The 131460-nt window shown below is 68.3% G+C and overlaps 11 protein-coding genes across 15 annotated transcripts; 6 read left to right on the plus strand and 5 right to left on the minus strand.

Annotated features, from left to right (window-relative positions):
* The first annotated feature begins 470 nt into the window (after positions 1–470).
* Positions 471–18832, plus strand: PPP1R13L (protein phosphatase 1 regulatory subunit 13 like). Its single transcript, XM_080608452.1, is given in 17 exon segments — positions 471–569; positions 2366–2421; positions 2532–2650; positions 2791–2940; positions 2942–3139; positions 3141–3189; positions 4950–5048; positions 7296–7363; positions 8041–8422; positions 10133–10207; positions 10210–10475; positions 10478–10597; positions 11686–11823; positions 13724–13857; positions 14611–14777; positions 17321–17520; positions 18669–18832. Coding segments are annotated over 16 exon segments (2259 nt in total). The 5' UTR covers positions 471–569; position 2366; the 3' UTR covers positions 18708–18832.
* Positions 18833–19068: 236 nt separating this feature from the next.
* ERCC2 (ERCC excision repair 2, TFIIH core complex helicase subunit) lies at positions 19069–33543 on the plus strand. The gene is given in 32 exon segments (XM_080608453.1): positions 19069–19145; positions 19355–19454; positions 19532–19609; positions 19700–19762; positions 19856–19951; positions 19953–19970; positions 21360–21461; positions 21464–21478; positions 22435–22536; positions 22538–22552; positions 22660–22764; positions 22767–22785; positions 22883–22926; positions 22928–22963; positions 22965–22981; positions 23073–23187; positions 23189–23207; positions 24414–24582; positions 25953–26071; positions 26333–26402; positions 26941–27010; positions 28593–28694; positions 28799–28862; positions 30437–30558; positions 30661–30753; positions 30856–30928; positions 31026–31096; positions 32365–32461; positions 32464–32507; positions 32613–32756; positions 32845–33325; positions 33452–33543. Coding segments are annotated over 31 exon segments (2280 nt in total). The 5' UTR covers positions 19069–19140; the 3' UTR covers positions 32938–33325; positions 33452–33543.
* A 2958-nt stretch (positions 33544–36501) lies between these two features.
* On the plus strand, positions 36502–43852 carry CKM (creatine kinase, M-type). Its single transcript, XM_080608445.1, has 8 exons — positions 36502–36575; positions 38206–38407; positions 39736–39890; positions 40143–40275; positions 40915–41086; positions 41305–41428; positions 42275–42464; positions 43568–43852. Exons 2-8 carry the CDS (start codon positions 38215–38217, stop codon positions 43744–43746), a joined length of 1146 nt encoding a protein of 381 aa, XP_080464571.1. The 5' UTR covers positions 36502–36575; positions 38206–38214; the 3' UTR covers positions 43747–43852.
* A 464-nt stretch (positions 43853–44316) lies between these two features.
* On the minus strand, positions 44317–66674 carry MARK4 (microtubule affinity regulating kinase 4). Its single transcript, XM_080608446.1, has 17 exons — positions 66400–66674; positions 63625–63813; positions 62379–62432; positions 62194–62242; positions 61999–62064; positions 61664–61734; positions 59926–59982; positions 58796–59032; positions 57316–57435; positions 55633–55732; positions 55423–55532; positions 55188–55341; positions 53471–53685; positions 52144–52247; positions 51779–52042; positions 46746–46790; positions 44317–45098 (listed from the first exon to the last, which is right to left on the minus strand). Exons 1-17 carry the CDS (start codon positions 66448–66450, stop codon positions 44765–44767), a joined length of 2220 nt encoding a protein of 739 aa, XP_080464572.1. The 5' UTR covers positions 66451–66674; the 3' UTR covers positions 44317–44764.
* A 4006-nt stretch (positions 66675–70680) lies between these two features.
* Positions 70681–79455, plus strand: EXOC3L2 (exocyst complex component 3 like 2). Its single transcript, XM_080608443.1, has 12 exons — positions 70681–70791; positions 72007–72463; positions 72963–73590; positions 74051–74165; positions 74786–74896; positions 75146–75246; positions 75659–75766; positions 76425–76560; positions 77373–77495; positions 77563–77718; positions 77805–77926; positions 78962–79455. Exons 2-12 carry the CDS (start codon positions 72010–72012, stop codon positions 79218–79220), a joined length of 2313 nt encoding a protein of 770 aa, XP_080464569.1. The 5' UTR covers positions 70681–70791; positions 72007–72009; the 3' UTR covers positions 79221–79455.
* A 6293-nt stretch (positions 79456–85748) lies between these two features.
* Positions 85749–92977, minus strand: FOSB (FosB proto-oncogene, AP-1 transcription factor subunit). 2 transcript variants are annotated; one of them, XM_080608455.1, is made up of 5 exons: positions 91907–92971; positions 88922–89206; positions 88688–88795; positions 86476–86634; positions 85749–86318 (listed from the first exon to the last, which is right to left on the minus strand). In XM_080608455.1, the coding sequence occupies exons 1-5, from the start codon at positions 92030–92032 to the stop codon at positions 86253–86255; spliced, it is 744 nt and encodes a 247-aa protein (XP_080464581.1). In that variant the 5' UTR covers positions 92033–92971; the 3' UTR covers positions 85749–86252. The 2 variants fall into 2 exon arrangements, with proteins under 2 accessions (XP_080464581.1, XP_080464580.1); XM_080608454.1 differs by having other exon boundaries at positions 85749–86634; positions 91907–92977.
* A 254-nt stretch (positions 92978–93231) lies between these two features.
* On the plus strand, positions 93232–95270 carry LOC308186305 (uncharacterized protein). Its single transcript, XM_080608457.1, has 2 exons — positions 93232–94978; positions 95081–95270. The coding sequence occupies exon 1, from the start codon at positions 93668–93670 to the stop codon at positions 94793–94795; it is 1128 nt and encodes a 375-aa protein (XP_080464583.1). The 5' UTR covers positions 93232–93667; the 3' UTR covers positions 94796–94978; positions 95081–95270.
* Positions 95271–95886: 616 nt separating this feature from the next.
* On the minus strand, positions 95887–104326 carry RTN2 (reticulon 2). 4 transcript variants are annotated; one of them, XM_080608448.1, is made up of 10 exons: positions 104157–104326; positions 102938–102982; positions 102449–102814; positions 101995–102156; positions 100183–100390; positions 98667–98823; positions 97314–97383; positions 96527–96573; positions 96209–96267; positions 95887–96073 (listed from the first exon to the last, which is right to left on the minus strand). In XM_080608448.1, the coding sequence occupies exons 1-10, from the start codon at positions 104185–104187 to the stop codon at positions 96031–96033; spliced, it is 1188 nt and encodes a 395-aa protein (XP_080464574.1). In that variant the 5' UTR covers positions 104188–104326; the 3' UTR covers positions 95887–96030. The 4 variants fall into 4 exon arrangements, with proteins under 4 accessions (XP_080464574.1, XP_080464575.1, XP_080464573.1 ...); XM_080608449.1 differs by having other exon boundaries at positions 98667–98802; positions 101995–102159; XM_080608447.1 differs by having other exon boundaries at positions 101995–102159.
* Positions 104327–116067: 11741 nt separating this feature from the next.
* On the minus strand, positions 116068–122373 carry LOC308186304 (maestro heat-like repeat-containing protein family member 7; the record flags this gene model as incomplete). Its single annotated transcript, XM_080608456.1, has 13 exons — positions 121692–122373; positions 121501–121605; positions 121102–121279; positions 120264–120370; positions 119774–119923; positions 119358–119512; positions 118540–118996; positions 118018–118194; positions 117462–117617; positions 117091–117192; positions 116779–116881; positions 116499–116558; positions 116068–116195 (listed from the first exon to the last, which is right to left on the minus strand). Exons 1-13 carry the CDS (start codon positions 121776–121778, stop codon positions 116068–116070), a joined length of 1965 nt encoding a protein of 654 aa, XP_080464582.1. The 5' UTR covers positions 121779–122373.
* LOC308186295 (uncharacterized protein) lies at positions 121801–125796 on the minus strand (the record flags this gene model as incomplete). Its single annotated transcript, XM_080608444.1, has 6 exons — positions 123446–125796; positions 122918–122988; positions 122595–122723; positions 122374–122453; positions 122072–122195; positions 121801–121914 (listed from the first exon to the last, which is right to left on the minus strand). Exons 1-6 carry the CDS (start codon positions 123753–123755, stop codon positions 121801–121803), a joined length of 828 nt encoding a protein of 275 aa, XP_080464570.1. The 5' UTR covers positions 123756–125796.
* Positions 125797–126168: 372 nt separating this feature from the next.
* On the plus strand, positions 126169–131460 carry LOC308186299 (vasodilator-stimulated phosphoprotein-like). The gene is made up of 9 exons (XM_080608451.1): positions 126169–126274; positions 128394–128565; positions 129524–129692; positions 129802–129853; positions 130484–130524; positions 130639–130864; positions 130960–131061; positions 131181–131241; positions 131338–131460. Exons 1-9 carry the CDS (start codon positions 126270–126272, stop codon positions 131452–131454), a joined length of 945 nt encoding a protein of 314 aa, XP_080464577.1. The 5' UTR covers positions 126169–126269; the 3' UTR covers positions 131455–131460.

The following is a 131460-nucleotide window of genomic DNA, read 5'->3' on the forward strand; positions in this document are numbered from 1 at the left end:
TGGCCCCGCCCCCATCTGCAGGCCCCGCCCCTCGCCCCGCCCCCTCCCCTCACCACAACCAATGGCCGCGCCCGCCCCCCTCCTGCCCCGCCCACTGGGCGTGCCCTCACCCCCGCCCCTCCCCAAAAGGGGGCGTGGCCTCGCTCTTAAAGGCGCAGCACACACATTCCCACACACCCCCCCCCCTCCCTCCCGGAACCCGCGGGGCCCGGAACCCTCGGCCCCCTCCCACTGTCCCCCCCCGGACCCTCCCCCCCCAACGGGTCCCGCGGTCCGTCCCCCTTTGGGGCCCCCCCGGCAACGCCACAGGTGGGGGGGGGGGGGCACAGGTGAGGGGGGGGCGGCACCGGGAGGGGGGGGCGGAACCGGGGGGGGGGGGGCGGAACCGGGGGGGGGGGGGGGGGTCACCGGGAGGGGGGGGGAGGGCCCCCACCCGGCCCCTCCCCGCGGTGCAGGTCCCGGCGGGGCCCAGGGCGGGGCCGCCCCCCCCCCCCCCCCCCCCCCCCCACGCGTGACCCAGCGCTGTGGAATTGGGCGTGGGGGCGGCACCGGCGGCGGACACCGGGCAGGTACCGGGGGGGCCCCGGGGAACCGGGGGTACGGGGTCGTGAGGTGGGGGGGGGCACCCGTGGGTGCGAGGCGGGGGGGGGGGTTGGGTGCCGCGGGGGGGCGCCCGTGGGGTCCCGGGGGTGGGTTTGGGGGGGCCTGGGGGGGGGTCGGGGGCTCCCCGGGGGTGTTTGGGGGCTGTTTTTTTGGGGGGGGGCACCTATGGGTGCCCTGCTGCCATATGGGGGTGCTGGGAGAAAGTTGGGGGGCACCCACGGGTGCTCGGGGGCCTGGTTTGGGTGCGGGGTGGGGCACATGGGGGGTCCCAGGGGTGGGTTTGGGGGTGCTGGGGGGAGTCTGGGGGCTCCCCGGGGGGGTTTGGGGGCTGGGTTTTAGGGGGGGGCACCCACGTTGACGTTGGGGTGCTGGGAAAAAGTTGGGGGGCACCCATGGGTGCTCGGGGGCCAGGTTTGGGTGCGGGGGGGGGGCACATGGGGGGTCCCAGGAGTGGGTTTGGGGGTGCTGGGGGGAGTTTGGGGTCTGTTTTTTTTGGGGGGGCGCACCCACGTTGACGTTGGGGTGCTGGGAGAAAGTTGGGGGGCACCCATGGGTGCTTGGGGTCTGGTTTGAAGTGTGTGTGGGGGGCATCCAGGGGTTCCCGGGGGGGGTTGGGGGTGCAGGGGGGACTCTGGGGGCTCCCTGGGGGTGTTTGGGGGCTGGGTTTTGGGGGGGGGGCACCCATGGGTGCCCTGCTTCAACATGGGGGTGCTGGGAGAAAGTTGGGGGGAACCCATGGGTGCTCGGGGTCTGGTTTTGGGTGCTTGGGGGGGACTCCTATGGGATCCCAGGGGTGGGTTTGGGGGTGCTGGGGGGAGTTTGGGGGCTCCCCCGGGGGTGTTTGGAGGCTGTTTTTTTGGGGGGGGCACCCACGTTGACGTGGGGGTGCTGGGAGAAAGTTGGGGGGGCACCCATGGGTGCTCAGGGGCCAGGTTTGGGTGCGTGAGGGGGCACCTGGGGGCTTCCAGGGGTGGTTTTGGGGTTGCTGGGGGAAGTTTGGGGGCTCCCTGGGGATGTTTGGGGTCTTTTTTTGAGGGGGGGGGGACCCATGTTGACATTGGGGTGCTGGGAGAAAGTTGGGGGCACCCATGGGTGCTCGGGGTTGGGTTTGGGGTGCGGGGGGGGGGCACCTGTTGGGTCCCAGGGGTGTTTTTAGGGATGTTGGGGTGCACCCCGGGGTTGTTTGGGGTCTGGATTTTTGGGGGGGGGCACCCACTTCGACGTTGGGGTGCTGGGAGAAAGTTGGGGGGCACCCATGGGTGCTCGGGCTCCGTTTTTTTTTGGGGGGGGGGACCTGTGGGGCCCCAGCTTTGGTTTGGGGTCACTGGGGGAAAGCTGGGGGGCACCCATGGGTGCTCCGTGGCCAATTCGGGGGGGGGGGGGGACACGGCCACCCGCGGGCCCCCACCTTTATTTTCGGGGGTGCTGGGAGAAAGCGGGGGGCACCCTTGGGTGCTGGGGGGGGGCTGTTTTTTTTTGGGGGGGGGGGGGGCAGCCCCCCAGGCGGCTCCCAGGTCCCAGCCCCACGCCGGGGGGGGGGGGGGGGCGGGCGGTGCCGCGTTAATTACCGGTAATTATTATTGTGCTCCCCCACGGCCGGCCCCGACACGTCCCGGGCGGCGCGGGGGCGGCGGGGCACGGCCCGCCCCGGCCCGGGGGGGGGGATTGGGATGGGGGGGGGGCACAAAACACACCCTACAGCCCCCCCCCCCCCCCTTTTTTTTTTTTCTAACCCCCCCCCCCCGCCCCAAAATCCTTCCAGGATGGCGAGCGAGCGGCTGAGCAGCGCGCAGGACCTGCTGGATCTCACCTTCCAATGTGAGCTGGGGGGGGGGGGGGTTGAAAAGAGGGGGGGGGCGTTTTAGGAAGGGGGGGGACACTGTGAGCCCCCCCCCCAATTTTTTTTTGGGGTGCCCCCCCCCCCACAGCGCTGGCCATGCAGCACATGGACCTGAAGCAAGTGGAGCTGGACACGGCGGTGGCCAAGGTGGACGAGCTCTCCCGGCAGCTCGAGTCCCTCTGGACCGACGGCCCCGGCCCCCCCAAAGTAAGCCTGGAGGGGGGGGCACAAAATATTGGGGGGGGGCGTTGGGGACCCCCCCCCTTTCCGTTAATAACGGGGGGGGGGGGGCGTTGGGACCCCCCCCCCCAACCCCCCTTGCCCACCGCGCTCTTCTTCCCCTGCAGGAGCCGCTGGGCGGCCGCCCCCCCCGCAGCAGCTTTTCGCTGGGGGGGGGCCCCGAGCTGTGGGGGGGGGACCCCCTGGGGCGCCCCGCGTCCCCCCGGCCCCCCCCGGGCCGTGCCCCCCCCGCCGAGGAGCGAGCCCCCTCGCCCCGGCCCAAGGGTGCTGGCGTTACCCAGCCCCGGGGGGGGCCGGGCCCCCTCCCCGAGGCCTTTATGGACCGGGGGGGGCACCGAGCGCCCCTACGACTTTTTGGGGCTGGGGGGCTCCCCCCGGCAAGCCGAGGGGGGGGCGGCGGCGGGGGGGGGCCAGGTCTTCTTCCCCGAGCGGGCGCCCTCGCCCCGGCCCCCCGCCCCCCCCGCCCTACGAGCTGCACGGGCTGTACCCCTCCTACCGGGCGCAGGGTAAGGGGGGGGGCCCTATATATAATGGGGGTGGCCCTATATACGGGGGGGTGGCCCTATATACGGGGGGGGGGGCCTATATACAGGGGAGGGGTCCTATATGTGGGGGGGCAGCCCTATATGTTGGGGGGGGCTATATATGGGGGGGCGGCCCTATATATGGGGGGGGCCTTATATATAATGGGGGCGGCTCTATATATGGGGGGGGGGGCCTATATACAGAGGAGGGGTCCTATATGTGGGGGGGCAGCCCTATATGTTGGGGGGGGCTATATATGGGGGGGCGGCCCTATATATGGGGGGGGCCCTATATATAATGGGGGGGCCCTATATATGGGGGGGCGGCCCTATATACGGGGGGGGTATATACACAGGGGAGGGGTCCTATATGTGTGGGGGCAGCCCTATATGTTGGGGGGGGCTATATATGGGGGGGCGGCCCTATATATAATGAGGGGGCCCTATATACGGGGGGGGGGCTATATACGGGGGAGGGGTCCTATATGTGGGGGGGCAGCCCTATATGTTGGGGGGGGCGGCCCTATATATAATGGGGGCGGCTCTATATATGGGGGGGGTGGCCCTATATACGGGGGGGGGGGTATATATACGGGGGAGGGGTCCTATATGTGGGGGGGCAGCCCTATATGTTGGGGGGGGCTATATATGGGGGGGCGGCCCTATATATGGGGGGGCCCTATATATGGGGGGGCGGCCCTATTTAGGGGGGGGGCCCTATATACAGGGGGAGGGCCCTATATGTGGGGAGGCGGCCCTATATATGATGGGGGGGGCCTATATACGTCGGGGGGCCCTATATGGGGGGGGGCGCCTTATATATTGGGGGGGCCTATACATGGGGGGGGCGGCCCTATATATGTGGGGGGGGGGCCTATATATGGGGGGGGTGGCCCTATATATGGGGGGGCGGCGTATATATGGGAGTGGTGGCCCTATATGTGGGGGGGGGGGCTTATATATAATGCGGGGGGCCCTATATATGGGGGGGTTCCCATATCGGGGGGGGCCCTCATATCATGGGGAGGGGTCCCCATATTTTGGGGGGGGGTTTCCCACATCGGGGGGGGGGGGGGGTCCCATATTGTGGGGGAGGTCCCTATATCGGGGGGGGGGGGTCTTCATATTGGGGGGGGAGGTTCCCATACCGGGGGGGTCCCAATATCATCAGGAAGGGGTTCCCATATTTTGGGGGGGGGTCCCATATGGTGGGGAGGGGTCCCTATATTGGGGGGGGTTCCCATATTATTGGGGGGGTCTCCATATTGGGGGGGGCGGTCCCATATCATGGGGAGGGGTCTCCATTTTGGGGGGGGGGGGGTCCCCATATCATTGGGGGGGGGTCCCATATTTTGGGGAAGGGGGATTCCCATATTATGGGAAGGGGTCCCCATACCGGGGGGGTTCCCATATGGTGGGGAGGACCCCCATATTGGGGGGGGTCCCCATATTGGGGGGGGGTCCCCATATTGGGGGGGGGTCCCCAAATTGGGAGGGGGTCCCCAAATTGGAGGGGGGGGCCCCTCAATGCCTCCCAGGGTGCCCCTGTCCCATTTGGGGGGGGGTCCCGATTCCTTTTGGGGTGTCTCCCCGCCAGGGCGCTGCCTCCCCCTTACGGCCCCCAATTCCTGGGACCCCCGCCCCAATTCTCACTGCACCCCAATATGAGGGGGGGGGGGCGCGGCTGTGCCGGGGGGGCCACTCTGTCCCTGTGTCCCCCCCCCGTCCCCCCCCCCCCCCAGATGACCTCGTGATCAAGCGGCGGCCCCAAAAGAGCTGGAACGAGTCCGACCTCGACGTGGCCTACGAGAAGAAAGCGCCCGGCTCGGGGGGCTACGAACGTGAGGGGGGGGCGCCGGGGGGGGCGGGGGGGGATTTGGGGGGGGGGGCTGGGGGCTGTAGGGGGCGTTTGGGGTTATATCGGGGGGATTTGGGTATGTTTGGGGGGGGTTTAGGGGGCGTTTGGGGTTATTTAGGGTTTTTTTGGGGTGGATTTGGGGGGGGTTGGGGGGCTGGGGGCATTTGGGGTTATTTGGGGGGGGTTGGGGGTGTTTGGGGGGCGCTTGGGGTTATATCAGGGGGATTTGGGTATGTTTGGGGGGGGTTAGGGGGCGTTTGGGGTTATTTAGGGTTTTTTTTTTTGGGGTGGGTTTGGGGGGGGTTGGGGGGGTTGGGGGCGTTTGGGGTTATTTGGGGGGGGCTGGGGGCGTTTGGGGTTATTTAGGGGGGATTTGGGGGGGCTGGGGGTGTTTGGGGGGTGCTTGGGATTATATAGGGGGGATTTGGGTATGTTTGGGGGATTTAGGGGGTGTTTGAGGTTATTTAGGGTTTTTTTGGGTGTGTTGGGGGGGGGTTGGGGGCGTTTGGGGTTATTTAGAGGGGATTTGGGTATGTTTGGGGGGGGTTAGGGGGCGTTTGGGGTTATTTAGGGGGGATTTGGGGGGGGCTGGGGGCTGCAGGGGGCGTTTGGGGTTATATCGGGGGGATTTGGGTATGTTTGGGGGGGTTTTAGGGGGTGTTTGAGGTTATTTAGGGTTTTTATGGGGGGTGTTTGGGGGGTTTTGGGGGGGCTGGGGGCGTTTGGGGTTATTGGGGGGGGTTGGGGGTGTTTGGGGGGCGCTTGGGGTTATATCGGGGGGATTTGGGTATGTTTAGGGGGGGGTTAGGGGGCGTTTGGGGTTATTTAGGGGTTTTTTTGGGGGTGGGTTTTGGGGGGGGTTGGGGGGGTTGGGGGCGTTTGGGGTTATTTGGGGGGGGCTGGGGGCGTTTGGGGTTATTTAGGGGGGATTTGGGGGGGCTGGGGGTGTTTGGGGGGTGCTTGGGATTATATAGGGGGGATTTGGGTATGTTTGGGGGATTTAGGGGGTGTTTGAGGTTATTTAGGTTTTTTTGGGGGTGTGTTTGGGGGGGTTGGGGGTGTTTGGGGTTGTTTAGAGGGGATTTGGGTATGTTTAGGGGGGTTAGGGGGCATTTGGGGTTATTTAGGGGGGATTCGGGGGGGCTGGGGTCTGTAGGGGGCGTTTGGGGTTATAGAGGGGGGATTTGGGTATTTTAAGGGTGGGTTAGGGGGCGTTTGGGGTTATTTAGGGTTTTTTTTTGGGTGGGTTTGGGGGAGGTTTAGGGGGGCTGGGGGTGTTTGGGGTTATTTGGGGGGGGGTTTAGGGGGGGTTGGGGTGTTTGGGGTTATTTAGGGGGGATTTGGGGGGGGGGCTGGGGGCTGTAGGGGGCGTTTGGGGTTATATAGAGGGGATTTGGGTATGTTTGGGGGGGATTTTAGAAAGATTGGGAGTATTTGGGGTTATACGGGGGGTATTTGGGGTTATACGGGGGGTATTTGGGGTTATACGGGGGGTATTTGGGGTTATATGTGGGGTATTTGGGGTTATATGTGGGGTATTCAGGTATGTTTAGGGCAGTTTTAGGGGGGTTGGCGGCATTTGGGTTATATAGGGAGGTTTTGGGTACGTTTAGAGGGGATTTGGGGTGGGTTGGGGAGGTTTAGGGGCAATTTAGGGATGTTTGGGAGTATTTAGGGGGTGGTTTTGGGGGGGTAGGGGGACCCTTATGGGGTGGTTTGGGGTGGTTCGGGGGGGCAGTTTGGGGATGTTTTGGGGGGTGGAGGGATGTTTGGGGGGGTTTGGGGGGGTTGGGGACCCTTAGGGGTGGTTTGGGGTCCTTTAGGGGGTGCTGGGAGACCTTTGGGGGGGGTTTGGGGGTGTTTGGGGGGGGTTGGACACGTTTAGGGGGTGTTTAGGTATATTGGGGGGGTTGGGGGCGCTTAGGGGGGGTGTCTTGGGGGGCGTTTGGGGACGTTTAGGGGCTCTTTGGGGGCACTTAGGGGGTGTTCAAGGGGAATTTGGGGAGGTTCCGGGGGGGGGGGGGGGCGCGTTTTGGGGGGAGCTTCCAGCACGAATGGGAATTGGGGGGGGGTGGGGGGGGCACACACCCAAGGGCTGCTATGGGGGCACCCCCTTGGGCTTTGGGGCTGCTGCTTTGGCTGCTGGGGGGGGGGGTTGGAGGTTTTGGGGGGGGGGGTTCTGAAGCCCTCCCCCCCCCCATTACTGAGCTCTGTTGTGCCCCCCCCGCAGGCAGCAGCGAGGGGCAGCGCCTGGGGCTGGTGCCCTGGCGCGAGTCCAGCTTGGACGGGGGGGGCAAGGTAAGCACGGGGTGGGGGGGGGGGACACACACAACACCACCCCCCCTCGTCCCCATCCCGGGGGGGCTCAGCTCCCCCCCCCCCAGTGGGGGGTTTTGGGGGGGTTTGGGGGGCTTTATTGTGGTGGATTTGGGGTTTTGGGGGGGTCTGGGGGAGCTTTAGTGTGGTGGGTGGGGGGCTTTGGGGGGGTCTGGGGGGGCTTCAGTGTGGTGGATGGGGGATTTTGGGGGGGGGCTGGGGGGGCTTCAGTGTGGTGGATTTGGGGTTTTGGGGGGGTCTGGGGGGGGGCTTCAATGTGGTGGGTCTCGGGTATTGGGGAGGGGTCTGTGGGGTCCCAGCGTGATATGGGGGATTTTGGGGGGGGGGGTGTCCCAGCATGATATGGGGGATTTTTGGGGGGTGTCCCTATGTGATATGGGGGATTTTGGGGGGGGGGGGTCCCAGCATGATATGGGGGATTTTTGGGGGGGTGTCCTTATGTGATATGGGGGATTTTGGGGGGGGTCCCTGCGCGATAAGGGGCCTTTTTGGGGGGGGGGGGGGTCTGCAGTGCTCCAAAGCATTAAAATTTAGGGCTTTTTTTTTTTTTGCGGGGGGGGGGTCTGTCCGCGAGGCTCCAGCGCGGTATGGGGGGGACCTCCAAACACCCTTTAATCCCCCCCTGCCCCCCCCAACAGGACGGACCCTTCGGGGGGCACAGCGCCACGCTGCCCCGCAACTACAAGGTGTCCCCCCTGGCGGGCGAGCGCCGGGGGGGGGGCGAGGGACCCTACAGGCGCTCGGGGGTCCTGCCCCGCTCCTGGCCCTTCTCCCAGCAGCCCGCGTCCCGCATCCCCGTGCCCCCCCCGGGCGGCCGCCCCCCCCGCCACAAGCCCCTGCCCCTCTCCATGATCTTCAAGCTGCAAAACGCTTTTTGGGAACAAGGCGGGGGGGGGGTTGGCGGCGGCGGCGGCCCCCGGGGGCTGCCCCTCGCCCCCCTCGCCTTCCCCCGTTCCCCCCAAAAGCAGCCCCCGCTGCCCCCGGCCCCCCCGACCCCCCCGGCGCTGGCGGGGGGTGAAGGTGAGCGACCCGCGGGGGGGCTGCGGGTTGGGGGTGGGGGGGGGGGTTGGGGGGGGCTGGGGGGCTTCAGTGTGTTGGATTTGGGGTTTTGGGGGGGGGGTTGGGGGGGCTGGGGGCTTTAGGGTGGTGGATTTGGGGTTTTGGGGGGGGTTGGGGGGCTTCAGTGTGGTGGATTTGGGGTTTTTGGGGGGCTGGGGGGGTTCAGTGTGGTGGATTTGGGGTTTGGGGGGCTTCAATGGGATGGATGGGGGGTTTTGGGGGGCTGGGGGGCTTCAGTGTGGTGGATTTGGGGTTTTGGGGGGGGTCCTGGGGGCTTTGGTGTGATGGATGGGGGGGGGTTTGGGGGGTTCAATGGGATGGGTGGGGGGGTTTTGGGGGGGCTGGGGGCTTTAGGGTGGTGGATTTGGGGTTTTGGGGGGGCTTCAATGGGATGGTTGGGGGGGTTTTGGGGGCGCTGGGGGCTTCAGTGTGGTGGATGGGGCGGTTTGGGGGGGCTGGGGGGGTTCAGTGTGGTGAATTTGGGGTTTGGGGGGGGCTGGGGGCTTTAGTGTGGTGGATGGGGGGGTTTTGGGGGCTTCAGTGTGGTGGATGGGGGGGTTTGGGGGGGCTGGGGGCTTTAGGGTGGTGGATTTGGGGTTTTGGGGGGGCTGGGGGGCTTCAATGTGGTGGATTTGGGGTTTGGGGGGGCTTCAATGGGATGGTTGGGGCGTTTGGGGGGGCTGGGGGCTTTAGGGTGGTGGATTTGGGGTTTTGGGGGAGATTGGGGGGCTTCAATGTGGTGGATTTGGGGTTTGGGGGGGCTTCAGTGGGATGGATGGGGGGGTTTTGGGGGGTCTGGGGGCTTCAGTGTGGTGGATTTGGGGTTTGGGGGGGCTGGGGGCTTTAGGGTGGTGAATTTGGGGTTTTGGGGGGGGGTCTGGGGGGCTTAAGTGTGGTGGATTTGGGGTTTTTGGGGGGGTCCTGGGGGCTTCAGTGTGGTGGATGGGGGGTTTTGGGGGGGCTGGGGGCTTTAGGGCGGTGGATTTGGGGTTTTGGGGGGGTCCTGGGGGCTTCAGTGTGGTGGATGGGGGGGTTTTGGGGGGCTTCAATGGGATGGATGGGGGGGTTTTGGGGGGCTGGGGGCTTCAGTGTGGTGGGTTTGGGGGGGCTGGGGGCTTTAGGGTGGTGGATGTGGGGTTTTGGGGGGATTGGAAGGCTTCAATGTGGCGGATTTGGGGTTTGGGGGGGCTTCAATGGGATGGTTGGGGGGGTTTTGGGGGGGCTGGGGGGCTTCAGTGTGGTGGATGGGGGGGGTTTGGGGGGGCTGGGGGCTTTAGGGCGGTGGATTTGGGGTTTTGGGGGGGCTGGGGGGGGGTCATTGTGATGGGTGTGGGGTATTGGGGAGGGGTCTATGGGGTCCCAGCGTGATATGGGGGATTTTGGGGGGGGGGATCCCAGTGTGATAAGGTGCCTTTTGTTTTGGGGGGGGGGGGCTGCAGTGCTCCAAAGCTTTGAAATTTAGGATTTTTTGGGGGGGGGGGCGGGGGGGTTCTGCGAGGCTCCACCACGGTTTAGGGTGGGACCCCCAAAAACCACGTTTGAGATTCCGGGATTTTGGGGCCGTTCTGCGGGCCTGCAGCATCCTGACCCTTATGGGGCCGGGGGGGGGTCCCCCTTTTTCCCCCCCCCTTTTTCCCCCCCCCTTTCCCCCCATTCCCCCCCCCCCAACAGCTCCCTGCCGCCCGTCTCCCCCCGATCCCGGGGCCGCCGATCCCGAGCAACCCGAAGCGGAGCTGGAGCAGCTGTTTGGGGGGGTTGGGGGGGTTGGGGCTGGGGGGGGGGGGCCCCTTCGGAAGCCGACCCCCCCTTGCGACCCCTCAGCCCCACCCGCCTGCAGCCCCTGCTGCCCCCCGAGGCGCGGGCGGACCCCGAATTCCAGGAGGTCGCCCGGGTCCTGGCCCAGATGCCGCGACCCCTCAAACGCCGCGGCTCCATGGAGCAGTGCCCGGGGGGGGCCCTGCCGCCCCCCACCCGCACCCGCCAGTACCAGCAGCTCATCACCCGCCTGCTGCAACCGGCCCCCCCCGCCGCGAAGAGAACCCCGGGGACCCCGAGCCCCCCCAGGTCCCGAACGACGAGGCCGAACCCCCCCGCAGCCCCCCGCCGGAGCCTCCCGCCAGCCCCCTGCCCGCCCCGGTGAGTGAGCCCCTTGGTGCCCCCCCCCCTTATTTAGGGTGTCCCCCCCCCCCCCCCCACTTTCCTGCGGTCCCTGGAGCCCCCCCGTTCCTTAGGGTGTCCCCCCCCCCCGTCCTGGGGTCCCTGGAGCCCCCCCCGTTCCTTAGGGTGCCCCCCCCCCTTTCCTGGGGTCCCTGGAGCCCCCCTGTTCCTTAGGGTGCCCCCCCCTCCCTTCCTTGGGGTCCCTGGGAGCCCCCCCCCTTCTTTAGGGTGTGTCCCCCCCCCTTTCCTGGGGTCCCTGGAGCCCCCCCCCCTTCTATGGGGTCCCTTGGAGCCCCCCCTCTTTAGGGTGTCCCCCCCCTTCTATGGGGTCCCTTAGAGCCCCCCCCAACGCCCCACCGGGGTCCCATCCCCCCCCCACCAGAGTCCTGTCCCCCACTGAGGTCCCTTGGAGCCCCCCCCCCTTAGGATGCCCCCCCCCCCTTTCCTGGGGTCCCCTGGAGCCCCCCCCCCTTATTTAGGGTGTCCCACCCCCTCCGGGATCCCTTGGAGCCCCCCCCCCTTCCTTAGGGTGTCCCCCCCCCCCCTTTCCTGGGGTCCCTGGGAGCTCCCCCCCTTCTTTAGGGTGTCCCCCCCCCCTTCCCTGGGGTCCCTGGGAGCCCCCCTCCCTTCCTTAGGGTGTCCCCCCCCCTTTCCTGGGGTCCCTGGAGCCCCCCCCCCCTTCTATGGGGTCCCTTGGAGCCCCCCCTCTTTAGGGTGTCCCCCCCCTTCTATGGGGTCCCTTAGAGCCCCCCCCAACGCCCCACTGGGGTCCCGTCCCCCCCTACCAGAGTCCTGTCCCCCACTGAGGTCCCTTGGAGCCCCCCCCCTTAGGGTGCCCCCCCCCCCCCTTTCCTGGGGTCCCTGGGAGCCCCCCCCCCTTATTTAGGGTGTCCCCCCCCCCCTCCCCAAGACCCCCTGGGTGCCAGGATGGGTGCCCCAGCTGCCCCCCCCCCAGGTCCCCTGGGTGCCACACGCTGCCGGCCGTCCCCAACCTCCTCGGGCAGCGCCCCCAGCCCCTGGGTGTGTCCCCCCCCCCCACCCATGGGTGCCCCCCCCCCCCCCCCCAGGAGCTGCGCTCGGCCCTGCGCTCGGCGTCCTCCCCCCGCAGGCGCCCCGGGGCCCGCGTGCGCCTCAACCCCCTGGTGCTGCTGCTGGACGCTGCGCTCACCGGGGAGCTGGACGTGGTGCAGCAGGCGGTGGCCGAGGTGACACGGGGACACGGGAGGGGGACACGGGGGACATGGGCTGCGGATATGGGATGGGGACATGGGGGATGTGGGATGGGGTCAGGGGACAGGGGATGGGGACACGGGACAGGGGTTGGGGACACAGGGGACGTGGGCTGGGGGACAGGGGACACGGGATGGGGGACAGGGGACATGGGCTAGGGGACGGGACATGGGGTGGGGACAGGGACACAGGATGGGGGACACGGGACATGGCATGGGGACACAGGGGACGGGATGGGGACACGGGGGACGTGGGCTGGGGGACAGGGGACAGGGGCTGGGGGACAGGGGACAGGGGACAGGGGCTGGGGGGACAGGGGACGTGGGGACATGGCATGGGGACACGGGACATGGGATGGGGACACGGGGGATGTGGGATGGGGACACAGGGGACATGGCATGGGGACATGGCATGGGGACACGGGATGGGGGACAGGGGACACGGGATGGGGGACAAGGGGGACACGGGATGGGGACACAGGGGACAGGGGCTGGGGGCACAGGGGACATGGGCTGGGGACACAGGGGACATGGGATGGGGGACAGGGGACGTGGAGAGCAGGGCACAAGGGGTCGGGGACGGAGGGGACAAGGGACAGGGGACGAAGGGGACGTGGAGAGGAGGGGACAAGGGATGGGGGACGGAGGGGACATGGGATGGGGACAAAGGGGACATGGAGAGAATGGGACATGGAGAAGAGGGGACAGGGAGAGGAGGGGACAGGACAGAGGACAAAGGGGACAAGGAGAGGAGGGGACATGAGACTGGGGACGGAGGGGACAAGGGATGGGGCACAGGGGACATGGAGGGGACAAAGGGGACGGGGGACAGGGACAAAGGGGACAAGGGATGGGGGACAGGGGACATGGAGAGGAGGGGGCAGGGGATGGGGGGACAAGGGATGGGGGACGAAGGGGACAAGAGAATGGGGACAAGGGGGGTCGAGGGCTTGGGGACAGAGGCGATGTGACAGGAGGGGACAAGAAGGGGGGGGGTGGCGAGGGCTGGGGGACAGAGGGGACAAAGGGGACGGGGGATGGGGGACGGAGGGGACGTGGAGAGGAGGGGACGAGGCGGGGAGTCCTGGGGCCAGGGAGGGGACACGGAGAAGGGGACAAGGGGCGGGGGGGGACATGGGGGGGGACATGAAGGGGCACAAGGGAGACACGAAGGGGACACGAGGGGGTACGGGTGGGACATGGGGGGGACACGAGGGGGCACGGGAGGGACACGAGGGGACATGAGGGGGTACGGGGGGGACAAGAGGGGGCACAGGGGGACATGGGAGGGACATGAAGGGGCACGGGGGGGACATGAGGGACACGAGGGGGCACGGGGGGACACGGGGGGTACACGAGGGGGTATGGGGGGGACACAAGGGGATGGGGGGGACATGGGGGGACACGAGGGGGTATGGGGGGGGACACAAGGGGATGGGGGGGACATGGGGGGACACAAGGGGGTACGGGGGGGACAAGAGGGGGCACAGGGGGACACGGGAGGGACATGAAGGGGCACACGGGAGACATGAGGGGGCACGGGAGGGACACGAGGGGGCACGGGGGGGACATGAGGGGACGGGGGGGACACGAGGGGACATGGCGGGGTACGGGAGGGACAGGAGGGGGCACGGGGGGGGACACGGGGGGGGACACGGGGGGGTATGGGGGAGACAAGAGGGGGCACGGAGGGGACACAAGGGGGACACGAGGGGGCACCGGGGGGTACGGGGGGGGGGGGCACGAGGGGGCATGGAGGGGACAAGGGGGGACACGAGGGGGGACACGGGGGGGACATGGGGGGGACACGAGGGGGTATGGGGGGACACGGGGGGGTACGGGGGGGACACGGGGGGGACCGCGTGCCTGTCCCCAGCTGAACGACCCCAGCCAGCCCAACGACGAGGGCATCACGGCGCTGCACAACGCCATCTGCGGCGCCAACTACGCCATCGTCGACTTCCTCATCGCCTGCGGCGCCGACGTCAACTCCCCCGACAGCCACGGCTGGTGGGGGCACGGGGGGGGGCACGGGGGGGGGACACGGGGATGGGGGGGCACGGGGGGCAAAGGGGGGACTCTGGAGGGGCAGGAGGTGGGATGGGGGGACGAAAGGGGGGACCCTGTAGGATGGGTGGTGGGGTATGGGGGGGGCATGGGGATGGGGGGGGAAGGGGGGGCCTATAGGGACAGAAGGTGGGATGGGGGGGGAACAAGGGGGGGCCCTATAGGATGGGTGGTGGGATATGGAGGGGGGAATGGGGATGGGGGGGAAAGGGGGGGCCTATAGGGACAGAAGGTGGGATGGGGGGGCCATGGGGGTGGGGGGGAGAAGGGGGGGCCCTATAGGGCAGCTGGTGGGATATGGGGGGGGCGTGGGGATGGGGGGGGAAAGGGGGGGGGCCTATAGGGACAGGAGGTGGGATGGGGGGGGAACAAGGGGGGACCCCATGGGGACAGCTGGTGGGGGGGGGGGGGGCATGGGGATGGGGGAGATAAAGGGGGCACCCTATAGGGACAACTGGTGGGATGGGGGGGCCATGGGGACAGAAGAGGGACAAGGGGGGGGGCCCTATGGGGACAGCTGGTGCGATGGGGGGGGGGGGGGTCACGGGGCCACGGAGAAGATGGGGACGGGGACCCCACGGGGCCAGGGTGTGGATACCCCCCCCCGCCCCAGAGGGTTCTGGGGACCCCCCCCGAGGGTACCGGGCCCCCCCCCCAGGGGATGGGGACCCCACGGTGTCCCCCCCCCGCGCCCAGGACCCCGCTGCACTGCGCGGCCTCGTGCAACGACACGGCCATCTGCGTGGCCCTGGTGCGCCACGGCGCCGCCGTCTACGCCACCACCAGCAGCGACGGCTGCCTGGCCGTGGACAAGTGCGACCCGTACCGCGAGGGCTACGCCGAGTGCCACAGCTACCTCACCGGTAGGGGGGGGACACGGGGGCATGGGGGGGCATGGGGACACGGGGGGGACACGGGGACACGGGGGGACACGGGGACATGGGGGGAAACGGGGACACGGGGGGACATGGGGACACGGGGGGGACACGGGGACACAGGGACATGGGGGGACACGGGGACACGGGGACATGGGGGGACACGGGGACACATGGGGACACAGGGGGGACACGGGGGGACATGGGGACACGGGGACACGGGGGGACACGGGGACATGGGGACATGAGGGGGACACGGGGACACGGGGGGACACAGGGACATGGGGAAATGGGTGGACAGGGGGACACGGGGGGGACATGGGGACACGGGGGGACACGGGGACACGGGGACATGGGGGGACACGGGGACACGGGGGGACACGGGGACATGGGGGGACACGGGGACACGGGGGGACACGGGGACATGGGGACATGGGGGGACACGGGGACACGGGGGGACATGGGGACACGGGGACACGGGGACACGGGGGGACACGGGGACATGGGGAAATGGGTGGACAGGGGGACACGGGGGGGACATGGGGACCGCGAGGGCTACACCGAGTGCCATAGCTACCTCACCGGTAGGGGGGGACACGGGGGGGGACACGGGGACACGGGGACATGGGGGGGACGTGGGGACGTGGGGGACACGGGGGGACAGGGGGACCAAGAGGGTTCACTGAGTGCCACAGCTACCTCACCGGTGGGGGGGGACAGGGGGACATGGGAGGGACACGGGGATGTGGGGGGGGCATGGGGGGGGACATGGGGACACGGGGGGGACATGGGGACGTGGGGACTGAGAGGGTTCGCTGAGTGCCACAGCTACCTCACCGGTGGGGGGGGGACAGGGGGACGTGGGGGGACACGGGGGGGACACGGGGACACGGGGGAATAGGGGAGACGTGGAGACAGCTGGGAATAGGGACGTGGGGGTACACACGTGGGGCATGGGGACAGGGGGACGCGTGTCCCCGTCCCCACCGGTGTCCCCACGCGTATCCCTGTCCCCACACGCATCCCCCGTCCCCACCAGTGTCCCCATGCGCGTCCCCCATCCCCACTGGTGTCCCCTGTCCCCACACGTGTCCCCACGTGTGTCCCCATCCCCACACGTGTCCCCATGCACGTCCCCGTCCCCACCAGTGTCCCCGCTGGTGTCCCCACGCGTGTCCCCATCCCCACCGGTGTCCCCATGCGCGTCCCCCATCCCCACACGTGTCCCCACGTGTGTCCCCTGTCCCCACACGTGTCCCCATGTGCGTCCCCCATCCCCACTGGTGTCCCCGTCCCCACCGGTGTCCCCATGCGTGTCCCCCGTCCCCACACGTGTCCCCACGCGCGTCCCCGTCCCCACATGTGTCCCCACGCGCGTCCCCATCCCCACACGTGTCCCCACGTGCGTCCCCCGTCCCCACATGTGTCCCCACGTGTGTCCCCCGTCCCCACACGTGTCCCCACGCGCGTCCCCGTCCCCACATGTGTCCCCACGTGTGTCCCCGTCCCCACACGTGTCCCCACGTGCGTCCCCCGTCCCCAACGGTGTCCCCACACGTGTCCCCCGTCCCCACACATGTCCCCACGCGCGTCCCCTGTCCCCACACGTGTCCCCACGCGTGTCCCCCGTCCCCACACGTGTCCCCCGTCCCCACGCGTGTCCCCACGCGCGTCCCCTCTCCCCACACGTGTCCCCACGCGTGTCCCCCATCCCCACACGTGTCCCCTATCCCCACACGTGTCCCCACGTGCGTCCCCCGTCCCCACCGGTGTCCCCACGCGTGTCCCCCATCCCCACACGTGACCCCACGTGCGTCCCCTGTCCCCACACGTGTCCCCATGCATGTCCCCCATCCCCACACATGTCCCCACACGTGTCCCCCATCCCCACATGTGTCCCCCATCCCCACACGTGTCCCCACGCGTGTCCCCCCTCCCCACACGTGTCCCCACGCGCGTCCCCGTCCCCACACGTCCCCACACGTGTCCCCCGTCCCCACACGTGTCCCCACGCGCGTCCCCTGTCCCCACACGTGTCCCCACACGTGTCCCCTATCCCCACACGTGTCCCCACGCGCGTCCCCCGTCCCCACACGTGTCCCCCGTCCCCACGCGTGTCCCCACGCATGTCCCCTATCCCCACACGTGTCCCCACGCGTGTCCCCCATCCCCACACGTGTCCCCTATCCCCACACGTGTCCCCACGTGCGTCCCCCGTCCCCACCAGTGTCCCCACGCGTGTCCCCCATCCCCACACGTGACCCCACGTGCGTCCCCTGTCCCCACACGTGTTCCCATGCGCGTCCCCCATCCCCACTGGTGTCCCCGTCCCCACACATGTCCCCACGCGTGTCCCCACGTGTGTCCCCGTCCCCACACGTGTCCCCACGCGTGTCCCCTATCCCCACACGTGTCCCCACACGTGTCCCCTGTCCGCACACGTGACCCCACACGTGTCCCCCGTCCCCACACGTGTCCCCACGCGCGTCCCCCGTCCCCACGCGTGTCCCCACGCGTGTCCCTGTCCCCAGAGGTGGAGCAGAGCCTGGGGCAGCGGCACGGCGGGGTGGTGTACGCGCTGTGGGACTACGCGGCGGCGCTGGGGGACGAGCTGGGCTTCCGCGAGGGCGACCCCGTCACCGTGCTGCGGCGGCAGCCCCCCGGCGAGCACGAGTGGTGGTGGGCGGCCCTGCGGGGCCAGGAGGGCTTCGTGCCCCGCTGCTACTTCGGGGTGAGCGGGGGGCACCCGTGGGAGTGGGGGGGGGGCACCCATAGGGGGTGGGGGGCACCCATGGGTTATAGGGGGGCACCCCTGGGAGTGGGGAGCACCCATGGGAGTGGGGGGCACCCTGGGTTATAGGGGGGCACCCCTGGGAGTGGGGAGCACCCATGGGAGTGGGGGGCACCCTGGGTTATAGGGGGGCACCCCTGGGGTGTAGGGGGCACCCATGGGAGTGGGGGGCACCCTGGGTTATAGGGGGGCACCCCTGGGGTGTGGGGGGCACCCATGGGAGTGGGGGGCACCCTGGGTTATAGGGGGGCACCCCTGGGGTGTAGGGGGCACCCATGGGAGTGGGGGGCACCCTGGGTTATAGGGGGGCACCCCTGGGAGTGGGGAGCACCTGTGGGACGGGGTGGGAGCACCCATAGGGTGGGGTGGGGGCACCCATAGGGTGTGGGGGGCAGCCAAGGGGTGGGGTGGGGGCACCCATGGGAGTGGGGGGCACCCATGGGAGTGGGGTGGGGGCACCCATAAGGTGTGGGGGGCACCCGTGGGAGTGGGGGGCACCCAGGGGGTGGGGTGGGGGCACCCAAGTGGGGTGGGGGGCACCCGTGGGTTATAGGGGGTCACCCCTGGGAGTGGGGGGCACCCAAGGGGTGGGGTGGGGGCACCCATGGGGGTGGGGGGCACCCCTGGGAGTGGGGAGCACCCACGGGTTATAGGGGGGCACCCATGGGGTGGGGTGGGTGCACCCACGGGTTATAGGGGAGCACCCCTGGGGTGTGGGGGGCACCCAGGGGGTGGGGTGGGGGCACCCATGGGGTGTGGGGGGCACCCAGGGGGTGGGGTGGGGGAGCACCCATGGGAGCGGGGGGCAATCCTGGGTTATAGGGGGGCACCCGTGGGGTGTGGGGGGCACCCCTGGGGTGTGGGGAGCACCCGTGGGGTGGGGTGAGGGCACCCATGGGGTGTGGGGGAGCACCCGTGGGAGTGGGGGGCACCTGTAGGATGGGGTGAGGGGGTCTACAGGGACTGGGGAGCACCCGTGGGATGGGGGGGGGGCGACACCCACGGGGCACGGGGGAGCACCCATGGGCCGTGGGGGGGCCCCTGCGTGGTCCTGAGTGGGTCCCCGCCCCCCCCCCCCCCCCCCCCAGCTTTTCCCCAGGGTGCGGCCGCAGCGCAAGAAGGTGTGAGGGGACTGGGGGCCGCCCCCCCCCCCCGCACCCACGGTGCCCCCACGCGGGACCGGGACCACCCCCCCACGGGGGACAGCGGCGCCCCACGTGGGGCCGGGAATAAAGAGCTGATAAAGCTGGGACGCGCCGCGTGGCTGCTTCTGCGTCACGGGGGGGGGGGACGGGGGACGGGACGACGACACGCGTGGGGGTCGCGGACACGCGTGGGGGTGGGGGGGGGCCGCGCGGGCACTGCCCGGCGCTCGCTCGATTGCTCGGCGCTCGATTGCTCTCCCCTGCCGCCCTCCCCTCCCCTCCGTGACGGGCGGGCCGCGCGGCCAATGGGGAGGCGCGGCGGGGGGGGCGGGGCCCGGCGGGCCGCGCGGCCAATGGGGAGGCGGCGCGGACCGCAGAGAGGACTGGCGGGGGCCGCGCGGGGCCGGCGGCGGCCATGAAGTGAGCGGGGGGCGGGAGGGATCCCGGGGGGGATCCCCGCGGTGGATCCCGAGGCGCGGGGGCCCCCTTCAGGCACCCCCCCCCCTCCCCCCAGCCCCTTTTTAGGCCCCTTTCGGAGCCGGGAGGGAGGGGGGGTGGTGGTGGGGGGCCGGGATCGGGCGGGATCCCCCCCCGGTGGATCCCTGCGACCCCCCGCTGGATCCCTCCAGGCTCAACATCGACGGGCTCCTGGTGCCCTTCCCCTACGACTACATCTACCCCGAGCAGTTCTCCTACATGCTGGAGCTCAAGCGGACCTTGGACGCCAAAGTGAGCCGGGGATCCACCCCCCCCCCCGGGGCCGGGATCCACCCGCTCCGTGGTGATCCACCCCCGGCTCCCCGCAGGGTCACGGCGTGCTGGAGATGCCCTCCGGGACCGGGAAGACGGTGTCGCTGCTGGCGCTCATCGTGGCCTACCAGCGGGTGAGCGCTCCATCCCAGTGGATCCCAGTGGATCCCCGTCCGGCGGAGCTCAGCATCACCTCTCTCTTTCTCTCTCTCTCCCCCCCCCAGGCCCGGCCGCTGGACGTGACCAAGCTGATCTACTGCTCCCGCACGGTGCCCGAGATCGAGAAGGTTGGGGGCGGGGAGCGGATCCCCGGGGGGGGCGGTGGATCCCCAGGGGGATCCGGCTGAGCCTCGCCCCCCCCCCACCCCCCCGCCCCCCAGGTGATCGAGGAGCTGCGGAAGCTGCTGGATTACTACGAGAAGGAGCTCGGGGAGAAGGTGCCCTTCCTGGGGCTGGCGCTGAGCTCCAGGAAGAACCCTGTGCATCCACCCCGAGGTGCGGGGGGGGCACTGGGAGCACTGGGAGCACTGGGGACAGCCCCGGTGGCGCTGGGGACAGTGGGGGGGGGCACTGGGGACAGCCCCTGGGGGCACTGGGGACAGTGGGGGGAGCACTGAGAACAACCCCTGGGGGCACTGGGGACAGTGGGGGGGGCACTGGGGACAGCCCCTGGGGGCACTGGGGACAGCCCCCGGGGGCACTGGGGACAGCCCTTGGTGGCACTAGGGGCACTGGGGACAGTGGGGGGGGACACTGGGGACAGCCCCTGGGGGGCAATGGAGGCAGTGGGGGGGACACTGGGGACAGCCCCGGTGGCGCTGGGGACAGTGGGGGGGGCACTGGGGACAGCCGCTGGGGGCACTGGGGATGGGGGGGGGGGCAGTGGGGACAGCCCCTGGTGGCACTGGGAGCACTGGGGACAGCCCCTGGTGGCACTGGGGGCACTGGGGACGGGGGGGGGGGCAGTGGGGACAGCCCCTGGTGGCACTGGAGGCACTGGGGACAGCCCCTGGTGGCACTGGGGGCACTGGGGACAGTCCCCTGGGGGCACTGGGGACAGTGGGGGGGGACACTGGGGACAACCCTTGGGGGCATTGGGGGCACTGGGGACAGTCCCTGGGGGCACTGGGGGACAGTGGGGGGGGACACTGGGGACAGCCTCTGGGGGCACTGGGAGCACTGGGGACAACCCCTGGTGGCACTGGGGTCAATAGGTGGGGGCACTGGGGACACTGGGGACGATGGTGGGGCTCTGGGGACACTGGAGATGGTGGCGGGGTCCGGGGACAGCCCTTGGTGGCACTGGGGGGGCTGGGGACAGCGGCAGGGGCCAGATCCTGGTGGCACTGGGGACACTGGGGACAATGGGGGGGCTCTGGGGCCAGATCCCGGTGGCACCGGGGGTGGTGGCGGGACTTCGGGGCCAGCCCCCGGTGTCCTTGGTGGCCCCGGGGGCAGCGGCAGGTCCCCGGGGACATGGGAGGGGGCCAGCCCGGGGTGACATGGGTGACACGGGTGACATGGGTGACACGGGTGACGGGTGACACGGTGATACGGGTGACGGGTGACACGGGTGACATGGGTGACACGGGTGACACGGGTTGACACGGGTGACATGGGGTGACACGGGGTGACACGGGTGACACGGGTGACATGGGGTGACACGGGGTGACACGGGTGACGGGTGACACGGGTGATACGGGTGACACGGGTGACGGGTGACATGGGTGATACGGGGTGACGGGTGACACGGGTGACACGGGTGACACGGGTGACACGGGGTGACACGGGGTGACACGGGTGACACGGGTGACGGGTGACACGGGTGACACGGGTGACACGGGTGATGGGTGACACGGGTGACACGGTGGCCGCGTCCCCCAGGTGTCGTCGCTGCGCTTCGGGGTGGAGGTGGACGGGCGCTGCCTCAGCCTGACGGCCTCCTACCTGCGGGCGCAGCAGCGCCGCGACGCCTCGCTGCCCCGCCTGCCCGCTTCTTCGAGGTGGGGGGGGGGCGCGCGGCACCGGGGGGGGGGCTCGTGTCGCTTGGGGGGGGGTCACACGTCACCTGGGGAGGGGCTCTTGTCACCTGGGGGGGGTCACAAGTCACCTGGGGAGGGGCTCTTGTCACTTGGGGGGGGGGCTCATGTCATCTTGGGGGGGGGGTCACACATCACCTGGGGGGGGCTCGTGTCACCTGGGGGGGGGTCACAAGTCACCTGGGGGGGGTCACAAGTCACCTGGGGAGGGGGTTTTGTCACTTGGGGGGGGGCTCTTGTCATCTGGGGGGGGGGGTCATACGTCACCTGGCGGGGGGCTCGTGTCACCCTGGGGGGGTCACACGTCACCTGGGGGGGGGGGGGTTGTGTCACCTGGGGGGGGTCACAAGTCACCTGGGGAGGGGGCTCGTGTCACTTGGGGGGGGGGCTCGTGTCACTTGGGGGGGGGCTCGTGTCACTTGGGGGGGGTCACACGTCACCTGGGGGGGGCTCATGTCACCCTGGGGGGGGTCACACGTCACCGGGGGGGGGGGGGCTATTGTCACTTTGGGGGGGGTCATACATCACCTGGCGGGGGCTTGTGTCACCCTGGGGGGGTCACACGTCACCGGGGGGGGGGGGTCACACGTCACCTGGGGGTCTTTGTGTTGCCCTGGGGGGGGTCACAAGTCACCTGGGGGGGGGGGGTTTGTGTCACCTGGGGGGGGTCACAACGTCACCCTGGGGGGGGTCACACGTCACTGGGGGGGGGCTCATGTCACCCTAGGGGGGGGGTCACACGCATCACCCTGGGGGGGGGCTTGTGTCACCCTGGGGGGGGGGCTTGTGTCATCTTGGGGGGGGGATCACACATCACCTGGGGGGGGGCGCGTGACACCCTGGGGGGGGGGCACCAGGTCCTTGTCACCCCCCCCCCGGCCCCTTGTCACCCCCCCCCCCGGGGGCCGTTGTCCCCGCAGGAGTTCGACACCCACGGGCGCGAGGTGCCCCTGCCCTACGGCGTCTACAACCTGGACGACCTCAAGGCGCACGGCCGCCAGCGGGGCTGGTGCCCCTATTTCCCTCGCCCGCTATTCGGTAAGTTTTTAGGGGGTGGGGGGGGGCCGTGGGGATGTCCCCCCCCCCCCCCGTGGGGACATTGTGGGGGGGGTGACGCGTCCCCCCCCCTTACTGTCCCCCCCAAGATCCTGCACGCCAACGTCGTCGTCTACAGCTACCACTACCTGCTGGACCCCAAAATCGCCGACCTGGTGTCCAAGGAGCTGGCCAAGAACTCCGTCGTGGTCTTCGAGACGAGGCGCACAACATCGGTGAGCGTCCCCCCCCCCCGCCCCCGTAATGTCACCGCGGTGCCACCCCCCGGCGTCACCGCGGCTTTTTGTGCGTCCCCCCCCCCCCCAAAAAAAGACAACGTCTGCATCGACTCCATGGGGGTGAACATCACGCGCCGCATCGCTCGATCGCTGCCAGGCCAACGTGGCCACGCTGCCAAGCCACCATCCAAAAGTGAGCGCCCGCCCCCCCCCCTCGTGTCCCCCCCCCCCCAATTTGTCCCCCGTGTCCCCTTATTTTGTCACCGTGCCCCCCCCCCCCAAAGGATCAAGGACACGGACGCGCAGCGGCTGCGGGACGAGTACCGGCGCCTGGTGGAGGGGCTGCGCGAGGCGGGGGCCGCCCGCGAGACCGACCTCTACCTCGCCAACCCCGTGCTCCCCCGACCAGATCCTGCACGGTGAGAGCCCCCGGGGGGGGGGTCGCCGAGCCGGGGGGGGGGGGTCACCGAACCGGGGGGGGGTCACCGAGCCGAGGGGGGGGTCAATATGGGGGGGGGGGGGGGCGCAGCGGTGGCCCCCCTCCACCCCCGCCCCCCTATCCACGCCGCTCACCCCCCGGGGTGGATTTTTTGGGGCCCTTACCCGGGCTGCGGTTTGAAAGGGGGGGGGCGGGGGGGGGGCTCAAGACCCTTTGGGGACCCCCCCCCTCTACACCGCGGGGAGGTTTTTGGGGTGCCCCCCCCCCCTTGTTTTTTTCACCCCCGGGGGGCTCCGAGTCTCTGCTGGTGCCCCCACAGCTCCCTTTGGGGTATGGGACCCCCCCCCCCCCCGCTGCCACTCTTGCGCAGATTGGGGGGGGGGGGGTCCCAAAATTCCTTTTCGGGTGCCCCCCCCGCCAGCTCCCGACCCACATTTGGGTGCCCCCCCCCCCAGTTTCTGCCCGGGGGGGTCCTCTTCTCTCCCCCCCCCCCCCCCCCAATTTCCATTGTGGGGGGATCCCTGGGGGCCCCCCCACCCCCTTTTAGATGTGCCCCCCCCCAGCCCGTGCTTAGGACGCTTCTGAGCACCCCCCCCCCCGGTGCCCCCCCCTTTCAATCCCCCCCCCGGCCATTTTCCAGGCTGCCCCCCCCAACCCCAGTCCCTTTTGGGGCGCCCCCAGCCCCTCACCACCCCCCACACCCATGACCTTCACCCTTCCCTCTGCGTTTCCGTGCCCCCCCCCCCAATATTTCTGTGCCCCCCCAGTGTTTCTGTCCCCCCCCCCCTTTTTCTGTCCCCCCCCCTTTTTTCTGCCCCCCCCCCCAACCCCCATCCCTTTAGGGCACCCCCCAGCCCCACACCCCCCTCCACATTTCCTACATCCTTCTCTCCACATTTCCGCGCCCCCCCCCCAATATTTCTGGTGCCCCCCCCCCAATATTTCTGTGCCCCCCCAGTGTTTTTCTGTCCCCCCCCCCTTTTTCTGTCCCCCCCCCCTTTTTCTCCCCCCCCCCCCCCCATCCCTTTAAGGCACCCCCCAGCCCCACACCCCCCCCACCATGACCTTCACCCTTCCCTCTGCGCTTCCGCGCCCCCCTCCCCGTATTTCTGCGCCCCCCCCGGCGTTTCTAACCCCCCCCTTTTTTTTTTTCTCGCCCCCCCCCCTCCGCCCCCCCCCCCCCCAGAGGCCGTCCCCGGCAGCATCCGCACGGCCGAGCACTTCGTGGGCTTCCTGAAGCGGCTGGTGGCCTACCTGCGGGCGCGCCTGCGGGGGCCGCGCGTGGTGCAGGAGAGCCCCCCCGCCTTCCTGCGCGACCTCCACGACAAGGTCTGCATCGAGCGCAAGCCCCTGCGGTGAGTCCGACCCCCCCCCCCCAAAAAAAAAAGCCCCCCCCCCCCCCCTCTCCGTGGGGCCTGTCACCCCTAAAAAGTGCTCCCCCCCCCGGGTGGCGGCCGGCTCCTGGGCGCCCTGTGCCCCCCTCCTCTCCTTGTCACCTCCTTGGTGGCGTTTTCACCCCCCCCCCCCAGGATAATGGCCCCCCCCTCATGCTCTGGGACACTGCGCCCCCCCCCCAGGTGGCATGTCCCCCCCCCAGGGTGACACGAACCCCCCCAGGGTGACATGAGCCCCCCCCACGTCACCGTGTCCCCCCCCCACGTCACCATGTCCCCAACACACCGCGTCCCCTCCACCTCGCACCCCCTCTTCCCCGGGGTATTCCCCCCCCCGTGGGTGACATCACGCCCCCCCCCCGGGTGACATCACACCCCCCCAGGTGACATCACACCCCCCATGAGTGACATCACGCCCCCCCCGGGTCACATGAGCCCCCCCGGGGTGACATGAGCCCCCCCCACGTCACCATGCCCCCCCCCCCACGTCACCACGTCCCCAACACACCGCGTCCCCTCCACCTCGCACCTCTCTTCCCCAGGGCATTCCCCCCCCTGTGGGTGACATCACGCCCCCCCCGGGTGACATCACGCCCCCATGAGTGACATCACACCCCCATGAGTGACATCACGCCCCCCCGGGTGACATGAGCCCCCCCAGGGTGACATGAGCCCCCCCACGTCACCGTGTCCCCCCCCACGTCACCACGTCCCCAACACACCGCGTCCCCTCCACCTCGCACCCCTCTTCCCCAGGGCATTTCCCCCCCCGTGGGTGACATCACGGCCCCCCCGGGTGACATCACACCCCCCCCGGTGACATCACACCCCCATGAGTGACATCACGCCCCCCAGGATGACATGAGCCCCCCCATGTCACTGTGCCCCCCCCCACATCACCGTGTCCCCCCCCACGTCACCACATCCCCAACACGCCCCGTCCCCTCCACCTCGCACCCCTCTTCCCCAGAGCATTCCCCCCCCCCCTGTGGGTGACATCACGGCCCCCCCGGGTGACATCACGCCCCCATGAGTGACATCACACCCCCATGAGTGACATCACGCCCCCCAGGATGACATGAGCCCCCCCATGTCACTGTGCCCCCCCCCCACGTCACCGTGTCCCCCCCCACGTCACCACGTCCCCAACACACCGCGTCCCCTCCACCTCGCACCCCCTCTTCCCCAGAGCATTCCCCCCCCCGTGGGTGACATCACGCCCCCCCCGGGTGACATCACGCCCACATGAGTGACATCACGCCCCCCCCCCGCGTGACGTCACCCCCCAGGGGACCCCCTGAGACCCCCCCTCTCCGTGTCCCCCCCCCCAGGTTCTGCGCCGAGCGGCTGCGCTCGCTGCTGCGCACGCTGGAGATCGCCGACGTGGCCGACTTCTCCGCCATCACCCTCATCTCCAACTTCGCCACCCTCGTCAGCACCTACTCCAAGGGTCCGTTTTTTTTTGGGGGGGGGGGCACGCAAAACCTCGGGGGGGGGGGCACAACCCCTGCGACCCCCCCCCCGGGCTTTTTATTTTGCCCCCCCTCCCCCTCTTTTATTGGCGTGGGATTGGGTAAGGGGAGGCGCTGGGGGGGGGGGGATGGGAAATGTTGGGGGGGGCTGCGTGGTGGGGGGGGGCTGCTGGGTGCCCCCCCCCCATTTATGTGTGCCCCCCCCCCTCAATTTATGTGCCCCCCCCCCCTGCTTCCAGGTTTCACCATCATCATCGAGCCCTTCGACGACAGGACGCCCACCATCGCCAACCCCATCCTGCACTTCAGGTGGGGCGCGGGGGGGGGAAAAAGGGGCTGGGGGGGGCACGGGGGGGGCTGGGGGGGGGCACAGGGTTTTTGGGGGGGGGGCCACAGGGTTTTTTTTGTGGGGGGGGGCACAAGGGGTTTGGGGGGGCAAAGGGTTTTTTGGGGGGTGGCACAGGGGGGTTGGGGGGGCACAGGGGGTTTGGAGGGGGCACAATTTTGCGGGGGGGGCACAGTTTTTTTGGGGGGGGGGACAGGTTTTTTTTGGGGGGAAAAGGAGCTGGGGGGGCACAAGGGGTTTGGGGGGGCACAGGGGTTTTTTTTGGGGGGGGGCACAGGGGGTTGGGGGGGGAAATGGGCTGGGGGGGGGTCATGGGAGGCTGCTGGTGGGGGGGGCCATGGGGGGCTATGGGGAGGTCCTGCCCCCCAATGCTGAGGGGAGGGGGGCAGAGGCGGGGGGGGGGCACAGAATTTTGGGGGGGGGGGCTCTGGATGGCCGCGGGGGGGTGGCGGGTGTCACCCGTGCGTGTGTGTGTCCCCCCCCCGCCCCCCCCCCCCGCAGCTGCATGGACGCCTCCATCGCCATCAAACCCGTCTTCGAGCGCTTCCAGTCCGTCATCATCACCTCGGGGGTGAGCCCCCGCCGCCCCCCCAGGGCCCCCCCGTGTCCCCCTGTGTCCCCCCCATGTCCCCCCATGTCCCCTCCATCCCCTTGTCCCCCCCCCCATCCCCCCCCCATGTCCCCCCCATGCCCCCCCCATGCCCCCCCATGTCCCCCCATGCCCCCCATGTCCCCCCATGCCCCCCATGTCCCCCCATGCCCCCCCCATGCCCCCCCATGTCCCCCCCATGCCCCCCCCCATGTCCCCATGCCCCCCCCATGTCCCCCCATGCCCCCCATGTCCCCCCACGTCCCCCCCATGTCCCCCCCATGCCCCCCCCCAAGTCCCCCCATGCCCCCCATGTCCCCGCATGTCCCCCCATGTCCCCCCTTGTCCCCATGTCCCCCCCATATCCCCCCCATATCCCCCCATGTCCCCCCCATGCCCCCCCACGTCCCGCCCCCCCATGCCCCCCCATGCCCCGCCATGCCCCCCCATGCCCCCCCATGCCCCCCCATGTCCCCCCCATGCCCCTCATGTCCCCCCCATGCCCCCCCATGCCCCCCCATGTCCCCCCCATGCCCCTCATGTCCCCCCCATGTCCCCCCATGTCCCCCCATGCCCCCCCCATGTCCCCCCCATGCCCCCCATGTCCCCCCCATGCCCCCCCATGTCCCCCCATGCCCCCCCATGTCCCCCATGTCCCCCCCATGCCCCCCCATGTCCCCCCCATGCCCCCCCATGTCCCCCCATGTCCCCCCCATGCCCCCCCCGTCCCCCCCATGCCCCCCCATGCCCCCCCGTCCCCCCCATGCCCCCCCATGCCCCCCCATGTCCCCCCATGCCCCCCCATGTCCCCCATGTCCCCCCCATGCCCCCCCCATATCCCCCCATGTCCCCCCCATGCCCCCCCCCATGCCCCCCCATGCCCCCCCATGCCCCCCCATGTCCCCCCATGCCCCCCCATGCCCCCCATGTCCCCCCATGCCCCCCCATGTCCCCCCCATGTCCCCCCATGTCCCCCCCCATGCCCCCCCGTGTCCCCATGTGCCCCCCATGCCCCCCCACGTCCCCCCCATGTCCCCCCACGCCCCCCCACGTCCCCCCATGCCCCCCACGTCCCCCCCATGCCCCCCCATGTCCCCCCCATGCCCCCCACGTCCCCCCCATGTCCCCCCACGCCCCCCCCATGTCCCCCCCATGTCCCCCCATGCCCCCCCCATGTCCCCCCCATGTCCCCCCATGCCCCCCCCCATGCCCCCCCGTGTCCCCCCCGTGTCCCCCCCGTGTCCCCCCCACGTCCCCCCCACGTCCCCCCCACATCCCCCCACATCCCCCCACGTCCCCCCATGTCCCCCCATGCCCCCCCATGTCCCCCTATGTCCCCATGCCCCCCCCATGCCCCCCCATGTCCCCCCCTGTCCCCGTGTCCCCCCATGACCCCTCCACGCCCCCCCCATGCCCCCCCCATGTCCCCATGCCCCCCCCATGCCCCCCCCATGCCCCCCCATGTCCCCCCACATCCGCCCCTCGTCCCCCCCACATTCCCTCTATTCCCCCCCCCCCACGGGACCCCCCAGATCTGACCCCCCCTCTCCCCCCCCCCCCCCAGACCCTGTCCCCCCTGGACATTTACCCCAAAATCCTGGATTTTCGCCCCGTCACCATGGCGACCTTCACCATGACGCTGGCGCGGACCTGCCTGTGCCCCATGGTGAGCGGGGACACGGCTGGGGGGGGGCACAGGGGACACGTGGCACTGCGCGGGGGGGGGGGGGTCGGGGACCCCCTTGTCACCTTGTGTGTCCCCCCCCCCAGATCGTGGGCCGCGGCAATGACCAGGTGGCCATCAGCTCCAAGTTCGAGACGCGAGAGGACATCGGTAGGGGACGGGGACACTGGGGGGGGGTCGGGGACACCGGGGGGGGGACGGGGACACTGGGGGGGGGACGGGGACACTGGGGGGGGGACAGGGACACTGGGGGGGGGAGAGGGACACCGGGGGGGGGGACAGGGACAGCAAGGGGGACAGGGATGGGGACGGGGACAAGGGGTCAGGGACACCTGGGGGGGTCAGGGACACCTGGGGGGGGACAGGGACACCGGGGGGGGGACAGGGACACCGGGGGGGGGGACAGGGACACCGGGGGGGGGGACAGGGACACCGGGGGGGGGGACAGGGATACCGGGGGGGTCAGGGACACCAGAGGGGACAGGGCTGGGGACAGGGACAAGGGGACAGGGACACCGGGGCTGGGTCAGGGACACCTGGGGGGGTCAGGGACACCTGGGGGGGTCAGGGACACCTGGGGGGGTCAGGGACACCTGGGGGGGGACAGGGACACTGGGGGGGGGACAGGGACACCGGGGGGGGGACAGGGACAGCAAGGGGGACAGGGATGGGGATGGTGACAAGGGGACAGGGACACCTGGGGGGGTCAGGGACACTGGGGGGGGGGGACAGGGACACCGGGGGGGTTGGGGACACGGGGGGGGGACAGGGACACCAAGGGGGACAGGGATGGGGACAGGGACAAGGGGACAGGGACACCTGGGGGGGTCAGGGACACCTGGGGGGGGACAGGGATGGGGATGGGGACAAGGGGGCAGGGACACCTGGGGGGGACAGGGACACCTGGGGGGGACGGGGACACCGGGGGGGGACAGGGACACCAAGGGGGACAGGGATGGGGACAGGGACAAGGGGACAAGGACACCTGGGGGGGGACAGGGACACCTGGGGGGGGTTGGGGACACCGGGGGGGGGACAGGGCTGGGGATGAGGGGACAGGGACACTGGGACAGGGACGTGGTTATAGGGCAGGGGGGGTGTAGGGGTTTGGTTATAGGGCACAGGGAGGGGACGGGGACACGGCTGTGGGGTACGGGGGGACACGGGGACACGGTTATGGGGTAGGGGGGACACGGGGACACGGTTATAGGGCACAGGGAGGGGATGGGGACACGGTTATGGGGTAGGGGGGACACGGGGACACGGTTATAGGGCACAGGGAGGGGACAGTGGCGTGCTTATAGGGACAGAGACACCGTTATAGGATGGGGAGGACACAGGGACGTGGTTATAGGGCACGGGGAAGGCACGGGGACATGTTTATGGGGTGGGGGAGGACGCAGGGACACGTTTATGGGATGGGGAAGACCCAGGGACACGTTTATGGGACGGGGAGGACACGGGGACACGTTTATGGGATGGGGAGGCACAGGGACACGTTTATGGGGTGGGGGAGGACATGGGGACACGTTTATGGGGTGGGGGAGGACACAGGGACACGTTTATGGGACGGGGAAGACCCAGCGCCCCAGGGCACAGGGGAGGGGACAGGGACGTGGTTGTAGGGCGCAGGGAGGGGGACGGCGACGGGGTTACGGGGCAGGGGGCGCCTCGGGGTCCGGGCTCCCCCCCCCCCCGCCGCCCCGAGTGACCCCGCGGCTCAGCCGTCATCCGCAACTACGGGAGCCTGCTGCTGGAGCTGTCGGCCGTGGTGCCCGACGGCATCGTCGCCTTCTTCACCAGCTACCAGTACATGGAGAACATCGTGGCCTCCTGGTACGAGCAGGTACGGCGTCCCCGTGGCGTCCCCGTGGCGTCCCCGTGGCGTCCCCAAAGCGTCCCCGAGGTGTCCCCACCGTGTCCCGTGTCCCCCCCCCCCTCTCCGCAGGGCATCCTGGAGAACATCCAGAGGAACAAGCTCATCTTCATCGAGACGCAGGACGGCGCCGAGACCAGCATGGCCCTGGAGAAGTACCAGGAGGTGGCTGTCCCCGTCCCCTGGGGTCCCCCGGGGGCTGTCCCCGTCCCCCGGTGGCCGTCCCCGTCCGTCCCCCGGCGGTGACGCGGCGCTGGCTTTCGGCAGGCCTGCGAGAACGGCCGGGGTGCCATCCTGCTCTCGGTGGCCCGGGGCAAGGTGTCGGAGGGCATCGACTTCGGTGAGGGACGGGGACAAGGACGGGGAGGGGACGCGCGGGGGGGGGACGTCGGCTCCCCCCGGTGTCCCCGTGTCACCGTGTCACCGTCCCCATGCAGTGCACCACTACGGCAGGGCCGTCATCATGTTCGGGGTGCCCTACGTCTACACTCAGAGCCGCATCCTGAAGGTGAGGGGCGTGGGGACAGCGTGGGGACAGCGTGGGGCGCCCCCAGGGACCGGCAGGGCACCCACGGGACGCGGCCGGGCACCCTGGGGAGCTGTAGGACGTGCTGGTGTTACGCGGGGGGGCACCCTTGGGACACCTTGGGGACCAGCGGGGCACCCATGGGACGCAGTGGGGCGCTTTGGGGACTAGCGGGACGTGCCGGTGCCACAGGGGGGCACCCATGGGACACCGTGGGGCAAACTGGGGAGCTGCAGGACGTGCTGGTGACACAGGGCGGCACCCATGGGACACCGTGGGGCACCCTGGGGACCTGCAGGACGTGCTGGTGACACAGGGGGGCACCCGTGGGACACAGCGGGACGGCCAAGGGACCTTCAAGGCACCCCATGGCCACAGTGGGACACCCACGGGACACAGTGGGGCACCCTGGGGACCACCAAGACCCCCCTGGGACCCTACTGGGCACTCAGGGGACACAGGGGGGGCACCCTGGGGACCACTGGGACCCCACTGGGCACCCATGGGACACAGTGGGACACCCTGGTGAGCAGCAAGGCACCCCATGGCCACAGTGGAGCACCCATGGGACACAATGGGGCACACTGGGGACCACCAGGACCCCCCTGGGACCCCGCCAGGCACCCATGGGACACAAGGGAGCACCCTGGGGACCACCAGCACCCCCCTGGGATCCCACCAGGCACCCAGGGGACACAGTGGGGGACCACCAGGACCCCCCTGGGATCCCACCGGGCACCCAGGGGGCACAAGGGAGCACCCTGGGGACCACCAGGACCCCCCTGGGATCCCACCAGGCACCCATGGGACACAGTGGGGGACCACCAGGACCCCCCCTGGGACCCCACCGGGCACCCATGGGACACAAGGGAGCACCCTGGGGACCACCAGAACCCCCCTGGGACCCTACTGGGCACTCAGGGAACACAGGGGGGCACCCTGGGGACCACCAGAACCCCACTGGGACCCCACCAAGCACCCAGGGGACACAGTGGGGGACCACCAGGACACCCCTGTGACCCCACCGGGCACCCAGGGGACACAAGGGAGCACCCTGGGGACCACCAGAACCCCCCTGGGACCCCACCAAGCACCCAGGGGACACAGCGGGGCACTGGGGAGCGCCCCATGGGCTGCAGCGGGACCCCCACGGGGGGGACGCAGCGGGACCCCAGAGGGGCACCCCCACAGGCGGAGCGGACCCCCCCACCCCCCACCCCAGCACCCTACAGAGCCTTCCCCCCCCCCAGGCGCGCCTGGAGTACCTGCGGGACCAATTCCAGATCCGGGAGAACGATTTCCTCACCTTCGACGCCATGCGCCACGCCGCCCAGTGCGTCGGCCGGGCCTGCGCGGCAAAACCGACTACGGCCTCATGGTCTTCGCCGATAAGGTGGGTGCCGGCTGCCGACGTGGGGGGGGGGGGAAAAGGTAAAGGGGCCCCCCCTAAATCTTGTTTTGTCCCCCCCCCCCCTTCCTCTCCCCGGCCCCGTCGCAGCGCTTCGCCCGGGCGGACAAGCGGGGCAAGCTGCCGCGGTGGATCCAGGAGCACATCACCGACGCCAACCTCAACCTGACGGTGGACGAGGCCGTGCAGGTGGCCAAGTTCTTCCTGCGGCAGATGGCCCAGCCCTTCCACAAGGTGAGGATCCTTTTTATTTTTGGGGGGGGGGGGCGCACGGAAAGGTTGGGGACCCCCTCCCCCTTTCACGCCGCGCCCCCGGGGGCAGGAGGACCAGCTGGGGCTGTCGCTGCTGACGCTGGAGCAGCTGCAGTCGGAGGAGGTTCTGCAGAGGATCGAGCAGATCGCCCAGCAGGCCTGAGGCTGGGGGGGGGCACCGACCCCCCCCCCCCCCCCCAGCACACACACACACACGCTCGGAGCGGGACTCGACCCCCCCGAACCACCACCATGTGCGTGGAAGGGGATCGGGAGAGCCCCCGGCAGCGGGGAGGGGGATGGAGATCTGCCCCCCCCCCCAGCGGGAGCGGGGCCCAGGTCCCCCCCCTGTGTGTTCGGGGTGGGGGCCGGAGCCCCCCCCGATCACACGGAGGGGGATCTGGGTCCCGCCCCCCCCCACACTTGGATTGGGATCTGGACACCCCCCCCCCCGACCACATGGACTGGGATCTGGAGCCCCCCCCCTGTATTTGGGGTGGGGTCTGGAGCCCCCCCGGTCACACGGAGCAGGACCTGGACCCCCCCCCCATGTATTTGGGGTGGGGTCTGGAGCCCCCCCGGTCACACAGAGCGGGACCTGGACCCCCCCCATGTATTTGGGGTGGGGTCTGGACCCCCCCCGGTCACACGGAGCAGGACCTGGACCCCCCCTGCAGCCCTGCTGGAGCTGCACATCGGGACCTGCCCCCCCCCCCCCCCGACATTCCCAAAATAAAGCAGCTGCAGGCGGGACCCCCGCCCCCCCCCCCGCGTCTCTGTCCCCCTGTGCTCCCCCCTCAACCTTTGGGGGGGGGCTGTGGTGCCCCCGCTGCCGGGGGGGGAATGGGTGGGAGCAGGCACGTGGCTCCCCCCAGCCCCAACAGTGCCCCCCCCCCCCCCCCCAGCACCCACAGCATGGGGCTGGGGAGGCGGCCTGGGTCCCATTGTCCCCATGTTGCTGGCACCCAGGGTCCCCATGTCCCCAAGGTCCCATTGTCCCCAGCGTCCCATTGTCCCCAAGGTCCCATTGTCCCCAAGGTCCCATTGTCCCCATGTTGCTGGCACCCAGGGTCCCCATGTCCCCAGGGTCCCCATGTCCCCAAGGTCCCATTGTCCCCAAGGTCCCATTGTCCCCATGTTGCTGGCACCCAGGGTCCCCATGTCCCCAGGGTCCCCATGTCCCCAAGGTCCCATTGTCCCCAAGGTCCCATTGTCCCCATGTCCCTGGCACCCCGTGTCCCCAGGGTCCCAATGTCCCCAAGGTCCCCATGTCCCTGACACCCCATGTCCCCAGGGCCCTATTGTCCCGGTGTCCCCATTGTCCCCCTGTCCCTGGCACCCCATGTCCCCAGGGTCCCCAGCACCCCATGTCCCCAGGGCCCTATTGTCCCGGTGTCCCCATTGTCCCCCTGTCCCTGACACCCCATGTCCCCATGTCCCTGACACCCCATGTCCCCAGGGTCCCCAGCACCCCATGTCCCCAGGGCCCCATTGTCCCAATGTCCCCATTGTCCCCCTGTCCCCGACACCCCGTGTCCCCAGGGTCCCCCCCATGGGCACCCCCTTGTGCCAGCAGCACCCTGTTAATGGGGCACCCATGGGTGGGGGGGGGGAGGCACCCTATGGGGCACCCCACAGGTGTGGGACCCCCCCTAGGGGGCCCTGCTCCGTGCCTCAGTTTCCCCGTGGGGGCACCCGGCATCATTTTGGGGTGCGGGGGGGGGGGGGTTCCCAATGCCATCCCCTTCCCCACCCATGGGTGCCCCCCCCCCGGTCCCCGACGCCCTTCCCGTGCCCCCCACCGGGGTCCCCAGCGCCGACACCGGATCCGGCGGCGAAACCCAACCCGGCCTAAAAATACCGGGCGCGAGGGGGGGGCTCGGAGCCGCCCCCCCCCACCCCCCCTGGCTTGAATTGCCCTGATCCAGCGGATCCTCGACGGGGTCAGGGCGCGGGGACCCGGCCCCCCCCCCCAACACCCCTGGGTGCCCCCCCCCCCCACCAGCACCCCTCTGTGGGGATCCCCCACGCGGGGCCGGGGGCTCGGGTGCGTCCCCCACGGGCACCCCCCCCCCCGCGTGGGGCCGGTGTCACCCGTGGGGGCGCTCCAATATGTGCCCCCCCCCCCAGTGTCCCTTTGTCCCCTGTAACCCTTTGTCCGTGCTGCCCGGGCTTGGGGTTTGCCCCCTCCCTGCTTGGCTCCCAGTGCTCCCAGCGCTCCCAGTACAGGCCCCGTGGGAGCATAACTGGAGCCGTGGTGGCTGTCACCCATCAAGGTCAGCCAAGGCCGGCGCCCGCAGCACCCACCCACGGCCGCCCGCTGCAGCATGTGGGGTGCTGGGTGCCCCCCCCCCGGAGGGTGCACGGTGCTGGTGTGCGACGTGCAACGTGCAACGTGCAACCGGCCCCGTGCAACGTGCCCCGTGCAACGTGCAACGTGCTCCGTGCAACGTGCCCCATGCAGCGTGCAACGTGCTCCATGCAACGTGCAACGTGCAATTTGCTCCGTGCGGCGTGCAGCGTGCAACCGGCCCCCGTGCAACGTGCGGCGTGCAACACAACGTGCAAGCATGCGGCGTGCCCGGTGTGAGCGTGCGCCGTGCAGCCATGCGGTGTGCAAGCGTGAACCGCGCACTGCGCAACCGTGTGGCGTGCAGCCGTGCGTCGTGCACCGTGCGACCGTATGCTGAGCAAGTGTGCGCCGTGCAACCACGTAGCGTGCGACCGTGTGGTGTGCAAACGTGCACGGTACGGCCGTACGGCCGTGCACAGCGTGGCTGTGTGGCGCGCGCCCCGTGCGACGTGCAAGGTGCGACTGCATGCTGAGCAGCTGTGCGCCGTGCAACCGTGTGGTGTGCAACCAGGTAGTGTGCAAACGTGCACCGTGCAACCACGCGGCGTGCGCCGTGCAACCGTGCACCGTGCAACTGTGTGACGTGCAAGTGTGCACCCATGCAACGCGCAATGGTGTGGTGTGCAACCATGCGGTGTGCGCCGTGCAACCACGCACCGTGCAACCGTGCAGCGTGCAACCACGCACCGTGCAACTGCGCGGTGCACAACCGTGCAACGCGCCCCGTGCAACCGTACGCGGAGCAGCTGCGCGCCGTGCGCCCGTTCGGTGTGCAACCGAGGGGTGTGCAACCGCGGGGCGTGCAACCGGGGGGTGTGCAACCGTGAGCTGTGCACCTTGCAGCTGCGCGCTGTGCACCCGTTCGGTGTGCACCCGGTCGGCGTGCAACCGGGGGGTGTGCAACCATGGGGTGTGCAACCGGGGGGTGTGCAACCGCGGGGCGTGCAACCGTGCGGCGTGCCCCGTGCAGCTGCGGTGTGCCCCGTGCCCCCCGCACGCCGTGCACCGGCGCCGGGGCCGGGCCGCGCATACCGGGGCCGGCAGGTGCCGGGCCCGGAGCCCAGCGACCACCCGACACCGGGGGCGGATCCTCGGGGGGGGGGGGGGGGGAGCTCTAGGGGGGGTCTCCCCGCTCCCGGCGGCCGCTCCGGCAGCGCCCGGCCCCCGCTCGGTTCCACCGGACCCAGCCCGGTCCCGGTACGGGTGTCGCCGCCCCCCCCCCCGCCCCATCCCCGGTCCCGGTCCCGGTCCCGGTGACCCCCCCTCCCCAGCCCCCCCGGCCCCCCCCCGGTCCCCCCCCCCCCCCCCCGCTGCCCTCGGGCCCCCGGCGCCGGGCGGGGCGGGGGCGGGACCGGGCGGCCCGGGGGCGATAAAGGCCGGGGGCGGCCCCGGTGCCCGCCGCCAGCCCCGCCGGTGCCGCTCCGCCCGTTCCGCTCCGCGCCGCCCAGGTAAGCCCCGAGCGGGACCCGAGCCCCCCCCCCCCCCCCCGCCCCGGGACCGGCAGCACCGGACCCGCCCCCCCCCCCCTCCCGGGACGAACCGAACCGAGCCGAACCACCCCCCCCTCGGTGGGACCCCCCCCGGTGCCGCCCGACCGGGAGCGGGGCGAGCCGGACCCCCCCGGGTTAACGGGAACCCGGGAACCGGGTGAGACCCCCCCCCCCCCCCCCCCCCCCCCCCCCCGGTGAGACCCCCCCCCTCCGTGGGAACCCCCCCCCCGAGATTCACCCCCCCCCGCGGTGAGACCCCCCCAGGGTGGGAACCCCCCGGGACCGACCCCGGGACCGGGACCGGTTCCCACCCCCCCCCCCCCCCCGGCGCCCCGTTGCTGCCCCCCCCCAGCCCCGGGCTATAAAAAGCCCCCGCGCAGCCCCGGCCAAATCTGGCCCGGCCACGCCCCCTCCCCCGTAGCCCCGCCCACAAGGGCCACGCCCACCGTGGCCCCGCCCCCTTTCGGACACGCCCCCGCCGTGGCCACGCCCCTCCACCCCCGGTGGCTTCGTGCTGCCCCCCCCGCCCCCCCGTGTCCCACCCCCACGTGCCCAGCCCCTGCGCCCGGGCTGCTTGGGTGGTCGCGACGTGCCCCCGTGTCGCGACGTGCCCCCGTGTCGCGACGTGCCCCCGTGTCGCGACGTGCCCCCGTGTCGCGACGTGCCCCCGTGTCGCGACGTCCCCCGTGTCGCGACGTGCCCCGTGTCACTCCACACCACATACCATGCTATACCCTGTCCCAGTGCCCAGGCTGCCCTGGTGGCCATGCCATACCCTGTTCTGTGCCCCGTGTCACGACATGCCCCGTGTCACGCTGTGCCCTGGTGGCCCTGCCAAGCCTTTCCCCATGCCCCGTGTCACGATGTGCCCGGTGTTGTGCCATGTCCCATGTCACACCGTGCCCCGTGTCACCCCGTGTCATGCCATGTCGCACCGTCCCGCATCACGCCGTGTCCCATGTCATGCCGCGTCGCCATGCCACACCATGCCCTGTGTCATGCTGTGTTGTCCCATGCCATGCCCTGTGTCACGCCATGCCCCATGTCATGCCACATCCTGTGTGGCACTGTGCCATGCCACATCCCATGTCACGCCGTGTCATGCCGTGCCCTCCTCACACCATGTCACGCCATGTCCTCTGTCACACTGTGTCACACCGTGTCTCCTGTCACAGTGTCACACCATGCCCCCTGTCACACTGTCACACTATGTCATGCCATGTCACACCCTGTCATGACACATCCCGTGTCACACCATGTCACGCCGTGTCCCCTATCACCCCCTGTCACGCCATGTCATGCCACATCCCATGTCATGCTGTGTCACCCCGTGTCACACTGTGCCCCTCTCACGCTGTGTCACGCCGTGTCACACCATGTCCTCTGTCACACTGTCACACTGTGTCATGCCATGTCACACCCTGTCACGACACGTCCCATGTCATGCTGTGTCACGCCGTGTCCCCATCACCCCATGTCACGCCGTGTCATGCCGTGTCACACCATGTCACGCCGTGTCACGCCGTGTCTGTCACGCCGTGTCACGCCCTGTCACCGCCTCTCACGCCGCGTCACGCCGTGCCCGCAGCCCGCCGCCATGCCGTTCAGCAGCACCCACAACAAGCACAAGCTGAAGTTCTCGGCGGAGGAGGAGTTCCCCGACCTCTCCAAGCACAACAACCACATGGCCAAGGTGCTGACCCCCGCCCTCTACCAGCGCCTGCGCGACAAGGAGACCCCCAGCGGCTTCACGCTCGACGACGTCATCCAGACCGGCGTCGACAACCCCGGTGCGTGTCCCCAGGGCACCCCCAGTCCGTTGTCCCCAAGCGCCATTGTCCCCAAGTGCCATTGTCCCCAAGTGCCGTTGTCCCCGGTGCCATTCTCCCCAGTGCACTGGGTCATCATCCCCCTGGTGCCCCCGTGCCATTGTCCCCAGTGCCATCCCCAGTTCCTCGGTGCCCCAGTCCGTTGTCCCCAGAGCCCCAGTCCATTGTCCCCAGTGCCATTGTCCCCGGTGCCATTCTCCCCGGTGCCCTGGGTCATCGTCCCCCTGGTGCCCCCGTGCCATTGTCCCCAGTGTCCTGGTTCATTGTCCCCAGTGCCATCCCCGTTCCTCGGCGCCCCAATCCGTTGTCCCCAGTGCCCCAGTCCATTGTCCCCAGTGCCATTGTCCCCGGTGCCCTGGGTCATCGTCCCCCTGGTGCCCCCGTGCCATTGTCCCCAGTGTCCTGGTCCATTGTCCTCAGTGCCATCCCCCGTTCCTCGGCGCCCCAGTCCGTTGTCCCCAGTGCCCCAGTCCATTGTCCCCAGTGCCATTGTCCCCGGTGCCCTGGGTCATCGTCCCCCTGGTGCCCCCGTGCCATTGTCCCCAGTGTCCTGGTCCATTGTCCTCAGTGCCATCCCCCGTTCCTCGGCGCCCCAGTCCGTTGTCCCCAGTACCCCAGTCCATTGTCCCCAGTGCCATTGTCCCCAGTGCCATTGTCCCCAGTGCCATTGTCCCCAGTGCCCTGATCCATTGTCCCCAGTGCCATCCCCAGTTCCTCAGTTCCCCATCCCGTTGTCCCCAGTGCCACTGTCCCCAGGTGCCATTGTCCCCAGTGCCATTGTTCCCGGTGCCCTGGTTCATTGTCCCCAGCCCAGTCCCCAGTGCCATTCCTGGTGCCCCAAGTGCCATTGTTCCTGAGTGCCCTTGTCCCCAGTGCCCTTGTCCCCAGTGCCATTGTCCCCAGTGCCCTGGTCCATTGTCCCCAGTGCCATCCCCAGTTCCTCGTTGCCCCAGTCCATTGTCCCCAGGTGCCATTGTCCCTAGTGCCATTGTCCCCAGGTGCCATTGTCCCCAGTGGCATTGTCCCTGGTGGCCTGGTCCTTTGTCCCCAGTGTCATCCCCAGTTCCTCAGTGCCCCAGTCCGTTGTCCCCAAGTGCCATTGTCCCCTTTGCCCTGATTCACTGTCCCCAGCCCGATTCCCAGTGCCATCATCCCTATTGCCATCCCTGGTGCCCCAGTGCCATTGTCCCCAGTGCTGTTGTCCCCATGCCTTCTCCGGTGTCCCAGTGCCATTGTCCCCGGTGCCATTGTCCCCATCGCTGCGTGCCGCTGACCCCCCCGCCCCGCAGGACACCCCTTCATCATGACGGTGGGCTGCGTGGCCGGGGACGAGGAGTCCTACGAGGTGTTCAAGGACCTCTTCGACCCCGTCATCCAGGACCGCCACGGCGGCTACAAACCCACCGACAAGCACCGCACCGACCTCAACCACGAGAACCTCAAGGTGCTGGGGGGGGGGCATATTTGGGGGTGGGGGCTGCACCCATGGGTGGGGCCACGTGGGGTGCTCGGGAGGTGGGGATCAATGGGATTTGGGTGCGGGGGGGTGACATGGAGTGGGGACATGGGGGGGATTTGGGGACATGGGGGGGATTTGGGGACGTGGGGGGGGATTTGGGGATGTGGGGGGGATTTGTGGACATGGGGGGGGGGTCACCCAGGTAAGCACCCCCCCCATGATGGGTGCTGTGTGCAGGGGGGCGAGGACCTGGACCCCAAGTACGTGCTGAGCAGCCGCGTGCGCACCGGGCGCAGCATCAAGGGCTACTCCCTGCCCCCCCACTGCAGCCGGGGGGAGCGGCGCGCCATCGAGAAGCTGTCCGTCACCGGTGAGGGGGGCGTGGCCTGCGGGAGGGGGGGCGTGGTCAGACGGGAGGGGCGTGGTCAGACGGGAGGGGGGCGTGGTCAGACGGAGGGGGCGTGGTCAGACGGGAGGGGGCGTGGTCAGACGGAGGGGGCGTGGTCAGACGGGAGGGGCGTGGTCAGACGGGAGGGCGTGGCTTAGCAGGAGGGCTGGAGGTGGGGGGGTCAGGGCACAGGCGTGGGCGTGGCCTCTGGGTGGGCGTGGCCTCTGGGTGTGGGCGTGGCTTTCACACGGGGGCGTGGTCTCTGCGTGTGGGCGTGGCTTGCAGGCGTGGGGGCGTGGCTATTGCGCTTGTGGGCGTGGCTTGCGGTCACGGGCGCGGCTCACGGGTGCGGTCACACCTGGGGTGTTTGGGGGCGTGGCCTGCGGGCAGGGGGCGTGGCCTTTGAGCTGGGGGCGTGGCCTCTGGCTGTGGGCGTGGCCTCTGGCTGGGGGCGTGGCCTCTGGGCGGTGGGGCTGGGCTTGTGGGCACAGGGCGAGGCTGTCGGGCGAGTGGGCGTGGCCGGGCGTGGCATGGGCGTGGCGTGGGCGTGGCGTGGGCGTGGCTGGGCGTGGCTGGGCGTGGCATGGGCGTGGCAGGGCGTGTCCTGACCCCTCCCCGCAGCCCTGAACAGCCTGGAGGGGGAGTTCAAGGGGCGCTACTACCCGCTGAAGGCCATGACGGAGCAGGAGCAGCAGCAGCTCATCGACGACCACTTCCTCTTCGACAAGCCCGTCTCGCCCCTGCTGCTCGCCTCCGGCATGGCCCGCGACTGGCCCGACGCCCGCGGCATCTGGTGGGCACCCGGGGGGGGGGGGCACCAGGCCTTGGGGGACACCCCCAAACCCACCCACCCCCCCCATCCCTGCTGGGGGGCTGAAATGGGACCCCAAGGTTTGGGGTCTCCCCCAAAAAAAGGGAGGAGGGGGGGTCTGGGTATATTTTGGGGGTGCAGGGGGCACCTGAAGGCACGGGGGGGTGCTAAGGGTGCCCCCCCCCCGCCCCGCCCCGCAGGCACAATGACAACAAGACCTTCCTGGTGTGGGTGAACGAGGAGGACCACCTCCGCGTCATCTCCATGGAGAAGGGGGGCAACATGAAGGAGGTCTTCAGGCGCTTCTGCGTCGGCCTCAAGAAGGTGGGGAAGGGCCCGGGGGGGGGTGGCGGGGGGGGTGGGGACGTGGGGGGGGGGGATTTGGGGGGGAAATGGGAGGTCTTGGGGCTGTGGGAGCAGTCCCATGGGGGTGACATACTGGGGGCATGGGGATATGGGGATATGGGGATTAGGGCATTGGGGGGGGTATGGGGGAAATGGGGGTTGGGACATGGGGATGTAAGGATTACGGTTTGGGAGGACATGGGGGACACAGGAATTAGGATATGGGGGACGTGGGGGTTAGGACAAGGATGACAGGGATTAGGGCATGGGGATGTGGGGATTAGGGCATGCGGGACACGGATTAGGGCATGGAGGGACGTGGGGGATACGGGGATTAGGGCATGGGGATCACGAGGTTTAGGGCACAGGGGACACAGGGATTAGAACACTGGGGGACACTGGGATTAGGGCATGGGGAGACACGGGGGGACACAGGGATTAGGACATGGGGGGCATGGAAACTAGGGCATAGGAGGACGAGGGAACATGAGGACTGGGGGGCACTGGGGAAATGAGGATTGGGATATGGGGGGCATGGAGATTGGGGCATTGGGGGGGGACATGTGGATGTGGGGGGCGTGGAGATTAGGACGTGGAGGATGTAGGCACATGGGGATTGGGGGCCATAGGGGTTGGGGCACATGGGGTATTTGGGGGATATGGGCACTGGGGGACATGGGGATTAGGGCTTTGTGGATTTTAGGGGACAGGTTTTGGGGCATTGGGGATTTAGGAATATGGGGGGGACGGGGGTGTGTGTCCGTGGGGTCAGTGACAGCCGCGCCGGGCGAGTGACCCCCGTGCCATGTCCCCCGTCCCCCGCAGATCGAGGAGATCTTCAAGAAGGCCGGGCACCCCTTCATGTGGACGGAGCACCTGGGCTACATCCTGACCTGCCCCTCCAACCTGGGCACGGGGCTGCGCGGCGGCGTCCACGTCCGCCTGCCCAAGCTCAGCCAGCACCCCAAGTTCGAGGAGGTGCTCAAGCGCCTGCGCCTCCAGAAGCGCGGCACAGGTGGGGACGGGGACCTGGGGGGGGGCACAGGGGAATATGGGTTGGGGACGTAGGATGGGGACGTGGGAATATGGGGAAGGGGACACGGGGTGCTTGGACGCATGGGTGTGGGGACCATGGGCACAGGGGCAAGAGGCACGGGGATGTCAGGGGCATGTGGGCACAAGGACATGAAGGTGTAAGGACATGGGGCACGGGGAGGTGGGGGTGTAGGGACACACGTGGGCATAGGGACATGGGCATGAGGGAACAGGGACGTGGAGATCTAAGGACACAGGGACATGGGGCACGTGGGCACAGGGACATAAAGGTGTAGGGACACGAGGCACATGTGGGTACAGGGACGTGGGGATGTAGGGACACGGGGATATGGGGCACATAGGCATAGGGACATGGGGATGTGGGGATATGGGGATGTAGGGACATGGGGACATGGGACACATGGGTACAGGGCCATGGGGATTTAGGGACATGATGCACATTTGGGTACAGGGACGTGGAGATTTAAGGACACTGGGACATGGGACACATGGGTACAGGGACACGGGGATTTAGGGACATGATGCACATTTGGGTACAGGGACGTGGAGATTTAAGGACACTGGGACATGGGGACATGGGGACATGGGTACAGGGCCATGGGGATTTAGGGACATGATGCACATTTGGGTACAGGGACGTGGAGATTTAAGGACACTGGGACATGGGACACATGGGTACAGGGACACGGGGATTTAGGGACATGAGGCACATGTGGGTACAGGGACGTGGAGATTTAAGGACACTGGGACATGGGGCACGCAAGGGCATAGGGACGCGGGACACACGGGTACAGGGCCATGGGGATGTAGGGACACACGGCCATGGGGCACATGGGCATAGGGATATGGGGACATGGGGACATGGAGCTCAAGGCCGTGGGACATCGGGCTATAGGGACACAGAGCCATGGGGACAAAGAACAGAGGGCACAGCCGGGCACAAAGCCATAGGGCACAGGCCCGTGGGGTCCAGGACCAGGTGGAACGGGGACAGGGGCACTGGGACACGAGGACGGGGGGGGGGGGCGTGGGTGCTGAGGCCCCCCCCTCGGTTCCCCGCAGGCGGCGTGGACACGGCGGCCGTGGGCGCCGTCTTCGACATCTCCAACGCCGACCGCCTGGGCTTCTCGGAGGTGGAGCAGGTGCAGATGGTGGTGGACGGCGTCAAGCTCATGGTGGAGATGGAGAAGAAGCTGGAGCAGAACCAGTCCATCGACGACATGATCCCGGCCCAGAAATAGGGCGCCCCCACCAACCCCCCCACCCCGACACTTACCACCACCCCCCCCCCACACGCTCCCACCGGCCCAGCCGCAATAAAAAACGCCGCTGGCCCCCAGTTCTGCACCCAGGTGTCCGGGGTGCTCCTTTGGGTGTCACCCAAAGCTGTGGGGACATCGCCCCCGCCACCATGGGGGCGACCCGAGGGGGGGAGGGGGGGGCACACGCGTGTGCTGGGTGCGATTGGTGCCAGGCAAGACAGCCACGGGTCTCCTATGTTTATTGGGGCCGGGGTACAAACTGGGGCAGGAATAACTTAAAAATGTGCCGGGGTTAGGGGGGGAAGGGGGGGGGGGGGCGGCGCTGGGACCCCAGACCTTATTTACAGGGCTGTACAGGGCTGGGAATGGGGGGGGGGAAGGGGGGGGGGGCATGGGGACACCCCCCCCAGGGGCAGCGGTGGCCCCAGGGATGCGGGCGCTGGTGGTGACCCCAGAGCCCCACGTCCCCAAAGCTGAGGGTGCTGGTGGCCCCCAAGGGGATGTTGGCAGTGACACAGCCCCCAGTTGTTGTTTTTTTTTTTTGGGGGGGGGGGGGGGTAAAGGGGGTGTCCTGGTGCCACGCCATCCCTTTGGGGGTCCCAGACCCTTTTTTTGGGGGGGGGGGGGGGCAGGGGGGTACCAGCTCCGCTGCAGCCCCAGGTGCTGCACCCAATGCCTCCTTGGGGAGGGACGAGGGGGGGACGGGGGGGTTGCGTGTGGGGAGGGGGCTCCAGCGCCGACGCAGCCCCTCGGGGCAGGGGGGGGTGTGTGTGTGTGTGGGGGGGTCCCAGCTCCACCGCACCTCCTGGTGCCCCCCCCGCCCCCCAACCCCCCCCCAAAAACTCCACCGCATCGCCAGGTCCCGGCTCCAACCGGGACGAGCTTGGGGTCGGGGTGGGGGGTGGGGGGTCCCCAGCTCCGCCGCGTCCCCCCTACCCCAAGGCGGCGGCGGCGGGGGGGCTTCGGGGAAATGGGTTGGGGGGGGGGGGGGTGTCCCCTAGAGCTGCAGCTGGCCGGCCACGCGGGCCAGGGTGGCGCGGAAGGCTCCGGCGGTGCCGGCCAGGCGTCGGAAGAGGACGCCGTGCATGCCGAGGCGCTGGAGCCGGCACACCTCGGCCTCGAAGTGGCAGAAGAGCTCGCTGGGCCCCCGGTCGTGGGTGCAGGAGAGGAGGAAGGGCTGGGGCTGGCGCGCGCGGCACCCGGCCGACAGGGTGGCCTGCCGCAGCGCCGCCATCACCGCCTCGGGGGGCCGGGCGCTCGTCACCCTCACATGCCAGGGACATCGGAGCAGCCGGGGTTCGGCTTCCTTTTGATCCCAAGGTAGATGGCAACTGCCGAGGGAAGGGGGGGGGGTTTTGGGGGGTGGGGGGCACCGGAGAGGGCTTGGGGCAGGGCGTGGGGGGTGTAAAGGGGGGGTTTGGGGGGGCTATGGGGCACTGGAGAGGGTTAGGGCTGGGTATGGGGGCTATAATGGGGGTAGTGGGGGGGGCTATGGGGCACTGGAGAGGGTTAGGGCTGGGTATGGGGGGCTGTAAAGGGGGGTTGTGGGGGGCTATGGGGCACTAGAGAGGGTTAGGGCTGGGTATGGGGGCTATAATGGGGGTACTGGGGGGCTATGGGGTACTAGAGAGGGCTGGGGGGGATATAGGGGTGGGTATGGGGGCCCTAAATGGGGGTACTGGGGGGCTATGGGGCACTGGAGAGGGTTAGGGCTGGGTATGGGGGCTACAATGGGGGTACTGGGGGGCTATGGGGTACTAGAGAGGGCTGGGGGGGATATAGGGGTGGGTATGGGGGCCCTAAATGGGGGTACTGGGGGGGCTACGGGGCACTGGAGAGGGTTAGGGCTGGGTATGGGGGCTACAATGGGGGTACTGGGGGGCTATGGGGTACTAGAGAGGGCTGGGGGGGATATAGGGGTGGGTATGGGGGCCCTAAATGGGGGTACTGGGGGGGCTACGGGGCACTGGAGAGGGTTAGGGCTGGGTATGGGGGCTGTAATGGGGATAGTGGGGGGCTATGGGGCACTAGAGAGGGCTGGGGGGGTGTGGGGGCTGTAAAGGGGGTTGCGGGGGGGCTATGGGGCACTGGAGAGGGTTAGGGCTGGGTATGGGGGCTGTAATGGGGGGTACTGGGGGGCTACGGGGCACTAGATAGGGCTTGGGGGATATAGGGGTGGGTATGGGGGCCCTAAATGGGGGTACTGGGGGGGCTATGGGGCACTAGAGAGGGCTTGGGAGGGTTAGGGCTGGGTATGGGGGCTATAATGGGGGTACTGGGGGGCTATGGGGCACTGGAGAGGGCTGGGGGGGATATAGGGGTGGGTATGGGGGCTGTAATGGGGGGTACTGGGGGGCTATGGGGCACTGGAGAGGGTTAGGGCTGGGTATGGGGGCTGTAATGGGGGTACTGGGGGGCTATGGGGCACTAGAGAGGGCTTGGGGGTGATATAGGGGTGGGTATGGGGGCTATAATGGGGGGTACTGGGGGGCTATGGGGCACTAGAGAGGGCTGGGGGGGATATAGGGGTGGGTATGGGGGCTGTAATGGGGGGTACTGGGGGGCTATGGGGCACTGGAGAGGGTTGGGGGGGATATAGGGGTGGGTATGGGGGCTATAATGGGGGGTACTGGGGGGCTATGGGGCACTAGAGAGGGCTTGGGGGGGGTGTGGGGGGCTGTAGGGTGGGAACCGGGGGCTCTGGGGCAGCAGGGGGGGCTACGGGGTGAGACGGGGGGGGCTGCGTACGGGGTTACAAAGCGGGTATGGGGGGGCTAGGGGCTGGGTACTGGGGGCTACTGGGCAGTTACTGGGGGGGGGGGGGGAATAAAAGGGGGTCCCAGGACATTTTGGGGTGGGACTAGGGCCGGGTCTGGGGACCCGTGGGGTGGCAGGGGGATGGGGGGGGGGGGGCTTGGAGCCTGGGGGGGGGGGGGGCTGGCTCCAAACCCCCCCGGGAGGGGGGGTGCAGCACCCACCTTGTGAGCGCAGATCCCCCGATTCTCTCAGGTTCGTCTGCGACCCTGGGTGGGGCACGGGGCGTCAGGGGGGGGTGGGCTGGGGGCCTGTGCCCCCCCCCCCCCAAACCCCCCCCTCAATTTTGGGGGGGGGTCACCGTGGGTGTTCGGGGGCCGTTCCCCAGCATGGCTGTGCCCTGCTTTAAGGGGGGGGGGGGGGGGGGCGATGCCTGCCACCCCCACCCACTTTGGGCAGCGTCGTCCCTGCTTTAGGGACGCTGCCCCCCCCCCCCCCCCACCCCCCCCATTTTGGGGCTCAACCTCCCCCAAATCTACACCCAGTTTTTTTTTTTGGGGGGGGGGGGGGGGCACACACACGCCACCACCCCCCAGCATCACGTCCCTTTGGGGGGGGGGGGCACCACTGCAAACTGGGGGGAGATCACCCCCCTCAGGGGGGGCCATGCCTATTTTTTTTTTGGGGGGGGGGGGGCACCATCCCCTAAGCAAGGCTCACCTCCCCCAGACCCATTTTGCCCCCCCCCCCCCCCCAAATTTGAAGGACATTCCCCCGCCCCCAAGAGCACGCCCAATGTGGGGGCACCCCCCCAGACCCACACCCCTTTTATGGGGCCCCACCCCCCCCCACTGGGCACCACACCAGGGCGCCCCCGTCCCTTGGGTGGGGGGCACCGCTGTGCCCCCCCCCCCCCCCCCCCCCCCTTCCCCGGCCCCCCAGCGACAGCAAAGGGCGAGAGGCAGAGAGAGAGAAGGGACAGGAGCGAAGCGAGAGGGTGCTGGTGGCACTGGGACCAGCGCTGGTGGCACTGGGACACTGGTGGCACTGGGGTGGGTGCTGATGGCACCAGTAGGGCACCACTGTAGGCACTGGTGGCACTGGGATGGGTGCTGATGGCACCAGTAGGGCACCACTGTAGGCACTGGTGGCACTGGGATGGGCACCTCAAGGGGCACTGGGACCAGTGCTGACAGCACTGGGACAGGCACTGGGACACTGGTGGCACCATGGCAAGCACTGGTGGCACTGGGACTGGTGCTGATGGCACCGAAATGGGCACTGGGATGGACACTGGGACAGGGGCTGGTGGCACTGGGATGGGCACATCGAGGGTCACTGGGACCAGTGCTGAAAGCACTGGGACACTGGTGGCACTGGGATGGGCACTGATGGCACCACTATAGGCACTGGGAGAGGGGTTGGTGGCACTGGGATGGGCACCTAGAGGAGCACTGGAACCAGTACTGGGACAGGCATCGCTGGCACCAAAATGGGCACCAGGATGGGCACTGGTGGCACTGGGATGGGCACTACTGGCACCCCAATGGGCACTGGGATGGGCACTGGTGGCACTGGGATGGGCATTACTGGCACCCCAATGGGCACAGGGTTAGTGGTGGCACTGGGAGGGCACTGGTGGCACTGGGACGGACATTAGTGGCACCAAAATGGGCACCGGGATGGGCACTGGTGGCATCAGGACAGGCAATGGTGGCACCCCAATGGGCACTGGGAGGGCACTGGTGGCACTGGGATGGGCATTGCTTGCACCAAAATGGGCACCGGGATGGGCACTGGTGGCACCGGGACAGGCATTACTGGCACCAAAATGGGCACCGGGATGGGCACTGGTGGCACTGGGATGGGCATTACTGGCACCCCAATGGGCACGGGGCTGTTGGTGGCACTGGGAGGGCACTGGTGTCACCGGGACAGACATCAGTGGCACCAAAATGGGCACCGGGATGGGCACTGGTGGCACTGGGATGGGCATTACTGGCACCCCAATGGGCACGGGGCTGTTGGTGTCACTGGGAGGGCACTGGTGGCACCGGGACAGACATCAGTGGCACCAAAATGGGCACCGGGATGGGCACTGGTGGCACCGGGACGGGCACTGGTGGCACCGGGACAGACACTACCGGTACCCAAACGGGCACCGTGGGATGCTGGTGGCACTGGGATGGGCACTGGTGGCACCGGGAGGGGCACGTGGGATGTTGGTGGCACTGGGAGGACACTGGTGGCACTGGGATGGGCATTACTGGCACCAAAATGGGCAGGGGGATGTTGGTGGCACTGGGAGGGCACTGGTGGCACTGGGACGGACATTAGTGGCACCAAAATGGGCACCGGGATGGGCACTGGTGGCACTGGGACAGACACTACCGGTACCCAAACGGGCACTGGGATGCTGGTGGCACCGGGACGGGCACTGGTGGCACTGGGAGGGGCACCGGGATACTGGTGGCACTGGGAGGACACTGGTGGCACTGGGACAGGCATTGCTGGCACCAAAATGGGCACCGGGATGGGCACTGGTGGCACCGGGACGGGCACTGGTGGCACCCCAATGGGCACTGGGATGGGCACTGGTGGCACTGGGATGGGCACTACTGGCACCCCAATGGGCACGGGGCTGTTGGTGTCACTGGGAGGGCACTGGTGGCACCGGGACGGGCACTGGTGGCACCGGGACAGACACTACCGGTACCCAAACGGGCACCGTGGGATGCTGGTGGCACTGGGAGGACACTGGTGGCACTGGGATGGGCACTACTGGCACCCCAATGGGCACGGGGCTGTTGGTGGCACTGGGAGGGCACTGGTGGCACTGGGACGGACATTAGTGGCACCAAAATGGGCACCAGGATGGGCACTGGTGGCACCGGGACAGACACTACCGGTACCCAAACGGGCACCGTGGGATGCTGGTGGCACTGGGATGGGCACTGGTGGCACCGGGAGGGGCACGTGGGATGTTGGTGGCACTGGGAGGACACTGGTGGCACTGGGACAGGCATTGCTGGCACCAAAATGGGCACCGGGACGGGCACTGGTGGCACCCCAATGGGCACTGGGATGGGCACTGGTGGCACTGGGATGGGCATTACTGGCACCCCAATGGGCAGGGGGATGTTGGTGGCACTGGGAGGGCACTGGTGTCACCGGGACAGACATTAGTGGCACCAAAATGGGCACCGGGATGGGCACTGGTGGCACCGGGACAGACACTACCGGTACCCAAACGGGCACCGTGGGATGCTGGTGGCACCGGGACAGGCACTGGTGGCACTGGGAGGGGCACCGGGATGCTGGTGGCACTGGGAGGACACTGGTGGCACTGGGACAGGCATTGCTGGCACCAAAATGGGCACCGGGACGGGCACTGGTGGCACCGGGATGGGCACTGGTGGCACCCCAATGGGCACTGGGATGGGCACTGGTGGCACCCCAATGGGCACGGGGATGTTGGTGGCACTGGGAGGGCACTGGTGGCACTGGGATGGGCATTGCTTGCACCAAAATGGGCACCGGGATGGGCACTGGTGGCAGCGGGACAGGCAATGGTGGCACCCCAATGGGCACTGGGATGGGCACTGGTGGCACTGGGATGGGCACTACTGGCACCCCAATGGGCACGGGGCTGTTGGTGGCACTGGGAGGGCACTGGTGGCACTGGGACAGACATCAGTGGCACCAAAATGGGCACCAGGATGGGCACTGGTGGCACCGGGATGGGCACTGGTGGCACCGGGACAGACACTACCAGTACCCAAACGGGCACTGTGGGATGCTGGTGGCACTGGGAGGGCACTGGTGGCACCGGGATGGGCACTGGTGGCACCGGGACAGACATCAGTAGCACCAAAATGGGCACCAGGATGGGCACTGGTGGCACCGGGACGGGCACTGGTGGCACCGGGACAGACACTACCGGTACCCAAACGGGCACCGTGGGATGCTGGTGGCACTGGGAGGACACTGGTGGCACTGGGACAGGCATTGCTGGCACCAAAATGGGCACCGGGATGGGCACTGGTGGCAACAGGACAGGCAATGGTGGCACCCCAATGGGCACTGGGATGGGCACTGGTGGCACTGGGATGGGCACTACTGGCACCCCAATGTGCACGGAGATGTTGGTGGCACTGGGAGGGCACTGGTGGCACTGGGATGGGCATTGCTTGCACCAAAATGGGCACCGGGATGGGCACTGGTGGCACTGGGATGGGCATTGCTTGCACCAAAATGGGCACCGGGATGGGCACTGGTGGCACTGGGATGGGCATTGCTTGCACCAAAATGGGCACCGGGATGGGCACTGGTGGCACTGGGATGGGCATTGCTTGCACCAAAATGGGCACCGGGATGGGCACTGGTGGCACTGGGATGGGCATTGCTTGCACCAAAATGGGCACCGGGATGGGCACTGGTGGCACTGGGATGGGCATTGCTTGCACCAAAATGGGCACCGGGATGGGCACTGGTGGCACTGGGATGGGCATTGCTTGCACCAAAATGGGCACCGGGATGGGCACTGGTGGCACTGGGATGGGCATTGCTTGCACCAAAATGGGCACCGGGATGGGCACTGGTGGCACTGGGATGGGCATTGCTTGCACCAAAATGGGCACCGGGATGGGCACTGGTGGCACTGGGATGGGCATTGCTTGCACCAAAATGGGCACCGGGATGGGCACTGGTGGCACTGGGACAGACACTACCGGTACCCAAACAGGCACCGTGGGATGCTGGTGGCACCGGGACGGGCACTGGTGGCACCGGGATGGACATTAGTGGCACAAAAATGGGCACTGGGACTGGCACTGGTGGCACTGGGATGGGCACTGGTGGCACCGGGACGGGCACTGGTGGCACCGGGACGGGCACCGGGATGCTGGTGGCACCGGGACGGGCACCGACGGCACCGGGCACGGCTGCCGGCACCGGTAGCCCCCGGGCCAGCCCCCGGTTGCCTTTGCGCGCCCCAGGACCGGCACCGGCAGCGCCGCGGGCACCGTGCCGGGCACCGGCGGCCCCCCCGGGGGGCACTTACTGATTTTGGCTCCTGGCGGCGTGGGGGTGCCCGACACGCACCTATTAGAGCTCTGCCGCTTAGAGGGGTCAAGAGTGACCCTAAAAGAGAGAGGAGGCGTGAGCAGCAGGCGGCGGCGCGGGGGCGAGGTGGGGGGGGGACGCCCGCGGTCGTTATTTTGGGGGGGGGGGGGGGGACACAGGGTGGGTCCCCTACCTGCGGCTCAGCTTGGAGGTCAGCTTGCTGAAGAGGTTGGAGGTGGCGCGCGAGCGGCTCTGCGGCAAGGGCGAGGCTTCGGGGGGCAACGTCGGGGAGGCGGGGGCCCCGTTGGGCCCCCCCCCGGCTCGCCGGTCCCGCACCTGGCCGCCGTGGAAGGTGCTGCGCACCGTGGTGCCCCGCGCCAGGCGGGCGCGCTCGGCCGAGCCGGCGGCGATGCTGTGGCTGGAGGGGGACGCGGGGGGCACGCGGCCGGTGACGGAGCTGCGGGTACAAGAACGAAGGGCGTTACGTTTGGGGGACCCCCCCCCCAACACACACACGCGCACCTTGCCCCCCCCCCCCCCCCCCAGCCCCCCCCGTACCTGTTCTCCTTGCCGTTTTGCAGCAGCGAGTGGCGCTCGGTGCCCGGGCGCTCGGTGCAGACGTAGGTGTTCCTGCGCGCCATCACGCTGGAGGGGATGGTGTTCTGCACGGCACCCCGCACGCTCAGCGCCCCCCCGCCCCCCCCCCACCCCGGGCTAGGGGTGCTGGGGGCCCCCCCCAGCCCGGTGTCTGAGCCCCGTGGGTGTCCCCCCCCTCCCCGATCCTGGGCTGTTGGCATCCATGGGTGCCCCCTATCCTCAGCACCAAGCCCCTGGGGTGCACCCCCCGCCCGATTTATTGGTCCTTGGGGTGCCCCCCCCGATTTATTGGTCCTGGGGGTGCCCCAAACCTGATCCTTGAGCCCCATGGGTGCCCCCCACCCTGGTCTAGGGGTGCTGGGGGCCCCCCTCAGCCCACTGTCGGAGCCCCCTGGGTGTCCCCCCCCTCCCCTATCCTGGGCTCTTGGCATCCATGGGTGCCCCCTATCCTCAGCACCAAGCCCTTGGGGTGCCTCCCCCCCATTTATTGGTCCTGGGGGTGCCCCCACCCTGGTCCCTGAGCCCCATGGGTGTCCCCCACCCTGGTCTAGGGGTGCTGGGGGCCCCCCTCAGCCCACTCCCGGAGCCCCATGAGTGCCCCCACCCTCACCACCAAGCCCTAGGGGTGCCCCCCACCCTGATTTATTGGTCCTGGGGGTGCCCCCCCCCCCGGTCCCTGAGCCTCATGGGTGCCCCCCCCACCACCTGGTGGTCCTTGGGGTGCCCCCACCCTGATCCTTGAGCCCCATGGGTGCCCCTAACCTGGTCCCTGAGCCCTATGGGTGCCCCCCCCCGACCTGGTGGTCTTTGGGGTGCCCCCACCCTTATCCCTGAGCCCCATGGGTGCCCCCCCCCCAACCTGGTGGTCCTTGGGGTGCCCCCACCCTGATCCTTGAGCCCCATGGGTGCCCCTAACCTGGTCCCTGAGCCCCATGGATGCCCCCCCCCCCCCGGACCTGTTGGCCTTTGGGGTGCCCCCACCCTTATCCCTGAGCCCCATGGGTGCCCCCCTCCGACCTGTTAGTCTTTGGGGTGCCCCCACCCTGCTCCTTGAGCCCCATGGGTGCCCCTAACCTGGTCCCTGAGCCCCATGGGTGCCCCCCCCGACCTGTTGCCCCTTGGGGTTCCCCCACCCTTACCCCTGAGCCCCATGGGTGCGCCCCCCACCCTCCCCTATTCCTCCCGGGGCTGCCCCCCCCCCCCCCCTCGAAAACCCCTCAACCCCACAAACTCCCCCGCTCCCCCCGTGCCCCCCCCCACCCCAATACCCCGTCGTCCCCGCGCCCACCGCGTTGACGGCGCCGTCCTTGTGCCGCTCGGGGATCTCGGCCTTGTTGGGGTTGTTGGCGCTGCTGACCATGGGGCTGGAGGGGGGCATCCCGCGGCCGCCCCCCCCCACGCTGCAGCTGGCCTTGCGGCCCGGCAGCCGCTCCTCCTTCAGCTCCGCTTCGCCCGCGCTGGTGGGGCTGCGCTTGGGGTGCGCGGGGACCGGCGAGGGGCCGCCTGCGGGTACCCCGCCTTGGGGTGAGTGGGGCCGGGGCGGGGGGGGGACACGGGACACCCCCTTACGGGGCTGCAGACCCTTAGAGGGTGCCCCCCACCCCAAAAGCATGATGGCACCCTTGCCCCGCACCCCGTGGGATAAGGGGCTGGGTGCCCACCCCATAAGCATGGAGCCCACCCGGCCCCGCACCCCAAAACCGTGATGCTCACCCTGCCCCGCACCCCATAGGAAAGGGGCTGGGTGCCCACCCCATAAACATGGAGCCCACCCTGCCCCGCACCCTAAAACCATGATGCTCACCCTGCCCTGCACCCCAAAACCATGATGCTCACCCTGCCCTGCACCCCATAGGAAAGGGGCTGGGTGCCCACCCCATAAATATGGAGCCCACCCTGCCCTGCACCCCAAAACCACGATGCTCACCCTCCCCTGCACCCCAAAACCACGATGCTCACCCTGCCCGGCACCCCATAGGGAAGGGGCTGGGTGCCCACCCCATAAGCATGGAGCCCACCCTCCCTGCACCCCAAAACCATGATGCCCACCCTGCCTGGCACCCCATAGAAAAGGGGCTGGGTGCCCACCCCATAAACATGGAGCCCACCCTGCCCTGCACCCCAAAACCATGATGCTCACCCTCCTCTACACCCCAAAACCATGATGCTCACCCTGCCCGGCACGCCATAGGAAAGGGGCTGGGTGCCCACCCCATAAATATGGAGCCCACCCTGCCCCGCACCCTAAAACCATGATGCTCACCCTCCTCTACACCCCAAAACCATGATGCTCACCCTGCCCTGCACCCCAAAACCATGATGCTCACCCTGCCCTGTACCCCAAAACCATGATGCTCACCCTGCCCAGCATCCCATGGGATAAGGGGCTGGGTGCCCACCCCATAAGCATGGAGCCCACCCTGCCCCGCACCCCAAAACCATGATGCTCACCCTGCCTGGCACCCCATAGGAAAGGGGCTGGGTGCCCACCCCATAAATATGGAGCCCACCCTGCCCCGCACCCCAAAACCGTGATGCTCACCCTGCCCTGTACCCCAAAACCATGATGCTCACCCTGCCCCGCACCCCAAAACCACGATGCTCACCCTCCTCTACACCCCAAAACCGTGATGCCCATACTGTCCCAAATCCCAAAACCTCACTGCCCACCCTTCCCTGCACCCCACGTGCATAGGGCTGGCTGCTCACCCCAAAACCACGCCGCCTCCCCTTCCCCACACCCCAAACCCACGCCACCCACCCCCTTCCCCGCACCCCACATGCATGGGGCTGGGTGCGCACCCCACGGACATGGAGCCCACCCTTCCCTCCACCCCAAAACCACGCCGCCCACCCTTCCCCACACCCCAAAACCCACACCACCCCCCTTCCCCGCACCCCAAACCCACGCCGCCTGCCCTTCCCCGCACCCCAAAACCCACTCTGCCCCCGCGCCCGCCCCCCCCTCGGGGATGCTGCCCCCCCCCCGGGGTTTGGGGGCTCACAGAAGTCGCTGTGCCGCCGCTGCCGGTGGTAGGTGGTGGCCCCGCGCTGGCTCTTGCCGTGCGCCGCCTTGCCGGAGCCGTTGGCCGCCTCGCTGGGTGCCCGCACCCGGGCCAGGGAGAGGCTGCTGCCCGTGCGCGACTCGCCCGCCTCCACCTACGGGTGCCACCCGGGTCACCCTCGGGGGACAAGGGGACAGCGGGGTGGTGCCCCCACCCCAAAGCCCGGCACCCTCACCTCGTTCTTCCTGCCCAGCAGGAGGTAGGTGGCCGTCACCTCGTTGTATTTCTGGTTGCTCAGGGATTCCTTGATCTCCTCCCGCGTGTAGCCCATGCCCACCATCACCTCTGCGGGACGAGGGGATGATGGGGGGGGGGGGGGGGGAGGTCCTGGTGGCCCCCCCCAGGGGGGTCCTGCCCCGCGGGGCGGGCGGCAGCGCGCCCTCACCGATGCGCTTGGTGTCCCCGAAGTCCTCCTCGGGTTCCTTGTAGGGCTTGAGCTCGTCGCCCTCGTAGCCGATGTTGATCCACTTGTCCTTCATGATTTGCTGGGGTGGGGGGGACATTTAATTGGGGGGGGAGGGTTAAAGTGACATCAGCTGCCTCCCCCCCCCCCCCGGTGATCTGTTGGTCCTTGGGGTGCCCGCACCCTCACCACCGAGCCCTAGGGGTGCCCCCCACCGTGGGCACGAAGCCCCGGGGGTGCCCCCCACCCTGATCTGTTTGTCCTTGGGGTGCCCCCACCCCAGTCCTTGAGCCCCAGGGGTGCCCCCACCCTCACCACCGAGCCATGGGGGTGCCCCCCACCACGGGCACGAAGCCCTGGGGGTGCCCCCACCCTGCTCCCTGAGCCCCAGGGGTGCCCCCCCCCCCCCCCCCCCCGATCTCCCAGATCCGTTTGCCCCACCCCCAGTTGGCTCCTCCAAGGCAGGCCCATAATTACCCCGCTCACCCCCCGGAGAGTTCATTAAGCTCATTAAGAGCCCCCAGGGAGGGGGGAGGCAGCCCACGGACCCCCAAAGGCCCCCAGTTGCCCCCAGGGCCCCCTATTTGCCCTCCCAGTTGCCCCTAGGACCCCTTACCTCAGCCCTAATTGCCCCCAGGGACCCCTATTTGCCCTCCCAGTTGCCCCCAGGACCCCTTACCTCAGCCCCAATTGCCCCCAGGGCCCCCCAGAGCCCCCTGTTTACCCTCCCAGTTGCCCCCAGGTCCCCTTACTTCAGCCCCAATTGCCCCCAGGCCCCCCAGTGCCCCCTATTTACCCTCCCAGTTGCCCCCAGGACCCCTTACCTCAGCCCCAATTGCCCCCAGGCCCCCCAGGGACCCCTATTTACCCTCCCAGTTGCCTCCAGGACCCCTTATCTCAGCCCCAATTGCCCCCAGGGACCCCTATTTGCCCTCCCAGTTGCCCCCAGGACCCCTTACCTCAGCCCCAATTGCCCCCAGGGCCCCCCAGCTCCCCCAGGACCCCCTATTTACCCTCCCAGTTGCTCCCAGGACCCCTTACCTCAGCCCTAATTGCCCCCAGGACCCCTATTTACCCTCCCAGTTGCCCCCAGGACCCCTTACCTCAGCCCTAATTGCCCCCAGGGACCCCTACTTGCCCTCCCAGTTGCCCCCAGGACCCCTTACCTCAGCCCCAATTGCCCCCAGGGCCCCCCAGCTCCCCCAGGACCCCCTATTTGCCCTCCCAGTTGCCCCCAGGACCCCTTACCTCAGCCCCAATTGCCCCCAGGGCCCCCCAGCTCCCCCAGGGCCCCCTATTTACCCTCCCAGTTGCTCCCAGGACCCCTTACCTGATCCCCAGTTGCCCCCAGGGCCCCCCAGAGCCCCCTGTTTACCCTCCCAGTTGCCCCCAGGACCCCTTATGTCAGCCCTAATTGCCCCCAGGACCCCTATTTGCCCTCCCAGTTGCCCCCAGGACCCCTTATCTCAGCCCTAATTGCCCCCAGGACCCCTATTTGCCCTCCCAGTTGCCCCCAGGACCCCTTATCTCAGCCCTAATTGCCCCCAGGACCCCTATTTATCCACCCAGTTGCCCCCAGGACCCCTTACCTCAGCCCCAATTGCCCCCGGGGCCCCCCAGCTCCCCCAGGGCTCCCTATTTGCCCCCCTCCGGCCCCCCGCTCACCTCGAGGGTGCAGCGCTTGGCCGGGTTCAGCACCAGGAAGCGGCGCAGGATGTTCTCGCAGTCGGTGGACATGTAGAAGGGCACCCGGTACTTGCCCCGCAGCACCCGCTCACGGAGCTCCTGGGGCGAGGCGTTTTGGGGGGGGGGGGGCACAGGTCGGGGGGGGGACACCGTCACCCCACCCCCGGAGGGGTTTGGGACGGGTGCTGTGCCCTACTGGGCACGGGGATGGGGACGAGCGGTGTCCCCAAACTGGGCACAGCATGGGCTTGGGGACTGTCCCCAACTAGGTGGGGGACAGGGACCACGAGGGACGGGGACACGGGGGACACGGGGGACACGGGGGACACAGGGGCTGTCCTCATGCATGGCACAGGGACACAGGAACGGGACACGGGACACAGGGACGGGAACAAGACCCAGGGATAGGGCACGGGGATGGGGACCGTCCCCATGGCACTGGGACACAAGGACAAGACATGGGATGGGGGACGGGACACGGGGACGGGACACGGGGACGGGTCCTGTCCCCATGGCACAGGGACACGGGGATGAGACACAGGATGGGGGACAGGACACGGGGATGGGACATGGGATGAGGGATGGGACACGGGGACGGGTCCTGTCCCCATGGCACAGGGACACGGGATGAGATATGGGATGGGGAATGGGACGCGGGGACGGGACACGGAGACAGGTCCTGTCCCCATAGCACAGGGACACGGGGATGAGACATAGGATAGGGGACAGGACACGGGGATGGGGACACGGGGACGGGGACACGGGGATGGGGGCTGTCCCCATGGCACAGGGACACGGGGACGAGACATAGGACGGGGAACGGGACACGGAGACAGGGACACAGGGATGGGGACATGGGGACGGGGACATGGGGACGGGGACACTGGGACGGGGGCTGTCCCCATGGCACAGGGACACGGGGATGGGACACGGGATGAGGGACGGGACACGGGGACGGGGACACGGGGACAGGACACGGGGATGGGGACACAGGGACGGATGCTGTCCCCATAGCACAGGGACACAGGGACAAGGCATAGGATGGGGGACAAGACATGGGGATGGGGACACAGGGACGGGGACACGGGGATGGGTCCTGTCCCCATGGCACAGGGACACGGGATGAGACATGGGATGGGGAACGGGACACGGGGACGGGGACACGGGGACGGGGGCTGTCCCCATGGCACAGGGACACGGGGAGGGGACACGGGATGGGGAACGGGACACGGGGACGGGGACACGGGGACGGGGGCTGTCCCCATGGCACAGGGACACGGGGAGGGGACACGGGATGAGGGACGGGACACGGGGACGGGGACACGGGGACGCAGGAACAGGCCGGGAGGCACGCGGGCACCGTCCCCAAGGCCCCGCAGAAGGACGCACCCCGCCGCTGGGGTCCACGGGGCCGGGTGGGGGGTCCCGGGGGAGGCGGGGGGGGGGGGGGGGCACCCACCTTGAGGTTGTGCCCGTCGAAGGGCAGGGAGCCGCTGACCAGGGTGTAGAGGATGACGCCCAGGCTCCAGATGTCGACCTCGGGGCCGTCGTACTTCTTGCCCTGGAAGAGCTCGGGGGCGGCGTAGGGGGGGGACCCGCAGAAGGTGTCGAGTTTGGAGCCCAGGCGGAACTCGTTGCTGAAGCCGAAGTCGGCGATCTTGATGTTGGCGTCGGCGTCCAGCAGCAGGTTCTCCGCCTGGGGACAGCGGGGACACTGGGGACACTGGGGACAGGGACGGCGGGAGGGGGCGTGGGGACAGCGGGGACACTGGGCACGGGGGGCACGGGGACCACGGGGACATTGGGGAGGGGGCATGGGGACGGTGAAGACAGCGGGGACATTGGGGACGGGGGCCGGGGACGGCGGGAGGGGGCGTGGGGACAGCGGGGACACTGGGGGCACTGGGCACAGAGGGCACGGGGACCACGGGGACATTGGGGAAGGGGCGTGGGGACGGCGAGGACAGTGGGGACACTGGGGATGGGGGCCAGGGACAGGGGGGACACTGGGGACACTGGGGACACTGGGGACTGGGGCTGGCAGGAGGGGGCATGGGGACAGCGGGGACACTGGGGACGGGGGTTGCGGGGACACTGGGGACATTGGGGAGGGGGCACAGGGATATTGGGGACACTGGGGACGGGGGACGGGGCGTGGGGACAGCGGGGCACAGGGGACACTGGGGACATTGGGGAAGGGGCATGGGGACGGCGAGGACAGTGGGGACACTGGGAACAGGGGATGGGGACAGCGGGAGGGGGCGTGGGGACACTGGGGACACTGGGGACGGGGGGACATTGGGGATGGGGGGCACGGGGACACTGGGGACAGGGAGCGCAGCGGCACCGGGGACATTGGGGAGGGGGTGCAGGGACATTGGGGACATGGGGAAGGGACGGGGGGCATGGGGAAGGGGAGCGGGGACAATGGGGACATTGGGGAGGGGGCATGGGGACATTGGGGCAGGGGGCACGGGGATGTGGGGTCAATGGGGACAATGGGGGGGGGCGCAGGGGGCATGGGGAGGGGGCGTGGGGACAGCGGGGACAGGGGGAGGGGGCGCGGGGACATGGGGAGGGGGCTCCCACCTTGAGGTCGCGGTGGACGATGTTCTTCTGGTGGCAGTAGTGCACGGCCGAGACGATCTGGGGACAAAACGGGGACAGAAGCGGTCACCGGGGGGTGGCACCGGGCCGTCCCCCCCCCCCCGCTGCCACCCACCCCTCGCTCCGTGTCCCCCCCCCCCAAATCGATGGCACCGGCGGGTGGCCCCGGCGGGGAGTCGGTGCTGGCTATGGGTGGCCACCACGTGCCACCCTCGTTGGTGTCCCCAAACCGGTGTCACCATGGTGCCACCTCCCCGGCAGTGTCCCCAGCCTGGTGCCACCTCCCCGGTAGTGTCCCCAGCCCCATGCCACCACAGTGCCACCTCCCCAGCGGTGTCCCCAGCCCGGTGCCACCCCCCCAGTGGTGTCCCCAACCCAGGGCCACCACAGTGCCACCTCCTCAGCAGTGTCCCCAGCCTGGTGCCACCTCCCCAGGCGTCCCCAGCTCGGTGCCACCACGGTGCCACCTCCTCAGCAGTGTCCCCAGCCCGGTGACACCTCCCCAGTGGTGTCCCCAACCCATTGCCACCATGGTACCATCTCCCCAGCAGTGTCCCCAGCCCAGTGCCACCTCCCCAGCAATGTCCCCAGCTTGGTGCCACCTCCCCAGCGGTGTCCCCAGCCCAGTGCCACCAAGGTGCCACCTCCCCAGCAATGTCCCCAGCCCCATACCACCACAGTGTCACCTCCCTAGCAGTGTCCCCAGCCCGGTGCCACCTCCCCAGCACTGTCCCCAGCCTGGCGCCACCTCCCCGGTAGTGTCCCCAGCCCCATGCCACCACAGTGCCACCTCCCCGGCGGTGTCCCCAACCCAGTGCCACCACAGTGCCACCTCCCTGGTGGTGTCCCTAGCCCGGTGCCACCTCCCCAGCAGTGTCCCCAACCCAGTGCCACCTCCCTGGTGGTGTCCCCAGCCTGGTGCCACCTCCCTAGCAATGTCCCCAGCCCAGTGCCACCACGGTGCCACCTCCTCAGCAGTGTCCCCAGCCCGGTGCCACCTCCCCAGCAATGTCCCCAGCCCGGTGCCACCTCCCCAGGCGTCCCCAGCTCGGTGCCACCACGGTGCCACCTCCTCAGCAGTGTCCCCAGCCCGGTGCCACCTCCCCAGCGGTGTCCCCAACCCGGTGCCACCACAGCGCCACCTCCCTGGTGGTGTCCCCAGCCCCGTGCCACCAAGGTGCCACCTCCCCAGCAATGTCCCCAGCCCCATACCACCACAGTGTCACCTCCCCAGCAGTGTCCCCAGCCCGGTGCCACCTCCCCAGCACTGTCCCCAGCCTGGCGCCACCTCCCCGGTAGTGTCCCCAGCCCCATGCCACCACAGTGCCACCTCCCCGGCGGTGTCCCCAACCCGGTGCCACCACAGTGCCACCTCCCCAGTGGTGTCCCCAGCCTGGTGCCACCTCCCCAGCAATGTCCCCAGCCCCATGCCACCACGGTGCCACCTCCCCGGCGGTGTCCCCAACCCGGTGCCACCACAGTGCCACCTCCCCAGTGGTGTCCCCAGCCTGGTGCCACCTCCCCAGCAATGTCCCCAGCCCCATGCCACCACGGTGCCACCTCCCCGGCGGTGTCCCCAGCCCGGTGCCACCTCCCCAGGCGTCCCCAGCCCGGTGCCACCTCCCCAGGCGTCCCCAACCCGGTGCCACCGCGGTGCCACCACCCCACGTGCGTGTGTCCCGTCCCACCCCCCCCCCCCCCCCCCAGGGTGCCACCCGACCTGTCTGAACTTGGCCCGCGCCTCCTTCTCCTTCATCCTCCCGTGGGACACGAGGTAGTCGAACACTTCGCCTGCGGGGGACACCCGTGGGTGCCAGCACCCGGCACCGTGCCCCCCCCCAAAAAAAAACAGCCCCCCCCCCTCAAAAACACAGCCCCCCCCCCTCAAAAAAACCACAGCCCCCCCCCAAAACCCAAGGGGACGCAGCCGTAACCCAGCCCCGCACCCCGAGGCTCGGCTGGGGCTGCGGGGGGGGGGCCCAGCACCCATATTTCCTTTTTTTTTGGGGGGGGGGGGGGGACACGGCAGAGCAGCACCCATGGGTGGGGGCTCACCCGCGCTGGCGTACTCCATCACCAGGTACAGCGTCTTCTCCGTCTCGATGACCTCAAACAGCTTCACTGCAGGGGACACGGGGTCGGCGGGGGGGGGGGGCACATTGGGGACCCCCCCCCCCCACAATTTAGGTGCCCCCCCCCCCCCCCACCAGCACCCTTGGGTGCCCCCCCCCCCGCCCCGCCGCTGCTCACCGATGTTGGGATGGTTCAGCCCCTTCATGATGCGAACTTCCCGGAAGAGCTGGGGGGGGGGGGGGCAGGATTCAGTGGGGTCTTGCCCCCCACCCCCAAAAAAACAGTACCCCCCCCCCAAAAAAAACGGTGCCCCCCCCCCCCCCCAAAAAACCAGTGCCCCCCCTCGGGTGCCCCCCCCCCACCTTCTGGAGGCTGGTGGGGTTCAGCTGCGTCTTGTCGATGATTTTTATGGCCACCTGCGAAGGGTTTTTTTGGGGGGGGGGGGTGAATTTTTTGGGGGGGGGGTGAATACCCGGCTCCCCCCCCCCCCCGATTTGCCCCTGTTTGGGCTCCGATTGCCCCCCAGGTGCCCCCAATTGCCCCCCCCCTGGATTCCACCTCCCCCTTATTGCCCCCAGGCCCCCCTCATTTGCCCCTGTGCGCTCTCCAGTTGCCCCCCCCCGCCCCCAATCCCCCCCCAGCCCCTCCCAGCCCCCCCAATTCCCCCCCCACCCCCCACAATGCCCCCCCAACCCCCCTTTTTGACCCCCCAGCCCCCCCAATCCCCCCCCAACCCCCCTTTTTGACCTCCCTGGTGCCCCCAATCCCCCCCCGACCCCCCCAACTCCCCTTTTTGACCCCCCCAACCCCTCCCAACCCCCTTTTTGACCTTCCCAGCCCCCCTATTTGACCCCCCCAACCCCCCTTTTTGACCCTCCCAGCCCCCCCAATGCCCCCCCAACCCCCCTTTTTGACCCCCCCAATCCCCCTTTTTGACCCCCCCCAGCACCCCCAATCCCCCTCAAGCCCCCTTTTTGACCCCCCCAGCTCCCCCAACCCCCCCCACCGCCCCTTTTTGACCCCCCCACCCCCCTTTTTGACCCCCCAACCCCCCGTTTTTGACACCCCCAGCCCCCCCAATCCCCCCCACCCCCCCTTTTTGACCCCCCCAATCCCCCCCCAGCCTCCCTTTTTGACCCCCCAGCCCCCCCAGTCCCCCTATTTGAGCCCCCCAGCCCCCCCAATCCCCCCCCAGTCCCCCTATTTGAGCCCCCCAGCCCCCCCAATCCCCCCCAACCCCCCTTTTTGACCCCCCAGCTCCCCCAATCCCTCCCTACTGCCCCTTTTTGACCCCCCCAACCCCCTCCCAACCCCCCTTTCTGACCCCCCCAGCCCCCCTTTTTGGCCCCCCCCACCCCCCTTTTTGACCCCGCCAGCACCCCTAATCCCACCCCCAGCCCCCCTTTTCGACCCCCCCAACCCCCCCAATCCCCTTTTTGACCCCCCAACCCCCCTTTTTGACCCCCCAGCTCCCCCAGCCCCTTTTTTTGACGTCCCTGGTGCCCCAATCCCCCCCCAGGCCCCCTTTTGACCCCCCCAACCTCCCTTTTTGACCCTCCCAGCCCCCCCAATCCCCCCTTTTTGACCCCTGGCCCCCCCCCGGGCCACCTCCTTGCCGGTGAGGACGTGGCGGGCCAGCTTGACCTTGGCGAAGTTGCCCTTGCCGATGGTGCGCAGCAGGCGGTAGTTGCCGACGTGGGGCTGCTCCTCGGGGCACGAGGCCACCGAGTTGCGGCAGCGGGCGCCCAGCGAGCGGCTCGACCACGCCGAGCCCTTCTCCGAGCGGCTGCCGCCCAGCTGGGGGGGGGCACCACAGGCTCAGGGACCCCCCCTTTGCACGCTCACGCCCCCCCTTTGCACGCTCACGCCCCCCCTTGCACGCTCACCCCCCCCTTATATGTCCCCCCCCCCTTTACATGCCCCCCCCCCCCTTACGTGCTCCCCATCCCTTTGCCCCTACGCCCCGGGGCGCCCTATAGCCCCCCCCCCCGCCCCGCCGCTTGCACACGCACGTGCAAAGCCACCCAGGCCTCCCTTGCACGCCCCTCCCTCGCGCACGCCCCCCCTCCCGCCACGTGCTCCTCGCACGCACGCTCGACGCAGGCCCCCACGCGGCCCCTCTGTAGGCACCCCTTGCACGCACGCCCCTTGCACACCCACCCCTTGCACGCACACCCCTTGCACGCCCGCCCCTTGCACGCTTGCCCTTCCTTGCACACTCGCCTTTTCCACGCCCCCACCGCACACCTTTCGTTTGCACACCCCCGATGCACCCCTCCCTTGCACACCCTTCCCTTGCACGCTCGCCCTTCCTTTGCACGCTCGCCCTTCCTTGCACGCTCGCCTTTTGCACGCCCCCACCGCACACCTTTCGTTTGCACACCCCCAATGCAACCCCTCCCTTGCACACCCTTCCCTTGCACGCTCGCCTTTTGCACGCCCCCACCGCACACCTTTCATTTGCACACCCCTGATGCACCCCTCCCTTGCACACCCTTCCCTTGCACGCTCGCCTTTTGCACGCCCCCACTGCACACCTTTCATTTGCACACCCCTGATGCACTCCTCCCTTGCACACCCCTCCCTTGCACACCCTTCCCTTGCACACTCACCCTTCCCCTGCACGCTCGCCTTCTGCACGCCCTCACCGCACACCTTACATTTTGCACACTCTTTGCACACCCGACGCACCCCTCCCTTGCACACCCTTCCTTTGCACACTCACCCTTCCTTTGCACGCTCGCCCTTCCCCTGCACGCTCGCCTTCTGCACGCCCCCCACTGCCCACCTTTCATTTGCACACTCGCTCTTTTTGCACACCCCGACGCACCCCCTCCCTCGCACGCTCCCCCTTTGCACACTCGCCCTTTGCATCCTCCTCACGCACACCCTTCCCTTGCACACTCGCCCTTTGCACGCCCCTCAGGGATGCTCAAACTCCGCATGCTCGCCACGCCCACCCCCACGCTCACCTTGCACCCCCCCCCGCGCACGCTCCTTCTTGCACATTCATCCTTGGCACCCCCCCTTTGCACACTCACCCTTTGCACACTCACCATCCCCTTGCAAGCTCCCCTTTTGCACGCCCCACGCACACCCCGCTTGCACACTCACCCTTTGAACACCCCCCCCCTCACACCCCCATGCAAGCCCCCCTCTCCCCACCCCACGCTCCCCCCCCTTGCACACTCCCCCTTTACACACTCCCCTTTCCCACCTCCCTCTTGCACGCTCACCCTCCCCACCCCGCTCTCGCACGCTCACCCTCCACACTCCCTGCGCTTCCCTGTTGCACGCTCGCCACTCGCATGCTCCCCCTTCACACCTCCCGGACTCCCCCCTCTTGCACACTCACCCCCTGCCCCCCCCCGTTGCACACTCACCCTTTAACCCCCCCTTGCCCCCCCCCACGCGTGCCCCCGCCCCTTGCACACCCCGGGGCCAGGCTGCCCGCACAGGGACGCGGACGGGGCCGGTCGGACGGGGCCGGATCCGGCCCAACCGGCTCAGGGCAACGCCGTGACCCCCCCCACACCCCCCACGGGTGACCCCCCCCCCCACGCGTGACCCCCCCCCCACCTCCACGCGTGTCCCGCCCCCCTTCCCTCACCCAAACCCTAATGGAGGGGGCGGCACCGGTGTCCCCCATGCGTGACCCCCCCCCCCAAATCCTTTTAAGGGGGGGGGGGGGGCGGCAGCAGAGCCCCCCCCCCCCGCAAAACCCTGCTGGGGGGGGGCACCCACGCGTGACCGTGGGGTCCACGCCCCCCCACAACTCCCCCTCCCCTCGCGTGACCGTGGGGTCCATGTGCCCCCCTCCCACCCCACAAACCCGCCCCACGCCAGACACCCTCTGCACCCCCCCCCACGCGTGACCGTGGGGCTCCCCACGCCCCCACCCCACGCGTGACCGTGGGCCCATGACCCCCAAACCCCCCCCCCCCCCAATGCATGCCCGTGGGGTCCCCGTGCCCCCCCCCCCCCACCCCAACAACACCCCCCGCCCTCCCCCACCTCCCCACGCGTGGCACCCCCGTGCCCCCCACCCCACGCGTGACAGCGGGCCCACGACCCCCCCCCCTTCCCCCACCTCCCCCCTCCCCACGCACAACCGCGGGCTCCGCGTGCCCCCACCCCACAAACACCCCACACACACGCCTCCCCCTTCCCCTCTCCCCCCACCCCACGCGTGACCGCGGGGTCCACGCGCCCCCACCCCACGCGTGACCGTGACCACGCGTGACCCCCCCCCACCCGCTGTGCCCCCCCCCCCATAAAGAAGAGCAGCCCCCCCCCCCCCCAATTCCCCTGTGTGTTGCCCCCACCCGCGGTCACGCGTGGACCCCCCCACGCTCCCCCCCCAAACCCCCCCCCCCCCCTCACCCCGTCCGCGTTCCGCTCGTTCCCCGCCGCCAGGGCGGAGCGCGAAGACATCGCGGGGCCGGGACCGGGACCGGGGCCGGGGCCGGGGCCGGGACCGGGACCGGGGCCGGGGCCGGGGCCGGGGCCGGGGCCGGGGCCGGGGCCGGGGCCGGGGCCGGGGCAGGCCCGGGCCGGGCGCTCCGGGCTCGGCCGCTACCAGCGCCTCATGGCCGGGGCCGCGGGGACCGGAGGCGGAGCCGGGGCCGGGCCGGGCCCGGGCGGCGGCGGCGGCGGAGCCCCAGGCAGGGGCGGGCGGCGGGGGCGGCCTCGGGGCCCGGAGCGGAAGCGGAACCGGGAGGGAGCGGGGCCGGGCCCGGCGGGGAGGGGAGGAGCCTCTTAAAGGGGACGCGGCAGAGGGGGGGGGGGGGGGAGGTTGGGGGGTGCGGGGGGGAATTTGGGGTGCAAGGGGAGATTGGGGTGCAGGGGGGGATTGGGGTGCCAGGGGGCAATTGGGGTGCAGGGGGGAATTTGGGGTGCAGGGGGCACTTGGGGTGCAGGGGGCATTTAGGGGTGTGGGGGCACTTGGAGGTGCAGGGGGGAATTTGGGGTGCAGGGGGCACTTGGGGTGCAGGGGGCATTTAGGGGTGTGGGGGCACTTGGAGGTGCAGGGGGGATTTTGGGGTGCAGGGGGCACTTGGGGTGCAGGGGTGTATTTGGGGTGCGGGGGGGAATTTGGGGTATAGGGGGCATTTGGGGTGCAGGGGGGAATTTGGGGTGCAGGGGGCACTTGGGGTGCAGGGGGCATTTAGGGGTGTGGGGGCACTTGGAGGTGCAGGGGGGATTTTGGGGTGCAGGGGGCACTTGGGGTGCAGGGGGGAATTGGGGTGCCAGGGGGGAATTGGGGTACAGGGGGCATTTGGGGTACAGGGGGCATTTGGGGTGCAGGGAGGGATTTGGGGTGCAGGGGTTTATTTGGGGTGCAGGGGAGAATTGGGGTGCAGGGGTTTATTTGGGGTGCAGGGGGGAATTGGGGTGCCAGGGGGCATTTGGGGGTGCAGGGGGGAATTTGGGGTGCAGGGGGCACTTGGGGTGCAGGGGGGAATTGGGGTGCCAAGGGGGAATTGGGGTGCAGGGGGCATTTGGGGTACAGGGGAGAATTGGGGTGCAGGGGGCATTTGGGGTGCAGGGGGCATTTGGGGTGCGGGGGTGTATTTGGGGTACAGGGGGGAGTTGGGGTGCAGGGGGGAGTTGGGTCTGGGGGGGACCACAGGGAGAGCAGGGGGAATTTGGGGTGAAGGGTGGGATTTGGGGTGCAGGGGGGCATTTGGGGGTGCAGGGGGGAATTGGGGTGCAAGGGGCACTTGGGTCTGGGGGGGTCAGAGGGGGAGCAGGGGGTATTTGGGGTGCAAGGAGGATTTGGGGTGCAGGGGGGTATAGAGGATACAGGGGGCATTTGGGGTGCAGGGGGCATTTGGGGGTGCGGAGCCCGGCGGGACCCGGGGCCGTGGGAGCGCCACGCGTGGCCCCGCCTTCGCCTTTAAGAGGTGCGCCAGGGCGTGGCCGGCCACGCCTCCCTTCGCGGCTCGATAGCCAATCAGCGCCCTCTGCGGCGGCCGGGCGCGGGCGGGGCTGCTCCCCATTGGCTGCGCCGCGGCATGGAGACAGGCCGGCCGGCCCCCAAGCGGGGGCGGGGCCCGCGATACTGCCTCCTCCCCATTGGCTGGTGCCGTAGCCAATCGGGAGCCGGGGGGGAGCGTTAACCCCTGAGTGCCCGGCGCGGCCGGGAGCGGGGGGGGGGCGCGACTGACACGTGGGGCACGACGTCACGTGGGCTCGTGGGGACACGCGGGGGGACGTGGGGACAAAGTGGGGACGTGGGGACACGGGGGGGGGGGCGGGCGTGCTGCATCCCGTGACATGTGGATATAGGGGGACTTCAGTGACATATGGGGATTGGGGGACATTGGGGACATTGGGGACATTGGGGGACATTGGGGGACATTGGAGACATGGGGACATTAGGAGACATTGGGGACATTGGGGGACATGGGGACATTGGGGATATTGGGGACATTGGGGGACCTGGGGACACTGGGGGACATGGGGACATTGGGGACACTGGGGGGACATTGGGGACATGGGGACATTGGGGGACCTGGGGACACTGGGGGACATGGGGACATTGGGGACACTGGGGGGACATTGGGGACATGGGGACATTGGGGGACATGGGGACATTGGGGACATTAGGAGACACTGGGGACATGGGGACATTGGGGGACATTGGGAACATGGGGACATTGGGGGACATTGGGGATATGGGGACATTGGGGAACATGGGGCACTGGGGACATTGGGGGACATTGGGGACATCATTGGGGGACATGGGGACATTGGGGACATGACAAAAGGGGACATCTGGATATAGGGGGACATGGGGATATGGGGACATTGGGGACTTGAGATATGTCATGACGTGGATACACGGGGACATTAGTGACAGGGATGTAGGAACATGGGGGAACATGGGGACACTGGGGACATGGGGACATTGGGGACATACAGGACATGGAGACATTGGGGACATGATAAAAAGGGACATCTGGGGGGTATGGGGACATTGGGGACATGGGATGCAGCATGAACACATGGATGTATGGGGACATTAGTGACATAAGGGACAGGGACATAGCAACATGAGGGGACATGGGGACATTGGGGATATGGGAACATGGGGATATGGGGACATAGGGGGACATGGGGACATTGGGGATATGGGGACATGGGGATATGGGGACATTGGGGGACATGGGGACATTGGGGATATGGGGACATGGGGATATGGGGACATTGGGGGACATGGGGACATTGGGGATATGGGGACATGGGGATATGGGGACATAGGGGGACATGGGGACATTGGGGATATGGGGACATGGGGGACGTTGGGCACATGATAAAAGGGGACATTTGGATATGGGAGGCGTGGGGATATGGGGACATTGGGGACATTGGGATATGGGGGATGGGGATATGGGGGACATTGGGGATATGGCGACATGGGGGACACTGGGCACACGTTTGGGTGTGGACATGGGGACATCGGATGCAGCATGACATGTAGGCACATGGGGACATCAGTGACATATGGGACAGGGATATAGGAACATGGAGACATGGGGACGGGGACACTGGGGACATGAGACATGGGGACATGGGGACATGGGATATGGGGACTTGGGGATATGGGACATGGGGACATGGGGACAGGGGGAAATGGGGATATGGGGACTTGGGGATATGGGATATGGGGACATAGGGACATGGGAACATGGGGACATGGGGACATGGGATATGGGGACTTGGGGATATGGGATATGGGGACATAGGGACATGGGAACATGGGGACATGGGGACATGGGATATGGGGACTTGGGGATATGGGATATGGGACATGGGGACATGGGGACAGGGGGAAATGGGGATATGGGGACTTGGGGATATGGGATATAGGGACATAGGGACATGGGATATGGGGACAGGGGGACATGGGATATGGGGACATGGAGATATGGGGATATGGGGACATGGGGATATGGGGACATGGGGACATGGGGACATGGGGACATGGAGATATGGGGATATGGGGACATGGGGATATGGGGACATGGGGATATGGGGACATGGAGATATGGGATATGGGGACATGGGGACATGGGGACATGGGGATATGGGAACATGGGGATATGGGGACATGGGGACACGAGACATTGGGACATGGGGACATGGAGATATGGGATATGGGGACAGGGGGACATGGGATATGGGAACATGGGGACATGGGGATATGGGGACATGGGGATATGGGGATATGGGGATATGGGGACATGGGGATATGGGGACATGGGGATATGGGGATATGGGGACATGGGGACATGGGGACATGGGGACATGGGGACATGGGGACACGGGGACACGGGGACACGGGGACATGGGGATATGGGGACATGGGGATATGGGGACATGGGGACACGGGGACATTGGGACACGGGGACATTGGGACATGGGGACATGGGGACATGGAGATATGGCATATGGGGACATGGGGACATGGGATATGGGGACAGGGGGACATGGGGACATGGGGACAGGGGGACATTGGGCACCGTTGGGCACAGGGGTCCCACGGCTCACTCCCCCCACCCCCTCCCCCTTTTCCCCCTCCCCCCTCCCGCCCCCCCCCCCCCGTCCCCCCCCCTCCCGGTGCCAGCGGAACCGGGGCTGACCCTGCCCCGGGCGGGGGCGGTGGCGGCGGGGGGGGCGGCGCTTCCTCAGGAAACCCCCGGCCCCGCGCCCGCTGCTCCGCGGGGACCGGCGGCGGCGGCGGCGGCTCGGCGGGGAGCGACCGAGGGGGTGCGAGGGGTGCGGGGAGGGGGGGGGTCGCACCGGGGGGTGTGTGTGTGTGCAAGCCCGGGGGAGTTGCACGGAGAAGGGGTGCAAGGAGGTGGGGGTGCAAGGAGAGGGGGGTGCAAGGAGGGGGGGTGCAAGGAGGTGGGGGTGCAAGGAGGGGGTTTGCACGGATGGATGGGGGTTGCACGCCCCGGGGGGGTTGCACGGATGGGGTTTGCACACTCGGGGGGGGGTGGGTTGCACAGAGGGGGTGCGTGAAGTGGGTGCGCGCTTGTGGAAGGTCGCACGGATGGGGTTTGCACGGAGCAGTTCGCACGGAGCGGTTTGCACGCTCAGGGGGTTTGTGTGCTCCGGGGGGGGATTGCACGGAGGGGTTTGCACGGAGGGGTTTGCACGGAGGGGTTTGCACGGTGGGGTTGCACGACGCAATTGTACACTCATGGGAGTTGCATGAGTGGGTTTGCACGGGGGGGGGGGGTGCGCGGAGCGGGTGCACGCTCACAGGGGTTGCACGGCTGGCTTTGCGTGGAGGGGATGCACGGAGCAGTTGCACGCTCATGGGGGTGGCACGTGTGGGCTTGCACGGAGCAGTTGCACACTCACAGGGGCTGCACCGGGGGGGGTTGCACAGAGCGGTGTGCATGGCAGGATTGCACGGAGAAGTTGCACGGAGGGGTTGCACAGAGCAGTGTGCACGGTGTGGTTGCACGGAGCGGTGTGCATGGCAGGATTGCACGGAGAGGTTGCACAGACCGGTGTGCACGGTGTGGTTGCACGGGGGGGTTGCACAGAGGGGTTGCACAGAGCGGTGTGCACAGAGGGGTTGCACAGAGGGGTTGCACAGAGCGTTGTGCACGGTGTGGTTGCACGGAGGGGGTTGCACGGAGCAGTGTGCATGGCAGGATTGCACGGAGAGGTTGCACGGAGGGGTTGCACAGAGTGGTGTGCACAGAGGGGTTGCACGGGGGGGGTTGCACGGAGCGTTGTGCACGGTGTGGTTGCACGGGGGGGTTGCACGGAGCGGTGTGCACGGTGTGGTTGCATGGGGGGGGGTTGCACAGAGGGGTTGCACAGAGCGTTGTGCACGATGTGGTTGCACCGAGGGGGTTGCACGGAGCGTTGTGCACGACGGGGTTGCGCAGCGGCGTGCACAGGGAGGTCTCCCGGTTGCACCCGTTGAGGTGCCCCGGTGCCACCCCGCTGCCGTGCCGCCCGCAGGCCATGCCTCTGCTGAAGAAAGCCCCCAAGGAGGAGGAGGAGGATGGCGACCCCTTCGCCGCCAGCCCCGAGAGCCGCTACAGGCGCCGGGCCACCCTGGAGCGCCTGGTGGGGCTGGCACCCTTCGGCCGCGCTCGCCGCCCCGGCCCCAAAGCTGGGGACGGGGACGGGGACGGGGACGGGGGCCGCGCACGGGGGCTGCGGCGGCGTTCCGAGGATTTCGGGCTCCTGCGGAGGCTGCCGGGGCGGCGCAAGGCGAGCGTGGAGGCCCTGGCCGAGCGGCCGGTCCCCAAGCGCAGCTCGCTGCTGCGGCTGGCCCTGGGGACAAAGGGACGCCGAGCGTCCCTGGCCGAGCGCTCGCCGCCACCAACCGAGCCCGACGGGGCGCCCGATGGGGACGGGGAGACCGGGGGACGGCGGCAGGAGGCGCGCAGCAAGGCCAAGGAGCCGCTCTCAGGTGAGCGGGGACGGGGACGTGGGGCTGGGGGCAAGGGGACGGGGGAGAGTTGGGTGGGGATGTGGGGACGTGGGGATGGGAATGGGGGACATTGGGATGGGGACATGGGGATGGGGGACGTTGGGACACAGGGATGGGGGCGTGGGGTTAAGGGACATTGGGATGGGGACGTGGGGATGGGGACATGGGATTAGGGGACGTTGGGATGGGGATGTGGGGATGGGGACATGGGGACATTGGGATGGGGACGTGGGGATGGGGACATGGGGGCGTGGGGATAGGGGACCTTGAGATGAGGATGTGGGGATGGGGGACATTGGGATGAGGACGTAAGGATGGGGACATGGGGACACAGGGATACGGGACGTGGGGATGGGGACATAGGGATGGGGAACATTGGGATGGGGACGTAGGGATGGGGATATGGGGGACGTGGAGCGCCCAGCTGGACCTCCCGGCCGCCGGGTCTGCAGCACCCATGGGTGCCTCCCACACCCAGTGCTGGAGATCCTGGAGCTGATCCAGCGCCGGGAGCTGGTGGCGGCCGACGAGCAGATCATCGCGCTGGAGGCCGAGTGCGTGGCGGCGGCGGCGGCGGCCGCAGGGGTGGCACCGTCCCCGCCGTCCCCGGTCCCCGCGGCGGGGCGGCAGGCGCGGGACGTGGCCCTGCTGTACGAGGCGCTGCTGGCGCAGCTCTGGGCGGTGGTGGGCGAAGCGGTGCCGGCCGGGCGCCCCTACCCGCCCCTGCGCCTGGTGGTGCGAGTGCTGGAGCAGGAAGAGGCGGCCGACCGCCGGCACCCGCCGGGCACCCCGGGGCGCCCGCGCGCCCTGCGGCGGCGCTGGCAGGAGGCCGTGGGGCGAGCGGCGGGCGAGCGGCTGGCGCAGGTGGCACCCGCCGCCGGGCTGGGCGCGCGGCTGGCGGCGCTGGCCGGCCGGCTGGTGGCCGACCTGGGGGCCGTGCGGTGCCACGTGGCCCCCGCGTACCCCGCCGAGTACGGCGCCTTCGGGGTCTACGCCCGCGGGTACCACCGGGCACTGGCGCAGCAGCTGGGCGCCCTGGCACAGCGGCCCCTGGCCGTGCCCGACCTCTACCTGCTGCTCGACTGGCACAGCAACGCCTACCCCAGGTGAGACGCCCGGGCTGCCCGGTGACACCCGTGGGACCCCGTGGTGCTTGGCCCCTTGGCACGCCGGGCACCCCTTGTCACCCGTGGGACCCCGTGGTGCTTGGCCCCTTGGCACGCCGGGTGCCCCACTGTCACCCGTGGGACCTCATGGTGCCCGTCCCCTTGGCACGCCGGGCACCCATTGTCACCCGTGGGACCCCGTGGTGCCCATCCCCTTGGCACGCTGGGCACCCACTCTCACCTGGTGCCACCCATGGGACCCCTCAGCACCCATTCCCTTCACACTCTGAGCACCCCTTGTCACCCATCTCCCCCCCCCCCCCCAGCCCACTGGGCACCCGATGCCGCCCCCGTGTCCCGCTGTGCACCCCCGGGGCTGTCCCCAAGGCGGTGGGTGGGTGACACCGGGTGTGTTGCGATGCCGCCCCGGGTGGGTGCTCTGAGGGCTCTGTGCCCGCAGGGAGGTGCTGGGGCACCCCGAGATCGGGGCCCTGCTGCAGGCACAGGCGCTGGGACCCCTCCTGCCCCCCGAGACCCAGCGGGGCCTCGAGAGGTCCTGCATCGCCGCCGTCAAGGTACGGCCCCGGCGGGTGCGTGGCGGGGATGGGATGGGCACCGGGGTGGCACCGGGGTGGCATCGGGGTGGGGACACCGTGGGCACTGGGGTGGGACTGGGGCGGGCACTGGTGGCACTGGGGTGGGCTCGTGAGGTGCACTGGGGTGGCACTGGGATGTGCATGGGGACAGAAATGATGAGCACTGGGGTGGCACTGGGACAGGCACTGGGGTGGCACTGGGACTGGCATGGGGCAGACACGATGGGCACTGGGGTGGTACTGGGACAGGCATGGGGACAGAAATGATGAGCACTGGGGTGGTACTGGGACGGGCACTGGGGTGGCACTGGGATGGGCATGGGGACAGACACGATGGGCACTGGGGTGGTACTGGGACGGGCACTGGGGTGGCACTGGAATGGGCATGGGGACAGACACGATGGGCACTGGAGTGGCACTGGGATGGGCACTGGGGCAACACTGGGACTGGCATGGGGACAGCCACGATGGGCACTGCGGTGGCACCAGTTTGGGCACTGGGGCGGGCACCACGACAAGTCCCAAGGCTGGGGGCAGGCGTTGGCCCTGCGCCCCCCCCATCCCCATGCTCGGTGTCCCCACGCGTCCCCGGTCCCCAGGCGAAGGTGGAGGTGGCGGTGGCGCAGGAGCTGCAGCTCAGCGAGGACACGTGGGCCGAGGAGGCTTCCAGCGATGACCTGCAGGAGGGACTGGCCACCCGTGTCACCGGGGTACGGCTCTGTCCCGTGTCCCCAGCCCCTTGGGGACCCGGTGCCCTGCAGGGTGCCCCCCGCCCCCGTGGGGCTGCCTGGGTGTCCCACAAGATACCGGGACACCGGGCCGTGGGGAGCACGGGGGACGTGGAGGGACATTGGGGTGGTGGCTGGCACCCTAGGGGACAGCAGGGTGGTGGCTGGCACCCCCAGGGGACACCGGGGTGGTGGCCACGTCCCCGTCCCCAGCGGTGCCCGTGCCCACAGCTGCTGCGGGCGCACGTGGACCGAGCCCCCCAGATCACCCCCGAATTCGGCATGGAGATGGCCCACAGCCTGCTGGGCGTGCTGGTGGCCTTCCTGCACAGGTGGGCACGGGGACACGGGGTGGCATGGGGACAGGTTTGGGGACAGGGGGCATGGGAGGGCACAGGGACATGGGGTGGCATGGGGCATGGGGCACGGGGGGACATGGGGTGGTGTGGGGACAGTGGGGGCTCGGGGCAGAGGGGCGGGCGCGGAGGTACGGGGGACACAGGGCTATGGGGGGACAGGAAATGGGCGTGGGGACATTTGGGAACAGAGGGGACGTGGGGGGGACAGCAGATGGGCACGGTGACATGAGGAACCGGGGATGGGTGCAGGGACACGGGGACCACAGGGGACACGGGACAGAGCTGGGATGGGTGTGGGGGGACACGTGGGGGACAGGGGGCACTGGACGAGCGTGTGCCAGGGTCCCCAGGGTGCCACCGTGGGTGACCCCCGTGGGTGCCGCAGTTTCCAGCGGAAGGTGGAGCGGTTCCTGGAGGCCCCCGGCGAAGCCACCCCCCCTGACGGTGCCACCGGCCGGGCCATCGCCCTGGTCAACTGCTGCCCCCCCTTCAGGTGAGGGCACCCCAGGCACTGGGTCCCTGGTGTCTCCAGGGTGCTTGGGGGACTTGGGGTCCCTGGGGTGCTGGGGGTCCCTGGTGTCCCTAGAGTGCTGGTGGTCCTTTGGGTGCTGGGGGTCTCTGGTGTCTTCAGGGTGCTTGGGGTTCCTGGGGTGCTCAGGGTGCTTGGGGGTCCCCTGGCATCCCCAGGGTGCTTGGGGTCCCTGGGGGACTTGGGGTCCTTGGGGTGCTGGGGTTCCCTGGGGTGCTTGGGGTCCCAGGGGGACTTGGGGTCCTTGGGGGTCCCTGGTGTCCCTGGGATGCTTGGGGTCCTTGGAGGACTTGGGGTCCTTGGGGTGCTTGGAGGTCCCTGGTGTCCCTAGAGTGCTGGGGGTCCTTTGGGTGCTGAGGGTCCCTGGTGTCTCCAGGGTGCTTGTGGGTCCCTGGTGTGCCCAGGGGTCGTAGGGGTCCTTAGGGTGCTTGGGGGATCCTGGTTCCTGAGGTCCCTGGGGTGCTTGGGGTGCTGGGTGTCCTTGGGGAGCTTGAGGTCTCCAGGGTGCTTGGAGTCCCCAGGGTGCTTGGGGTCCCCAGGGTGCTCGGGGATCCCTGGTGTCCCTGGCGTCCCCGGGGTGCTGGGGCACCCTTCAGCACCCGCTGACTGCCCCGCGCGGCAGGGCCTTCGCCGAGCGCCTGGCGCAGTTCGGGCACCCGGAGGGCGAGGAGCCACGGCGCCAAGCCCACGCCACCCTGGACAAGGTGACGCGGCTCTGCAACCACGTCCTCACCCAGCGCCTCTTCGAGGACCTCAAGGTGACCGCGCGGCGCGGTGCGGCGGGGGTGGTGCCCCAGGTGCCCCGGGGTGCCTGGAAGGGTGCCCACCCTTGGGTGCTGAGCTGGGGCGAAGCCCCTGGTGGTGGCGCCCATCTGTTGGGTGCTGGGTTGAGGTGAAGCCCCTGGTGTTGGCGCCGCTGTTGGGTGTTGGGTTGAGGTGAAACCCCTGGTGGTGGTGCCACCCTTGGGTGCTGAGTTGAGATGAAGCCCCTGGTGATGGCACTACCATTGGGTGCTGGGCTGGGATGAAGCCCCTGAAGTTGGTGCCACTGTTGGGTGCTGAGTTGAGGTGAAGCCCATGATGATGGTGCCACCCTTGGGTGCTGAGCTGGGATGAAGCCCCTGGTGGTGGTGCCACCACTGGGTGCTGAGTGGAGGTGAAGCTCCTGCTGTTGGTGCCACTGTTGGGTGCTGGGTTGAGGTGAAACCCATAATGATGGTGCCACCATCAGGTGCTGAGCTGGGATGAAGCCCCTGGAGTTGGTGCCACCATTGGGTGCTGAGCTGGGATGAAGCCCCTGGTGGTGGTGCCACCATTGGGTGCTGGGTTGAAGTTAAACCCATGATGGTGGTGCCGCCGTTGGGTGCTGGGTTGAGGTAAAGCCCCTGGTGGTGGCACCCATCTGTTGGGTGCTGGGTTGAGATGAAACCCGCTGTGATGGTTCCACCATTGGGTGCTGGGCTGAGGTGAAGCCCACGGTGATGGTTCCACCCCTGGGTGCTGGGTTGAGGCGAGGCCCCCTGGGTGCGACGCCGGGGTGTCACCCACTGGGTGCCTGCCCCTCGCCCAGCCCTACTTCAACAAGCTGATGAAGCGCAAGTGGCTGACGAGCTCGGACGCCTTCGACACCATCGTGATGCTCATCACCAGCTTCACCCAGAAGCTGCGCCCGCTGCGCCCCGAGCCCTACCAGGTGGGTGCCGGCGGCGGCGGGCTGGGTGCCGGCGGCACCCGTGGGTGCTGACCCCCGTGTGTCGCAGGTGCTGGTGAGCGAGGTGCACCGGCGGGTGCTCATCGAGTACGTGCGGCCGCTGCTGCAGGCGCGCCTGGTCTGCACCTCGGCCAAGATGCGCGCCCGTGTGGCCGCCCGCCTGGGCGACGAAGCCCGGCAGCTCCGCGAGCTCTTTGGCCGCTTGGTGAGCACCGGGACCCCCCCCCCCCCCGGCACCCACGGGTGGTGCCCCCCCCCCCCCAGGTGGCACTGAGACTGCTGTGCCGGCAGGATTCGGCCTCGCCCTGGCTGGATTCGGTGGTGCCGCGGCTGCGGGAGCTGCTGGTGCTGGAGGACACGGCGGCGCTGCAGATGGAGGTGGGCGTCCTGGTGCGCGACTTCCCCGATGTCCGGTGAGTGGCGGTCCCCAAGGGGGTGGGGAGGGGGGACAGCGGTCCCCGGGAGGGTGGCACGGCCACGCAGGACACCCTGACCCCGGGGGGGGATGGAGCCTGGTGGCACGCGTGGCCCCATGGGGATGGGAGCGGGGTGGCACGTGTGTCCCCATGGGGATGGGAGCGGGGTGGCACGTGTGTCCCCATGGGGATAGAAGAAGGGTGGCACGTGTGTCCCCATGGGGATGGCAGCATGGTGGCACATGTCCCCATGGGGACAGGAGCAAGGTGGCATGGCCAGGCAGGACGCCACCTCCCCGCAGGGACCGGGGCAGGACGTGGTGTCCCCACGGGTGGCAGGACGCCGCCTCTGTCCTTCCCGGCAGCCCCCGCCCGCTGCCGGTCCCTCCTGGCCGCCCGCCGCCGCCGCGTCCCGCGCCAAGTCCCCTCCCCGTCCCTGGGTCACCCGCGGCCGCCCTCGGGGCTGGTGGCACGCGTGGGCCCTGCAGGACAAGGCCGGACACCCCCGGGCGCGGGGCCAAGCTCCGGCGCCTGGCGGGCTTTAAATAGCCCCAGTCAGGCCTTCAACTGGGACCAGTTAGAGCTGGGAAGAGGGCTGGCCCCAGAGCTGGCTGCACGCTCACACCGAAGCGGGGTGCCCCCTCACCCCAATCTGGGTGCAGTGCTCACCCCAAAGATAGGTGCCTGCTCGCCCCAAAACAGGGTGCCCACTCTCCCCAGTCTAGGTGCCCACTCACCCCAAGCTCAGTGCAATGCCCACCCCAAATAGGGGGTATTCTAACCCCAAATCTGGGTGCCCAGTCACCCCAAGCTGGGTGCCCAATCACCCCAAGCTGGGTGCGACGCTCACCCCAAGCTGGGTGCGATGCTGACCCCAAAGCTGGGTGCCCACTCGCCCCAAAGCAGGGTGCCCACTCGCCCCAGAACAGGGTGCCCACTCCTGCCCAGCGGGGTGCCCACTCACCCCACACCCAGCCCCCTGCTCCCCCCAAGCACCGCGCCCCCCCCTCACCACCCCGCTGGGTCCCGCAGGAGGAAGCACGTGGCGGCGGTGCTGGACGTGCGGGGGCTGCGGAGCCAGGCGGCGCGCCAGGAGATCCTCGGGGTGGTGAAGGACCTGGAGCAGGGCGAGGGCGAGCCGGGGCTGCCGCGCGAGCGCGCCTTCTTCTCCGAGCTGGCCGTGACGCGCGAGGCGCGCTGCCTGCCCTTCGACCTGCAGCGCCTGGCGCGCCTCTCCCGCCTGCGCCTGCGGCGCCCGCACCCCGAGCGCCCGGCCGAGGCGCGCCTGTGAGCCTGCCGCTGGGCGCTGCGCCCCGAAACTGGGCGCGAGGCCGTGCGCCACAGCTGGGTGCAGCGCTGTGCTCCAGAGATGGGTGCACGCTCGCCCCGAAGCTGGGCACACGCTCACCCCAAAGCTGGGTGCATGCTCGCCCCTAGCTTGGTGCGGTGCTGCACCCAAAACTGGGTGCAATGTTGCACCCCAAAGCTGGGCGCACGCTCACCCCGAAGCTGGGTGCATGCTCAACCCTGGCTTGGTGCGATGCTGCACCCAAAACTGGGTGCCACATTGCACCCCAAAGCTGGGTGCAATGCTGGACCCCAGACTTGGGTGCAATGTTGTGCCCCAGACCTGGGTGCATGCTCACCCCAAAGCTGGGTGCATGCTCACCCGAGCCCTGAATGCAATGTTGCACCCCAAAGCTGGGTGCATGCTCACCCCAAAACCGGGTGCGTGCTCACCCCAAAGCTGGATGCAACACTACACCCCAAAACTGGGTGCATGCTCACCCCAAAACCGGGTGCGTGCTCACCCCAAAGCTGGGTGCGTCTCCGTACTGCAGAGCTGGGTGCATTGGGGCACCCCAAACCTGGGGGTGCTGCAGCGCCCTAAGGCTGGGTGAGCGCTGCACCCCAAAAAACTGGGTGCACCCTACGGCTGGGCGAGCGCTGCACCCCAAAACGGGGTGCATGGCTCGCTCTGGGCGCTGCGGGACCCCTGTAGAGAATGCCATAAAAGCTGTAATTTAACGCCAGCCCGGGCTCTGCTCTCGCTCCGGGTCCTCGCACGTGGCACAAGTGGGGACAGGGGACCCCTCCTTGGTGTATGGGGGGGCCACGGGGCCACCGCATGCACAGGGCTGGGGCCACGTGCGAGGCCGCGTCCCCGTGCGCCGCCGCCGCAGGGGTGGGGAGGAAGGAAGCGCCGCGTGTCCCTCGTGTCCCTCGTGTCCCTCGCCGGGAAGCCGGGAAGCCACCGCAAGGGCAGGGAGGGAGAGGGGGGGGGGACACCGCTTCCCGGCATCGTGGCCTCGTCCCACGGTGACGGGGACCCCAGTGGTGGCTTGGGGACAACCCAAGGCGCGGTGGCCGAAGCCACCGGGGTGGCCGTGGCGGGGGGGATGTGGGACACCGAGGGCTCGGGGTCACCTTGGCCTTGCTCCATTCAACCCCACCCTGACCTGGCGCTGGCGCCCGGATCCGGCGCCTCTCGGGGACACCCTGTCCCACCCGGCGGTGGCAAGGGGACGGCCACCCCCTGCCCGCCGTCACCCGATGTCCCCTGAGCACCCGCCGCCGGCTCGCCGGGGGCTCCGTGCCCTGCTTTGGGGGGACACGGATGGGGCCACCACCCCTGTCCCCGTCTTTGTGTGTCGTCCCCGTCCCCTGTCCCCCCCCTCCGGGTCCCGCACGGCGCCGTGGCAAAAAATAGGCGAGTGCCGGATCCGGCCAGGAAGGAGCAAGCGCTAAAAATAAGCGGCCCCGGCACAGCCCCGGTGGGAGCGGGGCCAGGGCCACCGTCCCGGTGCCGTGGGAAGGGGCCGGTGGCGGCGGGGGCGGAAGCGGCAGCGCCGGGGCTGCGGGAAGGGCAGGGGGGGACCGGGGGGGAGCGGGGCCCCAGCGGTGGCACCGGGGAAAGGGGGGTGGGGGGAGGGAGGCCGGGGACGTGGTGTGGCACGGGGTGGCGTGGGGATGTCACCGTGGTGGGCGGCGAGGGGATGGGGATGGCACCGAGTGGGGACACGAGAAGTGAGGGACGGGACGGTGAGGGGGCACGGGGATGTCACCGTGGGGGGACACGTCGGGCCAGGGATGTCACCATGTGGGGACACTTGGGGCTGCAGATGTCACCATGCAGGGACACATGGGGACAGGGATGTGACCTTGTGGGGACACGTGGGGCTGGGGATGTCACCGTATGGGGACAGGGATGTCACCGTGCCTGAGCACATAGGGCCAGGGATGTCACCACGTGGGGACACGTGGGGCTGGGGATGTCACCGTGCAGGGACACATGGGGACAGGGATGTCACCATGTAGGGACACATGGGGCTGGGGATGTCGCCATGCAGGGACACATGGGGACAGGGATGTGACCTTGTGGGGACACAGGGGGCTGGGGATGTCACCGTATGGGGACCAGGATGTGTCACTGTGCCTGAACACAGGGGGACAGGGATGTCACCATGCAGGGACACAAGGGTATGGGACTATACAGGGTACAGAGGTGTCACCATGCAGGGACACGGATGTCACCATGCAGGGACACACGGGGACGGGGATGTCACCATGCGGGGACACATGGGGACAGGGATGTCACCATGCGAGGACACGCAGGGAAGGGATGTCACCGTGCAGGGACACACAGGGACACGGATGTCACCACGCAGGGGACAGGGCTGTCACCCCAGGGGTCTCCAGCAGACCCCGGGGACAGAAGCGCCCCGCAGTGCCACAGACCCCCAGGTCCCCGGGGTGGGGGGGGGCGGGACGCGGCGCAGGGTGTGCCCCGTGTGTCCTGGCGTGTCCCTCCCACCGTGTCCTGGCGTGTCCAGCCGTGTCCTGGCGTGTCCCGCGTGCCAGCCCGGCGTGAATCACCGCGGGCCTGACGTCAAGGCCGGGCGCGGAGGAAAGCGGCGGCAGGAAACCCCCCCGGGGGGGTGGGGGGGGGGAGCAGGGGGCAGTGGGGCCGGGGGGGGGGGGGTTGGAAGGGGTAGGGGGGGTAGTGGAGATTGGGGGGGGGGGAGGGGGGGGCAGGGGCGCCCACCAGCGGTGGGGTGGGAACAGCCCCCAGTGGCGGGTCTGGGGATCGGGAGGGTCTGGCTGCTGCCCCCCGCCCCAAAGTGGGCAGGGACCCCCCCCACAGACTGGGCAGGATCACCCCAAACTGGGCAGGACCACCCCAAACTGGGCGCTGGCTGCCTCCAAACTGGGCAGGGACCCCTAAAACTCACCAGGACCAACCCCCCCAGACTGGGCATTGACCCCCTCCAAACTGGGCAGGGACCCCTAAAACTCATCAGGACTGCACCCCCCCCTCCCGAACTGGGCAGGACCCCTCAGACTAGGCAGGACCCCCCAAACTGGGCATTGACGCCCCTCTAAACTGGGCAGGGACCCCTAAAACTGGGCAGGAGCCTCCCAGACTGGGCAGGACCTCCCCTCAGACTGGGTATCAATGCCCTCCAAAACTGGGCAGAACCCCTCCAAACTGGGCATTGAGCCTCTCTAAACCGGGCAGAAACCCCTAAAACTGGGCAGGACCCCCCCTCCAAATTGGGCAGGGACCCCTAAAACTGGGCAGGAGCCCCCCAGACTGGGCAGGACCCTCCCAAACTGGGCATTGGCCGCCTCCAAACTGGGCAGAAACCCCTAAAACTGGTCAGGATCTCCGCCCCAGTACTGAGCAGGCCCCCCCCAGACTGGGCATTGGCCCCCTTCAAACTGGGAAAGGACCCCTAAAACTGGGCAGAAGCCCCCCCCAGACTGGGCATTGGCCCCCTCCAAACTGGGCAGGGACCCCTAAAACTGGGCAGAAGCCCCCCCCAGACTGGGCATTGGCCCCCTCCAAACTGGGCAGGGACCCCTAAAATTGGGCATAGCCCACCCAGACTGGGCATTGGCCCCCTCCAAACTGGGAAGGGACCCCTAAAACTGGGCAGAAGCCCCCCCAGACTGGGCATTGGCCCCCTCCAAACTGGGAAGGGACCCCTAAAACTGGGCAGAGCCCCCCCAGACTGGGCATTGGCCCCCTCCAAACTGGGAAGGGACCCCTAAAACTGGTCAGAAGCCCCCCCCAGACTGGGCATTGGCCGCCTCCAAACTGGGCAGGGACCCCTAACACCGAGCAGGACCCCCCCAAACTGGGCCTTGCCCCCCCCCCATACTGGGCAGCCGCCCCCAGCCTCTTGGCACCGTCGCCCCCTGGCGGCCGCTCGTGGGGCTGCAGGCGCAGCCCTGCCCCACGGCCTCCGTGTCCCCATGGAGCCCTGCCCCGGGTCCCACTGTCCCCACGTCCCCACTAACCCCTGTCCCCGTGGTCTCCCCGTCCCCAGAAACTCCCTGTCCCCCTGGATCCCTGTCCTCTGGTCCCAGTGTCCCTATATCTCCACTGACCCCCTGTCCCCATGCCCCCCTTGCCCTATAGCTTCCCTGTCTCCAGTACCTCCCTATTCCCCAGATCCCATTGTCCCTATCGACCCCTGTCCTCACAGGCCGCCTATCCTACAGCCTTTCTGTCCACAGGTCCCCTTAATCCCTGTCCCCATGGCCTCAGAAGCTCCCTTGTCCCCCTGTCCCCATGGACTCCCTGCCCTATATCCTCCGTGTCCCATTATCCCCACGTCCCCTTTGCCATATAGCCTCCAGAAACTCCCTATCCCCAGGTCCCGTTGCCCCTATGCCCCCACTGATCCCTGTCCCCACGGTCTCCCTGTCCCTACTTCCCATTGTTCTTATATAAAAACATGGGATAGAAAGCCCCTGTCCTATAGCCGCCGTGTCCCCAGAAGCTCCCTGTCCCCAGGTCCCATTGTCCCTACGTCCCCACTGATCCCTGCCCCCAGGTCCTGTTGTTTTTATAGAAAAACGCGGAATACAAACCCCATGGATCTCCAGCCCCACGAACCCCCTGTCCTATAGGCTCGGTGTCCCGGATCCCTGTCTCCAAGTCCCCTTTGCCATATAGCCCCCATGGCTCCAGGAGCTCCCTATCCCCAGGTCCCATTATCCCTATGCCCCCATTGATCCCTGTCCCTAATTCCCACTGTTCTTATATAAAAACCTAGGATATAAACCCCCTGTCCTATAGCCTCCACGTCCCTTATGTCTCCAACTATCCCTGTCCCCAGCTCCCCTTGCTTTTATGTCCCCGTGGATCTCCAGCTCTACGGACTCCCTGTCCTACAGCCTCCATGTCCCCAGGTCCCGTTGTTTTTATATAAAAACATGGGATCTAAACCCCATGGATCTCCAGCCCCACGGGCCCCCTGTCCTATAGCCTCCAGATCCCCTTTTTTTTTTACTATATATAAAAACATGGGATCTAAACCCCATGGATCTCCAGCCCCACAGGCCCTCTGTCCTATAGCCTCCAGATCCCCTTTTTTTTTTACTATATATAAAAACATGGGATCTAAACCCCATGGATCTCCAGCCCTATAGCCCCCACAGCCCCCCTGTCCCTCCTTATCCCTAAAAGTTCCCCCCCCATATCCCCCTGCCCTACACCTCCTTGCACCCACGCTCTCCCTATCCCCCCTAAGACAATCCCCTCCCCATTTACCCCAGGACCCCAGAACCACGGACCCCCCAGGGGAACCACGGCCCCCCCTCACCCTTCCCACCCCACAACGCAGAGCCCCCCAAGCCCCCCCAGGGCGAGGGAGGGGGGGGAAGAAGAGACTCGGGGCCGATCCGAAGCTGCTTTATTGGCCACGTTGCGGATGGGGCGAGCGCGGACAACGCGGGAGGGGGGGGGCGAAAGGGAGAGGGTGGGGGCGCGGGTGGGACCGAGCCCGTAACAGAGTCACAAAATACAGCACAGGCAATAATAATAATAATAATAAAAAATTAAACATCTCCCGGAGGGGGGGGGGAGGCAGCCCCCCCCCCGCAACAAAAATATATATATATAATATATAGAGAGAGAACAGAGTCAACGCTGGCAAAGCTTGGTCACTGAGAAGGGGACGGCGCGGGGTAGGGGGGGGACGCCGGGGGCCACCGAGGGGGGGGCCCGTGCGGGGACAGAGCCGTTCACAGTGAGGCAGGGGTCGGAGGAGGGGGGGGACAAGCAAGGTGGGAGCCCCCCCGGTGCCAGACGGGTGCTGGAGGTGCCACCTGGAGCCCCAGCATCAGCGGTGGAGCTGGGATGCGGAGCGTGGACCGCGGGCACCCCGGGGTGGGGACGCCGCGAGGAGAACACCCCCCCAAGACCCCCGTGGCAACGGGGATGGGGGCAGGGACATCTCCAGGGGGAGGGAGACGGCGCACGAGTCCCCCCCCCGGGACGGCAGGGACGGGGCACGGCCACCTGCAAGGCGGCAGAGGTGCCGCGGGGACTCCCTAAGGGTGAGGGAGACGCGGCAGGGTCACCGCTGGGGTGACGGAAGGGACACTAAGGTGACGGGAGACGCCACAGGGTTATGGGAGCGGGCATCTCGGGGCAAAGGAGATGCTGCACGAGCCCCCAAGGGACGGGGCCACCTCCGGGGTGACAGAGGGACCTTCCCGGGGCAGCGGCGATGGGGCACGGACGCCTCCAAAGCGGCGGAGGCGCCAAGTGACGCCCAGCGGGGCGGCGGGGACGGGGCACGCGCACCTCGAAGGTGACAGAAGTGCCCCTAGGACCTTCCCGGGGTGGTGGCAACGGGGCACGGACACCTCCCAAAAAAAAAAATAAGTCGACGGAGGTGCTCAGCGACACCCCCAGGGGACGGTGGCGATCGGACAGAGACACCTTGAAGGCGACGGAGGTACCCGAGGGACCTCCCCAAGGTGGTGGTGACGGGGCGCGGACACCTCCGGAGCGCCGGAGGTGCCGCGTGAAGCCCCCCATGGGACAGCGGGGACACCTCTAAGGTGACAGAGATGCCGCAGGGACCCCCCCCAGGGTGGTGGCGACGGGGGCGCGGACACCTCCGGAGCGCCGGAGGTGCTGCGCGACGGGGGCACGGACACCTCCGGAGCGCCAGAGGTGCTGCGCGAAGCCCCCCGCGGGACGGCGGCGATCGGGCACGAACACCTCGGAGGTGGCAGGGACGGTGGGGACACTGCACGGCCACCTCCAACACCCCAAGCCGGGGCGGCGGAGCGCCGCCACCCCCAAAAACCGGGCTCAGCCAAGTCCAAAACGGGAAAAAGAGGAGGAAAAAAAAAAAAAGGACCAAACCCAAAAAGACCACCAAAAAAACGACCAAAAAAAAGAAAAAAACACCACCTGGGGTGCGTGGGGGGGGAAGGGAGGTGCCCAATTAAATTTTTTTTTTTTGGGGGGGGTGGGGTGGGGGGGACCCCGTTCACAACGCGAGGAGCGAGGGAGAATTCAAGGAGTCCGAGGACTGGTCGCTGCTGCTGCTCCGCTGATGCGAGGCTCCGCAGGTCGCTCCCTCTGGGTAGGTGAACACAAACGAAGACGTATAGGAGGGGTTAGGTGGCACCGGGGGGGCCCCCGGCGCGAAGCAGCAGCTGGGGAAGGGGCCCTGGGCGCCCGGCTGGAACGGGAAGGCGACGGGCCCCGGCGGCTCCTCCTTGCCCAGGGTGCTCACCTCGGCGGGGCCGGCACCCAAGGGGCCGGCGTCCTCGAAGGGGAGCTTGCAGGCGGGCGCGTGGGCCACCAGGACGAACTCCAGGCGCTCCTTCTCCTTCTGCAGCTCGGCGATCTCCGACTCCAGCTCGGCTTTCTCCTCCTCCAGCTGGTCCGTCTCCTGGCGGGGCGAGAGGGGAGAGGGTGAGGGACGGCGAGGGACAGCCGGGGACGGCGAGGGACGCGGGTGGCACCGCCACGGTGGCATCAGTGCTCTCCTGCTGTTGCGCTGGGGACGGAGGTGTCACCTCCGGCATCCCCTGCGGGTGTCTGGCCCCCCTTCAATGTCCCCCTGCTCCCAGGGACAGCGCTGTCCCCTCTCCAGTGTCCCCCCCCCCGATCCTGGGGACAATGCCAGGCCCTCTCAGATGTCCCCTCGTTCCTGGGGACGACGCTGTCCCCTCCCTGATGTCCCCTTGGCAGCTCTCACAGTGGCGTCCCCTGCTCCTGGGGACAGCCTTGTCCTCCTCGAGTGTCCCTCTGTCATCTCTCTCATTGGTGTCCCCAACTCCTGGGGACAGCATTGTCCCCTCTCTGATGTCCCCCTGCTCCTGGGGACAGCCCTGTCCCCTCTCTGGGGTCCCCTTGACACCTTTCACAGGGGTGTCCCCAGCTCCTGGGGACAGCCTTGTCCCCCCTTCAATATCCTTCCAGCAGCCCCCACACTGATGTCCCCCTGCTCCTGGGGACAGCGTTGTCCCCCTCCAGCATCTCTGGGTGCCACCCTCCTGCGTCCCCTACTCCTGAGGACGTCTCTGTCCCCCTCCCATGTCCTTGCACCCTCCTGCCCTCTGATGTCCCCTGCTTCTGGGGACAGCGTCCTGCCCCTCTGTCATCCCGGCCATCCCCCAGTGCCCCCTGCTCCGGGGGGTGGCATTGTCCCCGTGCCATCTCCCCCACTGATGTCCCCTGCTGCTGGGGGCGGCAGCGTTCCCCAGCAATGTCCCTGGGTCGGCGTCTCCTGCTTCTGGGGACACTGTCACCCCCCCGGGCATCTCAAGTATCACATGTCCCCCTCTGATGTCCCCTCCTGGGGTCACTGTCCCCCCTCCTCCAGGTGTCCCCAGCTCCTGGGATCACCGCTGTCCCCTCTGCCACTCCCAGGTCCCCTTCTCTGATGTCCCCAATTGTTGGGGACACATCGCCCCCCTCCAACATCCTTGGACATCCATCTGTCCCCCCTGATGTCCCCAGCTCCTGGGGACAGCCTGGGCTCTCCGCTCTGTCCCTGCGCCCACAGGGATCCATCTGTCCCCTCCCAGTGCCATCAGACCCTGGGGACACATCATCACCATCCCCCCCGTGTCCCTGGGGTGCGTTACCCCCGTGACATCTGTCCCCCTGCTCCTGGGGACAGCAGCGTCCCCCCCTCCTGTGTCCCTGTAGGACACGTGCACCCGGAGGGACCGATGTCCCCAGCTCCTGGGGACGGTGCCACCCCCCCCCCCCACGCTCCCAGGGGGACCTGTCCCCCCCTCGATGTCCCCAGCTCCCTGGGACACGCACCCGTAGGTGTCAATCTGTCCCTCCAGCAGGTCCCGGGGACATCATTGTCCCCATGTCCTGAGGACACCATCACCCCCATCCGGTACCCGCAGCCCCGGAAACGTCCCCGTGATGCCCCCAGCACCGTGACGCCGCGTCTTCCTTGCTCCTCGGGACACTGTTGTCACCATCGAGCATCCCCAGCGCCTCCACTCCTAGAAGCCATTGTCACCCCCTGGGGACATCAGCGTCCCCTCCCAGCGTCCCGAGGACGCCGCTGTCCCCGTGTGACATCCTCAGCACCCGCACCCTTTGGCGCAGCTCTGTCCCCACGTAACGTCCCCTGGCCCCGCACCCTTCAACATCGAGTCCCCCGAGATGTCCCCAGCTGTCAGGGACACCACTGTCCCCACATAACGTCCCCAGACCCTGCACCCTTCAGCATCAAGTCCCCCCGAGATGTCCCCAGCTGTTGGGGACACCGCTGTCCCCACTGCCACCATCAGCTCTGTCCCCAGGCCCCACAGCTTTCACCGTCAAGTCCCCCAGCGATGTCCCCAGCTGTCGAGGCCACCTCCGCCCCCCGCCCCACTACACCACCCCGATGGCCATGCCCACCCTTTTGGGACATCCCCAAAACCTCGGGGACCCCCCCCACCCCCCCCAAAATGTCCCCTCGTGTCACTCACCGCCTGCAGCCGGTCCGTCAGCTCCCGGCGCCGGTTGCGGCACTTGGCGGCCGCCAGCTTGTTCCTCTCCCGCCGCACGCGCCGCTTCTCCTCCTCCTCCGGGGTCAGCTGCGAGGGGGGACAGGGCCATCAGCGAGGTGCCACCGCCGTGTCACCCCCCCCCCCCCCCCAGCCATCCTGCCACCCCCCCGAGCCCCCCCACCCCGGGGTTGGGGGACACTCTTGGGGACTCACCGTTTCCTCGCGGCTTCGCCGGGGCCGGGCGCGAGCGGGACGCGCCGGGGGGGCCGAAGGGAAGCCCCCCATGCCCGGTGCGGAGTAGCTGGGTCCAGGCAGGTCGTAGGGGTCCACGGGGGCGGTGGGTGGGGGGGGATGCGCCATGGGCCCCCCCGGGGGCTGCGACTGGGCCACCGAGGAGATGAGGGTGGGCTGCACCAGCCACTGCAGGTCCTGGCTCGTGGTGATGGCCGTCACCGTGGGCACGAAGGAGCCGGGCATGTCCCCCAGGCCGCTGCACTCCTGCGGAGACGGGCACGGTCAGGGTGCTGCGGAACCGCCCCCCGGGAGCACCCATGGGTGCCCACCCCCCTCCCCCGCAATGCCACAAAACCAGCGGGTGGGAGCTCGCTGGGACCACACGAGGCCGGCGGCGACGCGCGCCACCTCGCTGGCACTGGCGTGTGCCTCGTGCACCCTGCAGGGACGTGCACAGAGCTCTCACCCTGCTGGCACCAACGGTGCAAGAACTTGTGGCCCAGCACCCATGCACAGACACCTTGCAGTGTGCTTGACCTCCCTTGCACCGATGTGCACAAGTCCCTTGTGTGCAGAGCCTCCAGCACCCATGCACGGAGACCTCGCTCCTCTGGCACCAACATGCAAGACTTTTTGCCCCAGCACCCATGCACAGACACCTTGCAATGTGCACATTAGTGCAAGGGATGTTGTGCATAAGTCCCTTGTGCATAGAGCCTCCAGCACCCACACACGGAGCTCTCACCCTGCTGGCATCAATGGTGCAAGACCTTCCACCCCAGCACGCAAGACCTTGCAGTGCGCTTGACCTCCCTTGCACCAATGTGCACAACCCCCTCGTGCACCCTGCAGGGACGTGCACAGAGCCTCCAGCACCCGTGCACGGAGCCCTCACCCTGCTGACACCAACAGTGCAAGACCTTGTGGCCCAGCACCCATGCACAGACACCTTGCAGTGTGCTCAACCTCCCTTGCACCAACATGCACAAGTCCCTTGTGTGCAGAGCCTCCAGCACCCACGCATGGAGCTCTCATCCTGCTGGCACCAACAGTGCAAGACCTTGTGGCCCAGCACCCATGCACAGACACCTTGCAGTGTGCTCAACCTCCCTTGCACCAACATGCACAAGTCCCTTGTGCACAGAGCCTCCAGCACCCATGCACGGAGCTCTCACCCTGCTGGCACCAACGGTGCAAGACCTTGTGGCCCAGCACCCAAGACCTTGCAATGTGCTCGACCTCCCTTGCACCAACGTGCACAACCCCCTCGTGCACCCTGCAGGGACGTGCACGGAGCCTCCAGCACCCACGCACGGAGCTCTCACCCTGCTGGCACCAACGTGCAAGACCTTGCACCCCAGCACCCATGCACAGACACCTTGCAGTGTGCTCGACCTCCCTTGCACCAATGTGCACAAATCCCTTGTGTGCAGAGCCTCCAGCACCCATGCACGGAGACCTCACTCCTCCGGCACCAACGGTGCAAGACCTTGCACCCCAGCACCCAAGACCTTGCTCCCCAGCACCCAAGACCTTGCAATGTGCTCGACCTCCCTTGCACCAACGTGCACAACCCCCTCGTGCACCCTGCAGGGACGTGCACGGAGCCTCCAGCACCTATGCACGGAGCCCTCGCGCCGCTGGCACCAACGTGCGCCCCAGCGCCCCCCCACAGAGACCTCGCCGTGTGCACGACCTCCTTTGCACGGACATGCACGACCCCCCCCTTGCACCAACAGACGACTCCTCGTGCCTTGCACGAGGCCCTCGTGCCCCCAGCACCCACGTGCTGCACTTCCCCCCCCCCTTGTGCCCCCCCCGCCCCCCCCATTTTTGGGCACTGGGCTCCTGCTTCAGCTGTTTGCAGCTGGCAGCACCCAAGGACCCCCCCACGCCACCAGGGGGCTGAAGCCCCCCCCCCAAAAATCACACCAGGACCCCCAAGCCCCTGATGGAAGCTTGTGGGGGGTGTCTTTAAATTGGGGTTGGGGGGGGGGGGGGAATGCACTGCCCCCCCCCCCCAAAAATTGCATTGGGGGGGAACCAACTTGTGTCTGCTGCTCCCCAGTTGCACAAGGAACTGGGGGGGGGGGGGGGTTGTGCACCGTGCCCCCCCCCCCATTGCCCTGTGACCCATTTGAGGGGGGGGCATACATGCAATGCCCCCCCCCATTAAATTTTGGGGGTGCAGCACTCCCCCAGCACCCCCAAGGGTTAAACTTCTATGGAGGGGGGGCAGCATTCCCCCCAAACCACCAAGGGGTAATGTATTTTTTTTGGGGGGAGGGGGGACACAGTGTTTCCCCCAAGGCTTAAAATCTTTAGGGGGGGGGCACATACACCCCAAACACCCCCAAGGCTTAATTTTTTTGGGGGGGGACAACACTCCCCACCACTAAGGGTTAATTTTTTGGGGGGGACAACACTCCCCACACACCACTAAGGGTTAATTTTTTTTTTTGGAGGAGGGGGGGGTGCAATGCTCCCCCCACCACCCCCAAAGCTTAAAATTTATTTTTTTGGGGGGGGGGGGGGGGACAGTGCTACCCCCCTACACTCGAGGCTCAATTTTTTTTTGGGGGCGGGGGTGCGATGCTCCCCCCACACCCCCAAACCTTCAATATTTCGGGGGCGCTCTCCCAACCGTTTTTGGGGTCCCCCCCCCCCCCCAAAAAAAAACCCTCAGCCCCAAAGCACCGAGACGGGAGGGGGGGGAGGAGGAGGAGGGGGCGTGGCCACGGCGGGGGGGGGAGCGGGGGGTGGGCGTGGCCCGCCGCCCGTCTCCTAGCAACGGGGGCGGCCGCCGCGTTCCAAAATAACCCGGCGCGCGCGCGCGCCCTCCCGCGCCGCGTCATCACGGAGGGTTCCAGCGCGTCACGCGTTTACGCACGACCCCGCCCCCCTCCCGGCCCCGCCGCCGCCCCCCGCCGCCGCCGCCGCCGCCGCCGCTCCGAGCTCTCTCACCTGCGCGGCCGCCGCCGCCGCCGGGCTACCGAAGGAGTCCACCGAGGAGAGGTACTGCGACTCGGCCGAGGGCGACGAGCTGCACCGGGAGCCCGAGTCGTAGTCACCGGGGAAACCCTGGTACATGGCCCCGGGGGCGCGGGGGCCGCGCCGCCACGCCAAGGTTGCTCCCGGGCCGGGGGAAGGGTCAAGCCACCGGCATCGCCGCCGGGGCCCGCTGTTGGAGCCGCCTCGCCCGGTCGAGGGGCCGGTAAGGTCCGCGCCGCCGCCGCCGCCGCCGTGCAAAGTCCCGCTCCGCCGCCCCGGAGCTCGAGCACCCCGCCGGGGCGAGCCGCCGCCGTTCCGGGCTCCGGTGCGAGTCCCGCTCCGCCGTTACACGCCGCGAGGCGCCGTCCGTGCCGCCCTTCCGAAGCCCCGGTGCATCCGGGCCGGCGCTGCAAAGTCCCGGCTCGCCGCTATCAGCCCCCGGTCCGAGCTCCCGCGCTCCGCTCCGCTCCTCCGCCGCTCGGTCCCGCCGTAGCCCGTCCCCAAGCTCCTCTCCGGCGGCGCAAAGTCCCCGGTGCCGCTGCTACGAGCCCCCGTGCATCCGTGCCAAGGCGCCGGTCCGGCGGCGCTAAGTCCCGCTCGCGGTTCCCCGGTGTCCTCCGCACGCTCTTTATGAATGAACCGCTCTCCGCCGCGCGGCCGCTTTATACGGCGGCGCCCCGCCCCCTCGCTGACGTCACGGCCGCCGCCGCGGACCCTCCGAGCCCCCCCCCGGGCCCCGCCGGTGCCGGTGCCGGTGCCGCCGCCCCTGCCGGTGCCGGTGCAGCCGCCGCTCTGCGGCCCCGCCGCTGCCGCCGCCGTTAAGAGGCGCCGCGGCGGGCGGGGAGCGGGGGGCATCCCTCGCCCCGCCCCGCCGGAGTTCCTGTGACGCAATTAGCCATATATGGGCTTCTCTCGGAGTGTTTGTTTGGTATCCTAGCAATGACGTCACAGGGAATCCCTTCGCCGCCGCCGCCGCCGCCGCCGCCGCCGAAGCGCGTATTAATAGAAACGGGCGCCGCGGTTCTAGAAACGGCCCGAACCGTCCGGGGCGACGGCCCCGCACCCCCCGGTAACCCGCCCGTACCCCCCCGGTCCTCCCCCCCACTAACGCCCCCCCGGGGCCCCCCACCCCCCCGGGAACCCCCTCCCGGCGATTCTCTCCCCCCCCCCCCCCCACCGATCCCTTCCCGTGCCCCCCTCCCGGTGCCCCCTCCCCCCTCCCCTTGCTGACCCCCCCCGGTGACCCCCCCCCCACCCCCGGTGCTCCGCCCCCCCCCCCGTGACGTCATCCCGTAACCCCGCCCCCAACCCGGGAATTCCCCCCCCCCCGCCCCGCACGTGCCCAAAGCACCGTCCGGGGGGGGGGGGGGAGGGGGGTGTTCCCGTTCCCCGCCCCCGCTACCGGGGACACCCCCTCCCCCCGCCGCCGAGATGTTACCGGGACCGGGCTGCAGAGCTTTGGGGTGCTCCTGGGACCGGGGCGATTGGACCCCCCCCACCTCCCGTCGGGGTGCTACCGGGACCGGGCTGCAGGGCACCGGGAGGTGCCGGGACCGGGACACCGGGAACCCCCTGTAAGTGGTACCGAGACCCGGTGGTTAGTCACCGGGGAGGGGGGGGGGGGGTGTCCCGGTACCGCGGTAACTCTGTTTGCCCCCCGGGGTGCTACCGGGACCTGGCTGCAGACCCCCGGGCGGTCTCGGTACCGGGACAACAGGGAGAGCTCCCGACTGGATGCCACCGGGACCGGGCTGCAGAGCCCCAGGGGCTTTTGGGTCGGGGGGGCACCGGAGGTTCCCAGTATGGGGGTGTTGGGAACCAGACTCTCAGGGGACGGTGCCGGGGAGCCGGGGAGGGGGAGGCAGGTCCCGGAGGATGACAGGGACACGGGGTGCATCCCCCCTCCCGGGGCAGGATCTCCCGGGGATTAACCGGCGGCGGCGGGACCCCGCGGCGGCGCTGCCGCCCACGCCGTGCCCATCCCGGGCTCGGGGGCCACCCCCGGGCTCCCGGCCGGTGGCTCGGCCCCGGGTGGCACAGACGGGGCCGGGCCGGGGCTCTGATGTCACCCGTGGGAGCCCGCGCCCGGCGCTGAGTCACGGCGGGGCCACCGCTCCCGGCCGGGCCGCGGGGCCGTTCCCACGCGTTCCCATTCATCCCTTCGCCCATTCATTCATTCATTCATTCATTCATTCATTCTCTCATTCATTCATTCCCCGCCCCCGGGTGCCCCCAGCCCCACTGCTCCTGGCTCCGGCCGTCCCCGCTCCCGGTGCCCTCCACCCCGGTTGCCTTCGACTTGGGCGCCCGGTGCTGGGGCTCCCCGGTGCTCCCGGTACCGGGTGCCCCCTGTCCCGGTGCCTGCAGGCCCGGTTGCCCCCAGCTGTCCTGGCCCCCGGTGACTCTGTCCTGGCGCCTGCAGACCCGGTTGTCCCCAGCTGCCCGGTCCCGGTAGCCCTGGTCACCCTGTCCCCAGCCCTCCTGGCTCCCGGTGCACCCGGTCCCGGTGCCCTCAGGCCTGGTTGTCCTGGGCTGTCCCGGTCCCAGCGCCTGCAGGTCCGATTGTCCCGGACTTTCCTGGTCCCAGTGCCCGCTTGTCCCGGGCCGTCCTGGTTGTTCCAGTCCCAGTGCCTGCAGTTCCGGTTCTCCGGGGCTGTCCGGGTCCCCCCGGGCTGTCCCGGTCCCGGTGTCTGCAGGTCTGGTTATTCTGGGCTGTCCTGCTCCCAGTGCCCACAGGCCCGGTTCTCCCAGGCTGTCCCGGGCTGCTCTGGTTGTCCCTGCCCCGGTGCCTGCAGGACCGGTTGTCCCTGGCTGTCCCGGTTGTTCCAGTCCCGATTGTCCCAGTCCTGGTTGTCCCGGTAGGCCCGGTCCCCCCAGGCTGTCCCGGTCCCGGTGCCTGCAGGCCTGGTCCCCCCGGACCATCCCGGTCCCGGTAGGCCCGGTTCCCCCGGGCTGTCCCAGTGCCTGCAGGCCCGGCTGTCCTGGGCCCGGCAGGCCCGGTTCTCCCAGGCTGTCCCGGGCCCGGTGCCGGTTATCCCGGTGCCGGTTGTCCCGGTCCCGGTGGGCCCGGTTCCCCCAGGCTGTCCCGGGCTGTCCCGGTGGGCCCGGTCCCGGTGGGCCCGGTGCCGGTAGGCCCGGTTCCCCCAGGCTGTCCCGGTGCCGGTAGGCCCGGTCCCCCCGGGCTGTCCCGGTGCCGGTGCCCCGGCCCGGCCCCACGTGCAGCCGCCGCCGCCGCCGCCGGAGTAAACACCGCGCGTGTCGCCATGGCGACGGCGTTCCATGCCCCTGACGTCACCACGTCCGGCGTCCTTTGTTTACGTCGCGCGGCAACCGCCGTGGCCCTGGCAACGGGGAGGGGGCGGGGCCTGCGCGGGGGGGGCGGGGCCTGCGCGGCGGCGTTCCCGCGCTCTGCGGGGCAGGGGACACGCGGGGGGGGGGGGGGACGACGCGCGTGGGAGGGGGGGGGCACGGGGGAGGGGGGGACCCCACGGACGCGTCCCCGCGTGTCCCCCCCTGCCCGTTCACCCCCGCCCCCACGGTGTCCCCCATTTTGGCCCCCCCCCCCACGTCCCCTCGTGTCCTCATGGCCCCCTTGTGCCCCCCCCGTGTCCCCACTGCCCCCCCCCCCCCGTGTCCCCAAGGCCCCTCCCCATGTCCCCACGCCCCCCCCATGTCCCCACTGCCCCCCCCATGTCCCCAAGGTCCCCCCCATGTCCCCACTGCCCCCCCCATGTCCCCACGCCCCCCCCATGTCCCCACGCCCCCCCCATGTCCCCACTGCCCCCCCCATGTCCCCACGCCCCCCCCATGTCCCCACTGCCCCCCCCATGTCCCCAAAGTCCCCCCCCCCACGTCCCCACGCCGCCCCCCCCATGTCCCCACCCCCCCCCCCCACGTTCCCAAGGTCCCCCCCCCCCTCATATTGCCCCCCCCCCAAAAAAAACGAGCCGGGCTGTCACAAGAGTTTTTATTAAAGTGTAAACCCCGCGCAGGGGGGGCCCCTGCCCCCCCCCCCCCGAGCGAACCCCCACATGGGGGGGGGGGTGTCCCCCCGTGTCCCCCCCCCCCCACCACAGGGTGACACCCCGGGGGGGGGGTCACTGCGGCTTCGCTTTGGCACTTGGGAGCTTGGCCTGGATCCTGGGGGCAGAGGGCGGCACCATGGGGTGGGGGTACCCCAAAACGGGGGGGGGGGGACCCCAAAACCCCAGGGGGGCACCGGGGGGGTGGGGGTGGGGGCCACCAAGGTCCCCGTAGGTTTCGGGGTGCCCTCACCTGGCGCGGAGGTGACTCAGGTGGTCCCTCAGCAGGCTGGCGTACCGGTCGATCTGGGCCTGGGGGACAGTTGGGGACACGGGGGGGACAGTTGGGGACATTTTTTTTTGGGGGGGGGGCAACTGGGGACACGTTGGGGGCAGTTGGGGACTTTGGGGGGGGGCAGAGGGATCCCCAGCCCTCTCCAGCCCCAGTGCGCGTCCCCCCCCGCTGCCCCCGACGCTCTCCGTGCCCCACGTCCCCTCGTGTCCCCAGCCCCATGTGTCCCCCCCGTGTCCCCTCCCCCGTGTCCCCCCCCCCCCAAAATGTCCCCAGTACCTGGTGGTGCCGGTAGAGCACGGGGAAGGTGAACGCGCAGATGACGCCTGGGCAGGGAGCGGCCGCGTCAGGCCGGGACCCCCCAGCCTGTCCCCCCCTGTCCCCATGTCCCCCCCCGTCCCCATAACGTGCCCCCCCACCCCCCGTACCCCCAAACTGCCATCCCCACGTCCCCGTCCCCTGTGGCGTGTCCCAAACTCCCGTCCCCGGTTCCGGGCCGTTCCCCCCGCTCCACGCCACGCGCGCGGTGCCCCCACCTCTGCGTCCCCTCCCCTGGCCCCGTGCCCCTGTCCCCATCTCCTGTCCCCGTCCCCATCTCCATGCCCCATCCCCGTGTCCCCATCCCCGTGTCCCCATCCCCATGTCCCCATATCCCACCCCCATGTCCCCATCCCCATGTCCCCATGTCCCCACCTCTACGCCCCCTTCCCCGTCCTCATGTCCCCATCCCCGTGTCCCCATCCCCGTGTCATCCCCATGTCCCCGTCCCCATCCCCATGTCCCCATCCCGTGTCCCCATGTCCCCATCCCATGTCCCCACCCCTACGCCCCCTTCCCCATCCCCGTGTCCCCATGTCCCCGTCCCTGTCCCCATCCCCATGTCCCCACCCCATCCCCATCCCCGTGTCCCCGTCCCCATCCCCATGTCCCCACCCCGTGTCCCCATCCCCATGTCCCCATGTCCCCATCCCTGTGTCCCCGTGTCCCCACCCCGTGTCCCCGTCCCCATGTCCCCACCCCGTGTCCCCGTGTCCCCACCCCGTGTCCCCGTGTCCCCGTGCCGTACCCACTCCGAGCAGCGTCAGCCCGTTGAAGACGGCCCCCACGTAGGTGAGCAGGTAGAAGAGGAAGGCGAACTGCGCCCGGAGCCCGCTGTCACCGCCGCTGTCCCCGCCGCTGTCCCCACCCCACAGCACCCTACGGCGCCCGCCGCTGTCCCCCTCCCCAGGCCCACAGCCCCCTTGTGCCACAGGGTCCCACGTCCCCCCATGTCCCCCCATGTCCCCAGCGTCCCCCCATGTCCCCAGCGTCCCCCCCATGTCCCCAGCGTCCCCCCGTGACCCCAATGTCCTTTGATGTCCCCCAGGACCCTGATGTCCCTCGATGTCTCCCCATGGTCCCAGTGACCCCGTGCCCCCAGTGCCCCCCACAACCCCATAACACCCCATGCCCCCAGTGGCCCCCGATGTCCCCTGATGTCCCCCATGACCCCAATGTTCCCCCATGGCCTCAGAGCCGCCCCCCAGGCCCCTGATCTCCCCCCCTGTCCCCCATGACCCCGACGTCCCCTATAACCCTGATGTTCCCCCATGAACCCAATGTTCCCCCATGACCCCAGTGTTCCCCATGACCCCGATGTCCCCTCCTTTCCCCCGTGACCCCAATGTCCCCTATAACCCCAATGTTCCCCCATGACCCCAGAGCCCCCATGTCCCTGATGCCCCCTCCTCTCCCCCATAACCCCAATGTCCCCCCGTATCCCTGCTACCCCCCGTGACCCCGATGTCCCTTCCTCAACACGTGGCCCCGATGTCCCCTCCTGTCCCCCATAACCCCAATGTACCCCATATCCCTGATGCCCCCTGTGACCCCGATGTCCCCTCCTGTCCCCCATGGCCCCAATGTTCCCCCATGACCCCAATGTTCCCCCATAACCCCAATGTCCCCCCATATCCCTGCTGCTCCCTGTGACCCTGATGTCCCCTCCTGTCCCCCATGGCCCCAATGTTCCCCCATGACCCCGATGTCCCCCCATATCCCTGCTGCCCCCCGTGACCCTGATGTCCCTTCCTCAAAATGTGACCCCGATGTCCCCTCCTGTTCCCCATGGCCCCAATGTTCCCCCATGACCCCAATGTCCCCTATAACCCCGATATTCCCCTATAACCCTGATGTCCCCCCCCATCCCCGCTGCCCCCCGTGACCCCGATGTCCCCTATAACCCCAATATTCCCCTATAACCCCAATATTCCCCTATAACCCCGATGTCCCCTCCTGCCCCCCGTGACCCCAATATTCCCCTAGAACCCCAATATTCCCCTACAACCCCGATGTCCCCCCCCTATCCCCGCTGCCCCCCGCGACCCCGATGTCCCCCGGCGCCCCCCCCCCCCCCCCCCCCCGCCGGGGTGACCGTCACCTTGAGGGACTCGGGGAGGCTGTGGACGAGGAAGAGGCGGGTGAGGGTGCGGGTGGCGGCGGCGAGGTGACGGCCCAGGCGCCGGGCCCAGCGCTGCTGCTGCTCGGGGCTCAGCCCCACGGCGTCCGGCTGCGCCCTGCGTGGGGACAAGGACGGCCTGGGCCACCCGGGGGGCAGGGAGTGGGGACAGCAGGGCCACCCAAGGGCGCGGGGATCCCGGGGGCCAGCCAGTGGTACGGGGATGGGGACGGGAGGGGACACCCAATGTCATGGGGATGGGGACGGGAGGGGACACCCCATGACATGGGGATGGGGACAGGAGGGACACCCAGTGCCATGGGGATGGAGATCCCAGGGGACACCCAATGCCATGGGGACGGGGACAGGAGGGACACCCAATGCCATGGGGATGGAGATCCCAGGGGACACCCAATGCCATGGGGATGGGGACAGGAGGGACACCCAGTGCCATGGGGACGGAGATCCCAGGGGACACCCAATGCCATGGGGATGGGGACGGGAGGGGACACCCAATGCCATGGGGATGGGGACGGGAGGGGACACCCAATGCCATGGGGATGGGGACGGGAGGGGACACCCAATGCCATGGGGACGGGGACAGGAGGGACACCCAGTGCCATGGGAACGGAGATCCCAGGGGACACCCAATGCCATGGGGACAGGGACAGGAGGGGACACCCAATGCCATGGGGACGGAGATCCCAGGGGACACCCCGTGCCAGGGGGATGGGGACGGGAGGGGACACCCTATGTCATGGGGACAGAGATCCCAGGGGACACCCAGTGCCATGGGGACGGGGATCCCAGGGGACGCCCCAAACCACGGGGACGGGGTTCCCAGGGGACACCCCAAACTATGGGGACAGGGATCCCAAGGGACACCCCAAACCACAGGGATGGGGATCCCAGGGGACACCCTGCTCCCTGGGGACGGGGATCCCAGGGGACACCCCAAACTACGGGGACAGGGATCCCAAGGGACACCCCAGACTACGGGGACGGGGATCCCAAGGGACACCCCAAACTATGGGGACGGGGATCCCAAGGGACACCCCAAACTACGGGGATGGGGATCCCAGGGGACACTCCAATGCCATGGAGATGGGGACAGGAGGGGACACCCAATGCCCTGGGGACAGCGACAGGAGGGAGACCCTGCACCCTGGGGACGGGGATCCCAAGGGACACCCCAAACTATGGGGTCGGGGATCCCAAGGGACACCCCAAACTACAGGGACGGGGATCCCACGGGACACCCCAAACTACGGGGACGGGGATCCCAAGGGACACCCCAAACTATGGGGACGGGGATCCCAGGGGACACCCCAATGCCATGGGGACAGCGACAGGAGGGAGACCCTGCACCCTGGGGACGGGGATCCCAAGGGACACCCCAAACTACGGGGACGGGGATCCCAAGGGACACCCCGCTCCCTGGGGACGGGGACACCCTGCAGGATCCGGCGGGGGGGTGGGGGGGGTGGGTGTCACTCACCGGCAGGGCTGCTCGGGGGGTCTGCGGCGCAGCGCCCGCAGGGCGGCCTGGTGCAGGCGCAGGGGCAGGGTGACCCCCAGCACCGCCAGCGCCCCGTAGGCGCCCACGCTGACGGCGCTGAAGCGCGCCAGGCACCCCAGGGTGCCCAGCGTCCCCACCAGCGCCAGCGCCGAGCGCCCCGGGGCGCGCCAGTACAGCAGCTCCCAGACTGTGGGGACACCGGCGTGGGTGCCAGGGCCTCCCAGGGCCTCCCAGTGCCTCCCAGTAGCCCCTCCAGGTCACCCCAGTGCCCTGCTACAGGTCCCAATGCCCCCTCCAGTACTCCCAGTATCCCCCTCAAGGCTCCCAGTGGCCCCCAGTAGCCCCTCCAGGTCACCCCCGTGTCCCTAGAGTCTCCCCAGTAGCCCCGCCGGGTCACCCCAGTGCCCTGCTACAGGTCCCAGTGCCCCCTCCAGTACTCCCAGTATCCCCGTCAAGGCTCCCAGTGGCCCCCAGTAGCCCCACCAGGTCACCCCAGTGCCCTGCTACAGGTCCCAGTGCCCCCTCCAGTACTCCCAGTATCCCCGTCAAGGCTCCCAGTGGCCCCCAGTAGCCCCTCCAGGTCAACCCAGTGTCCCTGGAGTCTCCCCAGTAGCCCCGCCGGGTCACCCCAGTGCCCTGCTACAGGTCCCAGTGCCCCCTCCAGTACTCCCAGTATCCCCGTCAAGGCTCCCAGTGGCCCCCAGTAGCCCCCCCAGGTCACCCCAGTGTCCCAGTGCCTCCCAGTAGCCCCTCCAGGTCACCCCTGTGTCCCTAGAGTCTCCCCAGTAGCCCCGCCGGGTCACCCCAGTGCCCTGCTACAGGTCCCAGTGCCCCGTCCAGTACTCCCAGTATCCCTGTCAAGGCTCCCAGTGGCCCCCAGTAGCCTCCCCAGGTCACCCCAGTGTCCCAGTGCCTCCCAGTAGCCCCTCCAGGTCACCCCAGTGCCCTGCTACAGGTCCCAGTGCCCCCTCCAGTACTCCCAGTATCCCCATCAAGGCTCCCAGTGCCCCCCAGTATCCCCTCCAGGTCACCCCAGTGCCCTCTAACAGTCCCAGTGTCTCCCCAGTGCTCCCAGCACTCCCCAGTAGCCCCTCCAGGTCACCCCAGTGCCCATCTAGAGGTCCCAGTGCCCCCTCCAGTGCTCCCAGTATCTTGCAAATGCTGACAGTGCCCCCCAGTATCCCCTCCAGATCACCCCAGTGCCCCCAGAGTGCTCCCAGTGCCCCCCAGTAACCCCCAATGCCCCCCAGTAACCCCCATAGACCCCTCCCAGTGCCCCCCATGTTCTCCCCCTTCCCAGACTCCTTTCAAGAGCCCCCATGTGCTCCCAGTATCCCCTCCGGAGCCTCCCAGCCCCCCCCAGTTCCTCCCAGTGCCCCCACCCAGTCCCCTCCCCACACCCCCAGTTCCTCCCAGTGCCCCCCTCAACGTCCCCGTCCGCCCCCCCCACGCCCTCTCCCAGCGCTCCCAGTCTCCCCCCAGTCCATCCCAGTGCTCCCAGTCCCCTCCCAGTCCATCCCAGTGCTCCCAGTCCCCTCTTCCCAGCATAGGGGGGGGATCCCACAACGCCGGGGGGGTCCCACAAGGCTGGGGGGGGGCACCCCCCACACCCACCTTGCCCCTCCATGGCGCCTCGGGTGCTGTGTGCGGGGGGGGGGCCGCCCCCCCCCCTATTTTTAGCCACCAATCTCGCCCCACCCTGCAACCGGATTCCTACCCCCCCCCCCGGTGCCCCCCCCCCCACCCCCCCCCCCCCGAAACCGCGTCCCGGGGCCCTGATTGGCCGCTCACCCACGACGTCAGCTCCTGTCGGGCTCGGCGATTGGTCGGGGGGCGTCGGGGGCCGCTCGGGGATTTGGGGGGGGGCCGGGGGGGGCTCCGCGCGGGGGGGTCGAGGGGCGCCCCCTGCAGGCGGGGGGGGGAGAGCGGGCGGCGGGGGGGGCCCCGCAGGCGCTGCTGTGGGAGGGGCGGGGAGAAGCTGGGAGGGGGGGGGCTGGGGGGGGGGGGGGCACAAGCAGTGCCCTGAGACCCCCCCCCCAAAACCCCCAGTAACCAGACCCCTCTGCTCCCCCCCCCAGCACCCTAAGCCCCCCCCAGGGTTTCCTGGTCACCCCCCCATCACCTGCCCCCCCCCCCCCCCGACACCCTCTGCCCATCACCCTGCCCCCCCCCCCCGGGGGTCCCCTTCCATCACCCCCCCCCCCCATCACTTTGCCCCCCCCCCCCCCCCCGTGTCCCCCCATACCCAGGCTCGGTGGGGGCTCCCTGGGCACGGGGTCTGCCAGCACCGGAGGGGCCCCCCCCGGCCCCCCTTGCCCCCCGGGGCACTTCGTGGGGGGGGCGCGGGCAGAAGCGCGGGGGTCCGGCGCCCGGGGGGGGGGAACGAAGCCCGGGGTCAGGCGGGGGGGGCGGCCCCGGCGGGGGTCGCGACGACCCCGGGGAGCCGGCTCGCCGGGGGGGCCCCCCCCCGAGAAGGCGATGTAGGAGAAAGTGAGTTCCCGGGGGGGGCCCCGGCCCCCCCCCGCCACCTCCGCATCTTCATCCTCCTCCTCCTCCTCGGGGGGCTCCGGTGCCGCCTGCAGCTCGGGGAAGTCCGGCTCCTCGGGGTTGCCTTTTTTTTGGGGGGGGGGCAATGAGGATGGGGACAATGGGGACGGGGACGGGGGGGGTCAGAGGGTTGCTCCCCCCCCCCCAGTCACCCTAATTTGGGGGGGGGGGGCTTGGCCCCACTCACCCTCCGTGGAGTCCGGCGTGGTGGAGGCCGTGGATGGAGCCTCTTCTGGGGGGGGGCATCAGAGGGGCACATGGGGGGGCTTGGGGTCACTCTACAAGGCCTGCCCCCCCCCCCAGTGGCAGGAGCCCCCCAAACCTGACCCCCCCCATACCCCCATTCCCACTGCGTCCCCGTGGCTTCATCCCGGGTGCCCCCCCCGGACACTCCCCGTACCCCACCCTGCCCTCCGGTGCCCCCGGGACTCCCGGTGCCTCCACCCCCGGCGACCCCATCCCCTAATTCCCCTCCTGGTGCCCCCCCCCGGGTCCCCATCCCCGGTGCCCCCCATCCCCTGCACCCCCTCCCGGTGCCCCCCATCCCCTACATCCCCTCCCGGTGCCTCCCAGCCCCAGTCCCTCCCGGTTCCCCGTCCCCGGTGCCTCCATCCCGTGCATCCCCACCCGGTGCCCCCCCCCTCCCGGTTCCCCATCCCCGGTCCCCCCCCCCCCCCATCACCTCCCGGTCCCTCCCGGTTCCCCCATCCCCTACATCCCCTCCCGGTACCCCCCATCCCCACCCTCTTTCCCCATCCCCGGTCCCCCCCATCTCCGGTGTCCCCCATCGGTCCCCACCCGGTGCCTCCCCTCCCGGTTCCCCATCCCCGCCCGGTCCCTCCCGGTTCCCCATCCCCGGTTCCCCATCCCCGGTACCCCCATCCCCGGTTCCCCCATCCCCGGTAAACCCCATCCCCTGCATCCCCACCCGGTTCCCCATCCCCGGTACCCCCCCCCCATCCCCTCCCGGTCCCTCCCGGTACCCCCATCCCCGGTTCCCCATCCCCGGTACCCCCCATCCCCTCCATCCCCTCCCGGTTCCCCCATCCCCGGTACCCCCATCCCCGGTACCCCCCCCCCCATCACCGCCCGGTCCCTCCCGGTTCCCCATCCCCGGGACCCCCATCCCCGGTACCCCCCCCCCCATCACCGCCCGGTCCCTCCTGCTTCCTCATCCCCGGTGTCCCCCATCCCCTCCCGGTTCCCCATCCCCGGTACCCCCCCCCCGATCCCCTCCCGGTGCCCCCCATCCCACCCATCCCCTCCCGGTTCCCCATCCCCGGTGTTCCCCCATCCCCTCCATCCCCCCCCGGTACCCCCCCCCCCCTCCCCATCCCCTCCCGGTACCCCCCCCCCCCTCCCCATCCCCTCCCGGTGCCCCCGCCCCGCCCGGTGCCGGTTCGTACTGCAGTGGGCGAAGCCCAGGACCTGCCCCATGGCGGAGGCCCCGGCATCAGGCTCCCGGTTGCCCCCGGCCCCGCTTCCCCCCGGCCGGCCCCGCCGCGCATCACGGCGGCGCCATGGCGGGGCCCGCGGCGGCGGCGGACAAAGGGCGGCGGCGGCGGCGGCGGCGGGGGGGGGGGGGGGGGGCCGAGGGGAGGGGGGGGGGGGCGGGGCAGGGGCGGGGCCGCGCCGGGAACCGGGGAGCGGAGCCCCCCCAGCACCCTCCCGGTGCCCCCCGGTAATGACCGGAGACGCCCAGTTCCCTCCCAGTGCCCCCCAGTATCGCTCAGAGCCCCCCCAGCTCCCTCCCAGTGCCCCCTGGTAATGCCTGGAGACCCCCAGTTCCCTCCCAGTGCCCCCCAGTATCGCTCAGAGCCCCACTACCACCCTCCCAGTGTCTGCCGGTAATGCCTGGAGACCCCCAGTTCCCTCCCAGTGCCCCCCAGTATTGCTCAGAGTCCCCCCAGCGCCCTCCCAGTGCCCCCTGGTAATGCCTGGAGACCCCCAGTTCCCTCCCAGTTCCCCCCAGTATTGCTCAGAGCCCCCCCAGCACCCTCCCAGTGCCCCCCGGTAATGCCTGGAGACCCCCAGTTCCCTCCCAGTGCCCCCCAGTATTGCTCAGAGCCCCACTACCACCCTCCCGGTGCCCCCCGGTAATGCCTGGAGACCCCCAGTTCCCTCCCAGTGCCCCCCAGTATTGCTCAGAGCCCCCCCAGCACCCTCCTAGTGTCTGCCGGTAATGCCTGGAGACCCCCAGTTCCCTCCCAGTGCCCCCCAGTATTGCTCAGAGTCCCCCCATTTCCCTCCCGGTGCCCCCCGGTAATGCCTGGAGACCCCCAGTTCCCTCCCAGTGCCCCCCAGTATTGCTCAGAGCCCCCCCAGCACCCTCCCAGTGTCTGCCAGTAATGCCTGGAGACCCCCAGTTCCCTCCCAGTGCCCCCCAGTATTGCTCAGAGTCCCCCCAGCGCCCTCCCAGTGCCCCCTGGTAATGCCTGGAGACCCCCAGTTCCCTCCCAGTTCCCCCCAGTATTGCTCAGAGCCCCCCCAGCACCCTCCCAGTGCCCCCCGGTAATGCCTGGAGACCCCCAGTTCCCTCCCAGTGCCCCCCAGTATTGCTCAGAGCCCCACTACCACCCTCCCGGTGCCCCCCGGTAATGCCTGGAGACCCCCAGTTCCCTCCCAGTGCCCCCCAGTATTGCTCAGAGTCCCCCCATTTCCCTCCCGGTGCCCCCCGGTAATGCCTGGAGACCCCCAGTTCCCTCCCAGTGCCCCCCAGTATCGCTCAGAGCCCCCCCAGCACCCTCCCGGTGCCCCCCGGTAATGCCTGGAGACCCCCAGTTCCCTCCCAGTGCCCCCCAGTATTGCTCAGAGCCCCCCCAGCACCCTCCTAGTGTCTGCCGGTAATGCCTGGAGACCCCCAGTTCCCTCCCAGTGCCCCCCAGTATTGCTCAGAGTCCCCCCATTTCCCTCCCGGTGCCCCCCGGTAATGCCTGGAGACCCCCAGTACCCTCCCAGTGCCCCCCAGTAATGCCTGGAGACCCCCAGTTCCCCCCAGTATTGCTCAGAGCCCCCCCAGCACCCTCCCAGTGTCTGCCGGTAATGCCTGGAGACCCCCAGTTCCCTCCCAGTGCCCCCCAGTATTGCTCAGAGCCCCCCCAGCACCCTCCCAGTGTCTGCCAGTAATGCCTGGAGACCCCCAGTTCCCTCCCAGTGCCCCCCAGTATTGCTCAGAGTCCCCCCAGCGCCCTCCCAGTGCCCCCTGGTAATGCCTGGAGACCCCCAGTTCCCTCCCAGTTCCCCCCAGTATTGCTCAGAGCCCCCCCAGCACCCTCCCAGTGCCCCCCGGTAATGCCTGGAGACCCCCAGTTCCCTCCCAGTGCCCCCCAGTATTGCTCAGAGCCCCACTACCACCCTCCCGGTGCCCCCCGGTAATGCCTGGAGACCCCCAGTTCCCTCCCAGTGCCCCCCAGTATTGCTCAGAGCCCCCCCAGCACCCTCCTAGTGTCTGCCGGTAATGCCTGGAGACCCCCAGTTCCCTCCCAGTGCCCCCCAGTATTGCTCAGAGTCCCCCCATTTCCCTCCCGGTGCCCCCCGGTAATGCCTGGAGACCCCCAGTACCCTCCCAGTGCCCCCCAGTAATGCCTGGAGACCCCCAGTTCCCCCCAGTATTGCTCAGAGCCCCCCCAGCACCCTCCCAGTGTCTGCCGGTAATGCCTGGAGACCCCCAGTTCCCTCCCAGTTCCCCCCAGTATTGCTCAGAGCCCCCCCAGCTCCCTCCCAGTGCCCCCTGGTAATGCCTGGAGACCCCCAGTTCCCTCCCAGTGCCCCCCAGTATTGCTCAGAGCCCCACTACCACCCTCCCAGTGCCCCCCAGTAATGCCTGGAGACCCCCAGTTCCCTCCCAGTGCCCCCCAGTATTGCTCAGAGCCCCACTACCACCCTCCCGGTGCCCCCCGGTAATGCCTGGAGACCCCCAGTTCCCTCCCAGTGCCCCCCAGTGCTGAGCTGAGTGCCCCCCAGTTCCCTCCCAGTGCCCCCCGGTAATGCCTGGAGACCCCCAGTTCCCTCCCAGTGCCCCCCAGTATCGCTCAGAGCCCCCCCAGCACCCTCCCGGTGCCCCCCGGTAATGCCTGGAGACCCCCAGTTCCCTCCCAGTGCCCCCCAGTATCGCTCAGAGCCCCCCCAGCACCCTCCCAGTACCCCCCGGTAATGCCTGGAGACCCCCAGTTCCCTCCCAGTGCCCCCCAGTATCGCTCAGAGCCCCCCCAGCACCTTCCCAGTGCCCCCCCATAATGCCTGGAGACCCCCAGTTCCCTCCCAGTGCCCCCCAGTATTGCTCAGAGCCCCCCCATTTCCCTCCCAGTGCCCCCCGGTAATACCTGGAGACCCCCAGTTCCCTCCCAGTGCCCCCCAGTAATGCCTGGAGACCCCCAGTTCCCTCCCAGTGCCCCCCAGTATTGCTCAGAGTCCCCCCAGCGCCCTCCCAGTGCCCCCTGGTAATGCCTGGAGACCCCCAGTTCCCTCCCAGTTCCCCCCAGTATTGCTCAGAGCCCCCCCAGCACCCTCCCAGTGCCCCCCGGTAATGCCTGGAGACCCCCAGTTCCCTCCCAGTTCCCCCCAGTATTGCTCAGAGCCCCCCCCAGCACCCTCCCAGTGCCCCCCGGTAATGCCTGGAGACCCCCAGTTCCCTCCCAGTGCCCCCCAGTATTGCTCAGAGCCCCCCCAGCACCCTCCCAGTGTCTGCCGGTAATGCCTGGAGACCCCCAGTTCCCTCCCAGTGCCCCCCAGTATTGCTCAGAGTCCCCCCATTTCCCTCCCAGTGCCCCCCGGTAATGCCTGGAGACCCCCAGTACCCTCCCAGTGCCCCCCAGTAATGCCTGGAGACCCCCAGTTCCCCCCAGTATTGCTCAGAGCCCCCCCAGCACCCTCCCAGTGTCTGCCGGTAATGCCTGGAGACCCCCAGTTCCCTCCCAGTTCCCCCCAGTATTGCTCAGAGCCCCCCCAGCTCCCTCCCAGTGCCCCCTGGTAATGCCTGGAGACCCCCAGTTCCCTCCCAGTGCCCCCCAGTATTGCTCAGAGCCCCCCCAGCACCCTCCTAGTGCCCCCCAGTAATGCCTGGAGACCCCCAGTTCCCTCCCAGTGCCCCCCAGTATTGCTCAGAGCCCCACTACCACCCTCCCGGTGCCCCCCGGTAATGCCTGGAGACCCCCAGTTCCCTCCCAGTGCCCCCCAGTATTGCTCAGAGCCCCCCCAGCACCCTCCCAGTGCCCCCCCGTAATGCCTGGAGACCCCCAGTTCCCTCCCAGTGCCCCCCAGTATTGCTCAGAGCCCCCCCAGCACCCTCCCGGTGTCCCCCGGTAATGCCTGGAGACGCCCAGTTCCCTCCCAGTGCCCCCCAGTAATGCCTGGAGACCCCCAGTTCCCTCCCAGTGCCCCCCAGTATTGCTCAGAGCCCCCCCAGCACCCTCCCAGTGCCTCCTGCTAATGCCTGGAGATGCCCAGTTCCCTCCCAGTTCCCCCCAGTATTGCTCAGAGCCCCACTACCACCCTCCCGGTGCCCCCCGGTAATGCCTGGAGACGCCCAGTTCCCTCCCAGTGCCCCCCCAGTGCTGAGCTGAGTGCCCCCCAGTTCCCTCCCAGTGTCCCCCAGTAATGCCTGGAGACCCCCAGTTCCCTCCCAGTGCCCCCCAGTATTGCTCAGAGCCCCCCCAGCACCCTCCCAGTGCCCCCCGGTAATGCCTGGAGACCCCCAGTTCCCTCCCAGTGCCCCCCAGTATCGCTCAGAGCCCCCCCATTTCCCTCCCAGTGCCCCTCGGTAATGCCTGGAGACCCCCAGTTCCCTCCCAGTGCCCCCCAGTATTGCTCAGAGCCCCCCCAGCACCCTGCCAGTGCCCCCCGGTAATGCCTGGAGACCCCCAGTTCCCTCCCAGTGCCCCCCAGTATTGCTCAGAGCCCCCCCAGCACCCTCCCAGTGCCCCCCGGTAATGCCTGGAGACCCCCAGTTCCCTCCCAGTTCCACCCAGTATTGCTCAGAGTCCCCCCAGTTCCCTCCCAGTGCCCCCTGGTAATGCCTGGAGACCCCCAGTTCCCTCCCAGTGCCCCCCAGTATTGCTCAGAGCCCCCCTAGCACCCTCCCAGTGCTCCCCGGTAATGCCTGGAGACCCCCAGTTCTCCCCAGTATTGCTCAGAGCCCCCCCAGCACCCTCCCAGTGTCTGCCGGTAATGCCTGGAGACCCCCAGTTCCCTCCCAGTGCCCCCCAGTATTGCTCAGAGCCCCCCCAGCACCCTCCCGGTGTCTGCCGGTAATGCCTGGAGACCACCAGTTCCCTCCCAGTGCCCCCCAGTATTGCTCAGAGCCCCCCCATTTCCCTCCCGGTGTCCCCCGGTAATGCCTGGAGACCCCCAGTTCCCTCCCAGTGCCCCCCAGTATTGCTCAGAGCCCCCCATTTCCCTCCCAGTGCCCCCCGGTATTGCCTGGAGACCCCCAGTTCCCTCCCAGTGCCCCCCAGTATTGCTCAGAGCCCCCACAGCACCCTCCCAGTGCCCCCCAGTAATGCCTGGAGACCCCCCAGTTCCCTCCCAGTGCCCCCCCAGTATTGCTCAGAGCCCCCTCAGCACCCTCCCAGTGCCCCCCGGTAATGCCTGGAGACCCCCAGTTCCCTCCCGGTGCCCCCCAGTATTGCTCAGAGCCCCACTACCACCCTCCCAGTGCCCCCCGGTAATGCCTGGAGACCCCCAGTTCCCTCCCAGTGCCCCCCAGTATTGCTCAGAGCCCCCCCAGCACCCTCCCAGTGCCCCCCCATAATGCCTGGAGACCCCCAGTTCCCTCCCAGTTCCCCCCAGTATTGCTCAGAGCCCCGCTACCACCCTCCCAGTGCCCCCCGGTAATGCCTGGAGACCCCCAGTTCCCTCCTGGTGCCCCCCAGTATTGCTCAGAGCCCCACTACCACCCTCCCAGTGCCCCCCGGTAATGCCTGGAGACGCCCAGTTCCCCCCACTATTGCTCAGAGCCCCCCCAGCACCCTCCCAGTGCCCCCCGGTAATGCCTGGAGACCCCCAGTTCCCTCCCAGTGCCCCCCAGTATTGCTCAGAGCCCCCCCAGCACCCTCCCGGTGTCCCCCGGTAATGCCTGGAGACCCCCAGTTCCCTCCCAGTGCCCCCCAGTATTGCTCAGAGCCCCCCCAGCACCCTCCCGGTGTCTGCCGGTAATGTCTGGAGACCCCCAGTTCCCTCCCAGTGCCCCCCAGTATTGCTCAGAGCCCCCCCAGCACCCTCCCAGTGCCCCCCGGTAATGCCTGGAGACCCCCAGTACCCTCCCAGTGCCCCCCAGTAATGCCTGGAGACCCCCAGTTCCCCCCAGTATTGCTCAGAGCCCCCCCAGCACCCTCCCAGTGTCTGCCGGTAATGCCTGGAGACCCCCAGTTCCCTCCCAGTTCCCCCCAGTATTGCTCAGAGCCCCCCCAGCTCCCTCCCAGTGCCCCCTGGTAATGCCTGGAGACCCCCAGTTCCCTCCCAGTGCCCCCCAGTATTGCTCAGAGCCCCACTACCACCCTCCCAGTGCCCCCCAGTAATGCCTGGAGACCCCCAGTTCCCTCCCAGTGCCCCCCAGTATTGCTCAGAGCCCCACTACCACCCTCCCGGTGCCCCCCGGTAATGCCTGGAGACCCCCAGTTCCCTCCCAGTGCCCCCCAGTGCTGAGCTGAGTGCCCCCCAGTTCCCTCCCAGTGCCCCCCGGTAATGCCTGGAGACCCCCAGTTCCCTCCCAGTGCCCCCCAGTATCGCTCAGAGCCCCCCCAGCACCCTCCCGGTGCCCCCCGGTAATGCCTGGAGACCCCCAGTTCCCTCCCAGTGCCCCCCAGTATCGCTCAGAGCCCCCCCAGCACCCTCCCAGTACCCCCCGGTAATGCCTGGAGACCCCCAGTTCCCTCCCAGTGCCCCCCAGTATCGCTCAGAGCCCCCCCAGCACCTTCCCAGTGCCCCCCCATAATGCCTGGAGACCCCCAGTTCCCTCCCAGTGCCCCCCAGTATTGCTCAGAGCCCCCCCATTTCCCTCCCAGTGCCCCCCGGTAATACCTGGAGACCCCCAGTTCCCTCCCAGTGCCCCCCAGTAATGCCTGGAGACCCCCAGTTCCCTCCCAGTGCCCCCCAGTATTGCTCAGAGTCCCCCCAGCGCCCTCCCAGTGCCCCCTGGTAATGCCTGGAGACCCCCAGTTCCCTCCCAGTTCCCCCCAGTATTGCTCAGAGCCCCCCCAGCACCCTCCCAGTGCCCCCCGGTAATGCCTGGAGACCCCCAGTTCCCTCCCAGTTCCCCCCAGTATTGCTCAGAGCCCCCCCCAGCACCCTCCCAGTGCCCCCCGGTAATGCCTGGAGACCCCCAGTTCCCTCCCAGTGCCCCCCAGTATTGCTCAGAGCCCCCCCAGCACCCTCCCAGTGTCTGCCGGTAATGCCTGGAGACCCCCAGTTCCCTCCCAGTGCCCCCCAGTATTGCTCAGAGTCCCCCCATTTCCCTCCCAGTGCCCCCCGGTAATGCCTGGAGACCCCCAGTACCCTCCCAGTGCCCCCCAGTAATGCCTGGAGACCCCCAGTTCCCCCCAGTATTGCTCAGAGCCCCCCCAGCACCCTCCCAGTGTCTGCCGGTAATGCCTGGAGACCCCCAGTTCCCTCCCAGTTCCCCCCAGTATTGCTCAGAGCCCCCCCAGCTCCCTCCCAGTGCCCCCTGGTAATGCCTGGAGACCCCCAGTTCCCTCCCAGTGCCCCCCAGTATTGCTCAGAGCCCCCCCAGCACCCTCCTAGTGCCCCCCAGTAATGCCTGGAGACCCCCAGTTCCCTCCCAGTGCCCCCCAGTATTGCTCAGAGCCCCACTACCACCCTCCCGGTGCCCCCCGGTAATGCCTGGAGACCCCCAGTTCCCTCCCAGTGCCCCCCAGTATTGCTCAGAGCCCCCCCAGCACCCTCCCAGTGCCCCCCCGTAATGCCTGGAGACCCCCAGTTCCCTCCCAGTGCCCCCCAGTATTGCTCAGAGCCCCCCCAGCACCCTCCCGGTGTCCCCCGGTAATGCCTGGAGACGCCCAGTTCCCTCCCAGTGCCCCCCAGTAATGCCTGGAGACCCCCAGTTCCCTCCCAGTGCCCCCCAGTATTGCTCAGAGCCCCCCCAGCACCCTCCCAGTGCCTCCTGCTAATGCCTGGAGATGCCCAGTTCCCTCCCAGTTCCCCCCAGTATTGCTCAGAGCCCCACTACCACCCTCCCGGTGCCCCCCGGTAATGCCTGGAGACGCCCAGTTCCCTCCCAGTGCCCCCCCAGTGCTGAGCTGAGTGCCCCCCAGTTCCCTCCCAGTGTCCCCCAGTAATGCCTGGAGACCCCCAGTTCCCTCCCAGTGCCCCCCAGTATTGCTCAGAGCCCCCCCAGCACCCTCCCAGTGCCCCCCGGTAATGCCTGGAGACCCCCAGTTCCCTCCCAGTGCCCCCCAGTATCGCTCAGAGCCCCCCCATTTCCCTCCCAGTGCCCCTCGGTAATGCCTGGAGACCCCCAGTTCCCTCCCAGTGCCCCCCAGTATTGCTCAGAGCCCCCCCAGCACCCTGCCAGTGCCCCCCGGTAATGCCTGGAGACCCCCAGTTCCCTCCCAGTGCCCCCCAGTATTGCTCAGAGCCCCCCCAGCACCCTCCCAGTGCCCCCCGGTAATGCCTGGAGACCCCCAGTTCCCTCCCAGTTCCACCCAGTATTGCTCAGAGTCCCCCCAGTTCCCTCCCAGTGCCCCCTGGTAATGCCTGGAGACCCCCAGTTCCCTCCCAGTGCCCCCCAGTATTGCTCAGAGCCCCCCTAGCACCCTCCCAGTGCTCCCCGGTAATGCCTGGAGACCCCCAGTTCTCCCCAGTATTGCTCAGAGCCCCCCCAGCACCCTCCCAGTGTCTGCCGGTAATGCCTGGAGACCCCCAGTTCCCTCCCAGTGCCCCCCAGTATTGCTCAGAGCCCCCCCAGCACCCTCCCGGTGTCTGCCGGTAATGCCTGGAGACCACCAGTTCCCTCCCAGTGCCCCCCAGTATTGCTCAGAGCCCCCCCATTTCCCTCCCGGTGTCCCCCGGTAATGCCTGGAGACCCCCAGTTCCCTCCCAGTGCCCCCCAGTATTGCTCAGAGCCCCCCCATTTCCCTCCCAGTGCCCCCCGGTATTGCCTGGAGACCCCCAGTTCCCTCCCAGTGCCCCCCAGTATTGCTCAGAGCCCCCACAGCACCCTCCCAGTGCCCCCCAGTAATGCCTGGAGACCCCCCAGTTCCCTCCCAGTGCCCCCCCAGTATTGCTCAGAGCCCCCTCAGCACCCTCCCAGTGCCCCCCGGTAATGCCTGGAGACCCCCAGTTCCCTCCCAGTGCCCCCCAGTATTGCTCAGAGCCCCCCCAGCACCCTCCCAGTGCCCCCCCATAATGCCTGGAGACCCCCAGTTCCCTCCCAGTTCCCCCCAGTATTGCTCAGAGCCCCGCTACCACCCTCCCAGTGCCCCCCGGTAATGCCTGGAGACCCCCAGTTCCCTCCTGGTGCCCCCCAGTATTGCTCAGAGCCCCACTACCACCCTCCCAGTGCCCCCCGGTAATGCCTGGAGACGCCCAGTTCCCCCCACTATTGCTCAGAGCCCCCCCAGCACCCTCCCAGTGCCCCCCGGTAATGCCTGGAGACCCCCAGTTCCCTCCCAGTGCCCCCCAGTATTGCTCAGAGCCCCCCCAGCACCCTCCCGGTGTCCCCCGGTAATGCCTGGAGACCCCCAGTTCCCTCCCAGTGCCCCCCAGTATTGCTCAGAGCCCCCCCAGCACCCTCCCGGTGTCTGCCGGTAATGTCTGGAGACCCCCAGTTCCCTCCCAGTGCCCCCCAGTATTGCTCAGAGCCCCCCCAGCACCCTCCCAGTGCCCCCCGGTAATGCCTGGAGACCCCCAGTTCCCTCCCAGTGCCCCCCAGTATTGCTCAGAGCCCCCCCAGCACCTTCCCAGTGCCCCCCCATAATGCCTGGAGACCCCCAGTTCCCTCCCAGTTCCCCCCAGTATTGCTCAGAGCCCCACTACCACCCTCCCAGTGCCCCCTGCTAATGCCTGGAGACCCCCAGTTCCCTCCCAGTTCCCCCCAGTATTGCTCAGAGCCCCACTACCACCCTCCCGGTGTCCCCCAGTAATGCCTGGAGACCCCCAGTTCCCTCCCAGTTCCCCCCAGTATTGCTCAGAGTCCCCCCATTTCCCTCCCAGTGCCCCCCGGTAATGCCTGGAGACCCCCAGTTCCCTCCCAGTGCCCCCCAGTAATGCCTAGAGACCCCCAGTTCCCTCCCAGTGCCCCCCAGTATTGCTCAGAGCCCCCCTAGCACCCTCCCAGTGCCCCCCGGTAATGCCTGGAGACCCCCAGTTCCCTCCCAGTGCCCCCCACTATTGCTCAGAGCCCCCCCAGCACCCTCCCAGTGCCCCCCGGTAATGCCTGGAGACCCCCAGTTCCCTCCCAGTGCCCCCCAGTATTGCTCAGAGCCCCCCCAGCACCCTCCCGGTGTCCCCCGGTAATGCCTGGAGACCCCCAGTTCCCTCCCAGTGCCCCCCAGTATTGCTCAGAGCCCCCTAGCACCCTCCCGGTGTCTGCCGGTAATGTCTGGAGACCCCCAGTTCCCTCCCAGTGCCCCCCAGTATTGCTCAGAGCCCCCCCAGCACCCTCCCAGTGCCCCCCAGTATTGCCTGGAGACCCCCAGTTCCCTCCCAGTGCCCCCCAGTATTGCTCAGAGCCCCCCCAGCACCCTCCCAGTGCCCCCCCATAATGCCTGGAGACCCCCAGTTCCCTCCCAGTTCCCCCCAGTATTGCTCAGAGCCCCACTACCACCCTCCCAGTGCCCCCTGCTAATGCCTGGAGACCCCCAGTTCCCTCCCAGTGCCCCCCAGTAATGCCTAGAGACCCCCAGTTCCCTCCCAGTGCCCCCCAGTATTGCTCAGAGCCCCCCTAGCACCCTCCCAGTGCCCCCCGGTAATGCCTGGAGACCCCCAGTTCCCTCCCAGTGCCCCCCACTATTGCTCAGAGCCCCCCCAGCACCCTCCCAGTGCCCCCCGGTAATGCCTGGAGACCCCCAGTTCCCTCCCAGTGCCCCCCAGTATTGCTCAGAGCCCCCCAGCACCCTCCCAGTGTCCCCCGGTAATGCCTAGAGACCCCCAGCACCCTCCCAGTGCTGCCTATAGCACCCCAATACCCTCCCAGTTCCACTCTTTGCTGCCAGAGCCCCCCCCCCAGTACCCCCCCCAGTGTCCCTCAGTGCTGTGTAGAGGTCACCAGTACCCTCCCAGTGTCTCCCAGTAATGCCCAGAGCCCCCCAGTACTCTTTCAGTGACCCCCCAGTGGTGCCTGGAGACCCCCAGTACCTTCCCAGTGCTTCCCTGAGCCACCAGTACCCACCTAGAAGTAGCTAGAGCCCCCCAGTATTCTCCCAGTGCCCCCCAGTACTGCACAGAGCACCTCAATAACATCCCAGTGCCCCACATTGCTGTCTAGAGCCCCTCAGTATTCTCCCAGTGCCTGCCAGTAATAGCGAGGTGGGGGTCGGTCTGTTCTCCCCCGTGCCCGGTGACGGGACGAGGGGGAACGGGCGAAAGTTGCGCCGGGGGAGGTTTGGGTTGGATGTTAGGAAGAACTTCTTTACCGAAAGGGTTGTTGGGCACTGGGACGGGCTGCCCAGGGAGGGGGTTGAGTCGCCATCCCTGGAGGGCTTTAAAAGACGTTCAGATGTAGCCCTGAGTGATAGGGTTTAGCGTAGGGCTTGTTAGTGTTAGGGCAGAGGTTGGACTGGGTGATCTTGGAGGTCTCTTCCAACCTAGACGGTTCTGTGATTCTGTGAACCCCCCCAACCCGGGCGGACCTTCGTGCGCATCGCCGTTCGTGCGTCCGTTCGTGCCAGAGCCTGTTGTATCGGGGCACCTGGGGACGGTGAGCTAGGCGAGGAGGCGCCCGCCCGCTGCCCCGAGCAGCTCCGGGCTTTCATCCTGGAGTTGCGCCAGGGGACGTTTAGGTGGGATGTGGGGAAGAATTTCTTCATGGAAAGGGTGGAACCGGCTGCCCAGGGCACCGGCGGGGTCCCCAGGCCTGGGGCTATTAAAGAAACGTGTGGACTCGGTGCTAAGGGTTTGTGGTGGGCCTGGTAGCGTTAGCTGACGGTTGGACTCGAGCTGAAGGGCCTTTTCCAACCGCAGCGGTTCTGTGACTCTTTCGTAGGCACCAAGCAGTCACCGGGCCCAGGGAAAAGACGTCCTTGGTAGCCTCCAAGTTAGCTCAGCGTCACGGCACCGAGTCACTTGGAAGGAGCTGCTGGAATAACGAGACAAGAACCCGGTTCTATTAAGATATATATTGATGTTTTGAGGAGTGCTGCGTGGCTAGCAGCACCACAGCTGTCGAAATCTCCGTCCTGACGTTCTGTTACGCCTTGACGCCAGGATCATGATGGTCTGAGCTGCCAGGCATCTGACCATGGGTTCCACATCCTTCCCTGAAGACCGGAGGACTGCCAAAGAAAGAAGAGCAGAGATGAAAACCCACTCCTTGCAGAGATCCCCAGGCATCCCCTGCAGACCATGCCAGCCCCACTCGACTCTTCCCTTTCGACACTCAACCCTTTCAGCAGCACTGCCCAACTCCAGGCTGGGAGGGCATTCCCTGACATGCCGGGCTCCCCCGTCTCCTCTCCCTCCTTCCTATGCCTGCGTTGCTCCTCCGCCCCGAAGCATTTCCCTGGAGCAGGGCAAGGCATGGGGGCCTCTGCCCCTGTCCCCCCAGCCCTAGCACACACACCACTGCCCTCACTCACCGCTGATGATTTCATTCTGCTTCTCCTCGCTCTGGTCCCCGGAGTAGCGCGCAGCAAGCCCTAGACACAGAGTTCCCATCAGAGCCCCGCTCCCCAGCACGCTCCCAGCAGCGCAGCCCCTGGCCTGGCCAGCCAGGCTGTGCCCCCTCCTGCACCCCAGCAAGGTCATTGCCCGAGGGGGGCTGGAGCAAGGGCCCAGTCGGGGGGCTCTGGGGGCATCAGAGGCAGTGCCTGGGGCTGCCAAAGGCTGCCCAAAGAAGGACCCAGGGGCTGGGCTCACCAATGAACCTGACGGCCTCAAGTCGCAAGACGGTCTGGGAGTCCTGCAGGTAGGGCTGGCTCTGCTGCAGGTATTCTTCTACTCTGCCTCCGTCCTGCTGCAGCTGGAGAGAGAACACAAGGTCACGGGGCTTGCAGACCCTCCCCAGGGTCTCCTCCAGCATCCTGGGGGCAGGGAGGGCAGAGGGGCCTGCAGAAGAGCCCCCTGGGGCTCTGTGCTGGAAGGAAGGGAGCGAGGATGCGGCTGCAGGCAGCGGGCTCTGGCCGGGCACGTTTGCCCAGCTGGGGCTGGGGCCTGTGGGGTCGTCCTTACCAAGCACTCCCCGATCCTGCAGGTCTGTTTTGTCTGGGCCAAGTGCTTGAGTTCTTTGCGTCGCAGAAACTCTGCAGCGACGACGAGAGCTTCCCCAGAGGCCTGTGGAGCAGCAGAGGTTGGGACATGGCAGCACAGCCTTGGGAAGGAGACCCTCTGTCCCCTCCTCTTGGCAGGGCTGCGAGCCTTTCCCAGCGCGTTCCGGGAGGCTGTGGTGGGGGACGGCGTGCACGGGGTTCCATGGCCAGGGCAAGGACACGGGACAGCCGCCATCGGAGGCAGCTCACGCTGCCGGCCAGGGATCCCCCAGAGCATCCCTGTGGTGTCGGCACACCCTCGCCCACGTAACTGGTCAGCTCTGAGATCTGTACCTTTGCTACGCTCTCACTCTGGTCTCTCATCCGAAAGTAGAGTGGGAGAAGGCTGCTGTGCACTGTCCTCTTCAGTGCCCTCTTCCTTTGCCGCAGCACAGCCTCCGTCACGGCTTGGAAGAGGCAGATGGAGTGCTCCCGCACCTGGCTGGACTCCTGGCAGGGAGGAGGACAGGATGAATTTCAGCAACAGCTGCTGCCCGCCCATGGGGAGCAGGGGCATTAGCGTGGCTGACGCGAAGGGAGATCGCAGAACTGGGAGATGCTTCGGCGCTGGATCCTTCCCAGAGGAGCTGCTCAGCAGCCCTGCCGGGGCAGCTGCAAGGCCTGGTGCCCGTGAAAGGCAACGCAGTCGGTTGCCAGCACAGGCTGCCCGCCAGCCACCCCACTTTCGCCACCGGCCGCACCAGCCATGTCCAAGCAGAGCTCCCCAGCGGCTGGGCTGACGAGGAGACTGGCGAGGCCCTGCCTGAGTGCTGCCCACAGGGCCGGGCTGAAGGGCAGCCCTCATTACAGGGGGCCCAGCTGAGGGCTCGGGCTCCCGCAGCACACTTACGTGGTCAAAGAGTGGCAGGAGCTTCTCAGCCAGCTGCAGAGCCGTGCGACCGGCCTCTCTCCTCTCCACACGAGCCATCACGTTCCGCAGCACAAGCAGGGCCTTCAGCACGACGTCTGCGTTGGTGTCCTGCAGGGCCTCCAGGATGTCTGGCAGCACGACCTGAATTTTTCTTGCCTGTAGGAAAGACACAGTTTCCCTTCCGTGAAGCCGTGAGAGACCACCCTGGGCAAAGGGCTCTGGTTCCTGAGCACCAGCCTCCTGCCTTGCTTCCTGGCAGCTGGCATGGCAATCGCCTCCTGCAAGCAGTGGCCGCGGGCGCACTACAGGGATGCGGGGAGAGCAACGGGGAGGGACGGGAGGGCAGAAGAGCAAAGCCCCAGGCTGCCAACATGGCTTTGCTTGACGATGGCCCGCTCACCTTCTCAGGGCTCTCTGACACGGTGGAGAGCCCTTTGAGAACCGTCAAGCGCATCGCTGGGCTTGGGTGCTTCAGGTAACTCTGCAGGTGCACTGGGTTACCAGACTCCTCTTCCGAAACGTGATTCTGGGCCAGCATCTGCAAGAAAGAGCAGGGAGAGCTTGGCAGGGCCTGCAGGGCTCCCTGCAGCCTCTTCTTCTCCCGCCTTTGGGCAGGGATGGAGCAGCGCGAGCTGGCACCAAAGGCACCAGGCGCGGCTGGTTACGGGGGCTTGCCGGCCCTGCCGGCCCCAGGGACGATGTGTCCGTACGCCCTGGGGGAGCTGGCAGGTTGGGGGTAGATGGGGACAGGGCTGTGCCTGTGTGCCTGAAGGGCCACGCGCAGCCCTGCTGGGAGCAAGGTTTCATCTGGGAACTCACAGCCAAGCGACGGATGCAGGTGTCTTCTGTCACCGTCGTGCACCAGTTGCGCAGTGGCAAGTCTTCCAACAGCACATTTAAAACCTTCTCCAAGGCCTGTGGCATTGCCAGAACCACCTCCCACATGCCCAGGGCAGTGCTGCAAGCACAGAATACTCTGTCAGTGGGGCTGCCTCAGCCGCAGGGCCACGGCCCGGGCCAGCCCCGTAGGACCCAGGCTGTCCTGCAGCCCCTGTGACTTGGGGAGCGCTGGGGGCCCAGCCTGGGCAAGCAGGAAGGGTCTGAGCTGGCGTTCCCTGGGGGCAGGGGGGCTCTGGGCTGCCTTGGACAGCTGGGCTGCTGCAGCCCTGGCTGGCCCAGTGGGGCTGGAACACGTTGGTGGGATGGAGGGCTGTGCTCCTTGGGGATGCCCTGCCGTTTGCCATGGCTCTGGCAAGCAGAGAGTCTCCAGGTGCATCTCCCGACGTGGAACAAGCCCTCAAGGATGTTAAGGCCAGGACCTGTCACTTGGCGGGGAGAACTTCAGCAGCTTCTGGACGTCTTCCCTGGACATCAGGTTGGTCAGCTGGAGAAGCAGGGAGTCCAGGCAGCGCCGCGCCGGTGCCGCGTGGATGCTGTCCAGGTTTTTCCTGATGCAATCCATGATCGTTGGCACCTGGGGGGACAAGGTGGGAATGGTGTGTCCACCGGACTGCAGCCATTTCCACAGCTGCCACTGAAAGTTTGGCCCCTTCCATTGCTCTCTGCTGCCTTCACGTGGCTTCTGGAGCCCAAGAGACCTCCATGTGGCAGGGAGGGAGGGAGGGAGGAAGCGAGAGAAGAAGGGAGGGAATAAAGGAAAGAGGGAGAGAGGAAGAGAGGGAGGATCAACGCCTGAAAGAGCTCAAGGGCAGGGCAATGGCCACAGGCCACTTACATCTGTCAGCCAGTAGTCAGGGTCATCCAAGGCTGCATCCAGCAAGCTGCAGGCCCCCTTCTTGTCATGGATGCTGGAGTCTGGTAAAGCTTCAAGGGCTGTGAGGATGATGTCCAGCCTCTCGGAAGGGAAGAGGAATCCTCCAAACGCCTGTGGGAAGGAGGAGGGGAGGGAGGACATGCCGCACTGAGTGTCCCAAGGGTGCTGCTTAGCTGAGCAGCAAGGGCAGCTCCGGAGAGAGGGCCCTCAGGGGGAGGGAGTGAGGATGGGGCGTACGGGGACAGAGTGCTGGCCCTGCAGGTAACCAGGGCTTGCTGGTGGCCAGGAGGGCTGGAGCTGCTGCCGGGACACAGGGGAGCAGCCTTCGCATAGCCCCAGCTTCGGGACAAGAGGAACCCTCTCACCAGGGCGAGGGAGGCCGTGCCAGCCCCAGCGGCTCTGGACCCCTTTGCTCACACGAGTTGTCTGCTGATGCTACGGAGCTCATTACCTTGGCAATCTCACAGGGAGTGGAAATTTTATACGAAGGATATGTCGTATCCTTCAAATTCTTGCGCCTCTCTGCGTAATTTTCCATGTCCTTTGTCAGCGAGCATTCTAAACAGGGGGAACACCGAAGAGTCAGTAGGGAAGAGCATCTTTGCCAACAAGCTTGCCAAATGGTGAAAAGCACTTTCACTAGGAATGGTTGAGGAGGGAGGCTCAGACCCCTCAGTAGGTGAGGAGAGTGGTGGGCAGGGATGTAAAGCACAGGGTGACGGCTGCTGGGAGCAAGAGGGACCTCAGGGATGATGCAGAAGGAGGAGAAGCAATGGCGCTGGGTGCCGTGGGGGTAGCAGCGTGTCACAGACCCCTTCTGCTCGGGGTCGGGATGTGCAGGAAGCTCCCTGCCATCTGCTTGCAAGACGGCAGGGAGCAAACAGTCAAGGAGAATTCTGGAGGGCGTCACCATCCCTGGTGATGCACGGCTGGCTCTGCTGTTCACTCCTCAGGGAAGACGTGGTTTGGGAAGTGGCAATCGATTGATGGCTTAGACTGGGGAATACCGCGAAACGGCGTGGTAGGTGAGCTGGGGAGGGTTGAGAAGGACAGCAGCAGAGAACTGCTCCTGGACATGAGGTGAGCGTTTAGGTTCTGTGGAAAACGATAGCCAGAGTCCTGCGGGAAGCTGCTGTGAGGAGCAGAGGAGGTCAGGGACCCTGGCAGACTTTCATGGACAGCCTCCACCAAGCAAAAGAACAATCCTTCACAATACTCGGGGAAAAGAAGCAGACATACCAGCAGATGTCTGTGTGCAGACGGACGCTGCCCACCACACCTTCTCTTACCTCTTCCATCTGAGATGATTTCGTAGAAGCCAAAAAGAGCACCCAAAGCTGCGCAACTGATGGAATCTTTGCCACTGCTGACGATGAAGAGGTAGCCCAGCAGCTGGCCCAGGATGGGGATGCAGAGCTCTCTGGGATCATCGTGGCTGTCCTTGTGTTTTTCATTGTAGTCTGAGCTCTGGGGGAGGGAGGGAGGAGAGACAAAGGGCTTAGTGGAGGCAGAGCCGGCCCCTGAGAGAGCAGGGCCTGGGGAGGGAAGAGCAGGGGCAAAGGAGGGACGAAGAGCCTCGCTTCACGGTGCTGAGGCCCTCACATGCACCCAGGCTTGCCTCGCAGGCACCCCTGAGTGGCAGGATGCTCTGGGATGCAGGAAAGGGTGGAGGGTTCCTTGTTCCTTACCTCGTCCACAAAATACGAGACGATGAAAGCACTCAGCCTCTCAATCCTCCTCACAGCTCTCTCACGCACAGCTGAGTTTTTGGAGCCAGCAAAGTCCAGCAGCACCTGCAAGGAGAGAAGTTGCTGGGCTGACAGGGGTCTGCAAATGTGACCTGAGAGGATTCTTTGGAAATTCTTTGCAAATGCCAAACCTCCAAGATATTCTGCAACTCTGCGCTGATGCTGGCGGTGGGACAGTTGCGTACGAAGGCCGCCAGCATGGGGTCCATGGCATTCATAGTCTGCAAGGAGGACAGATGATCACTGAATTATTTCTGTGGCCCTTCTCAGCCCCAGGAGCTGGCTCTGAGCCCCTCTGGAGCCCAGGGGTGGCTTTGGGGCTAAAAAGCTGCTGCGTGCAGACCTCCTGCAGCACTGGATCAGGCCAGGGAAGGGGAAGGGGAAGAAGGGATGAGGCTGGGAAAGCAAATCTGGGCCCCGGCCCTGCACTGGTCTCCAGTTGTCTCAGCACGGGGAAGCAAGGCAGCAGCTCAGCAGGACTGGGGGTGCCGGTACCTCGCCCAGCACATACCTTGGTGTAGAGCGCTCTTTCTGTCTCTGGCACATCCGACTCCGGAGGCAGAAAGAAGACGCTCCTGTAGCACGCGTTCCGGAGACTCTCCTTTTTGCCATCCAGTGCTGTCACCACGGTGTTGCTGAGGGAGAGAGAGAGAGGAGCCTGTTGGACGCAGTGCCTCGAGGCTTATGAAGGAGGACACGGACCTCCCTTGGCCAGGCATCCCTGGGAGGGACGGGCAGCCTCCCTGCCAGCTTCAGGGCCACCAGGACATTGCCCTGGGGATGTGCTGGCCCAACCAGGGGCTGGGCACTCACGTGAGGACGGTGACAGTCTCCATGGCCTTCTGCCGAAATTCTGTGCGCAAGCTGTCCAGGGGCTCCTTTTCCAGCAGCGCCTGCAGAGCACAAGCGGGATGAGACCTTGCAGCCGCCGGCACCCAGCACCAGCAGAGCCAGCGCTGCCCCAGCCCCGGCCTCCCAGGGGGCTGGTGCCGGGGGGCCTTGCCCCTTCCCCAACCCGCCGCACATCCTCTCACCATGATGTTCTCCACCAGCTTATTTTTGCGGCAGAAGGCATGCAAGTCCAGCGTCAAGCCCTTCTCCGAAACAGTTCTGCACAGACCGCAGATTTTGCTGAGGAACAGCATCTTCTGCGCCTCCTTGTTCTGGCAGCCACAAAGACACCAACAGAGCGTTAGGGGGACACCCACGGCCAGCAGGACCAAAGCCTTGAGGGGTCTGGAGCTGTGTGGGACGCCCGGAGGCCACGGCTCTGCCCAGCCAGCAGCCCTCCAGCAGCCCCGCAGCAGAGCCGTGGCAGCGCCAGGAGCACGGCTGCGATGCAAGCGGTTGCCGTTACCTTTTCTGTGCCGCTGACGTATGCCTCGATGAATTCTATGACCGAATCTTTGTACAGATCCCATGCCTTAACTGCAAAAAAAGGAAAGCGAAGAGTGCTGCAGAGAGGGGCTGAACGCAGGAGTGAGGAGAGGAAGGGCCCCAGCCCCAGAAGGACGTGGGGAGGCCGCGAGGATGCCCAGAGGCTGCAGGAGCTCTGCTGGGAAGAGAGGCTGAGGGAGCTGGGCTTGTGGAGCCTGGAGAAGGCTGCGGGGGGACCTCGCTGCGGCCTCCCAGTGCCCAAAGGGGCCTCCAGGAAAGCTGGGGGGGATCTTCATCAGGGAGCGCAGCGACAGGACAAGGGGTGACGGCTTTAACCTAAAAGAGGGCAGGTTTATTTCGGGCAGGGAGGGATTTCTATCCTTCACGCCCAGGGTGGTGAGGCCCTGGCACAGCCAGGGATGGAGCCCCCCCCCCCAACCCTCTCCCACCCCGGGCCAGGCCACGCTGGGCCTCGACCCTCCCCACCTTGTCTCACCCTCTCACTTACGGGGATTCTCCAGAAAGACGGTCTCATCGATGGGCTCTGGCTGGGCCACCTCCTTTGACAGGCTGCATTCCTCATCCAGCAAGTCGTCCGGGCCCAGCTCGCAGACCTCAGCTAGGCTGCTGCCCTCTGCCAGCAAGCTGTCCTCTGCTGGCCGGCTGCTGCCCTCAGAGGACCAGGCCTCCTGCCAGGCCAGCCTGGGCTGCATGGGGGGGACATCTCCCTCCTCATCGGAGTCAGAAAGGGTCTCTAGAGTGGGAACAGGGCCCTTCAGGATAAAACGGCGGCTCCTGCGGGCGGGCGGTTGCGGCATTGCGGGACGTGGGCTGTGCTCGGGGACTCCTCGAAGGCCCTGTGCTCCTGCCCTGTCCGTCACTGCCGTGCACCGACACTGAGGGTCCGAGCCACGGCTGCACTCTTACAAGGCGGACCCCTGGGGTGTCATCAAGGGATGTCACAAAGGGTCCCAGTGTGACACGCGCCTGGGCTGGGTGGGTCCCGGGCGTCCGGGCGCCGTACGTTCGCGGGCGGCACCAAGCTGGGCAGGAGGGTTGATCCGCTTGAGGGCAGGAAGGCTCTGCAGAGGGATCCGGACAGGCTGGATCGACGGGCCGCATCTAAAAACCCATCTAAAAATCCCACCTAAACGTCCCCTGGTGTTAGTAATAGAAGAAGAAATAATACAGTATTGCTTAATATGTTACATTTGCGATGTACTGTTCCGGGGCTGCGCTTGGAAGACACAAAATAAATGTGTAAGGGTAGCAGGAGAGAATGCACCGATTCATGATGAGGAGTAAAGGAGGATTAAAAGAATGCTCAATTTGCAAGACATCTAGGTAACTGGGGCTTCTTGGACCCTGGGAACTGGATCAAACCATCAAACCGGTTTGGACTGAGACCAAGGGCTCAGAGAGCACGCGTGAGAAAGAAAGGTTAAAAAGTTCAACTCTGATGAAGACATCTTACTTCATCCCGACGACCACCCGGACGACCACCAGAGAATAGTACGCAAGCGCAGAAGGACTGATAAGATAATTAGCCTACGAAGCGAGGCTAGGCGGAGCTAGGAAATGAATATGCGTAGATGAGTTGTGAAACCTAAGGCATGTGTAATATCTTAGGGGATAAAAGAGAACTAAGAGGACAAATCAGACGAAGTTAGATTTGGGCAGGCATGCCCCTAACTTCCGGCGCCTAATAAAGCACCTTCGTATAATCACTTTATTTTGGATTATGTGGATTATGGATTTCGTGATTATGTGGATCGTGATTATGGATTATGTGTTTTCGTGAACGCTAACACCGGCACAACTCGAGGCCGTTTCCTCACGTCCAGGTCTCGGGCTGCAGGGTGCGCCCGCGTGCTCTGTCAGGGTTGTGGCAAACGGGGCCGCATCAGGCTGGAAGCCGGCCACCAGTGGGGTCCCCCAAGGCTCCATTTTAGGGCCAATTCTCTTCAACGTCTTTTATAAACGGTTTGGGCGTAGGGCTAGAAGGTGTTCGGAGCAAATTTGCTGGTGATACTGAACCGGGAGGAGCCGTTGACTCTGTTGAGGGTGGACAGGCCTCGCAGAGAGGTCTGGACAGATCGGAGAGCTGGGCGATCAGCAACCACGTGAAGTTTAACAAGAGCAAGTGCCGGGTCCTGCACCCGGGATGGGGCAACCCTGGCTGTACGTACAGACCTGGCTGCCCCGGCAGCCAGGAGGGCCAACCGTACCCTGGGGTGCATCAAGCACGGCGTCGCTGGTCGGTGGAGGGAAGGGATTGTCCCGCACCGCTGGAGTTTAAGAAGCGTTTGGGCTGTGCTCTGAGGCACCCGGTCTGAATTTTTGGGTAGAGCTGTGTGGAGCCGGGAGTTGGACTCGGTGATCCCTGCAGCTCCCTTCCAGCTGGGGATATCCGAGGCTTCTAGATGCGCTTCGAGGAATTCATTCGTAGATATTTGAGTTAATTTTTAGGTCGTTGGTCCCATACGGAGCCAGGAGCTGGACTCGGTGATCCTTGCGGCTCCCTTCCGGCTCGGGATATCCGAGGCTTCTAGACGCGCTTCGAGGAATTAATTCGTAGCCATTTGGGTTAATTTTTAGGTCGTCAGCCCCATACGGAGCCAGGAGCTGGACTCGGTGATCCTTGCGGGTCCCTTCCAGCTGGGGATATCCGAGGCTTCCAGGATCCGTGACACCCTTGAGGAATTCGTTCTCAGACATCTGGGTTAATTTGGGGGTAGTCGGTCCCGTGTGGGGCCAGGATTTGGACTGTTCTCGAAGGACACCGGATTCGAACCGGGTTCCCCTTCCCAACCCCTCCCTGGTGGTGGGCCCCACTTCGGGGCGTCGCCCCTTTAAGGAGGCTGCTGCGTTTACGGGTGGGGGGGCTGGGCCGACCGGAGGGAGGCGTGGCCAATGGGCGGGGGGCGTGGCCTAGAGAAGAGGGCGTGGCCTAGAGATGGAGCGGTCTGGAGGTGGGGGCGTGGCCGAGCGGTTGGGGGCGTGGCCTAGCGATGGGGGGCGTGGCCTGACGGCGGCGGCGTGGCCGGGCGAAGGGAGCAGGGCAGAGCGAAGGGGCGTGGCCTAGGGAAGGGGGGCGTGGCCTAGGGAAGGGAGGCGTGGCCTAGGGAAGGGGGGCGTGGCCTAGCGAAGGGGGCGTGGCCTAACCCCGGGGCGGGGCGGGGCGGAGCCGCCGGGGCGGCGGCCGCCCGGTCCTTCCCCCCCCCCCCCCGCCCCATCTCCCCCCCCCCCCCCCCCGCCGCCACCCCGGTCCCGCCCCGCCGCTGCCGCCGCTACCGGAAGGGCCCGGCCCGGCCCCAGCCGCCGCCGCCAGCATGAGGTGAGCGGCCGGGAGCGGGCCCAGCCCCCGCCGCACCGGGGAGGGGGCCGGAAGCACCGGGAATTGGCACCGGGGGGGGGCTCCGGTAGCACCGGGGGGGGCTCCGGTAGTACCGGGGGGGGGGTCCGAAGTACCGGGGGGGGCCCCGGTAGCACCGGAGGGGCTCGGAAGTACCGGGGGAGGTGGGTCGGTGGCACCGGGGGGGGTACGGGGGGGGTACCGGTAATACCGGGGGGGGCCCGGTGGCACCGGGGGGCACCGAGATCTGGCACCGGGGGGACGGGAGAGCAGCGGGAGGTCCCCCCGGGGGGGTCCCGGAAGGTCCCGGGGGGGGGGGTCCCGGTAACACTGAGGGTACCGGGGGGGGGGGCACCGGAAGCACCGGGGGGCACCGGGAGCTGCACGGGGGGGGGGGGGGGGGGGGGGGGACTAGAGGGGGGGCACCGGGGGCTCGCACCGGAAGCATTGGGGGGGGCACCGGGAACTTCACCGGGGATGGGGGGGGGCGGTCCTAGGTAACCCCCACCCCCGCCCCGCCGCTTTCCGGGAGCGGGGGGGGGGGTCCCGGTGCTGCCCCCCCCCGGGGAGCCCCGGTGGTCCCGCGGTGTTTGGGGTAGGGGCCGCCACAAACACAGCCCCCCCCCCCCCCTCCAGGATGTGCCCGCCCAGGGGAGGTGGCAGCGGCCGGAGCCGTTGGGAAGAGGAAGGAAAAGGGGGGGGGAGGGGGTTAACGGGGGGGGGGGGCAGCACCCGCTGGGAGCCCCGGGGAACCCCGAGTGCTGGGGTGCCCCCACCCATGGGTGCCGGTGTCATGGGGGGGGGGGGGGCTTACCCCTGGGGGGGGCTCAACCCTCGGGGGGGGGGCTGGGGGGGGCTCACCCCTGGGGGGGGGGCTGGTACCGGGGGAGGGGGTCTTGTTTTGGGGTGCCAGCACCCATGGGTGCACATGTTGGGGGGCTCCCCCCACCCATGGGTGCTGGGAGGAAGGGGGGGGGTCACATCTGTGGGTACCGGTTCCGGGGGGGTCACTTCCTGGGGTGCCAGCACCCATGGGTGCCCCTTTTGGGGGTGCTACCCCCACCCATGGGTGCTGGGTGTGTGCTGGCGGGTCCCGTACCCACGGGCCCCCCCACCCATGGGTGCTGGGAGGAAGGGGGGGGGGGTCACATCTGTAGGGACCGGTTCCGGGGGGGTCACTTCCTGGGGTGCCAGCACCCATGGGTGCCCCTTTTGGGGGTGCTATCCCTACCCATGGGTGCTGGGTGTGTGCTGGCGGGTCCTGTACCCACAGCCCCCCCACCTATGGGTGCTGGGAGGAAGGGGGGGGGGTCACATCTGTGGGTACCGGTTCGGGGGGGGTCCCTTTCTGGGGTGCCAGCACACATGGGTGCCCATAATGGGGGGCCCCCCCCACCCATAGGTGCTGGGTATGTGCTGGGGGGTCCCCTACCCATGGCCCCCCCCCACCCATGGGTGCTGGTGGAAGGGGTGCTGAGGGGGGGGGTTCCCCATTTGTGGGTACCGGTACTGAAGAGGTTCCCATTTTGGGGTGACAGCAGCTGGGGAGGGGCTCCCCCCACCCATGGGTGCTGGGTGCCCCCTGGTGGTGTGTGCATGCTGGGGGGGTCCCATACCCATGGCCCCCCCACCCATGGGTGCTGGGGGGGTGGGGGGGTCACATCTGTGGGTACCGGTTCTGGGGGGGTCCCTTTCTGGGGTGCCAGCACCCATGGGTGCCCATATTGGGGCTCCCCCCCACCCATAGGTGCTGGGTGTGTGCTGGGGGGTCCCATATTCATGACCCCCCCCCCCCACCCATGGGTGCTGGGAGGGTCACATCTGTGGTTACCAGTTCCGGGGGGTTCCCTTCCTGGGGTGCCAGCACCCATAGGTGCCCATATTGGGGGGTGCTCCCCCCACCCATGGGTGCTGGGTGCCCCCTGGTGTGTGTGCATACTGGGGGGGGTCCCCTACCCATGGCCCCCCCCACCCATGGGTGCTGAGGGGGGGGGGGGGGAATCCCCATCTGTGTGTACAGCGGGGGGGGGTCCCATGCTGGGTGCTGGTGATGATATCATGTCCCCCCCCACCCATGGGTGCCCCCCGGCTGGCCGCGCAGCGAGACGGTGCTTTGCAGCGCCCGCGCCACGGTGCTGCTCTACGATGAGGCCCAGAAGCAGTGGGTGGCGGCGGGGGGGGGCCCCCAGACCCCCAGCTGCGTCCAGCTCTACCACCACCCCGGCACCCACGCCTTCCGCCTGGTGGGGCGCAAGATGCAGCCCGACCAGCAGGTGGGGGCACCCATGGGTGCTGGGGGGGGGGGGCACCTGTGGGGGTGGGGGTTAATGAGGTTTTTGAGGAATGCGGGGGGGCTACGGGGGCACCCATGGGTGCAGGGGGGGGGTTACAGGGCACCTGGGGGTGTGGGGTAACTGGGTATGGGCACCCATGGGTGCTGGGGGGTGTTATGGGGCACCTGGGGTTGTGGGGTAATTCCGGGCATGGGCACCCATGGGTGCTGGGGGGGTGGGGGGGTGGGTGGACACCTGTGGGGGCGGGGGGTTAATGAGGTTTTGAGGAATGCGGGGGGGCTATGGGGCACCCATGGGTGCTGGGGGGGGGGTTATGGGGCACCTGGGGTGTGGGGTAGCTCTGGGTATGGGCACCCATGGGTGCTGGGGGGGGGTTACGGGGCACCTGGGGGTGTGGGGTAACTCCGGGGTATGGGCACCCATGGGTGCTGGGGAATGTGGGGGGGGCTACGGGGCACCCATGGGTGCTGGGGGGGGTTTATGGGGCACCTGGGGGTGTGGGGTAACTCTGGGTATGGGCACCCATGGGTGCTCGGGGGTTATAGGGTGTGTGTGGGGGGGGTGCAATAGTGCACCCATGGCGGGGAGGGGGGGGGACATGGGGGCACCCATGGGTGTCAGGAAGGTTGCGATAGGGCACCCACGGGTGCAGGGGGGGGGTGTTATAGGGTCCTTGGGTGCCGGGGGGGGTGATGACGGGGTACCCATGGTGGGGGGGAGGAACTGCAGAGCACCCATGGGTGCCATGGGGACTGTGGGGCACCCATGGGTGCTTGGGGGGGGGGTGCTATAGGATCCTTGGGTGCTCTGGGGGAGGGGGGGGGATTACGGGACCCCCACGGGCGCAGGCAGGGAGGGTTAAGGGGCACTCACGGGTGCTGAGGGGCACCCATGGGTGCCGGGTGCACCCATGGGTGCTCACTATCCCCCCCCCCAGGTGGTGCTGAACTGCCCGCTGGGGCGGGGGCTGCGCTACAGCCAGGCCACCCCCCAGTTCCACCAGTGGCGGGGGCCCCGCTGGGTGTGGGGGCTCAGCTTCGGCGCCCCCCGCGAGGCCGCCCTCTTCGCCGCCGCCGTCCTGCGGGCGCTGCGGGCGCTGGAGGAGGGTGAGCACCCTTGGGTGGCGGCGGGGGGCGGCACCCTAAGGCACCCCAAGTGCCCCCCCCCCCCCCTTACACACACCCTGTGACCCCCCCCCCCCCCCCCCCCCCATAGGGCCCTCGCAGCCCTGGACGGAGCCGGAGACCCCCGAGGAGAGCCAGGAGAGGTGGGGTGCCCCCCCCCCAAAAAATAGGGGGGCCCATGGGTGCTGGGGGGGGGGCACCGTATTTGGGGGGGGGTCACCGTATCTGGGGGGGGCACCCTGTGCCGTGGGGGGTCTTGGGGGTGTTTTGGGGGGGGGGGGGTCTGTGATCTATAGGGGGTTGGGGGGGGGGGTCCCATGTTGGGGGGGGTCCCATGTTGGGGGGGTCCAATGTTGGGGGGGGTCCCACGTTAGGGGGGGGGCATCTGTGGGTGCCCCCCCCCCCCAAGGGTGGGGTCTGTGGGTGCCCTGGGGGGGGTCCCATGTTGAGGGGGGGGTCCCATGTTAGGGGGGGGTCCCATGTTGGGGGGGTCCCACGTTAGGGGGGGGGTCCCACGTTAGGGGGGGCCATCTGTGGGTGCCCCCCCCCAAGGGTGGGGTCTGTGGGTGCCCTGGGGGGGGTGTTTACCCCTATGGGGGATGAGGGGGGGGGGGGTGCTGGGGGTCTCTGTGTCATTGGGGGGGGGTCTCTACATCGGGGGGGGGTCCCATTCCTATGGGGGGTGCTGGGGGGGGGGGGGCCCTGTGCCTCGGGGGGGGGGGGGGGGGGGGCTGGATGTGACCCTCTCCCCCCGCCCCCCCCCCCCCCCCCAGGCAGGCGCCGGAGGAGCCGGAGCGGCGCGTGGCGGCTACAGGTGGGTGACGGGGGGGGGTCCCAAGCCCCTGACCCCCCCCCCCCCCAAAAAAAACAGGGGGGGCTCACCCCTGAGCCCCCCCCCCCCCAAAACCCTTCTCCCCCCCAATTCCAGGTGCTCCAGCCGGGCCCCCGGGTGGCCCCCCCCGCCACCCGGCCCCCCCCCCCGCCGCCGGGCCCCCCCCCCACCGCCGGGCCCCCCCCGCCCACCACCACCACCACGGGGGTCCCGCCAGCCCCCCCCCTTACCTGGGGGTGGGGGGGCTTCGGGGGGGGGCTCCGGGGGGGGCTCCGGCTTCGCCGCTGCCATCGCGGGGGCTAAACTCAGGAAAGTCGGCAAGGTAAGGGATTGGGGGGGGGGGGGTACAAATTTTGGGGGGGGGGGGGGGGTAATTTGGGGGGGGGGGGTCAGGGCTCACCCCATTTCTCCCTGCAGGATGAGGCGCCCAGCGGGGGGCCCCCCCCTGCCGCCCCCCCCAAGGGTGGGGGGGGGCGGGGGGGGCTTGATGGAGGAGATGAGCGCCATGCTGGCCCGACGGTGAGGGGAAATTGGGGGGGGGGGGGGGTCTCGTTTTGGGGGGGGGGGGGGGGTTCAGTGAGGGGGGGGGCATCCTTTTCCCATGCTGACCCCCCCCCCCAAACCCCCCCCCCCCCCAGGAGGAAGGCCACGCTGCAGGGGGACAAGCCAGCGCCAAAGAGGGACGAGGATGTCACCAACGTGAGTGTCGCCCCCCCCCCCGTGTCGCTTTTGGGGTGCCCCCCCCCCCCAAAATCCAAGACCCCCCCCACTCCATGCCCCCCCCCCCCCCCTTAGGACGACGCGGAGCCGGGCGCTAGGACCACGGCGCAGCCCGCGGGTGAGTGCGGGGACCACAACTCCCAGCGTGCCCCGCCCGCTGCCCCCCACGGCCGGGCATGCTGGGAGTTGTAGTCCTGC

Source organism: Anser brachyrhynchus (genome assembly GCF_964034855.1).
Source record: "Anser brachyrhynchus genome assembly, contig: SCAFFOLD_305, whole genome shotgun sequence".
Taxonomy (NCBI): Eukaryota; Metazoa; Chordata; class Aves; order Anseriformes; family Anatidae; genus Anser; species Anser brachyrhynchus.

Excerpts from the sequence above, each read along its gene's own strand:
- LOC308186299 (XM_080608451.1), top strand. Across the intron at positions 131,062-131,180 it reads AGCGCCATGCTGGCCCGACG|GAGGAAGGCCACGCTGCAGG; the intron begins GTGAGGGGAAAT and ends CCCCCCCCCCAG. Across the intron at positions 131,242-131,337 it reads GGGACGAGGATGTCACCAAC|GACGACGCGGAGCCGGGCGC; the intron begins GTGAGTGTCGCC and ends CCCCCCCCTTAG.
- LOC308186305 (XM_080608457.1), top strand. The coding sequence starts at position 93,668 with ATGCCACCGGGACCGGGCTGCAGAGCCCCAGGGGCTTTTGGGTCGGGG.
- FOSB (XM_080608454.1), bottom strand. The coding sequence starts at position 92,032 with ATGTACCAGGGTTTCCCCGGTGACTACGACTCGGGCTCCCGGTGCAGC. Across the intron at positions 88,796-88,921 it reads GGCGAAGCCGCGAGGAAACG|CTGACCCCGGAGGAGGAGGA; the intron begins GTGAGTCCCCAA and ends CCCCCCTCGCAG. Across the intron at positions 86,635-88,687 it reads TGACGGACCGGCTGCAGGCG|GAGACGGACCAGCTGGAGGA; the intron begins GTGAGTGACACG and ends TCGCCCCGCCAG.
- EXOC3L2 (XM_080608443.1), top strand. The coding sequence starts at position 72,010 with ATGCCTCTGCTGAAGAAAGCCCCCAAGGAGGAGGAGGAGGATGGCGAC. Across the intron at positions 72,464-72,962 it reads GGCCAAGGAGCCGCTCTCAG|TGCTGGAGATCCTGGAGCTG; the intron begins GTGAGCGGGGAC and ends TCCCACACCCAG. Across the intron at positions 75,247-75,658 it reads CTGGTGGCCTTCCTGCACAG|TTTCCAGCGGAAGGTGGAGC; the intron begins GTGGGCACGGGG and ends TGGGTGCCGCAG.
- MARK4 (XM_080608446.1), bottom strand. The coding sequence starts at position 66,450 with ATGTCTTCGCGCTCCGCCCTGGCGGCGGGGAACGAGCGGAACGCGGAC. Across the intron at positions 59,983-61,663 it reads CGCGGGCCAAGTTCAGACAG|ATCGTCTCGGCCGTGCACTA; the intron begins GTCGGGTGGCAC and ends TTTTGTCCCCAG. Across the intron at positions 45,099-46,745 it reads GGGGGATCTGCGCTCACAAG|TTGCCATCTACCTTGGGATC; the intron begins GTGGGTGCTGCA and ends TTCCCTCGGCAG.
- RTN2 (XM_080608447.1), bottom strand. The coding sequence starts at position 104,187 with ATGGGGCAGGTCCTGGGCTTCGCCCACTGCA. Across the intron at positions 96,268-96,526 it reads TGCTCTACCGGCACCACCAG|GCCCAGATCGACCGGTACGC; the intron begins GTACTGGGGACA and ends ACTGTCCCCCAG. Across the intron at positions 96,074-96,208 it reads CTGAGTCACCTCCGCGCCAG|GATCCAGGCCAAGCTCCCAA; the intron begins GTGAGGGCACCC and ends CTCTGCCCCCAG.
- CKM (XM_080608445.1), top strand. The coding sequence starts at position 38,215 with ATGCCGTTCAGCAGCACCCACAACAAGCACAAGCTGAAGTTCTCGGCG. Across the intron at positions 38,408-39,735 it reads GACCGGCGTCGACAACCCCG|GACACCCCTTCATCATGACG; the intron begins GTGCGTGTCCCC and ends CCCGCCCCGCAG. Across the intron at positions 41,429-42,274 it reads TCTGCGTCGGCCTCAAGAAG|ATCGAGGAGATCTTCAAGAA; the intron begins GTGGGGAAGGGC and ends CGTCCCCCGCAG.